At 35.7% G+C, this 143,164-nt stretch overlaps 11 protein-coding genes across 58 annotated transcripts in view; 8 read left to right on the top strand and 3 right to left on the bottom strand.

The window, feature by feature from the left end:
- Positions 1-10,623, top strand: part of LOC18443916 (scramblase-like protein) — a 19,575-nt gene extending 8,952 nt beyond the window's left edge. For 2 of the 3 annotated variants that reach the window (XM_006854096.4, XM_088860917.1), the window contains exons 4-12: positions 5,343-5,384; positions 5,470-5,514; positions 5,763-5,828; positions 5,940-5,996; positions 6,091-6,152; positions 8,331-8,451; positions 9,310-9,387; positions 9,520-9,626; positions 10,289-10,623. In XM_006854096.4, the coding sequence (XP_006854158.1) occupies positions 5,343-5,384; positions 5,470-5,514; positions 5,763-5,828; positions 5,940-5,996; positions 6,091-6,152; positions 8,331-8,451; positions 9,310-9,387; positions 9,520-9,626; positions 10,289-10,322 (612 nt within the window). In that variant the 3' untranslated portion in view covers positions 10,323-10,623. The remainder of the gene's footprint in view (positions 1-5,342; positions 5,385-5,469; positions 5,515-5,762; positions 5,829-5,939; positions 5,997-6,090; positions 6,153-8,330; positions 8,452-9,309; positions 9,388-9,519; positions 9,627-10,288) is intronic. The other variant, XR_016051319.1, reaches the window with a different exon arrangement.
- Positions 10,624-18,672: 8,049 nt separating this feature from the next.
- On the top strand, positions 18,673-26,461 carry LOC18443917 (uncharacterized). Of its 4 annotated transcripts, none has more exons than XR_016051318.1 (11): positions 18,673-19,141; positions 20,464-20,529; positions 20,804-20,984; positions 21,558-21,754; positions 21,952-22,002; positions 22,173-22,264; positions 22,810-22,877; positions 23,406-23,497; positions 23,691-23,795; positions 24,718-24,825; positions 25,242-25,534. XR_016051318.1 is itself a non-coding variant. In XM_020673371.2 (11 exons), exons 1-11 carry the CDS (start codon positions 18,683-18,685, stop codon positions 26,444-26,446), a joined length of 1,566 nt encoding a protein of 521 aa, XP_020529030.2. In that variant the 5' UTR covers positions 18,673-18,682; the 3' UTR covers positions 26,447-26,461. The 4 variants fall into 4 exon arrangements, 2 of the variants coding, with proteins under 2 accessions (XP_020529030.2, XP_088717042.1); XR_002282569.2 differs by having other exon boundaries at positions 24,700-24,825; XM_020673371.2 differs by lacking the exon at positions 24,718-24,825 and adding an exon at positions 26,324-26,461 and having other exon boundaries at positions 25,242-25,373.
- Positions 26,462-27,788: 1,327 nt separating this feature from the next.
- LOC18443918 (P-loop containing nucleoside triphosphate hydrolases superfamily protein) lies at positions 27,789-30,715 on the top strand. Its single transcript, XM_006854098.4, has 4 exons — positions 27,789-27,948; positions 28,380-28,422; positions 29,011-29,090; positions 30,063-30,715. The coding sequence occupies exons 1-4, from the start codon at positions 27,930-27,932 to the stop codon at positions 30,554-30,556; spliced, it is 636 nt and encodes a 211-aa protein (XP_006854160.3). The 5' UTR covers positions 27,789-27,929; the 3' UTR covers positions 30,557-30,715.
- A 7,235-nt stretch (positions 30,716-37,950) lies between these two features.
- On the top strand, positions 37,951-42,653 carry LOC18443919 (cell division cycle 20.1, cofactor of APC complex). Of its 8 annotated transcripts, none has more exons than XR_016051316.1 (7): positions 37,951-38,327; positions 39,777-40,040; positions 40,200-40,469; positions 40,680-41,255; positions 41,380-41,603; positions 41,890-41,945; positions 42,111-42,653. XR_016051316.1 is itself a non-coding variant. In XM_088860914.1 (5 exons), the coding sequence occupies exons 1-5, from the start codon at positions 38,223-38,225 to the stop codon at positions 41,524-41,526; spliced, it is 1,362 nt and encodes a 453-aa protein (XP_088717040.1). In that variant the 5' UTR covers positions 37,951-38,222; the 3' UTR covers positions 41,527-42,653. The 8 variants fall into 8 exon arrangements, 1 of the variants encoding a protein (XP_088717040.1); XR_016051315.1 differs by having other exon boundaries at positions 41,880-41,945; XR_016051314.1 differs by having other exon boundaries at positions 41,890-42,653.
- A 2,629-nt stretch (positions 42,654-45,282) lies between these two features.
- On the bottom strand, positions 45,283-61,245 carry LOC18443920 (transmembrane protein, putative (DUF1218)). Of its 2 annotated transcripts, none has more exons than XR_016051317.1 (3): positions 60,876-61,245; positions 57,187-57,459; positions 45,283-45,920 (listed from the first exon to the last, which is right to left on the bottom strand). XR_016051317.1 is itself a non-coding variant. In XM_006854100.4 (3 exons), exons 1-3 carry the CDS (start codon positions 60,969-60,971, stop codon positions 45,617-45,619), a joined length of 603 nt encoding a protein of 200 aa, XP_006854162.1. In that variant the 5' UTR covers positions 60,972-61,245; the 3' UTR covers positions 45,283-45,616. The 2 variants fall into 2 exon arrangements, 1 of the variants encoding a protein (XP_006854162.1); XM_006854100.4 differs by having other exon boundaries at positions 57,257-57,459.
- A 3,393-nt stretch (positions 61,246-64,638) lies between these two features.
- Positions 64,639-68,374, top strand: LOC18443921 (putative pentatricopeptide repeat-containing protein At3g18840). Its single transcript, XM_006854101.3, has 2 exons — positions 64,639-67,817; positions 68,010-68,374. The coding sequence occupies exon 1, from the start codon at positions 65,173-65,175 to the stop codon at positions 67,309-67,311; it is 2,139 nt and encodes a 712-aa protein (XP_006854163.2). The 5' UTR covers positions 64,639-65,172; the 3' UTR covers positions 67,312-67,817; positions 68,010-68,374.
- Positions 68,375-69,956: 1,582 nt separating this feature from the next.
- Positions 69,957-72,161, bottom strand: LOC18443922 (putative membrane protein At1g75140). The gene has a single exon (XM_006854102.4). The coding sequence runs from the start codon at positions 71,930-71,932 to the stop codon at positions 70,121-70,123; it is 1,812 nt and encodes a 603-aa protein (XP_006854164.1). The 5' UTR covers positions 71,933-72,161; the 3' UTR covers positions 69,957-70,120.
- A 16,693-nt stretch (positions 72,162-88,854) lies between these two features.
- LOC18443923 (myb family transcription factor PHL11) lies at positions 88,855-96,380 on the top strand. Of its 4 annotated transcripts, none has more exons than XM_088860913.1 (7): positions 88,855-89,077; positions 91,220-91,296; positions 92,328-92,385; positions 94,537-94,594; positions 95,134-95,203; positions 95,814-95,898; positions 96,056-96,380. In XM_088860913.1, coding segments are annotated over exons 1-7 (531 nt in total). In that variant the 5' UTR covers positions 88,855-88,896; the 3' UTR covers positions 96,058-96,380. The 4 variants fall into 4 exon arrangements, with proteins under 4 accessions (XP_088717039.1, XP_020528923.1, XP_020528924.1 ...); XM_020673264.2 differs by having other exon boundaries at positions 95,814-95,903; XM_020673265.2 differs by having other exon boundaries at positions 94,528-94,594.
- A 3,733-nt stretch (positions 96,381-100,113) lies between these two features.
- On the top strand, positions 100,114-104,264 carry ENH1 (rubredoxin family protein). Of its 2 annotated transcripts, XM_088860911.1 has the most exons (7): positions 100,114-100,266; positions 100,472-100,678; positions 100,849-100,946; positions 101,733-101,899; positions 103,237-103,318; positions 103,462-103,530; positions 103,955-104,264. In XM_088860911.1, the coding sequence occupies exons 3-7, from the start codon at positions 100,944-100,946 to the stop codon at positions 104,123-104,125; spliced, it is 492 nt and encodes a 163-aa protein (XP_088717037.1). In that variant the 5' UTR covers positions 100,114-100,266; positions 100,472-100,678; positions 100,849-100,943; the 3' UTR covers positions 104,126-104,264. The 2 variants fall into 2 exon arrangements, with proteins under 2 accessions (XP_088717037.1, XP_006854166.1); XM_006854104.4 differs by lacking the exon at positions 100,849-100,946.
- Positions 104,265-104,724: 460 nt separating this feature from the next.
- Positions 104,725-122,494, bottom strand: LOC18443925 (nuclear transcription factor Y subunit A-5). Of its 11 annotated transcripts, none has more exons than XM_020673289.2 (7): positions 121,940-122,015; positions 118,660-118,782; positions 107,652-108,059; positions 106,231-106,343; positions 106,058-106,132; positions 105,617-105,781; positions 104,725-105,399 (listed from the first exon to the last, which is right to left on the bottom strand). In XM_020673289.2, exons 3-7 carry the CDS (start codon positions 107,947-107,949, stop codon positions 105,070-105,072), a joined length of 981 nt encoding a protein of 326 aa, XP_020528948.2. In that variant the 5' UTR covers positions 107,950-108,059; positions 118,660-118,782; positions 121,940-122,015; the 3' UTR covers positions 104,725-105,069. The 11 variants fall into 11 exon arrangements, with proteins under 11 accessions (XP_020528948.2, XP_088717035.1, XP_020528945.2 ...); XM_088860909.1 differs by having other exon boundaries at positions 106,231-106,340; positions 121,940-122,014; XM_020673286.2 differs by lacking the exon at positions 118,660-118,782 and having other exon boundaries at positions 121,940-122,494.
- A 10,244-nt stretch (positions 122,495-132,738) lies between these two features.
- The window catches only part of LOC18443927 (hypothetical protein), a 17,706-nt gene continuing 7,280 nt past the window's right edge, over positions 132,739-143,164 (top strand). The window contains exons 1-13 of one of the 21 annotated variants that reach the window (XM_020673323.2): positions 132,739-132,954; positions 134,543-134,680; positions 135,880-135,932; positions 136,059-136,187; positions 136,282-136,400; positions 136,607-136,932; positions 137,028-137,173; positions 137,310-137,536; positions 138,646-138,901; positions 141,722-141,922; positions 142,001-142,081; positions 142,248-142,396; positions 142,559-142,664. In XM_020673323.2, coding sequence (XP_020528982.2) covers positions 132,921-132,954; positions 134,543-134,680; positions 135,880-135,932; positions 136,059-136,187; positions 136,282-136,400; positions 136,607-136,932; positions 137,028-137,173; positions 137,310-137,536; positions 138,646-138,901; positions 141,722-141,922; positions 142,001-142,081; positions 142,248-142,396; positions 142,559-142,664 — 1,965 coding nt within the window. In that variant the 5' untranslated portion in view covers positions 132,739-132,920. The other 20 variants (XM_088860890.1, XM_020673321.2, XM_020673322.2 and 17 more) reach the window with 20 other exon arrangements.

The raw sequence follows: 143,164 nt of genomic DNA, 5'->3' as shown, positions 1-143,164 counted from the left end.
TGGTACGTGCCATCTTCTCATTGGGGCGCAACTATAAAAAATATTAACAATAATTTTTTGATAAAAAATAATGACCAAAATACCCCTTAAAACTTTCAGGGGTATTTTGATCATTTTATTTTATTGAAAATATTTTTTTTATATTTTTCTTTAGTGCGAGTTTAATAGAGGAATGGATGTCCAAAATTTGGTGTCAAAACAGTTTATAGAAAAAAAATTAAAATTAAAACAGTGTAGAGACATGACATTGTGATTGTGGCAATCTTAACCCTCCATTCAAAAATGGACGGTTGGATAAAGGGGAGGATAGAACTTCTATGTTGTAGGGGGAACATAGAAAGGGAGCTTTCCCTTTATTTAATGGTGTCTTACACATGGATAACCCAAGTGGAATAGGAGAAAATTCATCACAAGAAGGTGCAATTGAACGAGGAGTTGCTTCAATATCTGAAGAAGAAGATGATGATGAGGTATCAATAGGAGCTGCAGTAGAAGGTGAGGTGTCAATGCTGTACTGTGATTGATAGGTGGTAAGTGAATTTGCTAGTGAGTATCAGGAAGTAGCCAAAGCTATTGGAACTGAATCACTGTTGGGACCAAGATTTTCACATGCTGAACTATGAGAAGAACTTTGGTCTGAGGATGATGTAGCAGTAGCATTGTGTTTGCTGTTGGGAATGGAAAAAATGCAATTGAACTGGGAGACTATCATGATAGTGGAGGTGCTGATTATTGGCTAAGAAAGAAGTTTAGACATCGCATTTCGTCAGTCGCACTTGAGAGTAGTATGTTAGTGGATGGTATTTGTGGATTAGAGATGATGGATGGATAAATAGCACTTGGATCTGATTGCTGCAATTAATTATGCTCATCACATGAAAGGCCACTCACATGAAATGGGGTTCATCGAAAATAACATTCCAGGATATATGTGTCCTCTTGGTTCTGGGGCTGAAACATCTGTCACCTTATAGTGGTCGTCAGAGCCGAGGAACCTACAAATTTCAGCTTTGCATAAAGATTTGTGAATATGGACATCAGCCACATAACATGAGCATCTGAAATTTTTTAATCCTGAATACCCAAGATGGACTTCATGTCATGTAAAACATGGAGTATCTCCTCAAGTGCCTTGGACAACAACAACCTGTCAATCAAGGAAAGAGTTGTATGAAACGCTTCAAATTGCATGGTGGAGAGGGCAGTTTCGGCTACATGCCTGTGCCTTTGTTTGGCAGTACCATTTTCTACAGGTGTGTCTGGGCTATACTTTGGTGTATTATCCTATTATCAAGGATGAATTTTGTAAAGGCATTGACAGTGTATTCACGCCCACCATCACTTCAGAAACGAATGATTGTTTTATAAAATGGGTTTTGACAAACTTTAAATTGGGAAAAGATATGAAAGGCATCGAGAAGAATATTTATATATAACGCTGTGCTTTCAATGAATGTAATATAGAAGTGAGAATGTGACAAAGAACTCTTAGGGGATGGCTCCCAAAAGTCAATGTGTATTAACTCAAAGGGGTGTGAAGCTCTTTTATTATAAATAAGGAATGAGAGTTCATGACACTTACATGATTGCCAACTTGACTGACACAATAAAATAGATTAAAGTGGTGGAATGGTTAGACGTGTGGGTTCTTTGACGAGAGTTTTGAGGTTCGATCCCCTCATTGTCATTTTGCATTGTAAACTCTAAGTAACAGGAAATCTATGGTACTATCTATGTATTAAAAAATATTTTACATGTGCCTCAAGGTCCAGGCCGTAGAGTGAAGATCTAACCCCCACGAGATGGGAGTCGATTCCCACCCGTGCACCTTTTAGGAATGGGCTCAAGGCTATGTGGTAAGAGTGGCGGAGCACTATAACATGACATCTTGAGTTCCATTCCTATTACAAGTAGTGGACCCCATCCCCATTGAACTAAATATGATTGGGTTATTGGCTAGCACTTGTGATCATTGGGCCTCGTGGTGGAGGTTCGAGCCTCCCCTCAAACCCTTCTAGGCTCATCTAGAGAATTATGCCTTTTGTGGTTTATGCTAGGTATTTAGGGTGGCGGGGTGCCACAATAAAACGTCTTGCGTTTCATTGTTACCATAGGTAGGGGACTGTTTCCCTACTGAATTTTGGGTAGGGGCTCGTTATCTCCACTGATTCACCCAAAAAAAAAAAAAGGAACTTGACATAAAGGGCCTTTATTTGAGGACTTTTGCATAGACAAGGGTAGTCCTTTTGCATGTCGATGGTGGAAATGAACCAAGTAGTGGTGCTACAAATCAGCGCATTATTATTGAAAACATCAATGCTTGGCACCAAAAAGGACTTTGACATTTTTGAGGGATCTTGATCTTTGTCCACCATATAGAGATTCCAAAAATCTTTCCTTAATGTACATGGTGTTTGTGTGAAAATCCTTCACAAAAGTAGACAACAAAGAAACAATGACGTAAAATATCTTGCTGATCGGGACTTCGACATTTTTGTGTGTGTGTGTGTGAGAGAGAGAGAGAGAGAGAGAAAGAGAGAGAGAGAGAGAGAAATTCTCATATGTTGAGAATTTTGAGAGAGATATTACTATATTATATTAGAGAGTTTCGATTAGGATTTTGAGAGGGAAAAAGAGATATGAGGGTTTTTCAAATTTTTGAGACTGAGAGACGAGTTTTGTTAGGGTTTTGAAAAAGGAAGATAAAGTTTTATTAGGGTATCGGGAGAGGGAGAATTTCAAATCTGAGACTGATTTGAGATTAAAGAAAGAAATTAGGGTTTTGTCCACATCAGATTAGAAGAGCCACATATTTGGGCTTCAAATGAGCATTGTTTTGGTTAGGTTTTTGAGAGAGGCAGAGTTTGAGATTTGAGGCTGATATTAGATTGGGAATGAATTAGGATTTTGTCCAGGTTTGATTTAAAGCTGGATGGTGGTGAAGTAGTGGAGCAAGAATGAAATGGGTTTATTGGAGAAGAGAAAGACAAAGAAGAAGGAAGACCTAGAGGGGAAGAGAAAGATTTTACAGTGAAAATTGGTGGTCCTAGAGATCAGTTGACCGCTTGAATACTATGAAGGAAATTCAGGTTGTGGTTAAGGAACATGACAGGAAGTGTATGGAAATAAGGATGTGGCATCCAATCCCTACGGTACTTTGTGTTGGATTTCCAGCTCTATAATATGAAGTACAAGTAAATTAGGGTTTGTCAGGTTATCATATCACCCTTGTACATAATAAGTATTACAAAATCTATCGTTAAACATGACGGATATTAAAAAAGGTACATACTTGTCCTTGGGCAATTATTCCTACTACATGGGTACCACTTTTTTATGTGAATGTCTTTCACTAGTTTTAGCTAAAATAGAGGGACGCACCATATTTGAATGGTTAACAGAAGCCTTCTTGGGGTTGTTAGTTGGATACCTTTCCTTTGAAGAGATGTGGTCGTGAGAGCATCTTGGGCATGGTAGAGTGCATGTAAGCATATACTCTAGATATTGGCATATACATTAGATATTGGAGTTTTGAGGATAGAATAACATAGTTCATGTCATCTGGTCTTCTTGGCGACTTATGTACAAGAATAGTTTTTGACGTGCTAGGGACTTCTTCCCTGTTATATGGATTTGGATGACAAGTGCCCCTTTCCTAGTGTATCCTTTCATGTTATATTGTACAATTAACCACCTAAACATTGATTTTCTTTTTTTGTCTTTGTATAATATTTACATTCTGTATGCAAGGATAAGAGAGATTGTGGATCATTCATTTCTTCACTCTAGCTACAGTAGAACAATAGCTAATAGGATGAAAACATTGAGTGTAGATAGTGTGAGGGGCTGGGAATGTGGGAGTACTTTTTTCCTCTAGTTTTTGGTTGGTTTTTGCTACTTTGTGCGTTTGAGCGCTTTGACTGTATGCTAGTGATGGAGGCAAGGGGACAGCAATTATAATGCCTGGTTAGGTCATTAGGACAGATCATAGTTGTCGGGATCTTCAAGACTAGGTGGTAGTTGTGTTCAGGATCTCGATCTGGCCTCCAGGAAAGGGATCTTCAGGGGACCTCGATTTTTAACTTTTGCGAAACTCGATCGCCAATGTTAGTCATCGATCAATTGCCTATGTTAGGCATCGATCCCATTGAAGATCTCTATCTCCACCTCAAAGACCTTTATGACGAGCAAACTGATAATTTTCGTAATTCAATATGGTTGCATTACTTGTTGGCTCTAAATAAAGAGATATTTATAGTTGTAGACTATATATACTTTTGGGAGCAAGATCCCCAAAATGTTGAAATCGAGACTCCAAAGGTTAGGCTCACTACCCCAAAATGTTGAAATCGAGATTCCAAAAGGTTAGGATCAAGATCCCAAAATGTTGTAATGATTCCAAAAGGTAGGATCAAGATCCCAAAAGGTTGAGATCGAGATCCCAAATATTTGGGGATCTCGACCCCTAACATGTGCATTGTATGGATGACACTCCCAACCATAAGGATCGGTTACCCTTTCATGATCCCTTGCTTCCGATCCCGACCACGCTTCTGATCCCATACCTGATCGCAAAAACTATGGGACAGATATGTTCAGGGGTTTTGATTCCAAGATTTGACAATAGGTGCCTAACAACAATGAATGTCTACTTTAATGGGAATGCCAATGGAAAATAAGGACTGTTAATTGATATGACAAGGGGAAGATCGCTGTTGTTAATCTGGTTCAACTACTGAGGTTATGTGGGTAAAAAACCATGCTTCATCGGTTTTCTTTATTTATTTTTGGTGCTCTGTTCAGGGGTAACTCAGTTAAAATTTTACAGTTGATTTATGCGAGTGTTCTTGACCTTGGAGGCTTGAGGAGATTTTCACAAATACAAAATTATTTACAACACTTAATGCTATAAATTTTCCTTTTTTCTTGGTAACAGAGAAAAAACTAAAAACAAAAGGGATGAAACAAATAGATCTATGACATTTAATTAATAGATATCATTCACATATTTAAAATGTTAAAACACTGTGGTGATCTACTTGTCAATTATTGGTGTATGTATGGTGGTGGTATTTGATAGAATCTTCATCATATTTTTTCTTCATTGACTTTTTTAATCCTGACAGTTGTGTATTGTTATTTTTAATTCTCTCCCTTTAATACTTGTCATCTCATTTTTTATGATAGAAACAAATTATGACTTAAGCGCTTCTATTACTTTCGACATTGACTAAAAAATTAGTCACGGGCTCATTAATTTCTTCTAATGTCTAATTACTAATTGTCGGTAAGTCTAATTCCATTTTATTGTAATCTTAATAACTCCATTTACAATTGTGCAGGAAAACCGGTATGCTATAGTGGATCCTAGCTACCCTCAAGCTGTATGCTGCTCTCCTTCCTTGCATGTGTTTTCTTGGCATGTGCTGTTCTTTATGATTCCTGAAATTTGATTGTTGCTGTATTCAGCCCGTGGGTTTTATTCGTGAACAAAGTAACCCCATCATTCGGCAGGTACATCGCAAGCATCTTCATCTTTCTTTTTTAATTCATACACTTTTGACCATGGTGTACCCCAAATTGTGTCAATGAATTAATTTTTATTGAATATTTTTATCTATTTATTTCATATATATTATTTTTATCTTTGCCAAGAAAACTCTGGCCATTTGTTGTCATTCATAGCAATTTTTTCATTGAGATTATGCATCCTTTGTCATATGAAATGAATCCTAAAGTTTGAACATAGTGATGTCTTGCAGATACTTCGTACAAGGCGGCCCTTTATTGCATACATAACTGATGCCATGGGTAATGAACTATTCAGGGTGAGACATTTTGCTATGATCAAGTAATGTGTTATAAATTAATGCCCCCTCAAAGTTAATTTATTTTATTTTTCACTATTGCACATTCATCTTTTTTACTATTTGCTTTAGGTTCGCAGGCCATTTTGGTTGATAACTAGTACAATATATGCTGAGATAGATGGCAAGGTACATCCTCTTTCTGAATAGTGATTGTTTATTTATTTTATGAGCAATACAAATGGAGAGACATCCCTAGTCTTTATTTCTTAATTGGATACAGGAAATTGGAGTGGTTCATCAGAGGTGGCATCTTTGGAGAAGAGTGTATGATATATACTTGGGGTAATAAATTCTGTTTTGTGAGATATTGGGCGATTAGTTTTTCACTTCCAATTTATACATTTGACTTTTTTCAATGGAGAAAATCCTATTCATGCGTTTGGCTTTTTTCAATGGAGAAAATTCTTTTGTCATTTACCTTTTGGCGGATTGTTGGGAAAACCTCTGGAAAGTGTACGGACACCCGCCTTTATAAGTTACAAGTCACACAGCTAGTAAAGTAAAAATATTTTAAGAGGGAGTGGGTTGGGTTTGACAGGCTAGGTAATTGGTGACATCTAAAGTTCGTTGCCTATGTACTTAGGTTCATTATTAATCCCCTACTTTTTCGAAGTTACAAAACTAAAAGCAATTCCTTGTGCACAACATGCTTTCCATTCAATCTCTTGAAATCAAAAAAAAGAAAAAAAAGAAACAAAAGAAAAAGACAAGAAGAAGAAAGAAAGAAAGGATTTCATACTGTATTTTGCATGTTTACCTAGATATTCTTCCAACCGACAGGGTCATCATAGCAAAAGCCAATGTCAAACTGAACCAACAAATTTAGGATTGTCAATACCAAATGTGACAGTTTGATTCACATTAATTCCTTCCAAATCTAAATTTAATAGAGGTAACCAAAATTTATCTACAAACAATTGAGAGCCTAGTATCTGTGTCTTCGATTTGGAAAGAGGGATTGATCTGGAAATGATGAAATCTACTGGATGAAAACTGATACAAATACAGACAGAATATCAGACCTTAATGTACAGATATCTCCTGGAATTTCCAGTAACAGTCCATTGTGTCTCATACACTGATAGCACCAAACCTTTGATTCTCTAACCCTGATTATTTAAGTAGAACAAACTGTGGATCCAGGGAACAAGTCGATTCTAGAAATTTCCACTGATTGTGATTTGTACATGCAAGTCAAGGAATAGAAATTTTGGGCAAAATGTCAAAAACTCTCAAAACCTTATCGTAACCTTCAAAAATTTTCCATTGTCCTATATGGGCCATATAGTTCAGCCACTTGAGGAGTCCAGCACATGAGTTTTTCAATAAAATAGAGAACTTCGTCTGAGATTTATTTTTTAAATAGATTTGCAATCAAGTCTTGAGATCTCCCTCAAGTCACTTTTAGTGTTGTCATCTGAGTTCCTGAACAAGACTCTTAAAATCTATAAATGAGATGTGTGAAAAATGACTAATTTGGAGAGAAGAAAAAGAAAAAGAAAAGAAAAAAAGAGGAGTTGAAACAAATTTACCGTAGTAATATAGGATGTACTCTTGCTTCCATTGGATTTGGCGTTTTATAGAGATGATTGACAAATATCTTCACTTGATTCCATAAAACAAATTTCAATGCGGTAACTCTGGTTAAATTCCTCATTCCTGCGTCCTCATCAAAATATTTCCATGGCAATGATGGTACATTCTATTTTGACAAGTTAAGACTTATTTTCTACCTGATAATTTATCTTTGAAATTTTCTATAATAGAGTTTCAGGATCTGACACCAGAAAACCCCTAGTAGATTTAGTAGGAAACCTGTCTTCATGTCATATAATATATAACAGTTTGTCAATGACTTATTTCTTATGGAGTTTGTAAGCTTTTCTTGAGATTTATTCAGAGTGGAAAAATAACTATGCAGATTACCTTTGTTCTCTTATAGGGAAATCTTGATGGGTTTGTAATATACAAGTTGTTTTGTTTTGTCATACAAGCAATTTTTCGAATCTAGGTAAAAGAAAATGCTTGCTATTGCTCTCCAGTTTTTTACATGGAATTCACACACACACTCAGGGAGGGAGGGAGTTTTTTACATGGAACACACACACACTCAGGGAGGGAGGGAGGGTTCTGGAATTTTTGAGGGACCAGTTATAAATGTAACTTGTACTTGATTGTTACAGGTGCTTTCATGTCCTTGTACCGCTCTATCCTTCCATATTTGCACCATCTTCAAGTTCTATTATAAAATGATGTAAACAAGCTTCTTAATATTAGTTTATTTTTCCTGGAGTCCAATCATGAACATGATGCTCTTTTCTCTTCTTTGTCTCATCTCACGTAATGATCTATTTTTGCATGAATTGGTAATAGGGAAGCAGAAATCCAGTTTCAAGTAGTGACCATTGGGAAGAGTTAAATTCTATTTACTTTGGTGTGCTTTGCATGATGTCATTACAGAAAAGAGCAGTTTGCTGTGGTTGAAAATCCAGGGTTTTGGAACTGGACATTTACATTGAAGGATATTAATGGGAACGTGTTGGCTGAAATTGACCGTGATTGGAGGGGAATTGGCTTCGAGGTTTGTCTCTACACAACAAGGGAGTGAGCTTATAAAGACAAAAACATTTCTGGTTCAAGTAAAGAGTACCATATAAATAAAATTTTGAAGGTTTTGGGGAAAATCCATCAATAATAGTTTCTTCTCACGATCAAATAAAATAATCATGATCAGTTATCATTCATAAAGTTAAAAAATCAAAACAAAATATTATGTTATATCTTAGGATCAAAGGGTGTTTTATGGGCTTGGCCAAAGAACACCCTCGTGTAACACTTGTGTGTGTGACTTGGGATTGATATGAATCTTAATTTTTTCTTTTTGTTTTTTTGGTAGAAGGCCATGATATTTCTTTAGTGCCTCTGTTATCTTTCTTTCGTGAGGTCTAGTTCCACAAAATTGACAATGCATAGTTATATACCATTAAGAGGCTCTTGGGATGAAATTCAGTTTTGGGAAAGTTATAGTAATTTGTGGTGATGTTGTGGCTATCCTCTTTGTGGATATCATGCTCTGGATGGACTTCTTAAATTCCTTTCTAATAAATATAGGATGTTAGTGTTATTCTCTTTAATTCACATTAACTTTTTAGTTATGTATCATTATCTATAGTTGTGAATTTGACAATGAATAACTTTTATCACTGTTTGAGAATCTGTGAACAATGTTTGAGAACTCATAAATTTGGTGTCAATTCATTGACTCAGAGTTCTTTGCACTCTAAATTTTCACCACTTCCATAATTCCTTATCCGTATATAGTAGAAAATGTCTCGCTAATCTTATCATTTCTAATGTAGTTCATCACAATTTACGATGTGAGGTTGTGGAATGCATAAAAGAGAAGCCTTAACATGATGGTGTTTTTATACCCTTGCAGCTCTTTACTGATGCAGGGCAATATGTGATCAGGTTCGGTCATGCAGATCCAAGCTCTAAGACTGGAGCAGCTGCACAGGTTATTATTGCTATAATTTTTATAATTATTGTTACCATCTTATAAAAATCATCATTATTATTATCAGAGTTTTTTTTTTAAATCATAATGTCTTCTCATAAATGCTTTAATACTGTTGTTTATACTGCTCAGGTTCAAGAATTGGATATTACTCGAGCATTGACTCTCTCTGAGAGAGCTGTGGCAGTAGCCCTAGCCGTATCATTAGACAATGATTACTTCTCTAGGCATGGAGGCTGGTGAGTTATTATTATTACTATTTAATTATTGATAATTTAACACCAAAAAATGACTACTAGACAGAAACCGAAACAAAAAAAAAAAAAGAGAAAGAAACAGGAAGATTTTATAGTTTGATTGACAATTTTGTCCCACATATTTCCATAAAAATGGCTGTCTTGTGGAGTTTTGAATCGTTGTTTGGAATTGGAATTTGAGTATGTACCCATCTGCCATGAGACATGCTCTTCGATCTGCCAATTGATTATCCTATGCATTTGGCATATTATCTGCACAAAAAATGATACATATATACTATCCTCTCCTGAAAAATGCTAACATCAATGATTGAATGGGCTTACCCTTTTAAGGTTAATTGTTTCATGCTGGCCTGCCTGCATCCCCGCATGAACTCTCCACCATTCAACTGACTTAGATGGTGGTGATTGTAAGATATTTGTGCAATCGCCACCGTTCAAGTCAGTTGGACAGTGGAGATTTCGTGTGGGCATGCATAGAAACTGTGTCCCACTTTTAAACTCAAAAAACTTTCCTGTAGAAAACCTGATCAGTATAGTAATATGTTACTTCAAGATGATTTATCCTGCTTTGCTCTCTCTCTCTCTCTCTCTTTCTCTCTCTCTCTCTCTCTCGATTAACTTTGTGTGTTTTATTTGACCAGGGGGATTCCCTTTTTTGCAGTCTCTGAAGAATAGGAAGTGGCTAAAATGTACCTTTTTTTTTTTTTTTTACCTTAAGATCCCTTGTGCATATCTTGTCACATTGCCATGGTTCCATGGATGCATCTTTCCATTAGGCTTTTAGATGAATGAACTGGGGTTGTATGTAAAAATTTGTAAACTTCTTTTATTTTTGGTGGAACCTTGAACCTTTCTAGTTCAGTTGCAAAATCATGAGTTCTTCAGCAATGGCTTGGTCTGAGCCTTTTTGCTTCTCGGGTGTCCACCTGTAGCCCCATTTATAGAGAAATCCTGCAATATATAGATGTTCAGTGCAGTGGCTATGGAAGCTCATCTCTCTCTCTTTATATACGTATATATACCTGTTTGTGTACCCATGTGCATGTTTTGTGTGTTCACAGTTTGAAACAGGATTTTTGGGTCGTTTTTATGAGCAACTTTTTTGTGTGTCTTTGATAAGTTGATCACTTTGATGAATTGGAGTACATCCTCGTTCTGGTTTAGAAGCTCCTCTCAACAGCTTCTTTCATGCCTGCTCATGCATTCTTTCATGAAAACCTCAAGAAAGTGAGGTGACATTCAGGCAGCCGGATTTCAGTCTGGTGTTCTCACCCATCACATGTACCTCACCTAATGAACCCTCTCTCCCTCCATTGCAAATATATATCTCTCTGTCTCTCCTATTTCAATTTGATGTACATGCTCCCGATAAAAACAGAACTCTCTATCCCCAATGGTGTACCTGCCATTTCCATGGTGCTCGAGGAAGATCAAAGCCAGGGGTGAGCTAGAGCCACCTCCATTGTTGTATGGACCTAGGCTTTGAGCTGAAATTGATGAGTAGAGAAATGATTGGAATCAAGGAACAATGGAACGCCCTAGCCCACCTCTTTTCTTTCTGCAAGATCCATGGGCCATGGACCTCTCTCTCTCCAACCAGATTTGCCCACAAGTACCAAATCTCTCTTTTAACAATTAAGGGTTTTAGCTGCTTTTTGGGACTCTCTCTCTCTCTCTCTCGCTCTCTCTGTGTGAATCTCCTAGTGCAAGCCAACCTCCCTCTAGATCTGCCCTCGACAAGCCACAAATCTGTGTCTCACCAGGAAGCCCAACGTACACCCCTTTACCTCGCTAGATCCCCTCTCCATAATCTCTGTCAACTAAGATTTTGAAGTCCTTATTGGGCTCGAAATTTTGCACAAATACGCGGTGCAGTACTTGTTTTTTTTTTTGGCAACTTACCCTCCCTTCAGGGAAGGGTAGGAGTAATTTGCGTATAGAAATGTCTATAATGAAACCATGTATTTTTTGACGCAAGGGGATCAAAGTCATCATTGATAGATTTGAAATTGGGTAGTTGACGATATGTCATTGATTGGACACAAATCAAAATAAAATTTCTCGAATGGTATAACATATTTTTATAAATTGTATTTTACATCCAATAAAAAAGTGATGGTGACTTATTTGTATATTTCTCGGGTTTCTAGAGAAGAAGTCAAAAGGGGAAGACCATAGGGAAAACGAGAGGTGATTTTTGGAGAGGTTTTAAAGAGAGACAAGGCATGAGGGGGAGAAGGGAGGGTTTCAGGTTTTTTTTGGGCTACCACTTAAGAGTTGGTATCTTTTTCCATTTAGATCAGATGGTATGAAAGAGCTAAATGGAAACAATTAGATCAGATGGTATGAAAGAGCTAAATGGAAACAGGTTATCTTGATGGGCCAGGCTTTAGAGCGTGTCGACATTCGAGAAATTTTGCTTTGGAAAGGATGGCTCCACTTATTGAAATGGACTTGGTAACTGAAATGGAGGTCCTGACCGATTTTGTATCCAAATCGGCGAACCGGATCAGAAATCACCAGGTTTTAAAATGTTGCTTTAAATATCGGATTTGACATTTGATAGTTAGGATTAGTTGTGACCTCCCTATTCTAAAGATAGATGGTATTCTAGTATACATGATTTTTTCATGTTGGCCTGGGCTACTTATGGGCACTAGCTGAAGCGTGGCCACAAGGCGTAGATTTTATTCTTCTTGGCCCTTGGACCATACTTAGTGGCCTAGGCCACTGCTATATATACATAAAGGAAAAAGTTCATATAAGGGTGAGGTCCTAAACAATCAAATTATGGTACACCTCAAAATTCATTAAAAATATTGTTTCGATCAATTTGATCATCTTGACCTCAAGATGTACCAAATGAAAAAAAATAAATTTCAAGTCTTAAATGTATTATTTAGACCATCAGTTTTAAAGATTTTCAAATGTTCATAGAACTGCACAATCTACACTTTTTTTTTTAATTTGAAGTTTTATAATTAGAGTTAAAAATAAATTTTTAGACCATTCTAAAGATTTCTGATACTGAAACAACATACTATTTAAAGGTGTGCCCTACTTTGATTGTTTAGAGCCTCGACCTTATACAAACCACACCCATATATAAAAAAGAACTTTTTTTGTTTCTAATTTAAGTTACTAACTGGCTGAAACGGGTGGCTCCACTTACTAAGTTTATCTTTTAAAAGAGCTTTCACTTCTCATAAAAATTCAGACCCAGCAAGAGGCACTATCACCCGTCTTCTGTCAAAAGATTTGGTAATTTTACCTTTTGACTATAAAGTTGAGGTTAATTATTTCTTGGGAGCAAGAGGCTGTTGGGCCAGCCCTGGTGTTAGCTCAATTGGGTTCGGGCTGCTTCAGGCCTGGACTGGACCTAAGTAGCCCAAGCTCAAGCCCAGCCTTTGTTAGGCAGGGCTGGATATGCTAAAAAATGAAATAATAATAATAATAATAACAATAAAGGGAAAAGAAAGGGTTGGATTAGGCCAGCCCACTCTGGCCCAAGCCCGACTCAATCCAGCCCTTTGCGTATCGAGTTGTTGTGACATGGCTGGCCTAGGCCTTAGTTTACCCATCTCTGCAGGGATGCCCAAGTGCAAGTGCTAGTGCTAGTGCTAGTGCTTGTGCTTTTGCTTGCGATGGGAAAATGGATACTTTTGGTCTGAGTTGTCAGGAGAGGTGCAAGCATTTTCAAGTAAGGGTGGGCATTGGCCAGGCTCGGTCAAATCCTGCTTAACGGTTTAGGGAGCCAGGTACAAACTATTTTTTAAAAACAAAATATATACAGTAAGATTATTTGTATAAGGAGGTCACAGTCGCTCCTAGTTGCTAGATTTGAAATCAGAAAGGTAATAGTATGTGATTGATCAAGCTCAAAGTCCAAATATTTTTTTTTCGAACTCTATGAAATACTTTGAACTGAGTGTTTAAAAAAGAAGATTGGTGAAGCAGATCATCCAGCTCCAATCTTGGTCTAGATCAAATGGATCGGTGATCCGAAACATTCTCGAAACATCTGGATCAATGATAAAAAGTAAAATAAATAAATAGAATAAATTAAAATTGAAATAGATGTTTATGGGATAGAGATTTAGGGGTGACCACACAAAATATTAGATAATCTTAAATAAAACAGGAAAAAAAATAGAAATAGGGATTATAGTGTGGATCCGGGCCGGGACCTATATCATTCTAGAACCAATTCTGTCCCAAGCAATTCCGCATCTGGATCAATGACCCGGATTGAAAATCGCTGGGTTTTAAAACAGTGGTTTGAATTGTCTGATTTGACATTTGATGCTTATGATTAGTTGTGACCTCCCTATTCTAAAGTTAGATGGTATTCTAGGATTAGCTCACTAGCTAACAGCTACAGTGTAAGCCCAATAGTCCAAATTCAATCTCGGCCTATCCAATGGTTACCTTTGCATTTCATGTTTGAATTTTAATGTTTTTTCTGCAAATTCAAATCACTTGAAATTTTGATAATTTATCATTAAAATATAATAAAATCTAATAAAAATATCAAAAAATAATTCGCAAAAAAATAAATGAACCAAAATACATCTGAAACTTTTAGGGGTATTTTGGACAATTTAGTTTTTTACAAATTAATTTTTTTAAATATTTTTATTAGGTACACCTTAATGAGAAGAATGAACACCTAAAATTTAATGTGATTCAGGTTTATATATAAAAAATACTAAAATTATATTACGAAATGAATTTGTGATCATTAAATTGGCTCAGACTCAATTTGGGCCGTCGAGTGTCAGGTAGTGGGCTAACAAGATCTTTTCTTATATATATATATATATATATATATATATATATATATATAGTGACATCATTTCGTAATATGATTTTAATATTTTATCTACAAATCTAAATCGTAATAAATTTTAGGCGCGTTCATTCTTCTTATCAAGGTACACCTAATAAAATTATCACAAAAATAATTTGCAAGAAATAAATTGAACAAAAATGCCCTTGAAACCCTCGAAACTTTTCAAAGGTATTTGGATTCAATTTATTTTTTGTAAATTATTTTTTGATATTTTTCTTAGATTATTCTACTTTTGAATAATAGACCTTCAAAATCTCAAGTGATTTGGATAAGTATAAAAAAAACTAAAATTTAAATATGAAATACAATCGTGACCGTTCGATCGGCCTAGATTCAATCTAGGGCATTGGGCATACACTATAGCTGTCAGGTAGTGGGCGAATAAGATATATATATATATATATATATATATATATATATATATATATATATATATATATATATATATATATATATATATATATATATATATATATATATATAAGGTTTGTATAGAGCTTACGCTCTATATAATCAAATTGGAGCCTACCTTTCAAATAGTGTCAAAAATATGGTTTCAACATTAGAAATCATTGTAATAGCCTTCAAATATATTTTCATCTTTATTTATAAAGTTTAAGGCTTCAAAATTAGTGTAGATCGACAGATCAATGAAAATCTTGAAAATTAACAGTCCAAAAATGTATTACTAAATATACTATTTCCAAAATTTGAAATCCATTTTTTTCTCATGTCCATGCATCATGATGTTGAGATGATCAATTTGAAGATATTTGAGCATCAAAGCAATCTCTTGTAGTAAAATTTTTTAAGTAGGCTCTAATTTGATTGTTTAAAGTCTCGAATATATATATATATATATATATATATAGAGAGAGAGAGAGAGTCACTATTGTACGCCTATATGTGAATGGCCTTGATTGAATCTGGACCATTCTATGGCCGATCTGAGGCTCAGGGATATCCGATAGTGTTTAAATTTTAATAATTTTATAAAAATCTAAATCACTTGAAATTTAAGTGTGTATTCTTCAAAAATAGGCGAATCTACAATAAATATCTTCAAAAATAGGCGAATCTACAATAAATATCAAAAAAAATTTTACTTGAAATAAATTGATCAAAATACCCTCAAAATATTTCGGGGGTATTTTGGTCAATATTTTTTCACAAATTATTTGTTTTATATTTTTATTAGATGCATCTTGATAAGAAGAACACACCCCTAAAATTTCAAATGATTTGGATTTGTAAAAAAATTAAAACTCAAATTCAAATTCAAATACTATAGGACATCTGTGAGCATCAGATCAACCCAAATTCAATCTGGGCCATAGGCGTGTAGTGTAGCAGTACGCACTTGAGTGCACAACATCTTTTCCCATATATATGAAAGAAAAGTCTTCTCAACGCTTATAGGCAAAATGAACAATGATTTTGCCTACCCTCATCATCGTTCAAAGTTCATCGTATAGTCACACACACACACACATATATATATATATATATAAGAAAAGTCTTCCCAACACCTATAGGCGAAAATAAACAGTGATTTTGCCTATCTTCATCACTGTCCAAAGTTCATCGCACGATCACGATTGTCCAATAGTATTTCATTTTTCATTTGTTTTTTACAAATCAGAATTATCTGAAATTTGGAGTGTGTGTACATATTAGTGAGGTACACCTAATAAAAATATAAAAAATAATAATTTGTAAAAAATTACTAAAATACCCTTGAAACTTTTCAGAGGTATTTGGTCAATTTATTTTATGTAAAAGATTTTTTTGATATTTTTCGTAGATTCACCTATTTTTTTATGAAAAATATTTCTAAATTTCATATCATTCTGATTTGTAGAAAACAAATGAGAAATGAAACACTACTGGACAATCGTGACTGTACGATGAACTTTGGACGGTGATGAGAGTAGGCGAAATCACTGTTTTTTTTCACCTATAGCCGTTTTGTAGTATCTTCTATATATATATATATATATATATATATATATATATATATATATATATATATATATATATATATATATATATATATAAAAGGACCCGATTTCTATGCGGCCAAGCCTGCATATGTACAAATGCTGGCCTCTTAATAAATCTATTTTTGAGATGGATTTTAAGACTTAATTTTTAAAGATATGCAATCTCTAACATGGAGATCATGAATATGAATAAATAAATAAATTTTAAAAACTAGAAATAATAATTCTAGCAAGAAAGCATTTGGACCGTTAGTTTCCAATGTTTTTAGATGGAACACCTACTTGCATCCATCTTTAAGATGGATGCTTTACATTTTCTGGATCACACATTTAGAAATGCGGTTCAGCCCACATGAAACAATTGTCTTATATATAAAAGAAAAAGTTTATATAAGATCGAGGCCTTAAACAATCAAATTAAGGCACACCTCAAAAATTCATTGGAAGAGATTGTTTCGATGTTGAAAAACCCTCGAAGCGATTATCTCTACCTCGAGATGTATAGATGTGAAAACACATGAATTTTAAGTCTGGAAAATAGTGCATCTTGTAATGCATTAATTAGGCCATCCATTTTCAAATGTTGATAGATCCGATCTACACCATTTTTGAAGTTTTAAATTTTTTAATTAGAGATAAAAATAAATTTTCAGGTCATCACAAAATTTATTGCTTTTTGAAAAAGCATATTTGGACACTATTTAGAAGCCCGGCTTACTTTGATTGTTTAAAGCTATGATTTCAAACTTTAAAAATAGTGTATATTGTAACACATTTTTTGGGCAGTTCATTTTCAAATGTTCATGAATCCATAAGATCTGTACCATTTCTTGAGCTACAAATTTCATAATCGTTAGTTAAAATAGATGTTAGGGCCATCTTAGGGATTTTCCATGCTTGAAGTGTTTCCTGGAGTGTTTTTCAAACAAGACTTTGATGTGAAGCCTTACTTTTTATTATAAGGCTTAGGCCTTATAGAAATTGCATCCTTAAATATATAAATCAGTGTTAAAAAAAAAATTGGTGGAGTGGATTGTCCAACCCCAATCCCTATTTAGATTAGTGATCCAAATCATTCTTGAATTGTCTGGATCGATGATAAATAACAAATAAAAAATAAAAAATAAAAGAAATAAAAGAAAAATTAAAAGTGATTTAGGGAGGACCATAGAAAATATTAGGTAAGATTAAAAAAAAATCAGTAAAAAAGAAAAGAAATAGGGTATTAGGATGAGCCATGACCCATGCTATTTTGAAACTGATTCGGTCCTGACTAATTCTGCATCCAGATCGACGAACTGGATCAGAAGTCTCCAGTTTAAAAAAAAGGGAAAATTGCAAAAAAAAAAAAAAACACTATGCAACTTACCCCCAACATATATTTTTTCCCCAAAACAAACTTTCTATGCAAATACCCCAAGAAAAAAATTCATTAGACGGAAATGCCTTCCCTTATACAAAAATCATTCTTGCCAGACTTTTGGACCAGTAGCACATTGCCAGATCGAACCATGACATTGTCCGAGTGCATAAGTGCCAGATCGCCCTAACACAATTACCGGACCCTGAGCGAACCATCATATTGTTAGAGCGCATAAGTGCCAGATCGCCCTAACACAACTACCGGACCTAAACCTAGTGTTGTCGGACCTCTCTTTGCAACTGTCGGACCTCTCTTTACACAATGCCGGAGCTCTATTGTCGGATCGCACTTTACAGTGCCAGAGCCCTACTGCCGGACCGCACTTACATAGTGCCAGAGCAAGTAAGGTAAAAGGAAAGGAGGGCAGTTTAGGTATTTTTTTTTATTTTTTATTTGGTTGGGGGAAGTTATGTTGGGGGTAAGTTGGATGTAGTATTGGTTTTTTTGTTTGTTTGTAATTTTCCCATTAAAAAATTGATTCTCAATCACTAACACAAGTAATTAAAAAGTTAATTATACTTATAGGGTTGCTTTATCCATCAGGCCTCAGCTTTCTTAGAATTGAAAAAGAGAAATGTTTATTTAGTGACAAGTCCTACAAATATTGGGTTAATTGAGAGTAAGAAAGATACCTCGTTACAGGGATTTGATATAATGAAGGGCGTTTTCGTCATTTAGCAATTTTAAAATACCCTACCGTTTAAACCCTGGAAGGTTTTTGAAGAACCCCTTCATTTCTGCGTCACCATTTCCTTGAATGATGGCGGCATTTCTTTTGCTAACCAGAGCTCCTGCGAAAACCCTAACCCTAAATTTACTTTTTCTCTCTCCTGCAACTACGAATAGGCCATTAATTCCGTCAAGGATTTCCTCTTCTCTTTACCATGTAAGGACCTTCATCAACCCATCTGGGGTTTCGTCGGGTCCGTCATCTCTTTGTTATGACACTATATCATCAATTAAATGTAGGGTTTCTCCCTTTCTATGCCATGAAAGGGTAGCAACTACATCTCCATATATGATTTCTAGGTCTTATTCCTCAATAAAAACATCTAGGGTTTCTACTCTTTCACTGTCTCGGTACTGCCATGGGAGGACCATGATCACATGGTCTTCTCCAACATATGAAGATGCAGAAGCTGCTTCCATGCCTTCGCTAGCTGCTGATTCTCGTATTCCAGCTACTGTTATTACTGGATTCCTCGGCTCTGGAAAGGTTAGCATTAAGTTTTCATCCATTTTTCATTTTTCTTCATCTGTTCTGTGAAATATGGAATTTCAATCCAATATTGAAGCCATGGAAGCTCCCACAATTAGAAAGAAGTGCTGGTTTTAGCATATAATTGCCAAAATATAAATGGCAGGCATATTGTCTCCCTGTTTCTTACAATTGCGAACTTTAAGAGGTTTATTTTTCAAACTCGAATGAAATTCAAGTGTCGTGTAGGAATGGAAATCTATTTGTGTAAGAAAAGGCAAAGCATGATTTAAATTTTATTAGTGTCAATTAAAGATCTTTTTTTGAATAATATCACATTTATGCTGCCTAAGTTTTGATATAATGTTAGTGTTTGTTATTGCTTACACATAATTTATTTCAATAATTACTTATTATCAGATAAAACTTAAGAGATTTCCCGATAATCATCCCTTGATGAACTTTGAGATAATCATTTTCCAAAATGACTCCCAGTAATTCTTCCACTGCAAAGTTCCATGGATATCTCCTTGGGCTTCATTCTAATTCCTGATCATATTTATTTCTTGTTTCATCAAAAGCAGTTATTTTAACGCTTCATTTATAACTGCCTATAACTGATGAGATGAGTCTTTAATTCTTTCTTGTATAACTCTCTCTCTCTCTCTCTCTCTCTCTCTCTCTCTCTCTCTCTCTCTCCTTTTGTTTTTGTGTGTGTGTGTGGGGGGGGGGGGGGGGGGGGGGGGTGGATTAAGGAACTTGCCTATAGATTGTTTGTTACATTAATGTTTTCTGTCATTGAATATTCCTTTCAGTTACCTACCAGTTAATTCAGAAGAACTTCAGTTTTGATGAACATGGAAGGAAATGGTTTTAGTTATTACCAACCTTTGATACAGTTGGGTTGGATGCTTTTGGAAAGCAGCTTTCGATGGGTTGGGTCACCTTTATATGTGTTTGATGTGTTGGTTATACATGCTTTACTTTTCTTTGTTGTTTGGGTAAGGATAAATGCTTTACTTTTGAGACGCAATCTTGTTTCTTCAGCGTCCTAAATTTTGAAATGATCTTTTAGAAAAATAGGCCCTTTTGTTTGAAATTTTATGTTTGTTCATATGGGTTTTATTTTTCTATCATTGTCCTGCGGTGGATCCTGTCAACTTTTCCGAAGATATGTAATTCATTCTTATTTGTTAGTTGGCACTTACCTTCCTGTCAATCCTTTTGTCTTGATAAGGTAAATTCTCATGTTTTGTTTCTCTTATTAGGTATTTTCTTATCTGTTTTATTGAACCCTTACCTGTTCTTTTGAGATATCTAACTTGGTGAATCTGTTGCAGACAACTCTTCTCAACCATATTTTAACAGCTCAACATGGAAAAAGAATTGCTGTCATTGAGAATGAGGTATAATCTGTGTGCTTCATTGTTCATTTAATGGAACCCTTCTCAAGCATTTGGCCTTATTCTTTGTTTCTAGTTTAGAATTTTATATCTATATTCTTTTCTCTAGTCTTTGAACAAAAACCCTCAGAGACATGAGGATTGCAGATAAAAGGGTAGAAGAAAATTGGATAAAATATGTTGTCTTGTGCTGTTAATTCTTTAATAGATTATTGATGTTGATTTAGCCCAAAGACATTTTACTATTTTTTCCTTATTTGCTTCCCGCTATTGGCAGTTTGGAGAGGTGGATATCGATGGTTCACTGGTTGCTAACCACTCTTCTGTGAACGAGGACATTATAATGGTTAACAATGGTTGTCTTTGTTGCACCGTGAGAGGTGATCTTGTCAAGATGCTCCTGGAGTTAGCCAAGAAAAAGAGGCACCTGTTCGACCACATTGTTATAGAAACTACAGGTAACATTAACTTGCCAAGACCCAAAAATGTCTTTAGACGGACCTCTTATTTATGAAGAAGCCTGTTTATCTCACGTTAATTAAACAAACGTAAATAGCAATGTTTTTTCTGCTTACAGCTATGCATGAATAACCCGCCCTTCTCTCCCCTGCTGATTTGGAAAATGCCACAAAATGCTATCCCACGTATTAAAAAAAGTGGGCAGATTCAACCACTTACTTTTCTAATTATCCATTCACTATTTTTTATTTTTACGCCCAAAACAATTGTTGGCTATTTGGTGAGGCACTACAAAAGTGAGTGGCTGAATCTGCCTCTTAAAAAAGATCGCGTTTTAACCTTATTCACTAACAATCCCATTCTTTAATACATTTACAGGACCATCCAAACACCGTCTTAGTTTTTTTCATCTCTTAATAGATATAATTCGACTCTTAAATGTTTAATTATTCATTGATGTCTTGTGAAAGTGGAAGTGTTTGGAATAGCTCTCTGTCTCTCTCTCCGTCCACTGAATTGTGTTTTGAGTTATTTGGTCCATTGTGTAAGTAAAAGGGCTTGTTTTCTTGCAGGCCTTGCAAAACCAGCTCCTGTTATTGACACTTTCTGTTCAGATGAGTTGGTTGCACGGTATGTTAAGCTTGATGGTGTTGTCACTTTAGTTGACTGTAAGCATGCTACGAAGCATATGGATGAGGTAAAACCAAGATTTGTGGTGAACGAGGCAGTTGAGCAAGTCGCATACGCTGACAGGCTCATATTGAACAAGGTCAATATACATGAATTGAAACTTTTTACATTTTTTATGCTTTTCTCTTAGTCTTTGGTGTGATGTGGATTATGTTTTCCTTTTGGGATAACAATCGTTAAGAAACTATTTATTCTTATCATACCTTTTTGTCGTGCGGTTATTTGGTTATTCATTCTGAGGCCATGTGTTGCTCACATTGGTTTCTTCATGGGCAGATTGATTTGGTGAGTGAAGATGACTTGGAGGCATTGACCACGAGACTCAAGGTCTGAAGTTGCACTATAAAAATCACTATTATTTTCTAATTGTTAACCATTCTATTAATACAAATTATTCGTTTTTAGTCTATTGGTAAAGAACATTGGCAAAATGAGGTTTTGATGCAAGCTCCAATAATGAAGAACAATGTCATTGACATGAAGCTTACTGTGTGCAGCTTATCAATGGGATGGCTCAAATTAAACAAGCCAAGTTTGGGGAAGTTGATGTTGACTTTGTATTGGGAATTGGTGGATATGATCTTGACAGGTCCCAAATTCTTTATTTTTGTGTTTGTTATCTAAATTCTCCCCTTTCTAGTTACTAGAATTGTTGCCTTATAAAAGTGGATTGATTTGCCCACATACAATGGTCACATATTTTTTGTTGTTACCCAAGTATAATGGTCCGTTTAATTTGTGGCCTGACTGCCAGGCCTGGGATAGATGTTTCTGGCCTAGATTCTTATTAGGTGGGGTCTAGGCCAGGCAGTTCGCAGCCCAACCTGGTCACATATGAGAGAAAATGTCCGGGCCAGGATTGACCTTGCCAAAGGGTTGGGCTAGGGCCCTAGGATTTTGGGCCAAGCCGGCCCTGCCTGTCACTCACCCTGCTTATTCCCTTTTGTGGTCTCTTTTCTTTATTTTATTTCTCTTTATCTTTATTTTAATTTATTTCCTCTTGATCTTTTGTCTTTTTTTTTTTGTTATTTACAGTCCAGTTTGTTTTTGTATTTTGTTTTCCTGTTTTCTATTTCTTATGCAGTATCCATCTCCTTTTCATTCTTCTAATTTGTTTTTTGTATTGGTCTTCAGGATAGAATCTGAAGTTCAAGTTGATGCTTCTAATGGGGCACATCATCATGATCATGAGCATGGCAGTGGTACTGTCTTTATTATGTAAATTATGTTTCTGTTCTATAATTATAGCAACATAATCATTTCTATGCTTGGCCAGACTTAATTTGATAATCAGAATGATATATTCTGTATTAATTGTGACTTGTATTACATAAACATAGTAGCATCCTTGCTACTACACTTTCCTCTTCTATGATAGGACAATTTAGCATCACAGATATTAGTCCAATCTAGTTCTGTAGACATCTGTTATAAAAAAATGCATCACATCATTCTCTCACTGAAGTGACACTGCCTCTTGAACACCTGAAGAGAGAGAGAGAGAGAGAGAGAGAGAGAGAGAGAGAGAATACTTCAGCAATATATGTGTGCAATCTACCTATGCATATCCTTCATTGCTTCCTAGGTACAAATATGTTGCCTTAGCTTTGTAATCTTTTCTTAGATCTTTTTTTTCTTTTTCCCGGGCCACTAGTTTGTACTTTTATGAAGGTATTTTTTAGATATGAATACCATGGGACTTACTTCTTCTTTTTTTCCTTAATGTGTAGATCAAAATGGAGACCATCACCATGGCCATGTCCACGATTCAACTGTGTCTTCTGTTAGCATTGTTTCTGAGGGAAACCTGGATCTTGATGAGGTTGCTCTCTCTCTCTCTCTCTCTCCAATGATGAAACCTATGCTCTTGCAGATCTAAAACAAATACTCTAACCACTTCAGAAACTTTGAGATAAAATCAAGGGTTTTCCCTTTTCGATAATAAAAACTGGAGCCTTTCTTCTTCAATAGTGGACTTGATGTGTTTTTTGTTTTTTCCTATTGTGAAACTCCAGGTCAATGATTGGCTTGAAAGACTGGTTGAAGAAAAGGGAGATGACTTGTACAGGATGAAGGGTGTTTTGTCCATTGAGGGATCAGATGGACGTTATGTATTCCAGGTAAATGCCTCCCACCACCTCCTCCCCCCCCCCCCCCCCCCCCCCCCCCCCGACAAAAAAAAAGCCCTACTTTATCTCTCTCTCCCTCCCTTGTTTGTATTTATGGTTGTTTCAAATCACCTTTGTTCTTTCTTCTTTGATTGGGTTTGTTGGTAGTAAAGGAATACGTCTAATGGATGAATTTTAGTCCCATATTGCTTTGAAATGAAAATTTCGTGGTCATATAAGTGGGAGTCATTTCTTGTAGCTTTCTGGGGGCTCAAAAGAGAGAGTGCCATGCAGATTTTGGGTGCTTTTAACTTATGTGCTTAACACAGCACACGGCTGACTGATTGGCTCTTCTTTGCTTTTGGGTGGTTGGGCTTCGGGCCGGGACTCTTTTATTTTTGCTGCCCAAGGCTTCTTGCCATGTTAAGCAGTGTTTCCGGGACATTTTCACTGCTATTGAAGTGGTGACTTCTCGCCACCGTGCAGTTTCACATAAACCTTTGCACGTGTCTCCACCAGCCAAACGCTTTGCCAACTGTCTTGCTTTTGTGCCAGTATCTCCTAACCATTTCAACAGCCAATAGAAATCAACTAAGTTTTAGGAACTTCGACAAATATAGTGAGAAACGAAATTATGTTTCTTCTACGAGCTCTAAGAAATTACAAAATCTCTAAGAAACTACTTTTATCTACAAAATTTACACAAAAATCTCTAAGAAATTTGTTCCTTTTGAATTTAAATCGAGTGCATACCTAAATCAACATAAAGGCAAATCAGTACGGCTTTGTATTCTACAGAATCTTCTTTGATCATATATATTTGTGAATAATTATAGTGCTTCATTGGGCTTTGTTGTATCTTGAAAGCATACTCAGTTTAAGAAAACATGATTGCATCTTGGTAATCTACTGCAAGGATTTTTAATACTTGAAGAGAACGAGAGTGTCTCTTGCATTTGGGTCCATATGTTGAAGCACAGGGATAAGGCGCAGATGATGACGTTGAGGCATAGGGTTCTCTCTGTATTTGGAGAAGTTTGAGGTATTGGGTCATTTTGCCACTTTTGTGTTCATGTGTCAAAAGTTTGATCTTTAAGCCCACTCTGAATCTCGTATTCAATATAAGAGTGTACGAGTTCAATGCTTGAGTCGAACCTTGTGCCACAAAAAAGCTGTTTTATAATTTACACTGAAATTAAGAAATCTGAATTTCTCACTGTGGAAATGACTACTGACAGTTCTGCTGTTGAGGTCATTTGTTACATGATTCCATTCTTTTATATATAATTCCATTCATTTATTTGGTTGCCATTTTCCTAGTATATGGTTCTTATAAATAGATGAAGAGCGAGAATTTTTTTTTTTTTTTTCAGATTCGTTACATTCATGGAGAGAGAGAGAGAGAGAGAGAGAGAGACTTCTGTTGTTGACTCATCATATCATGGAATTATTTTGCAGGGTGTGCATTCCATGTTAGATGGCGTTCCATCCAAACCTTGGGGACCTGACGAGAAAAGGATCAATAAGCTGGTTTTCATAGGAAGGAATTTGGATGAAACTTTCTTGAGAAAAGGCTTCAAGGGCTGCTTAGTATGATCAAACTTTCCTTAGATAAAGATTTAGTAGTGTTCCATGATGGAAAACTGTAAATATAGTTTTCGAAAATATTTTGTGCTCCTGTGGGAGCAAATTGTACATTTGCTATCAGGTAAAAACTTTAAACACTAATTAAGTTCATTTTAGGACCCCAACTTTTGGGTATGTGGTCAATTCAACCTAGGGATCAACTTAAGAACAAGATGAGATCTTACAATTTACATACACTATAAGTGCCCAAGAAAAATCATGCCTTCGAATTGAACACAAACTGTCTAATTTGGAGGTTCAGATCTAGTTGTATGCAAAGTCATGGCTTTTTTAAAAAAAAATAATTCTATTGATTCTAATCAGATCCAATATTTTCTCTAGAAGTGCCTAAGAAAACTCATGGATTAGGATTGAGCACAAACCGGATTGTTAGATCTAGTTGTGTATGAGAACGGTTTTTTTTAGTTACTCTGGTGATTTTAAACTGAATCAAACATTTTAGAACAAGGTAATCTTTTTATGTAGGTCTTTTTTGTCCTCCACTAACAATTGTACAATTTGCTCCTGTGGATCTGCATTATGTGCATTTCTTTTCCCTCTCTCAAGAAATGAGAAATTTTAAGTTTTTCATTTGGCCAAAAAAACTTTAGGAAAATTATACTATAATACCATTTACTTTCAGGTCAAGGAGGCTAAAATCTCTCTTAACTGTTAGATGCGAATTTTCTCGGCTAGAGTTTTACAATTGACTGGGCTCAAAATTTAGGAGGAAATTATTACAACTGTAACACGCTGTAAACTGTCTGATTTTACATTTCATGGTCATGGATGAACATGACCTGATATCAAAGGTAAGTAATCGTATGGTACACAATCCCATAAATATGTATTTGATATAAGAATTTCACTAAATGAATTAAAAATTAAATAACAGTAAAAGTGCTATCTCTTAGGAGGATGGTGCCATTTACCGACTTGTATCAAATGAGGGCGTATACCATGAAAGCATCGTTCTGTTTGGGAGCGTATACAATGAAAGCATCGTTCTGTTTATGCAGCAACTCACACCTTCCTAAGCCGTCAAATGTTGCAGGGATAATTTAATCCTTTAATGATAGTGTAGGTCTTATGTATATGGGATTGTATATTGGGAAAGGTTTCTATGCTTCCCATACAATATAGAACTTCTATCTTCTCTTCAGCATTCAGCCGTGCCATTTTGATCAAGAGAGCCACTAACCGTTTGATTGTAGATCCGACATCTTAAAGTATTTTATTTTTAGTTTTTTTAATACAAATTATATGAATATGAAATTTGATGCGTGTTATTTTTTCATTAGGGATCATTGGGGTGCCTATTAAAAATAATTTTTTGATAAAATATAATAACCAAAATACCCAAACTTTTAGAGGTATTTTGGTCATTTTATTTTATTGAAAATATTTTTATTTTTATTTTTTTGCTAGTGAAAGTTTAATAGAGGAATGGATGTCCAAAATTTGGTGTCAAAATAGTTTATATAAAAAAAAATTAAAAATAAAATAGTGTAGAGTGGTGACATTGTGATTGGGACAATCTTAGCCCTCCATTTAGAATGGACGGTTGGATAAGGGGGAGGATAGAACTTCTATGCTGCGGGGGAATTATAGAAAGCTTGCCCTTGTATATTATAAGACTATTTATTTTTTGTACAAGGATGTTACAATCACTTTTAACTATTGGATGTAAAATCTAATGGATGAAAATGTGCCACAACCAATGTTTGCAAAATCGAACCGGAACGGTTAAGCAGAGATGGGTCTGGAAGTGGTTTAATCGGCCTAACCGGTAAACCAGCCAATTTAACCGTTTTAATTAGGCAAGTCCCCAGCGATCAAAAAAGTGTTAAAAAAAATAACTAAAATATGAAAACCATATAAAGAATGATTAAAACAAAACACATTCAAATGAAGTTGAAAATTAATGAAAAAAATGGATTTTAACCCATTTTATATTTTTCAATGGCTATTTTAAATTTTTTTTAGAAAAGATAGGAAAATATAAACGTGAGTATTAATGACTAAAATGATTTTTAATCTTTACTATAATATAAATAATATTATAAATATATTATAAATCAAATTTTTTATTTTTGAGAAATTATGTACTTGTTTTTTGAAATTTTTTTTTTTTTTAAATACTGGTTGATCACCCTAACCGTCCAAAATCGGAACCGGCCACTCACCGATTCCGACATAACCGGGTGGTTAGAGGTTAGATTGGACGATTTTACGAACAATGGCCACAACAGTTAAAAAATTTTGATTTGGATTTTGTACCTTACATCCTCAATTACTCGATTTCAAATCTAACCGTGAAGATAATTGTGAGCTCGTTGTATAAAAAATAAATCCTCTCATTATATACATTTTCTATTTATAGACTTTGGAGTGATTTTGTCATACGAGCATATGTTTGATCAATTTTTGTCATTTCGCCAATTTTAAAACCAGTCCCGTAAGGAGAGCGACCGCATATTTGCATTCTGGTGGTCGTAGTTTCATAAACAGTTTGCTCCAATGGATTCTCTTCTCAAAGGCAATCACGTTTCACTCCCTATTTCTTTTTCTTCTATTTTACAGGGGTTTCTTGTTCTTTTTCGGCATTTCAATTTCACAGGGATTAAATACGGCAATCTACGGATCGGTCACTGCCAATATCTTTTTACTAACAATCTTTTCTCGAAACTGTCGAAATTTGAATCTGTAGTGATCATAGTTGTTTTGGTTGAGAATAATCTCTTCTCTGAACCGTTGAAATTTGAATCTGTATGGTTGAGAAAATTTCACGGGATATACTTTTTCAATATGTTTATGTTCGGTGAATTCCTGGCCAGATGTAAGCCAATAGGGCCTCATTTTTTTTCTGAAGTCGGATCATAGTCATTTTTCAGTTAAATTTAGATATTAGCTATTAGAGAAGGAAAATTTGCCTCTCTTCCAGTCTAAAATATTTGGGTTTCTCATCAGGAGCAGCAATTGTAATGATGGGAGTTTCGGGTTCTGGAAAAACGTAAGCCCTCTTTCCCCTTATTTTGTGTATTTTTTTCGCTGACATAAGGCCTTTTTGATTTGATCTGAATTGCTAACCTTAATTTTCCCTAAATATGATAATGTGTTTTTCTTCTTTCAATTTATGCTTTTGTGTTTAATGGCGTCCTTCTCATGGGCATTGTTCTCTCCATAACTACTGGAAATGCCATAGAGGATCCATCTCTTGGATTTGAGAGAGTGATTCTAGAGAATACTGATCTGAAATGATAGTCAAAAAAGGATTTATAGAATGCAAGATATTTAAGGACTAGATCATTACTGTAAACTCTTATTTTACAAAAGTCCAAACCTTAATACTAACCTAAGGCCTCTTGCAACAGGTTCATGCTCTAGTTGTCTGGCACCTGATCTATTCTTAACTGTAGCTTAACATATTTAAAATCCTCAGTTATATTCTAATTAAGCTACACCTGACCTACCCTTAACTGTTGTTCGATATATGTAGAATTAGTACACTTCAAATTTGGTCTGCAGATCTTTCTATCTTTTCACTTCCAGCCCAAGTACATAGATATTTTTATGAATATAGTGGTTGTTGCATAAACAGGACAATTGGTGCAAAGCTTGCAGAGGCACTGCAGTGTAGTTTCATTGATGCTGATGATTTTCATTCAAAAGAAAATAAAGGTAATGTTACACTATGACCCAGGTTCGAATCCCACTGTTGACCTACAAAAAATAAAAAAAGGACATTTATCAAAATTCATTTTTCAAGTATTTAACATTTTTACGAATTTTCTACTGTTCCAACTCAAAACCATGGCTATTTTGACGGGTATTTTGAAATTAAATAAAAACAATTGGGTAAAGTGTGAAATAATATTCTTTCTTTCGTGTTTTTTCTAATCTCCTTTTGTCTGTGTACTCCGTTTCATTCTAGTAAGTAAACCTTTTCTTGTTATTGTCTCTCTCTCACTCACTTGGGAAGAGAAACTCTTTTTCGTTAATGTAACGGGGATTGTATACTGTGAGACCATTTATCTTTGATATAAAGAGGTTACAATTACTTGCAATCATCCGATATGAAATCTGATAGCTTAAAGTTCGAGAAAATTTCTTTTGAAGTTTAATCTTGGTCAATGAAATAAATATATCCATCCAATTGTCAAGATCAATTGCGACCACCTTGTACCAAAAGTAAATTTCCTAATGTAAATAGTACATTTTGTACTCTTGACGGGGTGAGTTTGGTCTGAAAAAGTGTAACTTGCTAATGAAAGTTGCAGGGCAAATATCATGCTCCCTGGGGAGCACATGCACATCACTCTGAGGTAGCATCTGCCATTCAACTAAATATTGGCTGACAGAGGTTAAACGATGGGAATTGTCATTTTCCCATCATATTATCTACGAAAAAAGGAGACTCCCCGTCACCCATTCTGACCTAGTGAGCAGAGACAATATCAGAAAAGAATATTTGACATATATCATACTATCACAGAATAAATCTATGATCGTAATTGTTAATCGCTATCCGATCAATAGATGGACATTGATCACACAAATTGACTATAGATTTTCTATTATATTATGCGTCGTAGCATACTTCCCCTACTGTATTTCTCCTAATGTGTTTTTTCTGCTGTTCTTATGAGACAGGAAAGATGAGAAATGGCATTCCATTGACAGACCAAGACCGTATTCCATGGCTCCATTCTTTGCGTGAAACTCTTATGAAGAGCATGGCCAAAGGAACGACAGTAGTCCTCTGTTGCTCTGCCCTAAAACACGACTATAGAGAGATTTTGCGATCTGCAGATCCAAACTACCATCCCACCGATAATGTCATGATTGAAATGACAACAGATAATCAAAATTCAGGGGAGTTCTCCGGCAAGAAATTCGAAGGCGGGGCATCGAAAAGTAGGGTTTTATTTGTTTGCTTGGAAGCCCCAGAAGGAGTAATCGAGGCCAGGCTTAAGAAAAGAATGGAGAGAGGGGACCATTTCATGCCTGCTAGTCTCTTGGGGACACAGTTGGCATTGTTGCAAATTAGAGAGGGTGAAAGAGTGATTGAAGTTGACGCAACGGCTAATCCTGATGATATTGTAGAAAGCATTATGGCTCGGCTTGGGGAGTTGGAGGAATTTTAAATATTGTGCATTTTCAGGTTTTTTTTTTTTTTTTTTTTTTTTTTTTTAGAGCTCGCTTGCAGCATTATGTTTTCCAACCCCAATCTCCTCACTTTCAGCATGAGAGACACTAAAGACTGAGCCCCAATATTAAAAGAAGAAATATTTTTCTACTTTGAATATTTTAGGTCAAGTAAATGGTTTCAAATCTTGAAGATCCGAAATCGTCACCGTAATTTAGTTTTTTAGAAGCTATATTCTCACTTTGGATCTTGAAAGTAAAGGCATTTGACAAAATATAGAAGAAAAAGAAAGGGGTGTCATCTAGGAAATGTAAAGTTTTTAACATCAGCTTGTCATGAGTGTTTACTAAAAACACTCGAATTAACTCAGAGGTTCATACCCTCTATTGTATTTGACTAGATAATTTAATTAGAGAGACTCTTGAAAATGGTAGAAATAAAGCTCTATTGAGTTTGTGGAGTGTGTGAACCACTTATCTACTTTTCGGAACTGTAGGTCGAGTGAGACGAGTTCAGATCATCCAAACGCACTCACTCCTTTTTACCCTTTTATAGTGTGGGCTGAGTTCCAACATCAAAGAATGAACGGCAAGTGGGTGCGCGCGAACATGGATGTCCGAACCCATTTGTCTTTTTTGTGAGTGAAAGAGTTGGAACTAGTGTTTCGCACCAAAAAAACACTAGCAAGTGGCGAGGTTTGGACATTCATTTTCAGTCATTGTGTTTTTTAGAGTGGAAGATGGAACAATCCAAACTGGTGTGGTCTACTTAGAATTGGTTTGAACATCCATCATCCGAAGCCATCGATACCTACCAGCAGTAATTTTGAAATTGAAAAGATAAAAACAAGTATTAAGACTTGCCCATAAAATAATAAAATATAACATAATTTTTCCCATTAATTTCTGTAATAAGATGGGCAATAGAAAGGATTGACATTGCACTTTGCCATTACATTTGCACTTCCAATCAAGACAAAGGACAAAAGAAAAAAAGAAACCGCAATTTGGATTAGATTGCAAAAGTACGGGTATACAATTGACATCTCAGGCACATTTGATCCAGCAGCGATTGGATATCCCATCAATGTGGATAAACCAACAAGAGAGCGCAGACCAAGGGACTATGCTCGAGTACTGGTGGTGGATCTAAGCTCAGTCCTGACCAAAGGACTATGCTCGAGTACTGGTGGTGGATCTAAGCTCAGTCCTGACCAAGGGACTATGCTCGAGTACTGGTGGTGGATCTAAGCTCGGTCCTGCCCACTGCTGTCAAAATCAATGCTGGAAATCAGGGATCTTTCCATCAAGAAATCATCTATGAATATCTATCGATGTACTGCAATACAGTTTCATCCCATGGACACATTGGAATGCAGTGTCGAACAAAGATCATAACTGAAGAAAAAAAACGACCAAAGAGGGAAAATCCGGAAAATCATGGAAAGGAGACCCATGAACACTCGTAGCTTTGATCAAATAATCAAGTCCAAAGAAATTCTTGGCACTTCAAGACATGAAATCAGATTACAAAAATTCAGAATTGGGGAATAAATAACCGACTATTACCGCCAAAAGTCACAATATCTGGCAGTAAAATCAATACACAGAACACGACATAGTCATTGATACAATTATAAACTCTACTTTAGAGGAGTGCATAACAATAAAATTAATGGGAAATATGTGGATTAAGAAAAGAAATATGTGTTAATCTCACTTCTCACCCCCAAATCTATCCCTCACTCACTCTTTCCTTATCTCTGGCAAATCTTGTTTCCTTAAATCTCACTCCCCTCTTATTTTTGAAATTAGGTATTGATTAATATATAAAAAAATTTATCATTCTTTTGTTTATAATAAAGTTAATGCTTCTTGAGTATGCCTTAATGGACTAATAAATTAGATATACATATTAATAGGATAACCAAGGTTTAAAAAGAACGGATCGGTGGCTCGAATCAGTCACACCGTACCTATATCCGATCGGGGGAATAAGTGGATCAGATGGAAGAATCAACGGAATCGGTAATTTTTGTTTCAAATTTTTTTTAAAAATAATTAAAAAAATATTGTTCATCCTTTTTTTTTTTGTTTGACTCGGTGAAGAATCAGTCGGAATCGATGAAGAATTAGTCGGACTAGGGGAAGAATCGTCGGAATCGGCGGTTCCACGAAAAAATCGGCGATTCTACTATTTGGAAGCACCTGAATCCCCTTTTTTGGCCTAATCCGAAAAGTCTCGGGCGATTCCCAATCCGGATAGCCAATTCCGGATCCGGTCACCGATTTTTTAAACCTTCATCTTAACTAATATATGTGATATTAGTATTAGTAAGACCTTGCATATAATTTTCTATTAGTTTTATTTATATAATTTAAATTATTTATTTAAATCATCTTTATTATTTTAATTGTATGTCAAATGGATCTATGTTAATTAATAATATATTAAAAGTAATATTTACTATCACATTTATTATTAATGAGTAAAATATTCAATTGTGAAGATAAATGCATTAAACTCTCTTTCTCTAGAATGGTTTATAGAAAAAAGGAGAAGAAAAAAAATTATCACAAAAAAAAGTATGTTATTTCAAGGTATGTCATATTTCCAAAGTATGTCATATTAAAAGCATGTGATTCCAAATTAAGAATATTTTTTAAAAAATAGAATTTTGATTTTTTTTTGTTACTTCTTTATATGCCTCATGCTTCTACAAAACATGTGCATTAATTTGTCTACTTGAAAATGCGGATAATCCATATGGCTAACTCATTTTGTAGCAAAAAGTGGAGCATTTCCACATTTCCAAAACAAATCATCATAATAGCAAGCAAAAATATAACATTGAAATGAGAGAAATGCACACTATTCACGGCAACTCATTTAAAAATTAATTACCCAAAAAAACTCATTTATAAATTAAAAGTAAAAACCCTAGATGTTAAACAATGCATTACTTCTCGAGCAAAAGGAGACATCATCAATTCAACATAATGCAAAAATATTCTTACTATTCTTCAACAAAGGCATCAAAACACTAACAAAATTGAAAAAAACTATTTTCCTAATAAAAAAAAGACCTTATCACAATACATTATGTGAATAGATTGAATAAATTTGCATGTTTTTCACAATTTAAAGCCCCTAAAAGTCAGAACCTGCATTTTCCACCCCCAAAAAAACCATATAAATTACTGAAACACAATGCACTTCATAAAAAAAACCCTAGAAGTCAAATAATACTCTTATTTTTAAGCTAAAAAAAGATAATATAAAAATTATAGAAATTGCATTTTTCGATGCCCAAAAAACCTAAAAACAAAAACAATGTTGAGTTTATAAAGTGAGATTAGAGGGCATAGCCATGGAGATAGTTCGGAAATTGCCATCAAATAAAGCCTATAAATTACTCAAATGCAATACACTTAACAAAAAAATCCTACAAATCACATAAAAATACCATCAAAGGAAGTCTATAAATTATTGAAGCACAATATACTTTAGAAAAAAAAATCCTAGAAATCATATACTCCCCACAGTTATAAGCAAAAAAGAAAAGAAAAAAGTAACCTGTATTTTACAGTCCCACGAAAACCCAAAAAAACAAATGTCATCATTAAAAGAATTTTATATTTAAAAAAAATGTCAGAGTTGAAGGTTATTTCTCAGGGGCTTTTTTTTGTGGCTCTCCTCACGTGTATTTAGTAATATATATAGTCTCTTTACTATCTTTTTTTTAGAGTTTCGAAAATTCCATCACTAAAATAAAAATTTTAAAAAAAAACTTGAAAGTTATTTCTAGGGCCCTTTGTTCTCTGGTTCTCTTCACTTCTCTTTATTCTTGGCTCTAATTGGTCTATCTTATGGTAATAGTAATGTATAGTCTCTCTACTATCTCTTGAGAGTTTCAAAAATTCCATTACTAAAACGAACATTTTTATAAAAATAAAAAAAACAACTTCTTGCAGACTTGAAGGTTCTTCTCAAGGGACTTTGTTCTCTAACATTAAAAAATTACATTATAAAAACAAGAAAGTAAATAAATAGATAATACCTCTTGCAGATTTGAAGGTTCTTTCTTAGAGGTCTTTGGTCTCAGGCTCTTCTCACGTCTCTTTCTCTTGTCTCTTGTATTCTCATTTTCTACCAAAAAAAAAACAAAAAATGTAAATTACACCTCATAAAAAACCCTAGAAATCACATAATTCCCATATTTTTTTAGCCAAAAAGGGAAGCATAACTATTACAGAACTTGGATTTTCCGATCCAAAAAAACTCGAAAAACAAACGTTAAGTTTACATAGGCACGAAGAGAGTTTCACAAAAACAAAAAAATCAAATACCTCTTGCACATTTGGAGGTTCGTTATCAACCTTTGATCTCTTTATTCCTATTTTTTTGTATTCTCTCTCCTATGCCAATAGTCTCTCTATTATTTTTATTTTATTTTTTACAATGAATGTATGGTCTCTCTACTATCTCTCGCTTTCTTTTTCATTCAAGAAATGGTTGGCTTCTTCCTCTCTTGTTCCTTATAACGCAACGTCTTTGTTCTTTTATTTTGTAACGCTTTGTTTTCTTCGGAGCCCCGTGCATTGAAATCGGTTTCTTCACAAGCCCCCTCCAACTCTCGTTGACATCTAGAGTCCTATATCTGTTTCTATTTTTTTACAAATAACCTTTCCAAAACCTTCGATTAATAATGTAGTAGTAGCGGTAGTAGATATAGTTTTAGAGTGGGAGTGAGACTGGACATAGAAAGTGGGGTGCGAGGAATTGGAGAATTTTTATGAGTCGCACCCTTTTAAAATTACGAGGGAGAAATTTGAAACATAAAAGATTAAAAAAAATAAACGACAGTGAGAGATTTTAAGGGAAGATAAAGAAAAACATTTAGGAGAGTGATGGGACGGGTGCGTGACATAGAGATAAGAGAGTTTTAAGGAGTTGTATCTTTTCAAATATTGAGAGAGAAATCTCAAAAATGTATGTAAAAAAAAATTCATGTAGATATTCGTAACTACCAGCAAAGAAAATAAGGAGAATATTTATATACTTCCCTTACAGCACATAAGATATATGCTTCTCCTACCATCCAGCCGTTCAATTTTGATCAAGAGAGCCACTCAATGTTTGATTTTAGATCGAACATCTCAAAGTATTTTATTTTTAGTTTTTTTTATATAAATTGTATGAATATGAAATTTGGTACATGCCATATTCTCATTGGGTGCACCTATAAAAAATATTAAAAATAATTTTTAGGTAAAATATAATAATAGAAATACCCTTTAAAATTTTTAGAGGTATTTTGATCATTTTATTTTATTGAAAATATATTTTTTTATATTTTTTCGCTAGTGCAAATTTAATAGAGGATTGTATATACAAAATTTAGTATTAAAATAGTTTGTAGAAAAAAAAATTAAAAATAAAATAGTGTAGAGACGTGACATTATGATTGAGGCAGTCTTAGCCCTCCAATCATAATGGACAGTTAAATAAAAAGAAATATACAATTTTTATATGGTAAGGGAAGTAAAAAGCTTGCCAGAAAATATATTACACGTGTCATCAAAATAAGGGAGGGCCTCTTCACACTTAAAATACCGAAGAAGAAAAAAAAATGTAGCAGAATTTCCAATAAATATCTTAATTTTATTAATAAAATGGGCAGTAGAAAAAATTAACATTGTACTTTTCTATTACATTCGTACCTACTCGAAGGCAAAAGAAAAAAAAAAAACAAAAGAAAACTCGATCTTGTATAAAAGCTTCTTAAAGCTGCTCTCTGTACCGTTAATGCATCTCTTAGACCACAAGTCAAACTCTGGGTGACGAGACTGATATAGTAACTTCAGAATGATAGAACTGCAAGCAAGAAAGAGTTGAATCAATAATATTAAGATAATGATAAAACCTGAAAGAAAGAGTTGTTTTCTTTACTGACCAATTCCATGGATCTCTTTTATGCATCTCTTCTCTATGCTGTCTGTTTTTCTATAATCCGAGCCACACGTTAGGACAATTAAAAAACATTAAAAAAAAAAGCAAGTTAATAAAATATAATTAAAAATCAATAATGATAAAAAAAATTGCAAAAAACACACACTATCTACAGACTGATTTTATTGATCGAGGAATTCTCGCATGCCTATTGAGCCATATGCTTCGATTGCTGAAAAAACAAGTGCAATTCACGCAAGTCCTTTAACTTTATATTTTAATTTTAATATACTTTTATATTTAACATTTTAATATCTTTTTTACTACAACAAAACAACTAATCCTATTCAAAATTGCCGATCCTTTAAAAAGAAAAAGTTTATATAGAGCTGAGGCTCTAAACAATCAAATTGGAGCCCACATAAAAAATTTCACTAAAAGAGGTTATTTTGATATCTAAATATTTTCAAATTGATCATCTTGACATCAAAATGTATGGACATGAGAAAAAAAATAGATGTCAAGTTTTGGAAATAGTATATCTTGTAACGTATTTTTGGACCGTCAATTTTCAAGTTTTCATGATTTGTTCGATCTACACTATTTTTAAAGGTTTGAATTTTATAATTAAAGATGAAGATATATTTTAAGGCTATCACAAAAAATTGCAGTATTAAGACCACATTTCTCGATACTATTTGAGGGTGCACTTTACTTTGATTGTTTAGAGCCTCGGCTCAATACAAACCATACCCTTTTTTAAATTAAGGATTGTATACATTGAGACCATTTACCTTTGATATAAGGTGGACATAATTCCTTACCATTTGATATGAAATTTGATAGCTTGGATATGTCACGAAATTCAAAAAAATTTATTTTGAAGTTTGAGCTTGGTCAATAGAATAATTGTAGCCACCTAATTTCACATCCAATGGTAAAGATTAATGTGAGCACCTTGTATCAAAGGTAAATGATTTCATTCTATACTTTCTCTTAAAATTATAGATCTTCAAAATCCAAAGATCTAAAATTAATGTTTTTCCCACTTTTTTGGATCTTAAAAATAGAAAATTAAGGATTAAACTAATTTCATATTTTTGGATTTTGAATATCAAAATTTTAAAAAAATTAATTCCAAACGTGTTCAATTTTGGATTTTGAAAGTTTACACTTGAGGGACTTTTATAAACATCGACCTTCGAAATACTATGGGTAACATTTTCGAAAGTGATGAACAAATTAGAAACTTAGACAAAAAAAGAAAAAGAAATTTGAAATAACGGTACTTTAGAGGGATGTACACGTTAATTATACTAAGAAAGCATCCATTACATAATGTTAAGTCGACGTTTCCGGTCTTTAGCTTTTCCCAAACGGCTAGTTTTCAACGGCTACATCCCATGTCCTTGAGATAAGGAGCCCTAATTTTAACCATTAGGGAACTGAAACGTACTAAAGGGAACCCTAAGCTTACAGAAAACCTTCTATGATCTCTCTCTCTCTCTCTCTCTCTCTCTCTCACACACACAATCACCAGTCGCTCTGTGAAAAGGAGCCTCAATCTCTCTCGCTTTCTTTATCAATCACCAAGTGCTCAAGTGTTCTGTGAATTTGTTGCTATTCTCTGTTATTTTCGCGTAGATATTTTTTGTGCTTTTTTCTGTTTTGCAGCTATTTTCGATTTTTTCTTTGCTCTTTTTCTTTAATTCATGGATGCAGGTTCTCTCTCTTCGTCTGCTTCAATGAAGCAAGAGAGGCGTTACCCTCTTCATGAGCAAATGGTTCCAAGAAGACCTTCTTCAAGGCAACAATACGTAAGAAATTTTTGCTTGGTAGCCTGTTCATTATGAAACTCTCCAGGAATTAGGAAGTTAGGATTTCAGTTGTTAAAGGGTTTGATCTTGATTTTTTGCCAGTTTCATTATTTATTGCGAGATATTTTATAGTATAGCTATTATCCATGATTGATTTCTCCATTTTCTTTGCTCTCTGATAAATCACAAACTAATCTACACTTCTTTATGATTTCTGTAGTTATTTGTAAATTTAGGTATCTGATTTTAATGGAGTTCAGAATTCTCTTCATATTTCTTGTTCTCTTCATTTATTTCTTTTTCTTTGATAACAACATTTGGTACTTTAGTCTTTTCCCATGTTGTTCATTTTTATCCACTAGAGTCTTCCCTTAGCAACTCACATGAGATGATGGAGACTCTATTCCTGTATTTGAGGATTTTGCCACTTGATTGTTTTATTTGCTATGTTAGGCTATTAGCTGTAAAGGGCCCCTTCGTGTTGAGTCAAGATTTATTTTCCCTTGGCATAGAGGTCCCTACCTTGAGTCAAGATTTCTTGTTTCTGTTTGTGGCTTCTTTTCTTCAGTTTCTGAGTAATATTTCGTAATATCAATCTATTTCCTGAGGCCAATTCCATGTTTTCTTGTTCTTTTTTATTCAAGATTTATTTGCTATTGACATAGGTCCCTTCCTTGTCTTGTATATGGACCTTTTCTTGTTTCTGTTTGTGACTTCTTGTCTACAGTTTCTGAGTAATATTTTCTAATTTCAATCTATTTCCAGAGGCCAATTCCATGTTTTCTTGTTCTTGAAGAGACGTGTCACCCACGAAAACCTCCTTCAAGGCAAAAACAGATGTGCTTTTGAAGCCACTTTTTTTATTTGCGACTTCGATCCTTTTTGTAGATTTTTTATTTATGGAATGCTATGTGATCTAGAGGAATTAGGAAGTTAGGTTTTCAGTTATTAAAGGATATCGTCATGATTAAAGCGTTTCAGTTAGAGTTTCATTATTTTGTGGGTAATATTTATTGTATATTGAAGCTATTTTCCACAATTGATTTCTCCATTTGTTTTGATCTTTGATAAATCACAAACTAACTTTCCTTCATTTTTTTATTCTATTTCTGTAGTTATTTAAGATCTCTGATTTTAATGGAATTCATCAGCTTTCTCTTCACATTCCTTGTCTTACGTTTACTATTTATTGATTTTTGACTATTTCCATGGTCGATTCCAAGTTGCTCTTCATTGAACCATACTTCCATATAGTGTTAGTTTTCTCATAAATTTGTGTTCTCATGAATTAGAACTTGATTTCCCCTTTTCCATTAATATTGAACTTGGGCCGAAGAAAATTCCCCTTATTTCTTTAGTTTCTGAGTAATATTTTGTGAATGAAGGCCAATTCCATATTGTCTTGTTCTTTGATCCATATCTTACTTAATTTCATTTTCTATAAAACAGAGTGATAGATTCATCCCAGATAGAAGAGCAATGGACCTTGACGTTGCTCGGTATATGCTCATGGATTCAAAGAAAGAGAATACCACCCCTGGTTCACCATCAAAAGAGGCTTATAGGAAGCGTCTCGCCGAGATTGTATTCCAAAATAGAACAAGAATCCTTGCTTTTAAGAGCAAGCCCCCAACCCTTGAGAGAGCTTATGAGGAAGTTCTCTCAGATAAGCATCAAGTGCGTTCAGCCAAGACTCGAAGACATATTCCTCAGGTTTGACTCTCTCTCTCTCTCTCTCTCTCTCTCTCTCTCTCTCTCTCTCTCTCTCTCTCTCTCTCTCTCTCTCTCTCTCTCTCTCTCTCTCTCTCTCTCTCTCTCTCTCTCTCTCGCTCACACACGCACACAATGTTTTTTCTTGTTATACCTTTGCAGTCCGCTGAGAGGACCCTTGATGCCCCAGAGTTGTTGGATGATTACTATTTGAATCTGTTGGATTGGAGTTGTGGCAATGTGTTGGCCATTGCCCTTGGGAACACAGTTTATCTATGGGATGGTTCAAATGGATCTACTTCTGAGCTAACAACCATTGATGAAGAAAATGGCCCTGTTACCTCTATCAATTGGGCACCTGATGGGAAGCATATAGCTGTTGGATTGAACAATTCTGATGTCCATCTCTGGGATGCAACTTCGACTAAACAGGTTCATGTTTATGCCAAAATATCTGTGCAAGCATGCATTGGTTCTTTCTGTGTGTGTGGGTGTGCGTGTGGGTGTGTTTTTGGGTTTCTGCATCTATTTTCATTATTGTTTTACCTATCGAGCAACCCACAGGATGGTCTACATGAAGAAACCATCTCAAACATCAAACTGAACTGTTAACTAACAAACCTCTCATGTGGGTTTCTACAGCTACGAACTCTAAGAGGTGGTCACCGTGGGCGAATTCCCTCTCTTGCATGGAATTCTCATATTCTCACTACTGGTGGCCATGACGGCCTCATTATCAACAACGATGTGAGAATTCGATCACACATTGTGGAAACTTACAGAGGCCACCAACAAGAAGTTTGTGGCCTCAAATGGTCTAATTCAGGCAAACAACTAGCAAGTGGAGGAAATGACAATATCCTCCATATTTGGGATCAAAGCTTATCTAATTCCAGCAACTCACCGCTGCATAGATTAGAGGACCATTTGGCGGCAGTTAAGGCATTGGCTTGGTGCCCATTTCAGAGCAATTTATTGGCTTCAGGTGGAGGTGGGGGTGATAGGTGTATCAAATTTTGGAATACACATACTGGAGCTTGCATAAATTCAGTGGATACAGGGTCTCAAGTGTGTTCATTGCTTTGGAGTAAGAATGAGAGAGAGTTGTTGAGCTCTCATGGGTTTACTCAGAACCAATTGACACTCTGGAAGTATCCATCTATGGTGAAGTTGGCTGAGCTTAATGGGCATACTTCTAGAGTTCTATTCATGGCCCAGGTATGAAATTTTTCATCTTGTGCATTTTCAATTTCTGGCTTTAAGAATTAGTTGCTTTTCGTTTGTTTTTGTTTTTTATTTTCCTTGAGAAAAGTTGTATGTTAAGTTTGTTGTTTCTATGCAGAGCCCAGATGGGTGTACAGTGGCCTCAGCTGGAGCTGATGAGACATTGAGATTTTGGCAAGTTTTTGGAGCTCCTGAACTCCTCAACAGCAAGCCTGAAGCTAAGACCTCATTTGGCCCATTCAGCAATATCAACCAAATCAGATGAGAGGGAGTAAAAGAGGGAGAAGGAGAACTATTATGATCAATTTCTATGCATGTCAGACTGATTGGACAGAGAAAGAGGTATACAAATTTGCACATCTCCTTTTTGTAATTTTGTCCCTGTTTAATTGTATTGTTATGTGTACTGGTTTTAACGCCAAATGTTGTTTGGGGCATAGTTTTTATTTATTTCTCAATTATTCTTTTATGGCACAGTAGGCATGCGAGAATTCCTGGATCAAAAAAATCAGTCAGTAGATAAGTGTGTGTTTGTTGCAATTTTTTTTATCATTATTGATTTTTATTTATATTTTAATGACTTGCTTTTTTCAATTTTTTTAATTGTCCTTTTGTGAGGTCTTTCAAGGCTCAGAAAAACAGCCAGCAGGGAGAAGACATGCATGAAAGAGATCCATGGAATCGGTCAGTAGAGAAAACAACTCTTTCTTTCAGTTTTTATCATTATCTTAATATTATTGATTCAATTCTCTCTTTCAGTTTTATCATTATTTTAATATTATTGATTGTTTGTTACATTTATTAACTTGTTCTCTTGTTTTTCCTGTCTTCTGTGAGCTCTTTTCAAAGCTTGGATCCACGATCAGTCAAGTCTGTATGAATGTATGAAAGAAGAGATGGATATACAATACGTTTCTCTATATATCACTCTGAAATCCACGATCAGTCAAGTCAGTATGAATGTATGAAAGAAGAGATGGATATACAATATGTTTCTATATTATCACTCTGAAATTCTCTTATCAGTCCCGTCCCAGAGTTTGACTTGTGCTGTGAGGTCTTTTCGAAGCTTGGATCCCAGGATCAGTCAAGTGTGTATGAATATATGAAAGAGATGGGTACAATATGTTTCTGAAGTTCTATATCAGTCTCAGCACCCGTAGTTTGACTTGTGCTCTGAGAGATGTATCAATAATGTGGAGAGGAAAATCGGAGAGAGGGGAAGAGATGTATTGTATAGATCGAGTTTTCTTCTGTTTTTTTCCTTTTGTCTTAAGTAGGTGAGGTCTTTTCAAAGCTTGGATCCACGATCAGTCAAGTCTGTATGAATGTATGAAAGAAGAGATGGATATACAATATGTTTCTATATTATCACTCTGAAATTCTCTATCAGTCCCGTCCCAAAGTTTGACTTGTGCTGTGAGGTCTTTTCGAAGCTTGGATCCCACAATCAGTCAAGTGTGTATGAATATATATGAAAGAGATGGGTACAATATGTTTCTGAAGTTCTATATCAGTCTCGGCACCCATAGTTTGACTTGTCGTCTGAGAGATGTATAAATAATGTAGAGAGGAAAATCGTAGAGAGGGGAAGAGATGTATTGTACCGATCGAGTTTTCTTCTGTTTTTTCCTTTTGCCTGGAGTAGGTGAAATTGGGTGATCCGATATGTCAATCATTGGACTGCCTTACTTAGGATTCACAAAAGTTAGGAACGGGAGAAAAAACCATGCAGTTCACCACTTTTGTAATGGTTTTCCCAAATGCGACAGCAGATACACTTTTGTAATAGTCTCCCTGGATGCACTAAACATCTATTTTGTAGATGAATGCTAACAAATGGTGTCCCCAACAAAAAACTCAAAATTGTCTATATATACTACTTTTTAAATATTTATATAAGGTATCAACCTTATAATAATGCACAAGTAAGGTGCACCCAAAATCGTAAAACCCTCAAAGTGATCTTCTCACCCTCGAGATTCATTTATGTGAAAGGTTTGATTGTCTGAACACTTTTTTCCTACATTTTTAAGAGTCTCTCTCTAATGGGATTCTTTCTACTTCAAGAGTCTCTCTAATTAGAGGGAATCTTGTCATATGTGTGAAAGTTTTGATTGTCTGAACCTGTTTCTGTAGTAAGTCTATCTCTAATGGGATTCTTTCTACTTCAAGAGTCTCTCTAATTAGAGGGAATCTTGTCATATGTGTGAAAGTTTTGATTGTCTGAACCTGTTTCTCTATTCCTACATTTTCAAGAGTCTCTCTAATAGGATTCTCTCTAATTCAAGAGTCTCTCTGATTAGAGAGAATCTTGTCCTAATTAATTAGAAAGAATCTTGTCCTTAATTAGAGTAGAAGGTATGGCTACCCTCGGAGTTAATTTGAGTGTTTTTAAGAGACCCATGACAAACTGGTCAAAATTAAATTTTGCAGCCCTTTTTGTTTTCTCTTCATACTTTTTCCAAAATGCCTGTACTTTCAACGTCGGAAGTGAAGCAATTTATGAAGGAAAATTGTTTCATGTTGCTTTCTCTTCATACTTTTTCCAAAATGCCTGTACTTTCAACGTCGGAAGTGAAGCAATTTTTGAAGGAAAATTGTTTCATGTGAGCTAGACAAGCATTTCTACAATATGGCCGTCCAGATGGATGCAAATAGGTGGTCCATCTAAAAACAAGTGTAACTAGCGGTCCAAATGTTTTTTTTAAAATGTCAGAAAAACATCTAATTGATCTTCTCGATGTGAAGAAAAAGATATTTCAAGTATAAAAATAATACGTCTTGCGAACATATTATCTAAACTATCCATTTTCAAGATTTCCATGCATTCATAGATCTGCTTGATTTGAACTATTTTTAATTTAAAATTTTATAGTTACAGATAAAAATTAATTCTTACACCATCCTAAAAATTATCTCATGACAAATTTTGAAGGTGCACCTTAATTTGATTTGATTGTGAAAGTTGGAACCTCATGCAAATGACTTAACTTCTTATAGTGCAAAGAAGAAAAGATTCCATAACCAAGATTGATGGTTATAAACCTTGGTATTTCCTCGTCCCGGGCATGACTGAGAAAGAACAATGCATCTCGGTATTGAGGGTAGAAGTAGAACCCCGCCAGAGAGAGAGATCAATATTACAATAGTAAATGGCAAAAAGATAATAATCAGAGCGGCCATCAACTCTATAGTATGTCATATATCAACAAACCATATCTCATCTTTGAAGGTAGTTGATGAATTCCCAACCAATCATGTCATTTTTTTCTCAGCACAGAAGAAAATTCACATTTCTATTTTGTGGGTGAAATAAGTTTAACAGTCCATCACAAATGCTGTACAAATCAAATCCCGTCCACCGATCTATCTTCTTCCATTTTCAAACAAAAGAGCGCAGCTCTTAAGGCTCAATGATGTCCCTCAAACATGGCTGATAAAGAATAAGAAATGATTGCAAGAAATGAGATATTTGCAGAGCCCAAACACACAGTCAGAGAGAGAGAGAGAGAGACCGTGCTGTATGGTAGATGGAGAAAACTTAAGAGAGCTTTTGGAAAGAGTGGGGATAGAAAAAAACTTAAAAGAGAGATTCCATACTTTAGGCGATTTATAAAGGTGAAGCCAATTGAGAATTTAAGTTTCCAATATTTTAAACATTTATAATCTCTAAATAAAGAAATACATAAAGTTATAGAATTCATATCATTGTCCTCATATTTCATTTACTTTGAATTTTAAATTTTTGTAACTAAGAAATCCAAATTAGAAACCAAGCTGTTAGCATGGTATGTGTGCATGTGCGTGTGCGTGTGCGTGTTTGTGTTTGTGTTCGTGTTCGTGTTCGTGTTCGCGTTCGCGTTCGCGTTCGCGTTCGTGTGCACATGTGCGTATGTGTGTGTGTGGGTCTCTCTCAGCAAACTATACAAAACTTTCATATGAAATACATATTCATATCCTTTTTTTCACAAAGAAATTAGATATCTTAAAATAAGGACAAGAAACTCAAATTCAAGAATTTCCCAGATTCAACAATAGAATTTTACTACAGGAAAAGATTAAAAAAAACCAATCCAGTTGGACAACCTTGAAAGGAGAGGGAGAAGCAACACCTCATTTGTATATAGGAAAAACAAAAAAAAAATTTGTAGAATCCTGGTTGTTGAGAAATTCATGTATAACAAGAAGAGAGATTGAAAATTTGACAGAAATGAGTAAATGAAAGAAAACCAAGGGGCCTCGTTGCCTGCTATCAATACACGAATGGTCATCCCAGAATTTTTGTAGCAGTAGTTCAAAATGAATAATAGGCACACCTCAAGAAAGGCCAGCTGACGAACAGCAAGAAAAAGTCAGGGAAACTGCTGCCTTCTGTTGTAGGTGTCCTCAGGTACAAACACAGGCTGAGTTGTCTGTGTCATGGCGATGGATTGATTGTTTTGGTTACCCCATGATTCATGAGTCTTCGATGAAGACAAGGAGACATAATAAATGATGCCCAGAGCAACACTAGATAGTGAGAGTATAGCCCCGCCGGAGAAAACCCCAGATTTCACCACAAAACAGTAGCCACCAAAATATGTACTTTCATCACCATGTTGATCGTTCAGAGCAGCGCCAGCAAGGAAGAGAAGAAAGGCTATCACAAAAGTGATCCTAAATTGGTATCGGAGGGAGAAAGAGTTAGACCATATTGAGTTGTCAACGAAAAATAATTGCAAGAGAGATAAACAGTTCAATCATTTTGACCCATCAACAAGAAAGTATATATAGCAAGAAGTACTAAATCCAGATTAAAAAAAAGAAAGCACCGAATTATAGCAAGACATCGAAAAAAGGAGTGATCACACACAAAAAGTACTAAATTATAGCAAGACATTGAAAAAAGGGAGTGATCACACACATACAGAGAGAGAGAGAGAGAGAGAGAGAGAGAGACGCACAGTGAATTGACAGTGGAGTGAGTAAGAGATACAGTTTATTCATCTTAAGGAGGCAGTCATGCTTTAAGCATGGCAAGCAACAGAAAGGCTATGAAAAAAAAGTCTTAAGTGTAAGAGACGAAACTCACTATGACACTGAGTTTCAGCAAGAGAAGTATTTTATCATAGATAAAAAATCAAAGAAGGGGTATAAGAGAGAGTAGCAGAACGCAATTACAGAGTTGTCTGGTTTTATTTTTCTCCTTTCCTTCTTCTGAAAGTGTTAACATTTGTATTAAAGGAGAAGAGAGTACGAGTGTACAAAGTTACACTGAGTTGTCGACAAGAGCAGGCATTTATGGTCAAGTATGGCAATCAATAAAAGGAAGCAATGGCAGAAACTACACGAAATTGTCATTGAAACTTATTTCCAAAATGTTATTAATCTATAAGATCAACATTTCCTTGTCAATTTTACCTGCAACTAGTAAACAGCATCTACCTCTTTCCATGTTCGATTGACATGGCCCATTTCGGGCTCGTGTCCTCCATGTCAAGTTTTAAGAATGACACACTGAAACTCCGACATACAAGTCAACTTGCTAAATATAGGGTGTACTACTCTAGAGAGCAAATTTTAAAATTAAATCCAAATTATCTACAGTTCTTTAAATATTGAAAGGTAGACCTGCCCTAAACATAGGGAAAAATAAAGACTTCCCTAGATAAAGTAGTACGCAATGGAAAAGAAAAGCTTCCAAAATACCTTACCTTGATAAAAAGTCCAAGAACAAAATACCTAGAAGTAGAAGACGAAATGATGGATAAGTTATTTAAGCTACTTAAGAAAGACAAGTAAGAGCATTACTGCCATGGGCACGGACTCCTTCCCCCCTACACTAACGGACCCACCACTCACACTTACACACACAAACAAACAAACAAAAAAAGTCAAATATATAGTTACTCGAATTGCCTATGAGGGTAGCGATTCCATTTCGGAATCTCAATTCGGCATTTCCCCGAGCGAAAGTCGATTCTAAAAAAAAGGAATCACGTTTCCATTTTTTACAGAATGCGATTCCACGTAGTTTAGGAATCTCGATTCCTGGTTTGCCGGAATCAAGATTCCATATCAAAGACTTTGTGATTCTTAGCTACACAAGAACGCGATTCTGCTTGTGAAAAACGTTGATGCCAAATTTTTTGGAATTGCAAATCCATGTTGTTTGGAATCAAGTTTCTATATCGCAGACATCGTGATTCTTTGCCACACAACAATGCGATTCTACTTATGTTAAACGTTGATTCAAAGAATTAAGGAATTGTGAATCCATGTTGTCAGGAAGCAATGAGAGCATAGGGAGAGCAGAAACCCTTCGATGTGTGCTCAATCATAAGTGAGCGCGACATGTATGAGAGCATGAGAGAATTTAAAGTTGTTGCACACGGCAATAAAATCAAAATTTAAAATATAAGTAATATGTTAAAGTTTTATTTTCTTATTTACTAATTTCCATCCTTCATTCCATGTTACTTTTTAAGAACTCTTACCAAGAATAAATAATACTAAAAAAATATATTACTTCAAATTTAATAATGTTTGGTAAATGGTGTGGGTACTAAACTACTAATGTAATAATGTTTAATATATGCTCGGCACCATCATTTCTTCAAGTTGAATACGTGGATAAAAATGGTTTTCTTTAAGTAAAATAAGAAGATAATAAGGATATGAGCAAAGTGCCCTGTGTGGTATTTTAGGTTAAATTAATCATTAAATATCAGAGAAAATGACTACAAATTGAATAACTCAATTTTTCAAAAGTCAAAAGACTCAAAACTACATTTAACAAAGAAGAATTACTATGTCATGTACTTATTTTATAATTCAAGGAAAGGAGATAAAGGGAGCTTGTCCTTGTTCTCACTCCTTGTATGTCGTAGACTAGCTCCAGACCTTGTAGGAATAATAGGGTTATCGGTAAACCGAGTTCATTGTATAAGATTGTCCACAAATATATCATAAAGGTTGATATTAATACTTGGAGTCTTGGATTGAGTATATACATATCAAAATTCGATCTTGTAGTAATAGTAAATTTATATATTTTCTGAATACTTCTCTTATGTACCGGAGGGTATTGGTTCGCAATTCTAGTAAGGGGAGAATCTCGATTCCAATATGGGGAGAATCACGATTCTAGAATGGTGAGAATATTAATTCTAAGTTGATAGGGACAACGATTCTAGAATTTTAGGAATAACGATTCCATATTTTTAGGAATCACGATTCTATCAATCACCGAAATAAGTGAGGTCATGTGTGACTCCATATACGTATGAAACGCGATTCCAAGATGAAGGGACATCGATTCTTACAAATAGGACACACGATTCTTAATTTTTGAATCACGATTCTGAATTAGTGAGAATCATTTTCTCAAATCCGAATCGTACGGACAACGATTCCTAGATTCCGAAACTTCTGATACATGCGATTCTGCGATTCCAATTCCATAAACGATTCAGAATCATAGATGTTTCCAACAACTATAGTCAAATATTCCTCAAAAAACAGAAAGACAAATAATTAAGGAATGAAGATAGGCTATAAGGTATCATGTGTAGAAAAAAGGATCAGTATGGTATGATCCACATGATGACGACAACTATGACATCAAAATCATAACATACAATCCATGAAGAAGTTTAACAGTGGAGAGTTGATTAATGAAATTGTAGGCACGACTGATCTCAAACTATCACTGCCTCACCTATTATTGATTGGATGGTGACAACCCTTATTATTGATAAAAAGAAAAGGAACTTCTCTATATCCAATATTTATGGATTGAAAAGTAGCACATCTCCATATTTGAATACATGATAATTTACTTTATGATATATCCTATAATTTTAATTCATATTTTATCGTTTTCAAGTGAAATTTTCAATTAAAGTAAAAAATTACATTAATAAGTTTCTAATAGTTTGCTAATATGAACAAGCCCTTCAATAATATCTTGCTAACCTGTTCCACCAATAACATCCCATATTTTACTAACCTAGGACATAAGAACCTCTCACTAACCTAAGACATAAGCACCCCTAAATCAATATTTTTCAACTTCATGCTTATAGTAACTAGAAAACTTTTAATTCTCTCGTAGATTGTTTATATCTTTCTCTTTTTCAACTTTTCTTACTTTTTTCGTATTTACATACCCGAACAGACATGTTGGGCCCTTTTGGGTTTTAAGGTCATTGTGTCAGACACCTTTTACAACTTTTTGTAGTTTGACATCTATAACACCGCCTATAACTTAAACCATTTGTATTCACACTAACCATTCAAACTCATGATCTCGGGCACGGGTCTCAGTCCCTGACCAAGCCTATTAACTCAGAGGAGTCCTAGTGGACACAACCAAGTCATGTGCAGAAGCCCAAAAAAGGCGATTTTTTTAAAAAAGAAGTCTAAAAATAAAAATAAAATCCATAAAAAGCAAATTAAACAAATAACAACATTAAAAGTCTAAAAAGGATGGAAAAAATCATATAAAAATTTGAATACGGAAAAAATTGATTTATAGGTAGAAACAATTCAAAAAAATCCAAAAAATGGGAAAATAGAAAAATAGAGCATATGATAAGAAAAACCCACAAATCATCATCAAAAACATCAAAATTATATGACCATATTTATATACTGATTTAGTAAAAAACTATATTTTATTTAATATATATTCCTAGTTTGTAACCAGGACTCATCTCGCTAAGGTGCTGAGGCTGTGTAACTTGGCCAAGTTTTAAAACTTAGGGTAAGCTCAACTTTAAAAGTTATAACGGTAATAACAGACTATCATCAACTAGAAAAGTATTAAGATCACCTGAAAATGCCAAATACCATACATTAATCAAGCGCGATGTTAGATTCTTTATTACACGGAATTTCAGCCCAAGAACACAAACCAAATGTCCAAATAGGGATAATCCCTAACTTTATGTAAAAATTCAAATTAATAACTTTATTGTTTTAACATGGAAATATGAAAACTATAACATCTATAAAATGATAAAAGACACGATTTGTCCATTCTAACAAACGTCCTCCCCCTTCTCCACCCCCCACCTCTTTCCTTATGCCCCACTCTCCACTAAACTCTGCGAAGAAAGGAAAGCAGAAGTGCAAAACCAATAGCATTCACAACAAACCCCATAAGCTCTAAACCTTGAGGCTTAACAGAATTTTTCAAAGGTCATTTGCGTATTTGAAAGACATTCTAAGGCTGGTCTCAGGGCATCCAAGTCAAGAGAAAGAAATTGTGCACTATGGTCTTCCCCTATAACAATGTGCTAACTAAAATAAGCTATATATGGAATTATGAGCACCACACAAGGCATGCTAAGGGGCTGTCTTAAGTGTTCTAGGTCTCAAGCATTTAAAGTTTATGCCCAAGCTACTAAACAAAGGTAATTCAACAATTGGACGTGATTAAACGAAAATGGTCGTTATAATGGGGCAATTATGAGGCCTGCACTAAATTCTAACTGTAGTGTTGTAATTCTTGTGTAAGCTAGACACAGCCCTTTGTATTAGTAGATGAAGATTAGTCCTGTGCATGCTATTTTACTGCCAAAAAAAAAAAAAAGGAAGTATATGAACTCCCAACTTTACATGTCACTGGTCACCCAGCCAGTTAAACCCAACCCATCCTGTCTTCAAATATTTTAAATTTTACGAGCTGGGTGACTCATAACTTGTAAAGTTGGGTGGCCATGAACTTGTGTTTTTTCAAATATCCCAAAAATAGAGTATCAAGTTGAATTGGGCATCCTGGTGCATGGTAGAAAGCCTTGATGAAGAAACAGAGATTGCATTTCAACGAAAATGTTAACTAGAATAGGTAAGTTATTCAAGAGCAGTTTTTAATTTTAGGATTATTTCGCTCACCAAATAAGTAAAACACCAAATAAAGCAAATAAGCTTAAAATGGAGGGACTTTATGATAAGCACATGACAATTACTTGAAAAGAGGAAGACATTATGGGTAAGTTATATGGGTTGGTCATGAATATTGATAAAAGGAAAAAAGTAAAATGTATTTAAATCAGTTATTTGGTTTTCATATACATAAACAACTTATCTATAATAAAGTAATATGTGCTAGAAGTTTGAAGGTAAATTAACTGTAAGTTGAAATACACACGGGCTCCTTGTATCTGTGAGGTTTGAGCATAGCATGCAATAATTTAGTTAGACAATGCTCCAAATAATATCCCAAATAAAACCCTCCCCACAATATCATAAGAGAACTCCATGCCGATAATATCCCGACAGCGATGTTGCTATGGCATGTAAGGCGTCAAGCTATGCAAACTAGCCAACAAAAAACAGACAGGGTGCAGTGGCATTTGTGAAATATTTGCATGTCTATGTGAGGACACCGATGCGGACTCAAATATTTATATTGTGTAAACTGCTTGACAGCATGGAATGAGACGGACACAACCATCGACGTTATTAAGCAAAAGGCATTTTAAGCATACATACTACTCAACAGGCCCGCCACACACACAAATACACATACATCATACTTGGTACATGCATGCTTGCACCTACATAATTGATATTTACATGTATTAACAAATGCACACCTCCTCTACATATAGCGAAGAAATGTAGAGGATCTCTCTTCCACCTACATCTTAATCTCTATTTTGGCTTCATCTCTCCTCTCTCTCTCTTTCCTCTCCCTAATTATTTGTCACCCTGATCCCCTCCCCCCCATCTTCTTTGTTCTTCACTCTGTTTGGCCCATTGTTCGCAAAATCACCCGATCTAACCGCCCGGCTAGATCAGATGGCCGGTTCCGGTTTTGGGTAGTTAGGATGATCAACAGGTATTTAAAAATAAAAAATAAAAAAAATGTATATAAATTCTCAAACATAAAGAATTTGATTTTTAATGCATTTTTAAATATTCTTTACATTATGGTAAAGATTCAAATTTGTTTTGGTCATTAATACTCACTTTTATATTTTCCAATCCTTTTTAGAAAATTTTAAAAATAGCTCTTGGAAATATAAAATGGGTTAAAATCCATTTTTTTCATTAATTTTCAACTTCATTTAAATGTATTTTGTTTTAATCATTCTTTATACGCTTTTCACATTTTAATAGATTTTTTGAATTTTTTTATTTTTTTCAACACTTTTTTGACCGCCTGGGGCTTGCCCGATTAGAGCGGAATCAACCGGTTTACCAGTTAGGCCGGTTAAACTGCTTCCAGGCCCATGTCCGGTTAACCGCTCTGGTTCGATTCTGCGAACACAGGTTTGGCCCCCCATGCCCCCCCCCCCCCCCCCCCCCCCCCCCCCCCCCCCCCCAAACAACACCCCCCTCCTCCTGCTCCGTTCTCTTACTCTCTCAAAAGCTCTAGCCCTTCCCGAGGTATCTCCCTCTCTTAGTTTAAGCCCTTCCTTTGCCCTCGCAACCCTCTCCTCTTCTTCCATTTGCTTGCCAACCCATTGCGCACACATTCCCCCCCCCCCTTGCCTTCTAGTTCCCTCTCATTCCCTTTTCTTCTACAGCGAACGACAAACAAAGGTCTTCTAGCAAGAACAAGCCAGAAGAGGCTCTTGGCATATCCCCTTCCTATTCGACCAAGGGAGCTCGTCCAATACAATCTCATAACTGGGCTTCTGCGATTTCTCAATTGTCAGAGACGCATATCTCGCTAAACAGGGTAACTCCAGCCACTGGGAGTCCAACAACAGACCCTTCTGCCCAATTATTCCTTTAATGGGCTCTCTCCTCCTCTCTGGACCCTCCTTACCCTCTTTCCTATTGGCCTTCCCCCTCTTTTCAGGCACTTTCCTCATCGGTAGCTTTTCCATTTTCATATAATTTCCTTTCTAGAAGTAGTTTTCTATAATTCTTCCCCCCCTGTAGTCTGAGCTACCAGTTTGTGGGATGCCTTACTTACCTCAACCTGATCTAATGTAATGTATCATTTTTTATTTAACAAAGTTAACCAGTTTTTAGAAAAAAACAAATGCACACACACCTATCTACAATTCTACATACATTAAAACAAGTGCTGTCTCTCCCTTCCTAGCCAAGAGCAAGCCCATGCATGGCACGTGCTGTTGAGCACACACACATACAACACGCGCACACATGCATATTACGCACAAAGGCCCTTTTATGTGTATGAATATGCACTAGTCCGCAGCCTGTGTGATGCATAAGAGTACCAATCAAAATTATAAACTATTTTTCAAATATCACATTTAAAATTAAAACAAATTATTAAAGAAATAAAACTTCATAAAAAAATATACAAGTGTCATATTCCTCATTTGGAAAATAAAAAATTAAAGGGAATCCTTATAATTTATCATAGGGAAAATATCTTCATACCCCCCATTTTTAAGTTTTAAATCTCAATAGACCCAAGGTTTCAAAACATATCTTGAGTCATAAAAATTCCAAGTTTTATATTTTTTAACCCCCTAAGCTAACTTTATCCCCTTTAAACCTATTTTTTTGCCCCAAACAAATATTAAAAGACAATCCTTTCTAAACACCATCTTTTCTCTCTTCACGTGATTTTCCCCTAAATCTCTCTCTACCTATTTTCCCACTCTCTCTCCCCTTGTGTCTCTCACTCTCTCTCTCCCCCGTTAGACAGACAAAGAGGGTGAATTTTAGAGAGAGAAATTTGAGGGGAATATATCACGTAAAGAGATGAAGGGTTTAGAATGAGCATGTCTTTTTTATACTTATACTTGTTAGGGCTAAAAAAATAGTTAAAAGTGGGTAAAGTTAGTCAGGGGTTAAGAGATATATTTTGAATCTTTGAGTCTATTGAGATATGAAAACCAAAAATAGGGAGTACGAGGGTATTTCCCCTTTATCATATATGGAGATAAGCTTTATTCATTAGAAATATGTTGTTTAAGGATAACTAATTTATTCAATTCCTATTTTTAAAATGGACAAGAAATTGTTAAACAACAAAATCTCATTATTAAAATTCACATGATCATGACTTGGAATAGTTGAAAAACGGTAAAACGTTAAATACTTGATAAATTAAGTGTATATTATAAATTTCCATTCTTATTTTACTTAAAGAATAAAGAAATCCAAAGAAAAATAAAATTCATCTTAATCCCTACATCCTTACATGCAACAAAACCTTATTATAAGGCAAGCTTCCCACTTTATAACAAGAATGATATGCAAGAAAACCTTATTCATTACTCTAATGTACAAGGGGAGCTTCCTACTTTGTAAGGAGAGACGGAATATTTAAAAGCTATTGTTCATCAAGTGTAATAAAAATCAACTTGGCAATAGAACTCGCCCCCTAGGAGAGTCCAAGACAACTTGCCGAAGCCCTCACCCAAGTCACCACAAAGTTCCTAAAAAGCCCAACAACTCGGGAAAATAGTAAAAAATTGGTAAAAATCATAAGAAAACAGGAAAACATAAAAAAGCATATCACAGATGGATTACGAATTTAAAGTAACAGTGAAATTTACCCAAGAACAATCAAGTGAAATTATTAATAATATCCCAGCTATTTTTGAAAATTTAAAAATACCTAAAATCTTCATATATTAAGCCCATACCCATTTCTGCCCTTCTTTAGTTCCATACCTAAAATGTCCCCACTATAGATCTGTTACGTCTATGGTGCTGGAACGTGATATGGATCTATTAAATCCATGGCGGTCCTTACCACTACGGATCTAATAGATCCACAATGATAGGTCCATAGCAGTGCAAATTAATTCCAAGAACCACCAAAATGTTGTAGGGGCTAAACCGCTATGGACCTAAGGTCGAGAGCAATGATGTTGCGGACTTCTTAGGTCTTAGTGGTAAGAACCGTTAGCACTGGTAAAGCACCACGGATCTAACAAATCCATAGCAGGAGCATTATAAGAAAACTTGTTTTGTTTGTTGGGGGGGCAGTGGGAAGGGCATGCTCGTAATATATGAAAAGTTTAGGTATTTTTTAAATTTAAAAAACTGATAGGGATATTAAAAATAATCCCCAAAAATCAATTATATGAATTTAAATTGAAAAAACATGAAATCCACCCAAAATTTTGATGCTGATCCCCCAATCTTCATGCTCAGTGCAAATCAATGTCTTCAATCATTGTTAAAGTTTCCTTAGACAGCCCCAATCGAAACCCCAAAACCAGATTTGGGTTTCGATTTCGATTCTTGCAGATCTATGTTCTTGAAATTTTTGGATGAATAATAAATCTGATTACAAAATCTCATAAATCTGATGTTTTCTCTTTTTTGGGTGAAAAATAAGCCTATTATTGGATGAAGAACCCAAGGAATAAATTTCAATGAAGATCAACCAACCGTTGCAAAGAAATCACAACTCTTCGAAAATGGAAAAAACCTAGGTCAATGTTTTGATTTCTCAAATCTGTCAAACTCAATGATTTTTGCTCAAATCTAATACATCTAGTGGATAGATCATACAAAAAGAGTCTATGGGAGAAATTTGGGCTCAAATGTGTATGGTTTTGGTCAAATAAGAAAAAATTATATATCTCCAAGTTGGGGGTTTTCCCAGAATTGGCAAGCCTCGGCAGCCTGCCGAGTCCAAGTGATCTGGGTGAGCTCCTCAACTTGTACTCAGAGATAAATCTAAAAATATGTATGGCCTTTATTGAAGTATGATGACACACCACTCTTATTTACTAAGAATTTAAGAAATTTAATATAGTATAGATACATGTATGCACATATGCACGTATGTGTGACTGCAGGTATATAGTATGCACATGGGCATCTGGACTGATTTTGCATTGCTTGATCTCTTTTGAATCTAGATATATACATGCTATAAATGTAACCTTAGCTGTATATTTATATAGAAAACACAAGTGTGTCTAAAGCACATATATATAAAATTATGAATTTGCAGATATATAAATGTACATACGTATAATTCTATCCGATTTATTTCTAAGTAAATCTCAGTTTGGTATGGGCAAAGATGTGCTTTAGCCACTTCTCAAAATACTTCAGACTTTTCAAGAAATAAGAAATATGACTACATATGAAAATATATGAGACACTAAAAAAAGAAGTGAAAACTCCAAAGAGAATAAGTTATTTTAGAAAATTCCAAACAAACTTACAAAATGTTAATTTAGAAAATATAGAGACAACCAAATACAACTGAATCACTTTTTTTTATCATATTTATGAATACGACATCGTAAAAGCAAGCTTTTACATTATTCACTGATTCATTGATAGTTTGTCCCAGGTTACTAATCCACTTGAATTCACAACAACCAAACCATTAAAAAAAAAACCACAACCATTCAAGAGCATAATCTAATAGCAAAATAAAACTTAAGTGGTACAGTTTATAATAGAAAATTTACAAAGTCCCAAGTGTGGCAGATTTTAAAACCGTCACATGTATAATAACCAAAAACAGAGTTATGGTGTTCAATTGTGCGTGCGTGTGTTTGCATGTCTACAGTCATATACATATGTTCATTCATGTGCACGTGCAGAAGAAGAAAAGTAGTGGTGGGTTTTTTTTTGTTTGGGGGGGCGGGGTTGCCATGGGGAGGGATTGTGTGAAGAGGAATCAATAAAAAATACAAAACTCAAAGAGAAGATATATGGTTTATAAGGATATCAAATCTGTTGCAATAGATGTTTATTTTTGACATTGCAATAGGATGGAAGCAGGATGTAGAAGCCAAGAACGTACAAGATCAATCAGCTGATAATTTCGGTAACAAGGGTGAGAATTTGAACAACAGAGTTGGAGAGTTGTTCATAAGTTGGTGCATCTACGTGAACTTCACACGTTTCAATGCCCTTTCTTTCTAGTTCATTATACAGTACCGTGTTATCTCATTCAATAAGAAACAAATACCACCAGATAATTTATCAAAAAAAAGGGAGGAAGTGGGGGGGGAGGGCGAACCACCAGGAGACAATGAACGAGATCAATGAATTCAACCAGTCGAGACTTGATCATGGAAAAAGACAGAGACTACCAAGAGACAATGAAGCAGATCAAGGCAATCATCCAGTTAGGATTTGAAGGAGCTTGTGGACGCCTTTGACAACAAATGCATCCAGCTGCCGTGTTGAGGATAACTTGGGCTAGCATAAGGGCCACTGCTGCAGTTAGTCCAAGGGCTAAAGCAGGGCTCCTGGGGTATATGCATGAAGTATCTGTCATCCGAACATCAGCAGCCTGCATAACAATTCCAAACGAGAGAGAGAAGGTTAGAAACTATCCATGGTAAAGAGTACATGAATTATCACTAAGAGAAAAGTGGTTCTTATTACTAGGAAATATTCCTAGTATTGCTGGGGAATGGACCAGTAAAATACATATAGAAATTCCAGGAACTTGTGAATTAATAAAGACATAGTTACTGGATTTTATTGCATATGCAAGTAGCTACATACTCTTATTACTCTATCAATTGATTTTAGATGGAAGTCTTATGCTCACCATTCTTTATAAATCACCTATAAGAGAGACTCAGTTTAGCATTAAGAAAAGTTCTAACTTTTTTAATAATTTTCATTTTTTTGCTGGGTTTTTTTTGCTTGTAGTTCATAGTCATGTACCAAACATTGTCAATGGGATTCTCAAATTATTTTTTTATTTATACAGTGTGTGCCTCCCAAGAACTCAATGTATAATTAGACAAGGATTCATGGTCAATATTAGAGTCATCTAGGATTCTGAATACAAAGTCACAGAAGCTATACTTAACCTTTTGTTAGTCTGGCACTGCAGCATTTGATATGGAGATCAAAATTATATACAATTGAATCAATTCTGGAAAACTAATTGGGAGATATCTATTTGCTGTGGAATGAATTCCATTTGGGTCTTAATTTAGGATTCCAGTTGTCAAGATGGTCCCACAATCTCTGTTTATGTAGCTCACAGTGTGATACAGAAAGCATCCACACTGGGGATCTCCACAAGCTTAAACTTTGGCGGGAACTCTATTGGGATGTCAGGACCCTCAGGAATTGGAAGTATTATTGGGAAGCGTGTGTTTGGCCATAGCTGATCATATGGCTATTGTGATGCTAACAGGGCAGAGGTGGTTGCTCTTTACACTGGTCTCGAGTTATCCTATCTAAGCATTTCAGATCCACCAATGGTTGAAGAAGATTATATGAACTTTATCCGATAGGCAAGTAAGGAAAGCCAGGTCCCCAGGAACTTGGCAGATGTTACTGAGGAGCTTAAGGGTTTGTGTCATGGAAGATAGGTCATCTTTCATCATGTAACGAGGAGGGGAAATGGCTTAGCTGATTCACTGGCCGTGGTCGGTAAGCAAAGGAAGATCTTTATGTTGGACATGTCTTCTCTTTCCTCCTCTCCTTTCTAAACTCCTGCTATGCCATGTATATCTCAGTTTGTCTACTCCTTCCGTAGCAACTTGACACAAACAGCTTCTCATTCGATACTTAACCTTTACAGGGGGGGGGGATGGGAATTCTAGGATTTGATGAGCCAGACTCCTATACCATGTGAATAATAATAATAACATGAAGTGGTAGGTAAATTGCAAACTAACTCATTATTGATAAGTTCCACCTCATTGATAAAAAAGGGTATATAAAGCATCTCATGGATAGCACCTATGCCATTCAAGCTAAATGTAAAGCTAGTATTAGCATGATCCAGTGGTTTGGACTCATTGAAGAATCAACAAGTATCAGGCAGAGTTCCACAAACGCTCCATCTTCCCTCTCGTGTAGTGTGCCGACAAGTGTCGACAATTAGACACATACCGCCACGCTCAGACAGGCACCTGGCACATTGTCTTTACATGTCTGAAAATTAATTGTCCAACACTGCTTGTTGGCACATATATAGGACATGTCTGATATTCAGACACGCAGTGTGGACTGTTTACTTTCTATGAATAAATCTCACATTCACAGGGTTTGAACTCATTATCATTCCAGGCAACATTAAAAGCGCTACCACTGAATCATCAATTTGAATATGTACACTATTTTTTGAGAATGAAAATTTTTATTAATTCAAAAGCCACCATGTGGCCCACACCCGTCCTATAAAGAAGGCACCAATCAAAGGAAAGCAAGTCATGAACCTGATCCATATGTCACATTGACATCAATTTGAATATGTATACTATTAAAACTACACCATACTTAATTAGAGATACAAAGTAACAACATATCACAACACGATACTCAAAAAAGAGAAAAAAAGTATACTTTAATACATGCACATACATATATTTAAGAATGTATTTAATATGTTATCAACTTATTATCACAAGCATATGTTTATCGATATATTTCATACGTATTTGTTATTAATTTATTATTATATTGATATGGTCCCACACAGGAAAAAATATCATCCCTTATAAAACATGCTTGTTTTACTTTCTAAAATTTAGATATGGTCTATAATCTAATTGTAAATCACCCATTATGGGATTTGAACTTGCACGCTTCAATTTAGAGCGCGTTTGTTTTCTGGAAGACACAATTTCAGAAACCATGTCTTCCAGAACTATAGCACTTCCCTCCCAAACCGGTTCGCATGTGTTAAACCAGCATTTTTATGATAGGGAGAAACACATCAAAGCTTCTTTTTTTTTTTTCCACCTCACAGCTAGCATTGTAAATCTGTGACACATAAGTCAGGATTTCAGTTGGGAATTTCCATACAAAAGGGAAGACCTCATTGAGAAACTAAGTGATAAGCTTCCACTTCACAAACTGTCACTAATTGATTTCCTAGCTCAGAGCTGGTTGGTACAGTTCTTTAAAGTTTTACCCCCATCCACAACAAGTTGAATTTCACATACAAGCAGGGCCAATTTTCTCTAGCTATTGGCCTTGCACCAAATGCTGAATATAATGGCCTGCGTATCTAAACCCGTCACATTGGTAATTCCATATCTGAGGAAAGATTACATATGTAATTATTATAGGACAAACCAGTTCACTGGATAGCCAACTTGTTGCAATAATCAGTTGCATAAATTAACGGAACTAAAACCATTTACTACATGAATACAAATAGTAAATATTAGATCGACAGATAAAATACACAAAATGTCCATAAATGTGCAAAAAGGAGAGGAAAATAATAATAATAAATGCCCCGCAAACCAGACAATGACAGTGCTAGAACCAATGATATAACTTCATTATAAATTAAGGTTGAAAAAAACCCATTTATAACTGAGTGCATGCTCTGAACGCAGCAAATGAAAAAAATCAAAAAGAAATTTTATAAGAAAACTACGGATAGAACAAATATAAGAACAAAAATAAAGAAATAAGAAGGAAGAAGAAAAACCCATTACAGGACATAGTTTAGTAATAAAAGTAGATAACTGAAAAAGAAACAGGAAAAAACACCTTGGCATGAAATGAAAGGCTATGAAAATAATCCACAAGGGCATTGACAACAAAAGAATATCTTTTGTTGATTATTGATAATAAAAAAAAAAAAAAAACTGTCAATACCACTCTTTTATAGAAACCACTAACAATTTCAAGAAGCCAGTTAGAACATGAAAAGCCAATCATTAATAGAAAGCAGAGAGAGAGAGAGAGAGATTTTAACAGAGAGAAATGGGAGAAAAGGCTTACCCTGACATGCTTAGCCTCTGCAGCAAAACCCAAAACAGTAGCCACAACCCCAAGAAAACCAGCAGGTATACACACCATCATAACGTTCTTCTCCATTTCTTCTCACCAAAAAACACAAAAATCTCTCTCTCTCTCTCTCTCTCTCTCTCTCTCTCTCTTTGTGAGTTGGTAACTCTCTCACTGCAACTTAACAACTCTCTCCACTTCTCTAAAATTGAAGGATTCCCTCTCTCTCTCTCTCTCTCTCTCTCTCTCTCTCTCTCTCTGTGTAAATTAGGAGGAATCTTGTCCAAGTTTAGTCAAGAAATTTCAGAGTCTAAAAATCTGCAAAAAGTGGTGCAAAGAACGGGGGTTGCTTCGCGTTCAATACGCCAATGGTGGTCGGGTCTATACGAAATAAAGGGCAGTAAACGCATCGAAGAATATGACCAAATAATTCCCTCTTTATTTGAGAAATGGCACAACACACCAAAAATTCTGAAAGAACCAATATACCCCTATAATTTGCAAGGATATATCATCATGCCCCATCACAACAGCCCAAAGGCCAAAGCTCTCTAAAATGGCCCGTGGTGCTGTCGGCGGGCCCTGAAGATCCAAAGCCGAGATCTGGGCCTTTTATAGAGCGCGGGTCATGATTCAATGCCTGCCACCTTAACCGGAGCCCTGACATTAGGTCGACAGTCCCTAATTATACAATGATTTTAGTTTAAAATTGTGCAAAGGAGCGGCATCGGCCCTGGTAGGCATTGAAGGCCCAGCCACCAATGGGCCGTGTCCAAGCCCCTTCATACAGCCGGCCAGGCTCGACCGGACATGCATCGAAGGCCTGTTAGCTTAGCAGGCTAGACCAAGTTCTACTCCCAACCTGCTCTTATGTCAATATTTGGAAAAAAAATTTATTATTTTAGATAGTTATTAAAAACTGTGACTAATTTGGGTCATATTTTATGTAATTTTCAAATTAATATCAAAACTAGAATCCCTTGTCAAAATTTATGGCAATCAAGGGCAAAGAGTATCACCTCTCCCTCCCTTCCTCTCTCTTTGATTAGGCAAACTTTCGATATTATATAATGAGTAATGATCTTATAAGACCCTCTTTCATTATGTATGTAAGACCTCAAAGGATCATCATTAAAGTTGATACGGATATCTAAAAAAGTTATCCCATAAATGTAAGACTTGATTTTTCTATAGATCCATACCAAACTTAATGGTTGATCCTTTAAGGTCCTACACACATGGATGAAGAAAGGTCCTATAGAATCATTTCTCTTATATAATATAATTATACAAAATATGGCCATTTTACCCAACTAATGCTGATAAAGGGCCCTCATGTGCCACACGCATTTGCCTCTACACTGCTGAGGAAAATGTCACTTAAATCTAAAAAAAAATAGTCCTAAACCTTCAAAATAGGCTAATTTAATTTTTTTTTAATTGTTCAATTTTCTTTTTGGATATCATGAGTTACAAATTCGTGGATCAAAAGGGGAATGAAATGGGAGTAACTTAGAATATATTTTAAATCCTATTCCACGAAAAAGGAGGGTGGACTCATGTGTTTGAGAATACAAAATAAACTTTTTCCATGTGGGAATCCTCTCTCTAAGTATATCCTCAAACACAACATGAATTGAAAAATTTACGTATGATATTAAATTACGGGTGGCACTCCCTCTCACGGGGATTTTTTTTTTTCCAAGTTATCTCTATCCGGTAATTCAAACACTGGACAAATGAAGTTTATATCGTGCAAAAAAAAACAGCTGTCTGATGTTCGAAATACCAGACAACTTTCCGTCCTTAAGGTTTTTAACATTTGTTGTCCGGTATTCAAAATACTGAACAACTCTATCTGTCTGTGATAAAGTTAAAGAGAGAAAGATCGGAAGCTAAAGAACCAGTAAGATGGGTCTCAATTAAAGCTTGAGAAATTTGCAAATGGGGCTTGGGGCAAGAGATTGGAGAACTTCCGGTCGAGAGAGAAAATGGGTAGTAAGGATTGGACTCTCTTTCATGCTTTTCTCGGAATTGGGTTTTGGATTCTCTCTTGTTTCCTGCTTTTCTTTGAAGTGAGTTTTGAACTCTTTCTCTCTCGGTTTGGGCTTTTGCACTCACAACTACAGACCATCCATTCAATGAGGTTGTGGTAAGTGCGTCATGACTAGAGCTAAAATTTAAACTAAAATTTCTCAAACATCGAAATACTCCTCCTGGTTGCATTTATTACAGCAAAGCTTTCGTAATTCCATGGTTGGGCATTTCTTGTGTTACACTGATTATTAAGTTTCTGTTTCGCAGCAGTATGCACGTCCTCTAGGGGTCCATCCATGGAGTAGGCGTTTGTCGTTCTTGATTAGCAGAGCTAGAAAGATTGACGAAGGGAATAATTTCAATGTCTCCCATGCTCTTTGACTATCGCTTTACAACCCAGTTGAATCAAGCCATTGTTGGCCCTGTTCCTCTATTACTCCTTCCGTCTAAGCAACCCAAGTATTCTTGTGGGGCTTTTTCATGGCTCTCCTTTGTTAGCTCAGAGAAATGGGAATTTGGTTTTTTGGTTTCCGGTCATCTCCTTGACTGTGGGGAGAGAGCATGAGAGAGAGAGAGGTTGAGAAAGAGGTAGATGGTTTGGGGGAAGAGAGAGCGTAAGAGAGATTATTTAAAAGTTTACAGGGTCATGATGTTTGAAGAGAGAGGGCTTGCAGTTTTTGGAAATAGCATATAGCCGTCCAGTATTTATATAAACTCTACATATCCGGTGTTCGAAATACAAGACAGAGGTAACTTAGATTAGAAAAAAAAAACCCGTGAGAGGGATGCCACCCGTAATTTGAGACAAACACTGGTATTTACATCATTTGAGGCACTTAATACAAAAAGATGTTGTGCTTTCATTCTTAACCCTGACAAAATATGGGTATTTACATCATTTGAGGCATTTAAGAAGGGCCTAATTGCTTGTTTCCTAATGAGAACATAGCCAACTTGGGAATTTTCTAACAATGATTATGAGAATATATCTAAGTGAAATTAGTCTTATATACCAACCATTCTAATACTACAATGGTTTCAATGACTGTTCAACCATTTAAGTGATAGTTTGATTTCTCTGCATTTTTCTTTTTGTATCATGTAAATACAGCAATGAGCCTCTCTCTCTTACTTCGCTTTTTTGGGAAAAGTTTTGTAGAGAGAGAGAGTTGTCGCCTTTTTGAGTGGTTTAGTAGGTGTGGAGAAGTTGGAAAATGAGAAAGGCGTGTTCACTTTGCAATGCTTACAGTTACATTGCTGACCAACTTTTTTAATACACAGCATGCTGCTAAGTCATTCTCATGAAAAATTTAAAGGCAGCTTTTCTGTATAGCTTCTAAATAGACAATGCTTACTGTATTGGGAACCATTAAGTGCCTTCATGAAAAAGAAAAAGAAGAGTGGGTACCACTCTAGAGATTGAAACTATGTTGTAGCCACTAATTCCCTTCCATTGAAAAGGAAAAAATAAAAAGAGAAAGCTTTTCTCACATAAGCACATCGTTCTCATGTACATATTATTTTAACTTCTATAAGTACGCAATGATTTAGAGTGTTAGAGAAATTTTTCACAAAGATGTAAAAAAAATTTTGTGAAAGTATTTTCATGTGAAAAAAATCCTTAATATAATTAAGTACAGGAGTTTTTTCAAATTAATTGGTTGTCAATTGGTGAGAAAAAGTGCTCTTAGACCGATTGGTGTGAAAGAAACGCTACGATTAAGTAGATGGGTGAATTCTAATGCTTTTATGAATGGATCTTCACGCGCACCATATATGCCCATTATAAAAGCCCATGATCATGATTCCATCTCTGGAAAAACATGCTCTAAGACCAATTGGGGTGAAAAAAACTCTAGGATTATGAAAATACTTTTGCGAAAGTATCTTCACGCATACCATATATGCCCTAATATAAATGCCCATGATCATGATTCCATCTCTCTGGATTCCATGTTCGTCGCAAGCATAAGACACTCTCTCTCGATTACCTGAGGATCGATAGCAGCATAGGATTCTCTCTCTCTTTCTCTCACCTAAGGATTGATAGCAGCGTAGGACTTTCTCTGTCTCTCTCTGCTAAAAGACTATCAGCGCATAGCCATAAAGCTCCATGGTTATGATCCATCACATGAATCCTTTATTGTTTTCCTCAACCCATTGATTTTGTTGCTCCCTGCTTTTTCTCCTCCACTGCATGAATTATCATCACATGCTTCTTCCTTAAAATTCTCCACCACCCCAACACAAATACATGAAAAGACATTTACTAGAATGTCTCAAGCTCCACACCCACATCATAAAAACCAGCCTCCCCACAACGATTTTCACCTATAACCAGCTCATAGAAGTGTACTTTAAGAACACTTACATCGGCGAAGCTCGCCAATTGTTCAATGAAATGCCACAAAAAAATGTTTTCTCATGGAACACCATGATCAATGGCTACATCAAGAACACCAATCTATTGGATGCCCAATTTCTCTTTGATTTGGCCCCTGAAAGAGACACTGTAACTTACAATTCTCTTTTATCTGGTTATTCTCACAATGGCTTCTCAACAGAAGCTCTTAATATGTTTAAAAGAATGCACAAAGATGGTGTTCATATGGATGAGTTCAGCTTCACTACCATGCTCAATTTAGCTGCAAATTTAGTGGTTTTATGCTATGGAGTACAAGTCCATTCTTGTATGATAAAGACACGGAATTGTGGCAAAGATGGGTTCTCGAAGAGCTCTCTCATCCATATGTATGCGAAGTGCTCCGGTTTGGAGGAAGCAAGAAGAGCTTTCGACGATCATGGATACAGTGAAAACTTTCTACATGCCGTAGAGAGAGAAACTAGCGCAAGACCAATGATCAAAGCTTTCGATGAGGATAAAGAGAGAGAAAACTCATCAGCCACTGAGAGACAAACTAGTAAGAGAGAACTCATGAGCTCCAATGTTATGCTCGCTGCTTATTTTCATGAGGGAGAATTAGACATGGGTTTCAATTTTTTCTCAAGCATGGCTCACCACGATACTGTAACATGGAACACTGTCATTACTGGGTACTTTCAAAATGGCCATGGAGAAACATCTCTGGAACTCTTTGCCAAAATGGTACAAGAAGGAGTCAAGCTCAATGCCCATAGTTTAGCCAATGTTCTCAGTGCCTGTGCAAGTCTAAAGGCCTTGAAACATGGGAGAGAAACCCATGGTTGGGTCCTTAAAAATGGCTATGAAATGAACTCATTCATAAGCAACAGCCTGGTTGATATGTACTGTAAATGCTTCAGATTACAACAAGCAGAGCTCATATACACCAGAATTTGTCCAGAAAATGGATTTGCTTCCACTTCATTGATCATGGGCTACGCGCAAACAGGCAAATTAGACAAAGCTCGCCGAATTTTTTATTCTCTAACCAACCAAAATATTGCTTCGTGGACAGCTATGATCTCAGGATATGTAAAAATCCAACAATCTAAAGCTTCCCTCAACTTTTTTTGGGACTTTTTGCAGAGTGAAAAAACCACCCCAGATCAACTAATGCTGATCTCAGTGCTATCTGCTTGTGCAATGCAAGCAAATTTAGAAAAGGGCAAGCAAATCCATGCTTATATAATAAGAAATGGAATAGAGATCGAAGAGAAATTGGGCACTGAGCTAATCGATATGTATGCAAAATCGGGCCAAATTGGGTATGCCAAAGAGGTTTTCCAGCAGTTACCCATTAGAGATGTGCCTCTGTACAATGCCATGATCGCAGGACTTGGACATCATGGACGCGAAATGGAAGCTATCCAGCTCTTTCAAGAGATGGAAAATATTGGAATCCAGCCAAATGGTGTCACATTTATTGCACTCCTCTCTGCTTGTAGGCATGCAGGATTACTGAATTCTGGGCAAAAATACTTTAATTCAATGGTTCAAGGCTATACCATAACACCAGAATCTAGCCACTATGCAAGCATGATTGACCTTTTGGGGCGAGCGAATCAATTAGAGCAGGCAGTTTTGCTAGTTAGAAAGAGTAAAGGATCCAATGGGTTAGACCCAATTGTTATGGGGGCTCTAATTGAAGCTTGTAAGAGGAATGCAGACTCCAAATTAGCTAAAGAGCTGGAGGAGGAACTTTTAAGGGTAGATCCACAGAATGGGGCAAGATATGTTCAGTTGGCCAATGTTTACGCGGCAGAGGGGAAATGGGGTGAGATGGGAAGGATAAGGAGGAAGATGAAAGAGAGAGACGTGGTCAAAAGTGCAGGGTGCAGTTGGATTTATGTGAGGAACAGAGAGCACATTTTCACTGCTGGAGATAGAACACATACAGAGGCAGAGGCAATTTACAAATTGTTAGCCAATCTGAATAAAGAAATGAAAGCTTTTGATACAATTTCTACATAACTTATAAGGAAAATGCACAGAATGGAAGTCTTCTATACAATTTCCACGCAAATTAAAAAAACAAATCGAGGAGAATAAGATTTAACTTTCCTGAGGCTACAAGTCTAAGGCTCATAAGCAAGTTATTTAAGTTTTCTGAGGCTACAAGTCGAAGGTTCATAAGCAAGTTGTGTGTGTGTGATGAATGGTTACAGTAACTCCCTTTCAAAACATTACATTTTCGTTCCGCCCTTTTTTACAATTGTTAATATGAAGTCTACTGGAGCAAAAGCTTCATCATCACTTCGTCCTCACTTTTCTTTTAGCTCCTCTAGTGTCAAAAAATTACATAAAATGTGAATGCCAATAAGTTACTATGAATAAGAGCATTATTAATCATGCTAAGCCGTGTTGCTGTTGCTTTGCAAGAAGACTGGTGGTTTAGCTACTTCTGATGAAGATTGAGGGCACCACCGTGGACCACCATTGGAGCCAGTCTTTGCTCTAGAACCCTTTATCGATTATAGGTAAAACCCTCAATCCCAACATTGCTAGATTTTCAATGTTCTTAGAGTCTGCACTTCCAAAAGGACCTAATAATAACTAACAAATAAATATAAACTATATGTAACATTAAAAGTTACATTAACAAGAATATTTAGCAATCAATTCATATTACCTTTATATTGATCTTAATCTTCTGTTTCTTAATTGTTCAGAACAGCGAACTCTTTTCCAAAAAGCTTGTTGATATTGGGAAAGTGCACTTTCTATCACCACAGTCATGAGCTCAATCAACATCTAAATGACTGAACAAAGTAAGAGACTGCATCAATGAAGGTTTCTACAGTTATGCAGTAAGAATAGACATCAGTTATTGTTTCGAGGAATTCTTCAAATAACAGTAAATCCGATTCCTCAAACTATGATCTACACATGCCATGTTACAAGAAACAGATCATAACATGGGTTACTCCTAATGTTAGAGCAATGCATGTATTTTTTTTGGAGGAAGAGCAGTCCATGTATTGCAGGAAGGAAATACACCATTTGAATATAAGGAGTCAACATTTCTAGGGTTTCATGTCAACAATGCATCTGCCATAAGTTGCATAGGTTTTTTTTTTTTTTTTCTCTTTTAATTCAAAGAAACCCATAAGTTGCATGCTTGCCAATATATAGTTGCAAATGGCAGGTTCTCCAAGTGTCTTCAGCGACCATTTCTTAATTTTGGCATTCACAAGCAATATTGTTCAGTGGTGAAACACATTCATCATTGCTCGTTTCTCTTTTACCCTCGTGAAGAATAGAAGAATGTTCGAAATATCCAGCTCCAAGAGTTCAAGAGATATAACAATATCCGAAGATTATTAGAATCGCCATCTCTAGAACACCAATATTATATTTGGAACAAACTTTGATGGCAGACAAGTAGTTTCAAAACCTAAAATAAGCAATGATGGGTTATTTAGAAATGGTCTGTATGCCTAACTAAAAATATAAAGACAAATAATTTATAAATGAAATGCAAAGTTGTGAATATAGGTTCTTCCTTATACCACTCTATTTTTGCCCTTTTTTCCTTTTGAGAGGTCATTGGTAACAAGCTGATGAAAGAGTACAAGATCTCAATAGGGTCAAGTGAATATAGAAAGATGACGAGGGGCCATCCGAACAAGACGAAAATTAAATCAGGGAAAAGTCAAAGTAGTTGCATGACTGACTCCACCAATCCAATCGTCCCTAATAGCATCTCAAGCACTACAAACTTCCCTAATAGCATCTCAAGCACTACAAACTTCCCTAATAGCATCTCAACCACTACAAACTATGTCTTTTTCTAAAAATTTCACCAAACATTTCCAATGCATTAATTTAAATCCATTTAAATTGTGTTGTTTCTCATCTTCTTTTCTTGTGTTGTCGGCTCTGGTCTTGGTTTATTGGAAGCAGTAACCATCAGTCACCTTCGCCATTATACTTTCTGCATAATCTCTATGTATAATCAACCAGGAATGGAAGTGTTCCCAACCATAAGCGGGAAGCTAGATGATGAAGATGCTTTTAGTAAATAAACGAACCATCTCAAATTTATCAAAATAAAAAAAGGAAGAATGAATCAAGGTCCAGTCACATTATATGCAAAAATAGATCTATCATAACCAAATTCACTGAGGCCAACTGGTTGAAAAAAGGTAATCCTCCAGAATAGCTAAGAACAATAAAAAACACATTGAAAACTTATGGTTTTCAACATGCATGTCCTTGCACTAAACAGAGATTACCTAATGCTTTCTAAACCAAATGCTAGTTAAATCCATTTTATGTCTTCTTTCTTGTCTCCTTTTCTTGTGGTTATCAGATCTGTTCCAGCCTATTGGAAACCCTAATCGGTGGCATCTTCTATACTTTCTGCATAATCTCCACATAGTGAAGACAACTTTAATAAACGAATGAACCATCAAAAAGAAAATGAATGAAACAAAGACAAGGTCACCTTATAAGCAAAAATTGCTCCATATTTCAGACCAAATTCATGAAGGCCAAAAAAGTTGAAAAAGCCAATCCGTCATAAACCAAGAACCATGAAGGAAGTAGAAAAAATAAACGATGATGACATATTAAGCACAAATATTGCACAAATAACCAACAACTATCCATCAGAATTGCATCAAATTTAATTCATTTCCAAATCATTCATATCCTAAAAGTTACCAATTACCTCAGACCTACAAAACTCCCAACATTAACCCATACTTCATAATTTCAATGGGCCCCTTGGGCACAAATTTTAACATGCAAAATGTAAAGTATACAAGCATAGTATTTTCTATAACTCTTTTGTGTGCTGTGCCAGAGACTCTCTTCTCTTGGAGAAGGCCGTAGCATCAAGGTTCTGGGACCTGAAGTTCAATTCACCACCAGTTCTGAAGTTGGGTTCGGTGGAACCAGAAATATAAGGAACAGAACCTCGATCACCATAGCCAGGCTGGCTCACAGGATACTGAGAAGGTGACTTATACCTCAATGATGGCCCCCCAATGGGGTCTCTCAATTCCCTTAAACCAGGCCTTGAAGAATCCCCAAAGCTCCTACCTCCTAACCCCAATGAACCTCCTCCCACACCAAAAGCATCATCGGAACTCCACAAGGCAAATGCCTCTTTCTTCTTCCCAAAGAAATGCCACAAACCAATAAGAAATAAAATGAAAAGCAAAACTGGGGTACTCCAAAGCATGGCATCATATTCGGCTTTGTAAATAGGAAGATTGGAACGATACATCGCAATATACCCACTTCCAAGCCCTAAAACGAGAAGCCTTTCTCGGTTAGAAGCAACCAGAGGCCTTCTATCACCTCCAGGCAATGAGGGTGCAGTCGCGAATTCTGACAAAATCTCATCAATTTTTGCATAGAAAAGGGGCCTCAGGCTACCAGCCCGAACATGATACCTTGAAGATGCATTATACACAAAGACCTTCTCTTCATTAACCACCAAAAGGAAACCTTTTATTACCTGCACCTCTAAAATGCCCCCAAGCTCAAATTTCCTTCTAGCCTTGACCATGCATTTGAAATTAAGAATATCACCCAAAAGAACAACATGAATCAAATCCCCTTCTGAAGTGAACCCATAAGCTTTAGATCTCTCCGACGCATCAAAAACGTAAGTTTTTGCAAGTGACCGATTCAAGCCATCACACTCACCAGTCCTAATTGTCATGGTTCTCAAGTCTAGAGACCCAGATCCAGTCTCAGTTAAGAACAAAAGCCTTTGTCTTATAAAAGCAATAGGTCTACTAGGTGCCATAGCAACCCCATATAAAGAACCATTCTCTCTAAAAACTTTTATCTTCCCTCTAAGATCACAACCCAGTATATATCTCATTCTACCAATCTGGTGCACCTCCAAAACTGAAATTCTTTCTAACGCATCAAAAGGGTCATTTTTTATTGCCAAAACAAGAGTACCCAGATGCGCAATTCTGATAAAATGCAAGTCCTCAGCTGTAAACGGGACTCCATTGATGGCTTCCCAAACTCTATGAACCAGTATAGACCCATCACTATGCCCAGTAACTAGTAAACTTTCATTCTTATTAAAAGACATGTACGATAACATGGAAGTAACAGATGAATTAGACAGTGTTTGGAATTCCATTAAAACATCACCATTACTCAAAAACACGTAAACTCTCCCTAGCTCATCCCCCACGGCTACATATTTACTGAATCCCTGGTAATCATCAAAAGGAAGGACATTTATGCAAGTGGGTTCGTGCTCAAGCTTGATTGCAGATAAAAATTCAAACTTTTCAGACCATGAGGGCTTGTTCTTGGTGACCACAATACCTGTTTTGAGTCTTTCAAGACTTCTTTCTTCATTGCCTTCGGGTTTCAACAACTTGGCTTTGTTCCTTGAGCACTCAAGGACGGATATCTCAAGCCTGCTAATGGTTTCATTGAGGCTTTGGATTAGGGTTTCGAGTCTTTGTAGCTGAGTAGCATGTTGATCTTGATGGTCGATTGAGCTGGGGATTTCTTCAGAAGAAGTTACATATAGAGATGAAATAGAGAGGAAAATCACAGAGAAAAAGAGGAAAATGAGAAATAAACCGTTAGTTTGGGGTATGAACTCCATTTTCTTGGGGTTGTAGGAGTTCAAACTTCAAAACTACGTTGGGATTTAGTTTTCCTTCGATGAAATTGATTCTACAGACCAGATCAGGAGAAATGGATAACTGGGTACCCTATTTCTATGTAGAGGAAAATCAGGGTTTCAACTAATGTTTCCGCCATTTATGAAGGGGTGAAGCAGGTAGTTCGAGAGATGTAGAGAGGGAGTCCGGTTACAGTCTTAGAGAGAGAGCGAGAGAGACTATAGCAGTGATTTACCTTTTAATGATAGCTTAGAGAGAGAGAGAGAGAAAGAGATGAGAGAGAAAGAGAGAGAGGAGAGAGAGTGAAAGTGAAAGCCAGTTTAAAATGAAGAGCAACTCTAGTAGTAAATCCACAGAGGAAATGGTAATCAGAGAAAAGCTTAGGTCACAAGTGTTATCACCGTCTAAAAAATTGATGAATGGTGACAGAGAGAGAGTGAACCACCACTTTGATCATGTCATATTCACCTAGACCCACACTTTGGCAATCAAAGTTCAATAACTGATTGAATGGTGAAGAACATGAACCACCACTCGATCATGTCATATTCACCTGGTCCCCACATCTCAATAATCAACGTTCAATAACTGATTGGATGGTGAAATGCCATATGATTCATGACTATAGCTTTCTAAGATGACATGAATCATAACATACCCAGCCCCTACCAGGGGATAATACACACAGCCCCTACCTTGGATGCCTCGCTCTTTTGAAAATACAAGCCAGCCATCTTAAGATTAAGAACAATAAATAAATAAATAATAATAATATTAATAAATAATAACAATATTAATATTAATGATAATGACAGAGGGAGGAGAGAACCATTCAAAAAAATTAGGGCTCAAGCTGCGGGGCCTGTCTGATCCCGTCTGGCTTAGCCCTAAAAAAAATAGGGTTTGGACCATAAACTGTAACTTGAGAGTTGGATTAGGGCCAATGCTGTTCTAGTTCAGTCTACCCCGATTATTTTTTCTTGTTTTTCTTTTATTTTGTTTCACTTACTTTTAGCTCGGCCTGACCCTCTAGGAGCACAAGGCCATGCAAAGTTAACCCGGCCCTAACCGCGGCCATTCACAGGGAGAGAGTAAAGTGGGGTTAAGGTAGGGTAGGGAGGAGGCTAAAGATTGAGTAAAGCACTTGGCCATAAGCTTAGGCTATGATTAGTCTTTCCTAAATTTGCTTCTAAAACCATTGACCCGTAAACTATTCATAAACAGCGGCCCTACCCTAGGTTATTGTCCAATCACAATGTTTTTCTTGGAAAATCTATATCCATTCAAAAGAAATATTGAATAATACTGGCTTTTGCTTTGAAAAGAAATCCAAACATGCCTAACTTTTATAAATTCTAGAAGAATAATACAAACTTATAATAGACTTTGCTCCTAAGGTACTTTTGTCAAATGAGCTTATCCATATGCACGCGGAAAAATATATGATGAGATTATCGGAATTTAGTACAAAGAGGTTACGATCACTCTTGGCTTTTTGAATTACTATGAAATATTTTAATCAGATGACCTTTTTCAAATTCAATTAAAACATTCAAGCAAAATATCAAATAATTCATTTCATAAATTCCCCTAATATTAATTCACGGTCAGGCACTCTCATATTCTCCAAAGAATTAGAGCCCACTTCAAAAATTTCATTAGAAGAGGATGTTTTGATGCCCCAAATATTCTTAAATTGATCTCTTGACATCAAGATGCATGGACATGAGAAAAAAATGCATCTTGTAACTTATTTTTGTACAATCAATTTTCAAGATTTTCAAGTTTTCAAAGATCTGCTCGATCTATATTATTTTTAAAGTTTTAAATTTTATAATTAAAGATAAAACTATATTTTAAGGCTATCACAAAGATTTCCAATATTGAGACCACATTACTCGACACGATTTGAAAGACCGATTTACTTTGATTGTTTAGAGCCTCTGTTCTATACAAACCACACCCTCTCTCCCGAAATTTGTTCTCTCCAACAAAATATCTTCCCTTTCCTTTCCTCCTTTCCTTTTAAAAAGTATTTTTTTTAAAATAAGTATTTGATAGGATAAACAATAAAAGATTATGTAATCGTCGAGAAGCATTTGCTTTAGTCACTTCCTAATGTTAAGCCCTATCTAGAAGAATTCCAGCAACCTAAATTTTTGGGATGTAACTTTTGCAACCTACTGATAAAAAAAATCTCATTGTGTATGCCTAAAAAAAGGAGCATCCTAAGATTGAATAGAGGTCGTCCATTTTATTGATAGTTAGACCAAGTGTTTAAAAACTAAAAAATTTAAACAATCATATGATGATTCTTAGTGGATCCAAAAACTTCATATAGAAAGATCTGCTTAGGCTCTTTTACCTGAGGGAGTAGATGAGCAGTATGCTTCCACGGGAGCACACTATATGCCCTCTTCTATAGGTAGAAACACCCAAGTATGTAAAGGTTATCCTCTCATTCCCTCTCTCTCAATATCTTTCTTTTATTTTTATTTTATTTTTTTTATTTTTTATTTTATTTTGTCTTTCTTGTTTCTCTCTCAATGTCTTTTTTTTATTTTTTATTTTATTTTTTTTTAATTCTCATAAAGGTTTGATAGGATAAAACAAAGGAAAAATTACAAAAACTACCCTTTTATTCAACTTTCTTTACAACCTCCCTCAACCAATTTTTATATGGCAACTTTTATCTTAAAACTAACTTTTAAGATTAAAGTTAGTAGTTTGAAGAACAAAGATATCATTGCCCATACATGACGGTGCCACATTCCCATATATACTCAATCACCAAAAACAGTCCAACACATATTACTGTCGGACCGGAACCCATTCCACATTAATTGCTGAACCACAACAACAATCTGCAGGACCGCATGAAACTTAAGCTGGACCGAGGCATCATAGCGCTGTACTGGCAAAACTGTTGGACCGCACCAACAATATGCTTAACCGCATTTACAAGTGCCGGACCGAAGCAATAATTTGCTGGACTACATTTATAAGTGTCAAATCGATGGCACTCAGCGATCAAGAGGAAGGCATTTTATTCCAAAGAACTACGACTTTTTGACTTGGAGTAGTATTTGCTATAAAAGTTGTTTTGAGGTAAAAGTTGCAATAAAAATTTGGTTGGAGGAGGTTGTCTAGAAAGTCCAATTTAGGAGTATTTGTAATTTTTCTTAAAATAAACAATAGCTTTTTTAGACTGAAAAAGTTTATATAAAGTTGTAACCTTAAAATGTAGAACTAAAGGTGCGCCTCCAAAATCCATCATAAAAAGTTGTTTGGATGTTGGAAAACCCTCAATATCGAGATGTGTGAATATAAAAAGAATAAAAGATTTCGAGTCCACAAAATGGTGCAACACATTATCTGAGCTGCCCATTTTCAAGATTTTTCATGTGTCTATAGATCTACTTGATTTGAACTATTTTTAGAGTTTAAAATTTTATAAATAAAGTTAAAAATAGATTTTAAGGCAATCCTAATAATTTTTTACATCAAAATTACATCTAAAGATAAAATTTAGCGGTGCGCTTTAGATTGTTTAAAGTTGCAACCTTATGCAAACCACACCTTTTTTAAAATATGGGGAAAATTTTAAAGGTTAGGGTTCACTTTCTAACTAAATTTTAAAGGTTGGGGTTCACTTTCTATTTCTTTAATTTCTTAATTGCTTTCCAGTCCCTAAACACCCCCTCCCCTCAAAAAAAAAGATCTGCGAAAAAAAAAAAAACAATACGAGGGGTATCCTTGCCCCCTCTGTCTCAAAAACACACGCTCACACAAATGCACAAATAAACATTGGGATATATTTTAAGCAACTTATTTGCATCCAAAAAGTGGCAGGAAATCTAGGCCATCCACTGTCTGCCAAGTAACCCAAGTCTCATGCATGCAAGATCAGTACACGTGCGAGCTAGTCAACTCACAGAATCCTGCATGCCACAAAGCGTGTTGGTTCCCTACCACCAGTCCACACACACCCTTTGGAGCATTTATAGCCCTTAAGATGTGGGGGTTTGGGACTTTTTAAGGTGGTAAATGGCTATTAAGGGGACAGTCAATAAAAGGGAAGTAGGACAAAATTACGGTTTTAGGAGGTGTCAAAGGCTGATTAGGGTTTGACCTAGGTTGTGGGGCAGGTTTGGGTCAAATTGAGAAGGTATGAGGGTTTCTTTGAGCCTAGTTATAGATAAGTTTGATCCCAATTTGGCAAGCTTATCAATGTCTTAGGTCTAATTAGGAAGGTTTAGGCTTGTTCTAAACTTGTTTTGGTAAGTTCAAGGTTATCTAGGTGACTTAAGAGTTGAACTTGTTCAGTTTGGCATTAAATGAAGTGGGGTTTTAATGGGCTATGGTGCAAGAGGAGGGGGTATGGTGTGTGGAGTAGGGTGTACTAGGGTGCACAGGTGCAGTGTGGCTGGAAAATGGGTTTTTTATTTGGCCAATTTTGGGGTTTCGGCTTGACATAGCCCTATGAGGCTCTAGGTTGGGCCGTTATAATTTCCAGGTTTTTCATGTTCTTGGAATTCCCAAAGCCAGAAAAGGATCTCTACAGAGAGAGAGAGCGTGAATACATTGAACCCTTATTGCCATCTTAAGTATATGTACTCGTGTACATATGCATTGAGAGAGAGAGATCATAGTTGAGGATCTATGTGTAGATACTCCAACTCTGGCTATGTGAACTTCTTGAACACCCACAACCCCAAATAGGAGGGTTTAGATCTAGAACCTTACCAGACCTATCTCGGATCCAAACCTGGCTTTCTCCCCAACCAAACAACCCATTTCCAACCTAAATTGCACTAGGGACCGTACTAGTGTAATACACCATAATGCACCACAATTCCATACTTGATGCACCACAAGAACAATCTAAGAATCCTATAGAAGTCCCAACAATTAGGAAAATCCTAATTATGTAGCCTAAACACAATTATGTGTAATTAGCCAAAGCCATATAGGTAAACTTACTACCTTCGAATAACCTACCCTTTAAGCTTGCCTAATTCGCCTAACGTACCCAAACCACCTTTTAAATTAGTCCTAAAAGTTAGGTTAGAGCCCCCAACCTAGATTAGCATCCTAATCACTCATTGACCACCTTATTTAATCCAAACCCTAAATTTTAGGCAAAATAATAATATAATATTAAAATGGGTCCGCTTTTGACCTAAAACTATCACATAACTTTAGCACCTTGGCTTTGTAAATCAGAAGCCTTGATGCCACCTTCCAAGAACCTCAAAAGCCCCTAAACCTGGATTATAGACTACCACTAGCTAAGCCCTAGACCACAATGGTTGCCCTCTCTAAGGTCTTCAATGTTTAACAAAACTCCATGAAATCGAACGAATCTAAATCGCTACCCCGCATGAAAAATGATCGATCGCCACGCACCAACTACTTTGATTCAGACCTCAACATCCGATGCCGAGCCTGTGGGCCTATCTTTGCTCCAAGTAGGCCCACAATTGTGGACTTTCTTGGAAAGACTAGTCTTAGCATGAATCTTCAAAGTCCTAATCTTGTTGCTTCAGAGCCCAGAATGTGTGAGCTATAAAGATCTTCATATCTCTTAGGTGATACAAAAGAGGAAGATTGATTAACATTCAAAAAAAAGAAAAGAGGAAGATTGATTTAGGGACCATCTGTTCACTATGTGCAGTTGACCTCATAATGAATAAGGTCTTGTTATTTGGTGGGCTTTTACAAATCACCAGTGTTATGTTAAGCAGTATGGGTATTGCAGAAGACCAAAATAAAGCCATTGTTATTCCTTCTTTTTTTGGGTGCCATTTTGATTATGTTTTGTTGCAGGAATAGAATTTGTCCACCCATAAATAGGTATTCATGTGAATGATGGCATGTTCTAATTTATAAAAACCAGACCAGTGGGATGAACTGGTCACCTGCCTCTCCCGACTTGAACTTTAGAATTCCCGTATCACACCTGCCAACTTGGGAAGAAAAAAAGAGAAAAATAAATAAATAAAGAACAATACATAAACATATTTGAAAATTAAATAATTGATTTCATATATTAGCAGTTTAGGACCCCTAAATCAAAATCAAAATAAAAAAATTATAATTAAGAAAAAAAAAAATGTGGAAAAATGGCAGGCCAAAAAAACAAAAATCAATTCAGGAGAATTTTTGTTTTGACTTTAATTTGTTACGGCTTTTGTAGATCCACGTGATAGGAGCATTTTTTAGGGGTAAATTTCAAAGGTTTTGGAAAAACTATGACAATTCAGTTTTTCTATTTCACGTTAAAAATTTCAGAATTTGAATTCTTTGAACTTTTTTATCTAACAAATTGTTGTAGGGGTCTACTAGAGCACTTTAATAAAAACGATTTAAAATAGAAAGCCAATTTGTTAATAATTCTCTTGAATTCTTGATCCTATTTTGTGGGATTGGTTTTCTTTAATTTAGGTTTCCTATTTATTTGGGTAGAGCATATTATTTAGGATCTAAGTTTATGGATAAATTCTACTTAAATTAGATTAGGATGGGCCTTGGGTGTGCTTCTTTGGTGGTTTCTTTTTTTATTTATTGAGTTATTTTAGAGAGATTAAAGATCTAGAAAAATAAAAGAACTTTTGAGGGTTTTTGTAGAGAGAACAAATTGTAGACAATAAAGTTTAATTGGAGATTGAGTCTCTGGTTCTCTCAAATAAGTTAGTCACATTTGTGACAAAAAATGTAAATCATAGTTTTTTTTTCCTGTTATTTATTTCTTGTTTTATTTTTATTGCTTGTTGCTTGTTTTTGTCGAAATTTTTTTATTTTTTTTATTATAGAAATTCCATAAATTTTATTAAGCTAGAACGAAATTACAGAATCAAAAACAATAATTTTAGAAACGGAAGAACCTCCTTTAGCAAGAGAGTCAGACAACACATTGGCCTCCTTATAAACATGAACAAATGATAAGGAAAAGAAAGATGAGAGGTCCAAAATCTGAAGCAGCAACGATTTGAACTCCCAAGACAGCTTATGTTCCCCTTTACACCACTTAATGACATTGAGGGAATCCCCTATAATGATACAGAAACACCCCAAATTCCATTCCACAAGGATATGCAGGCTGTAGAAAAGAGCAAACAATTATGCAAATTTAGCTGTACATACCCCAAGTAGACCTGCATACGTAAAGACAACATTCCCCATCCAATCCCTAAGCACACCTCCAAAACCAGTTGAACCCGGGTTCCCTATCGAACTGCCGTCAAAATTAAGCTTATAGACCCTACGGGGTGGAGCCCCCATCGTCCTTTAGGTCTATATTTTAGGAAACCCTTATGGAACAAATTACTTAAATTTATTCTAACATCCACTTCCGAAATATGCTGACCAACTTTGTTAACTTAAAGATATAGCTAGATTGAATGCAATACGCTCTCCAATATTTTCTTAAAAGGCATACATTGCCCATAAAAAACTCTTACGTTTCTTTTTTTTTCAGATTTCCTGCAGAACGACGCCTCTAGTAATTTGTCAAATAATAAACCCAGTCCGTGGTAAATCAACCGTCAAATTTTGTAAAATCCCAACAACTGAAGGTGGCATTACAAATGCAATCCCAAGCTAGACAAAGAACCAACTCCAAATGCAAAAAGCAAAAGGACAATGAAGAAAAAGATGGTTACCAGATTATCCATCCTCCTTACACATGAGACAAATATTAGGCAAAACTTTCCCTCTCTCGATAAGATTATGTATCGTTAGCACTTTATTTTGAACTGTCAACCATAAGAAGCGTTGCACTTTGAGATGTAGAGATCATTTCCAGATAATGGCTATTTCAGGTATAGACCATCTCCATTTATCATGAAAAAACAACATATACATGGACTTCATCGAGTAAACTTCATTTTTATCAATAAACCCATCGGGTTTAGAGCTTCCGCTGGTTGATTCTTTTCTCTCATACTTTATTGGCCAAAAATTAACTCGTCGGGTTTAGAGCTTCCACCCACAACAGAGAAATAATTACAAGAATAATGGATTAAAGTATTAAGCTTTAAAAAAATGAAAATATTTATCAAAAAATAAAACCTACCTTTGGATCTCAAATGGGGCTAAAGGAGATCGATTATTGTTAAAATCGATCCAAGTTGGGGTTAAAGCATTGGATGATCAATTATGCGTCCAATGAATAGAAAAAAGGCTTAACAATCTTTTTTCTGGTTTCCAATTGAAAAATACGAGTTATCAAGCCGATTCACTTGAATTTGGGTGAGATTGACAAGTAAACCTCTAGATCTAAGCCGACTCGATCAATTTCGAGTCGAATAAAAAAAAAATTGACCTTGGCATACTCTAATAATTAGACATTTTGAATTTGAATTACTAACAACATCTAGTTTTATAGCATATACTAGAGACCAACATTTTCCAAAATCCGTTACCTCGATGTGGCAAAAAGTTTTTGCCATTTGTAGGAGTGTCTTTCATTTTTTAACATCATTTAGATGGTGTTTCCTTTCATAATTTAGGGATTGCAAGAGAGGGCGGTGTTATCAGGGCTGATGATGGATAGATAATTCATTGCAGCTTTTGCAAATCCCCTCGGACATGTATCTAACAAGTATTTGAAATTTAATGCGTTGCAAGCAAGCGTGGACCTTGCCATTCAACTACTCTTTTTCCTTCTTCAAATTGAGAACGACCTATCTCTACTGGTTGATATTATCCATGGTCGATATAAAGCACCGTGGATTCTTCATATCATAGTTACTAAATGCAGCCATATATTTAACAATAAAAAATGGTCTCTATCTCATATCTATATCGCAAGGTCACAGGATTCACTTGTCAAGAAAGCTACAACTTTATGTGATGACACTGTTTGGCGCGCTAGACCATCAGATTTTCTTAATCTTTCTTTAGTTCTTGATGTAGCACAATTTCTCTATAGTAGGGTAGTTAAAGGATGAGCTATATTGTGACTTATTCTTTTTTATAAAAAAAAAGAAAATATTTAAAGGCAGGGCGTCAAGGGGAATCCGGTTAGGACCGATACCCTCTTAGAAATACACCGCTTCCATGATTCAAAAGTCCGCGAGTCAAATCGGGCGCCCGATTTGACTCGGGAACCGACAGTAACATATCGAAAATCGCCTGGTTCTAGAAAAATACCGGCGATTCCATACCGTAAAATTGCCATGTGATGTCAATACACCGGATTCTCATTCATGCCGTAAATCGCCATGTGACGTCAATACACCGGATTCCCATTCGAATGGGTGATCACCAGTGATTCAAAAGTTGCGAGTCAAATCGGGCACCCGATTTGACTCGGGTGCCCGAATTGACTCGAGAACCGGCAGTGAAATACCGGAAATCGCCTGATTCTTCTAAACCCGGTGATTCATCCGATCCTTCTAGGACCGACGATTCCATGCCGTAAATCGCCATGTGAGGTCATAGCCAATTCTTCAATGGGCATTTTTGTAAAGTTTAAAAAGAGATTCCATGCCGTAAATCGTCATGTGACGTCATGGTCGATTCTTCGATGGGTATTTTTATAAATTTTAAAAAGTACATAAACCTAAGATTCGCACATCTCACCACGTGCACTGTCCTCACTTCGCATGCGTTATCCTCATTGGCTACAAAGAGGTATTTTCACTATAACTTCCTTCCTTCTACCTCTTCGATGTGGGATAATGTGAAGGTATTAACTTGAAATATTAATATATTATATATTTTGTTTGCGCTTCTAATAACACATAGTAGCATGTGGCTTATTGGTTGTCAAGTGCCTTTTGCATGTGGAGGTTCGAATCCCTTTGGGAAGAAAGGTTCTCTCTTATCAATTATTTTTCTTGTCAAATTTATTTTTATCAATTATTTTTATTGTCAAATTTATTTTTTTGAGGTCTAATTTTTTTCTTATAAAAAAATGAAAGGGTTTTTTATCAATTTCGTTTTCTGTCAAATTCTTTTCTTATCAAAAAAATGAAAGTTTTTTTTTTATCAATTTCACTTTTTGTCAAATTTTTTTGTTATCAATAAAATAAAAACTTTCTTATAAAAAAAAATGAAAGGTACTAATCAATTATTTTTCTTGTCAAATTTCTTTTTTTTTGTCAAAAAAATAAAAGGTTTTTGTCAAAAAAATAAAAAGTAATAAAAATTTATTGTCAAAAAAAAAAGTTCTTATAAAAAAAAAATAATACAAGTATTTTGGTCAAAAAAAATTTCTTACCAAAAACAAAAAAAATGTAATACAACAAACATTTCTTGTAAAAAAATAAAAGGTTTTGTCAAAAAAACTAAAATGTTCTTATAGAAAAACTATTTTTTATTGTAATCCATCTACGATTATATACTTCATCCATGATACTTCCATGATTTTTATTTTACGTGATGCAATTTAATGGTTAAAATACGTTCATATAGAAAAAAAAAAATCCCAATATTCATATATTGATGAAAAAAATAAAAATTAATAATAAAATACCTCGATTTCAAAAAAACAACATTTATAATAATTTTTTTAAAAAAAAATTAAAACTTAATTCGACCGATTCAGTCGATTTCCGATCCGAATCGTCGATACACTTACCCATTTTTTAAAACATGGGTGAACCTGCTAATGAGGGTTACAAGTGAGCCACGTTTTGGCAGGACTCAGGATAATTAATGAGCCTTAAATTCAACCTCGGCTCCCCATAGCGAGTCGTATTAAATGGACCTCGCCCGGGGCAGCGTAATCCATTTGTCCACTATTGGAAAATTACCTAGAAATAACCCCTCCGGCCAACGATTAAGGTTCATGACCGGCTTCACTAAGTTAACAAGCTTTTGGTTGGCCCGGACCTGATACTCCTTATGCAGGTGCCTCTCCCAGCTCAGGTGACCCGTTGGTCCGGGTTGGGCCCATTTACATCCCTAGTTTTAGTATAAGAGAGAGACCCGACCGGTTCATGAATTTAATGAGCCTTTGGTTGGTCGAGCCCCAACAGGCCTTATGAAGGGTCTGACCAAACTCATGTATGGTCGAGGCTACAAGACCTGTCGCTCCAGGCCGGGGCATTTACATCGTAAGGCTAACCATCTATGTAATTAAATAAATAAAGTTAGGGCATTTTCGTCAGTCAAAAATATCAAGACGGATAAAAAGCACCGGGTCCGAACCGACTGCTTCACGCATTCTGCGTTGCGAATATTCCTTCCTCGACAAAAACATGCGAAATTTCACTCCGATTTCGCAACGTGTCCAGACCTCTCCCTTTGTCCGTTGATGTATCAACACGTGGCAGCAGCTACGCGATTCGGAGTTTTATTTCTGGCCGCAAATAGCCACATTCCACGTGGACGAAATCCAAGCTGTATGTCACGTGGATCAATCTGGTTGCTCGAACGATCTGTCGGAATAAACCCTCGATTGTTCTCCAAAGAGGTGTCCAGCTCAGCTCGTCTATGTAAATGCATCTCCCTTCCTAAATTTTGGATCCAAAATTTGATTTAAATCTCCCTTCCTACATTTTTGGATCCTAAATTTTAGTATGTGAGAATCGTGGTTAATGAAAATTTTAATAGATTTAATTTTAAAATTTGAAAATAGATTTTTTTAATTATTTTTTTTTAAAAATACAATTTTTAGAGGGTGTGGTTTGTATAGAGCCTAGGCGGTAAACAATCAAATTAGAACATACCTTCAAATAGTATCGAGAAATGTGATTTCAATACTGGAAATCTTTTCGATAGCCTTAAAATATATTTTCATCTTTATTTATAAAGTTTAAAAACTTCAAAAATAGTATAAATTGAGAGATCTTTGCAAACTTGAAAATCTTAAAAATTGACAGTCCAAAAATGCATTACAAAGTACACCATTTCCAAAACTTGAAATCTGTTTTTTTCTCATGTCCATGCATCTTGATGCCAAGATGATCAATTTGAAGATATTTGGGTATCAAAACAACCTCTTCTAATGAAATTTTTTAGGTAGGCTCTAATTTGATTGTTAGAGCCTCGACTCTATATAAACTTTTCCTTTTTCTAAATCCATCTTAAGATGGATGATTGATGGGTTAGCGATGGTAGTTGTTGGATTGCGTCCCCTGATCGCTCAGGCATAAAATAGTTCTCCAATTATTTTAAGGGCATGACTTTTATGAGTCATATCTCAATATGCGACCTCTCTTGATTTTGATTTGGGTGCAGTTTGCATGCATCCGTTGGTGTAGAGGTAAGGTGACCTTCAAATTTTATCATGGCATATAATTTTGATGTAAAATATTCTTAGGATTATCTCAAAATCTATTTTTATATCTAATTATAAAATTTTAAATTTCAAAAATAGTTAAAATCAAGTAGATCTATAAACATATGAAAATCTTGAAAATCGACAGTGTAGATAATATGTTGTAAAATGCAATATTTCTGAGACTTAAAATCTTTTTATTTTTCATAGTCATACATCTTGATGTTGAGATGTTCAATCAAAAGGCCTTTCAACATTAGAACTACCTTTTTCAATGGATATTTGAGGGGCATCCGTAGTTCTACATTTATAAGGTAGCATCCTTATATAAACTTTTTCCTTTTGTTTTTATGCAGGGCTTAATACTTTTTCCACATTCATCCTCAAAATGGACGTGTGATGCATAAGGGGACACATTCATCCTCAATATGGACGTGTGATGAATAAGGGGACGCAAACTTAGAATTAAGTCCCCTTGGGCAGAAGGCACTTTGGCTCACTTATTGGTGTGAGCCCCTATCAAAATCAATCTTAAAGATGGTTTTTAGATCTAAACTTTTGGGGTTAATTAATCTCGATGATAATAAATATAAAAAATAAATTTTTTTAAAAATAAATATAACATTTTTTTTAGAGGCACCTGCCCTTGATATTGACCTCTTATGCATAAGATTCACATGGTAAATCGGTTACTCTCACGGGGTCCTTTCAAATGTAGAAATGGGATAGTGGATTATTACAAAAAAAGCGAACTCGCATTGATGGGATGGATTGTCCATCCTACACATGTGTGTCTAAATTAGTCCAGAATGGTTTTGATAATTTTAAAAAATTTTAAAATTTTTAAAAATAAATAAAATCAGTGGTTACGAAGGGATCTAAAAAAATACTAGACAAATTTTTTTTAAAATATTATATGAGGGGTTTCAGGGGAAGAATGTGGCAGCCTCAATACCTTTCAGAAACCAATTTAGTCCCTATCCATTCCCCGAACAAGTCATGAAACACGTGAAAAAATATTTGTTCCATCCACCCAATCATGTGTCCACTAAGATTTAATACTCGAATTCTCAAAATGCATCTCTAGATAAATTCATTTATGCCTCTTAATTTGGAGCCCCATGCGGTGATTTTCTCCCACTCATGTTTCTTAATAAGAAAATAGGTTGTCTATAAAGAGAGTATTTATCTTAAAAGTCATAATCCTTTTTTGCCTTTAAATTTTAAAATAAGTGGTTGCAAAAGTGATATTAAACCCACAAAATTTCAAAAACCAGAAACAAGACTTTTCGAATTTATCCAAGCCATACAATTTGATATCTAATGATGATTATGCCCCCCATTTGCAAAAAGATAAATGGCAAAAAGATAGCATTTACAAATTGGACGCTATCTTGTCATTGCAAAAAAAAAAAAATCTTAATATCATTCAAGCAAAAGGGTCTATTAGTCCACTTCTGAGGGGTATTTTCGGCATTTTCGTATTTTTAAGGTGTTACAGTCTCCTGGCTTGCATGAAGTGAACGAAGTTGCAGGGACGGTGGAGACATTTTCTCTGTCATAGATTTGAAATAAAAATAATTTAAACAATAAAATTATAACAGGAGAATCTATATACGTACATGAGCTTTTTGTTGATTATTTGATCTCTGGATCTTCTTCTACAGTTTTTTGGTACCCAATAATGGCGTTCTTGAAGACCAGATCTCCATTTTTAGCGTTTTCTCTGTGGAATGGGCCTTGTTATGAATATGTGGCTTTGTCAAGGTTATTTACTCGATTTTCGGTAACTTTTTGGTGAAGCAAAGTGATTTCTCTGCGATTTATCAACTGGTAATGAATCATTCTAGGTCTGTGAAGTTTAGAGCTCGATAACCGGCTCGATAATTTTCGATTATCGTTCTGGCTTGGCGAAGTGCAGGGGTGTAACTTGCAGTTTCTTCTTAGTTAATGGAAGTGCATATCTCATTTTTCTGCTATTTCTTAATGAAAATTGAACTTATTATGAAAGAAATACTGGTTATATGAATATTAGGGCTTTGTCCTGTTGTAACTGTGTTAAATGTTGCGTTCAAATCTCCAGTTTGAGATTATAATCTTGTAAAGTAGTCACGGAAACCTAAACTTTTGGTTATAAAAAATTTAAGTGTCTGTTTTGAGGTTTTTATGCGAACGAAACGCCTTCTAATAGAATCTTCTCTGTTCTTAAACGTCCTTTTCCTTTTCTCTTGTATTTTGCACCAAAATATTCATAATTATGGTTTAATTATGAATATTCAGGCTCTGTGAAGCTTCTGGCATCATTTTTGAAGTTTTGCTCCAAAGCAATCATTTTCTTGTAATCTTGAAGTTCACAGCTCCACTTTAGTTTTTCTTTTTTCCGTTTTTCATCTAACTTTTCCTGGTGGCAAAATAATTATGGTTCTATGATTTAGCGTTTTCACTTTTGTGGTTCTTTACCAGTAAATTGTTTTCTCCGAAGTTTAAAAGTTTAGATCTCCATTTTTAGCATTTCATTTTGACGAGGTAATGAGCAATTCTGAAAAGTGAAAAGCTTTCTCAAAGATGGTGTCGGATTTCCTGGATTTTTAAATCCCAGATCACCATTTTTAGCATCTCATTCTAGTTCAAGGGTTTTGCATTTCACTTTGAGGTTCTTTTACATATGCCACTTCTTTTATGACAAAAATTTCTCAAATATTGAGTCTCCAATGCATGGATTGGGAAGACCCCTTTTTTGTGATCACTAGTATTGAGGTTCATGTTTGCATGTTTTTGTGTGGGAAATTTGACCTGATAATGATTAATTTTTGTACCACAATTAAAAAAAGAAAAGAAAAAGTGTGTCATAATATTTTGGGTTTGTTTGTTGGAAAATTTGGTGCATATCCTTTCTGCTAGGCTTTGTGGAGAGAAATTATGAAATTTCCCTTTTAGGATTTTCTCACAGAGACATCTGATGAGGTACTGAACCACGTTTTTTCGGCTCTTCATTTGGAGATCATTTTGTTGAAAACTTGAAAAAAATGGTATTTATCTTCTTTTTAGATATTTATAACATAGTTAATTTTTTTTGATAGATTGTCCGGTTCTCTGAAGGTCTGTCTCCATTTTGAGGTTTTACGCAGTTGGCTCTGATCAAATTACCAGTTTTTCCTGGGGCTATTGAAGTTTTTGTTTGTCTAAAATCTGTTCAGGTACAAAAAATTACTTTGTTACTAACCTCTGTCTTTGATCGGAAATTGAGATATTTATTTTGGAAATTTTCCTTCGACATATCCCATCCAGCAGTAGCAACAAGAAAAAAAAAAAAAGAAGAAAAATATGATCTAGTAGTGGACAAGGCAATTTATTTTTATTCAAATCCTTATTATGATTTTTTTTTTTTATTACAGAAATTAAGTGAAAAATTACGATGCAATAGGAAATTTGCATTTGTAATTTATTTGATCTGGCAATTTAAAAGAATTTCATTAAGCCTAGGATTTTCATGGATAATCCAAGATTAGGATCTTTGATTATTTTTGTTCATAAATTACAGACCTTCATTGGAAGGCTTAATTGTAAATTCTCAAAACCAGAGGTGATCTCTCTTGATTCCTTGATGTTTGTGTTTGTTTACAAACAGAAACTGAACTGAGAAAAAAGGTCTCTTTTAGTACCATGATGCCTAACAATAGAAAATTAAGGTTTCTGTACCTTCAATCTGATCTGGTAAAGTGGTTCTCAACATGTGCCATATCTGATGAGAAACCATATTCTGATTCTAAGAGTATAAAACCTCCATAAATTAAATTATCCGATCCTCTGGTTATTCGTGTTGTGGGATACTTGTGCATGTTCCATTTCCATGTTCTCTAAGTTACCCAAAAGTGAAAATGTAGAAAGAACAGAAAGAAATCAAAAAGGAAAATGTTTCCTGAGGAAAAACCAAAAAAGAGAAAGAAGAAAAACATTTTGCCCTGTTGTGAGTGGGCCATTTTTCTTTTTGGTTTCAGTAGAGAGATTCATTGACATAAAATTTCTGGTTCTATGAGTTTTGGTGGGTATCTAGTTTTGAGTTTTCGATTATTCTAATCTCAAATTTCTTTGTTAATTTTATTGCTGTTGTTAAGTGGAAAGTGTGCTTTTTTGTACCATGTTTCTTAATCCAGGTTTTTTCTATGATGAAATTGGGGTTGGTTGTTGAAGTTTCCTTTAAAGCCCTCAATCTTGAATGCTCAATTCCTATAAATACAATTTGTAGCACTCTTTTTTCATATACAACTTACAACAGTGGTTTATGAGTTAACATGTTAAAAAAAAGAAAAGAAAACAGCGGTTTATGAAGGATTGAGAGAGGAGAATTTAATTTAAAGCTTGAGATCTAATCCATTTATTTATGAAGGAGCAATTAAAAGCTTGGTGGACCTGCACTTTGTATCAGTCTTCATGGATGTACCCATCTTAAAGAATCAGAATCCTTGGCTTTTTGAGCATCTAATATCAGAATCTGGGCATTGAGTTGTAAAGTAAAAGCTCAAGTTACAGCAAAAGCAACAGAGAATTACATTACAGTGTTTAATTGTAAAGAGAGAAAAAAGGAATAAAAAGCTAAGCTTAAGAGAGAAGGAATATGCTTCTTTGCAGAGAGCATTGCCTTATAAGTTTCTGAGCTCAAAATCAAGCCTCAGGGGCTGAAAGGCTGAAGCTTTTGTTGGTTAGAGAGACAAAATGTATGGGCAGAGAGGAATGTTTAATTCTGGCTCGGGGGAGCAGTCTGGTGCGAATGGCGCAGGCAATCTGAGTGAGAGAGATGCAATGTTATCAAGGGATCCCAAACCGAGGCTTAGATGGACCCCAGACCTCCATGAGTGCTTCGTCGATGCAGTGACCAAGCTTGGAGGACCCGAGAGTAACTCCTCTCTCCCTCTCTAACACACACACATACATACACACATCACATAGACAGTATGTTTTCTTTCTTTCTTTGTCCCGCACACGTACATGCACACGCACACACATGCACACTTGCATTGTCTCTATGTTTTCTCGAGAAAAAGGGTAAAAAACCAGAATGGGGGCATAGGGATTGAATTGGGGTTCCTTTCAGGAAAGGCATGGGAGGAACTTAAATATGTTGTATATCATTATCGATCTTATCTCAACTATTTGGGATGGGCCATCCAGGTATTTGGTCACAAGTTTAGTACCGTCAGATCATTATATTGACGGTAAAGGGGAGTTGGACTCACTAGAACATGGACGTAAATGGCCAAAATGGCCGGTCCCACCATTGTCCTCTTCACTATCCAGTCATCCATTAAACGGTGATAGATATTCATGACCAGTGATCCTAGTACATATTTCCAGAAAGCACCATCAAAATTGACGAGACTACCTTTAGGATGCACCACCTTCCCAGGTGTTAAGGTGTGGGACAAAGCCATGCGAGGGTATTATCGTCATTTAACGGCCATTGAGGGTATTATCGTCATTTAATTTAATTTTTTCAATTTCCAAATGAGGCGAATGTGTTCCCGAAAAATGGTCACAGGTGGTGAACTTGTACGAACATTTTAAATGCTTACATTCGACAGCTAGCCTATGGGCATCTGCCGTTCGTTCTCACGATGAACGGCGGGATGACTTGCCTCACCTACATATTTTTTCACAGTTACCTTTAATTGAGGAATTGAAATATTAAAAATCCATGAAAGCATTTTTATACAAAAGTTTCCCTAATCTTTATGGAAATGAGAACTTTTCCTTTTTTTTTATTGAATTTCACATTGCCTCTATTATTTATAGGAAAAAGTTTATATAAGGGTGAGGTCCTAAACAATTAAATTAACGACCACCTCAAAAATTCACTAGAAGAGGTTGTTTTCATGTTAAAAATCCTGAAATCGATCATCTCGACCTCAAGATTTATGGACATGAGAAAAAAATATATTTCAAATATTGAAAATAGTGCATCTTGTAATGTATTTTTTGGACCATCGATTTTTAAGATCTTCAAGTGTTCATAGATCTACTTGGTTTACAATGCTTTAAATTTTCTAATTAGAGATGAAAATGAAATTTCAAGCTATCACAATGAATTTAAGTACTAAAATAACATTTTCTGATAATATTTGGAGGTATGCCTTCCTTTGAATGTTTAAAGCCTCAGCCTTACATAACCCACAGCGTTTTTGAAAAAAAAATATAGTTAAAGGAAAAAGTATATATAAGGTTGCAACCCTAAAATGTAGAACTACAGATGCACCTCAAAAATCCATCGGTAAAGGTTCTTTTAATTTTGAAAATCCCTCTAATTGATCATCTTGACATTGAGATGTATGATTATGGAAAAAAAAAAAAAGGTTTTGAGTCTCAAAAATAGTACACCTTATAACACATTATCTAGACTGTCCATTTTCAAGATTTTGATATGTTTATAAATCTACTTGATTTTAATCATGTTTGGAGTTTAAAATTTTATAATTAGATTTGAAAATAGATTTTGAGATAATCTTAAGAATATTTTACACCAAAATCATATGTTATGATAAAATTTGAAGGTGCGCTTAAATGGATTGTTTAAGGTTGCAACCTTATTGAAACCGCAGCCATAGTTAAAAGAGGGTAAAGGAGTAACACGAATCCTAATTGCATTTATCCTAAAGAAAACACAGTAAATATTTTGGTACCTTTTGGATGTGCGATTAAAAGGACCTTTGATAATTTGATTTTGCCTCTTTGTTGTTGAGAAATACAAAAATGCTAAATACCAATTTTATGTCACGAACATACAAATAATAAAGAAGCAAAGTCAAATTATCAAAAGTCATTTGGATCGCATGCCCAAAAAGGAACAAACCGCTTGCTGTGTTTGCTTTAGGATAAATTCAATTAGGATTCGTGTTTCTCCTTTACCCTCTTTTAACTATATTCTTTTAGAAAAAAAAAAAAGTTAAACTAAACAAAAGGAAAAGTAAAAGAAAAAAGAAAAGACAAAAAAAAGAAAGGGAAAAGTTACCCATTTGATGTTTAAGGAATTTGTGTGTTTCAGAAGCCACTCCAAAGTCGGTTCTGAAAGTCATGGGCTTCAAAGGTCTCACTCTGTACCACCTCAAGAGCCATTTACAGGTAATTCCTTATTTGCTTTTTTTTACTCAGGCAAACTCTCTTCAGTCTTTTGTTTACTTCTGATTTTTTTTAAAAAAAACAAAAGGTCTTTTGTTTACTTCTACTTGGTTATAGGGGTGGCAACAGACTGGATCAATACCCAGACCTTGACCCGGACCCGAAAAAATGATATGGGATCCAGATCCGGGACCTGGACCTGAACCCCTGGATCCAATTTTTGGAGCCACGACCCGGTCCATCCCTCGAGTCCCGGGTTAGGTTAGGGTCCATTGTCCCCTTGATCATGTGATTATTGTTTTTTCCAAACATTTGCAAACAAATCTCAATATTTAATATAAAGAAAAAACTTATAAGATTGCAACCTTACACTATTGAAATAAGCTGCAACTCAAAAGTCCTCTAAAAGAGGGTGTTTCAATATTTGAGGACTTCAACAGTATGGAAATGATGAAAAAAGAGAATTTGAAGTCTTAAAAATGATTCATATTGTAACAACTTATTTGGATCATCTATTTCGAAAGTTTTTAGGTGTTAATAGATCCACTCAATTTATACTATTTAAAAAAATTTACTTTCCCCTAACAGGGGATAAAAACATATTTTGAAACTCTTATAGTGTTTATAAGGCCGCAACTACGTCCCCAAACAAATTTCTCTATTACACCTTACTGCACCTTATACAAACTCACCCATATTACAAAGAGCCCCACAGCTTTCAAATACCCAAAATATCCCCGGCTTCTGCAATAGAGCCATCATGAGTCTAAAGGTAGCAATGGACCCAGACCCGACCCAACTCTAGGTATGGGTCTAAAAATTCAAATATTGGATCCGAACACTATTCGGGCTGTCCAAATGTTAATAATATTTTAATATTTTTTTATTTTTGGATCCAATCTGTTCCAAGTCCGAGCCTGGTCGGGGCCAAGTCCCATAATTTTTTTCAAACACCCTGACCTGATCCGACCCGTTGCCACCCCCCAGGTCACTTCCATGCATCTAACCACACTTAACCCGGGCTTATATGGCAGAAATACAGATTAGGGAAGCAACCACGCAGAGAGAGCAGCACTGAAGGAGGAAAGGACGGTGAGTGAACTCATATAATTTAAATTTTTTTTTATAAAAAGATTATAATACCCTCATATTTTCTCCATTATGATATGAGAAAACTTTATATGTTCCCCCTACAACATAGAAGTTCTATCCTCCAGTCTATTTTTTATTAAGAGAGCCACTCACCGTTTGATCTTAGATCCAACGTCTCAAAGTATTTTATTTTTAGTTTTTTTTAATACTTTTCTGAATATGAAATTTGGTACGTGCCATCTTCTCATTGGGGTGCGCACCTACAAAAAATATTCACAATAATTTTTCGATAAAATATAACGAGCGAAATACCCTTTGAAACTTTTAGAGGTATTTTGGTTGAAAATATTTTTTTAATATTTTTCGTTAGTGCGAGTTTAATAGAAGAATGGACGTCCAAAATTTGGTGTCAAAATAGTTTATATAAAAAAATTAAAAATAAAATAGTGTAGAGATGTGACCTTGTGATTGAGACAATCTTAGCCCTCCACTAAAAAATGGACGATTGGATAACGAGGAGGATAGAACTGCTATATTGTAGAAAGAACGTAGAAAGCTTTCCCCTGTTCTTTTGGATGTGTTTGTAAGAGCAACTTAACTTTGAAGATTTTGGCAGTATAAACTTTACCCGAGTTTCAGGTTCTAAAGTTCAAAAATGTCTAAAACTACGCACCCACTTTTTTTTTTTTTTTTTTAATTTTTCAAAATCAAAATAAGTAGATTCTTTTTTTTGAAGAAAAGTTACAGAAAAATCCATTTTTATTTTCACACTTTAGAAATTGTCCATGTAGTTCATATTTGACACTCAAACCTACCTTTACAGGGCATATTTTAATCATAGCTCTTTTTTATTCATTGGATTAAAATCAAATTTGGTATATCCATATTTTTCACCATCACACATCTATAAAAACATATTAAAAAATAATTTAAAATAATAAATAACCAAAATACCCTATAATATTCAAAGGTACTTTAGTACTTTTATTTATTTGAAATGACTTCTAAAATATTTTTTATGGGTGTGGCACAGTGAGAAATATGAATATACTAAATTTGAGCTAAATCCGATTTATAGAAAAAAAATAGAAGTATAATATATTATATAATTTCTAAAAATGGGATTTGTGGGTAAAAAATAAATAAATACATGGTGTAATTTTGTTAATTCTAAAAATAAAACAGGTTTCAGTAAATTTCAAAATAAGTATTCCATTCCCAAGTTTAGTTTGCATTTTGGTGAATAGATGTGCTTCACGTGAATACCTTTAACTTCTTCCTCACTTTTTGTGAGAACTTAGGTGTCCCAAAACGTCAAATGTCAAGCTAGCCAAGTTTTGGCTTTAATTCTCACCTTCAGTATTTCTATATGACTGTCATGACTATGACCACCAGCACAATTTAAAATAACTTCTAGTTAACTTCTAATTCACAGCAAAATTTAGGCCCAATTCATTTTCTCAATTTTAGAATTTAGGTACAATTCAATTTCTCAGTTTTGGGTTGTGGTGATGCAAATGAAAACGAAATTCAAAATTCAAACTTTTGTCGGAAATACTCTGTAGTTTTTTTATTAGTTTGTAAGTTCAATTTCTATGCCTTGAGGATGAAGGAATCTTGGATATTTTTATGTACTGAAAAGGCCTAGGTTTGATGCCATTTCTTTCAATTTACAATCTATGGCTAAGTAGTAATAAATTTTGTAGTTCAAAGAAAAGGCAGTGAAAGAAAAAGCAAAACGAAAACTAGAGATGAAGAGCAGGTTCAGAGGATTCTATTGAAATGAATTGGAAAAGGTGATGACAAAGAAAAACTTCTGAAAACTTAAGACTTGGGCATGGAACCACGTAGGTCCTGAGTCCTATTCTACCGGTCTGACGCATCTCAAAAAGATTCAGCCAAGTCTATGAAAAATTAATACAGCGACATTAGGAACCAGTGGTACTCGGGCACTTGCTGAGGTTGTTCCAAGGTTTTTCGATGGGATCCTGCACCCTGCTGGGTCCGAGTACCTTGAACAGACTTCCAATTCAGACTTGCCAAGTGTGAAACACTGAAATAAACATATCATGGATGTTTAGTGAATGTGTATTCTATTTTGGATAATTGATGAATGCATTTCATTGCTAACTTTTGAGACAGGCAGTTTAGGTAGCCAAAAGCCCCCTATACTGGCAACTGATAGCGCCTTACGACAGAACAACCAAGGGTAAGCCATTCTTGTTCTACTACCAAAGCCAATTTTTCCCATTTCATGGTTAAACTTCAAACCAGTGTCCTTTTTGTGTGGTTTCAGTCGTCAAATCCTTTGAGCTTCCTTTATGTGGGTATTCATCTTCACTGATTTAAGTATCAATGGGGTTTGTACTTCGGCGTCTTATCGTGGCTTTCATCTATATGATTTTGGGTTGAATTTCCAGCTTACCCACATGAAGAAGGAAAGAGGGAGCAGGAGGGAATAATGCTGCTCCGCCCTCCATGTGAGAGAGAGTGTGTATGTGTGCCAGTAGTGATTGCCAACACTGGGATCACAATCTGTTGACAGATTGCTGATTTTCTTGCTGTTTCACATTATTTTCCACATTTCATCTTTGGAAGAGAATGAACTTTCTTTCAACAATTTTTGTTTATTGATTGAAAAAAGAAAAATGAGTTTAAGAATCACCATTCTTTGCTAACTGAGTCATGAACTGATTTAATCAATGCTGATTGAATGAGTAATGACGCATAGGTTTTGTGCTAAAACAGGGAAATCCAGATTGCACAGGCTATTCGTTATCAGATAGAAGTACAGAGAAAGCTCCAAGAGCAGCTAGAGGTAATTTTTCCTCAGAATCATTAGTAACCCCTAGATTTTTCATGAAATAAAGATTTCTACAGTTAATGAACAATTTGAAAAATAACCAAGCTTCTCATTCTAATTTTATTTTTCTGCAAATCTTCAATCACAATATTGTGATGGAACTATTATTGTTAGTAACATTGTTTGGGATTGGCATGCATGCTATAAGATAGCATTCGTTGGTATGCCACATATCATGTGTGCCATGGTGTGCAACCACCATCTCTTTCAACTAGTTGGAGAGCTTGCAAATGATTTATTTGCTTGCCTGATGTACAGTGAGGAGTTTGTTGTTGTGCTGGCATCAAAACCCATATCCATTTTGTAAACCTAAGCCCATGTCTGTACAAATTGCATCTTGGTCCTCTATCAGAGTAATGCTATTATCAAATCACTCCACCATCGGCACTACCTCCATCATCATCATTACTATTAAAATAACATAAGAGTGACAGTTTAAGTGACAACTGCATGTGAATTACATCTTCCTCCTGGTAGTAACCGGTTCAAAGCTAGAATTAAAAGTTTTTCTGTCCCCAATCCTTTCCTCTCATTTTCCCTTGTCCTTTGGCGTTTCTCAAATCAGGTGCAAAAGAAATTACAGATGAGGATCGAGGCCCAAGGAAAGTATTTGCAAGCAATCTTAGAGAAAGCCCAGCAGAGCCTCAGATGTAAGGTGCACTATCGTGATCAACTTATCCTTTCCTAAAGCTTCTTAAATAGATAATTAGAGGAACCATAATGAATTTGCAAAAAGTTACTTACTTAAGCATAATTTTTTTGGAGCATAAAACCGAAATATCTTATCTCCAATATGTATGTGAGCAGGAAGGAGTAGAAGAAGAGAGCAAGGTTGGGTCTGATTACCAGAAAACAGCAGCTGGAAGTTTGGATCTGAATGTGAACCAGGGGTCATTGGATCTCCAGATCTATAAAAGATATTCATAGAGGCACATGTTTCTTCCTATAGTTTTCTTTTTTATTTTCTTATTTGTTGTCTTTTAGAGGAAAATTTGTTCAAAATTTTAGCTTTTATACCTTTTGTATTTCCTATGTGTATGGTAAAATACATATATGAATTAGCATCACAGCTGTTTATTCAACTCGAATCTCAGTGCAGATATAATTGAAGTGGTTTCGTATTTCTTCCTCATTTTCTTCTTTTATTTGCCGATTATTGCATAATTTCTTATTTGTCTCCTAGTTGTTGAAATCTCAGACCTTGAGCCTTGTTTGTCAACTTGGACCCAATTTAGACAAGGTAATATTTGCTTTTCACATTTTCTTGTATTTTAAACTCAATGCCTTCTTTGAAATTCCATACTGAATTTCAGGCTTTTCACCCCAAGGTTGAAGTAATTAGTTTCACCTGAGGAATTAAAAATTGCTATTCAGATAACTTTTTTTTTTTTTTTTACAATACCATGAGCACATATAGCATTCTCCTATGGGAGCATACTGTACATTTACTCACAAAGGATGTGCTTTAGAGGATTATTACTATGCGAAGTTTTGGAATCCACTTTAGAAACATCAAATGGATGCGTTAAAGTAAACGGATTTGCTCCCAAAACCATTCAAAATTGGGCAGTCTCTGTTCATTTTTAGGGTGCCATTCTTTTCAAGCACATAAATAGGGTGTACAGAAGTTTTTTCCACTTTTTGAGATGGTCGTTAGATTGAGGAAGTCACATTGCCACAATTTTGCACCCTGAAAATACTCTAAATTAGGGGTTTAGCCGAGGGAGTGTATCTCGGACATGCTTTGGCAAATATCATTCTAGAACTATAGAATTTCCAATCATTTTTGGCTCATTTTTATTCAAATTTCAGGAAATACTACCAAGTCCTTTATAGAAAAGGGTGCAGTTGGTATACGGATGCATCCGTAGGTGTAGAGGTAAAGTGCACCTTCAAATTTTATCATAGTATATAATTTTGATGTAAAATGTTCTTAGGATTAACTCAAAAACTATTTTATATCTAATTATAAAATTTTAAATTTAAAAAATTGTTAAAATCAAGTAGATCTATAAACATATGAAAATCTTGAAAATGGACAGTGTAGATAATATGTTGTAAAATGCACTATTTTTTAGACTTAAAATATTTTTATTTTCAAAGTCAAACATCACGAAGTCAAGATGATCAATCAAAGGGTTTTTCAATATTAAAACCACCTTTTCCAATGGATTTTTTTAGGGGCATCCGTAGTTGGAAAAGGATTTTTGAGGGACATCCGTAGTTCTATATTATAAGGTATCATTCGTATATAAACTTTTTCCTTATAGAAAAGGACACTTGTTTTTCAACTGAAAATTTTTTTTTATGGATTTTATGAAATAGTCAAGAATTCTAACAATATATTATGTTGGCTCCCCAGTAGCTTGGGTGCTGCCCAGTTGGGCGGGCCATCCACGCAGCTGGGAGGTCTCATCTCCCTGCACTGGGTTGACCCTGGAGGACGACTAGTCTCCCAAAGCACCCAAAGCCCTTTTGGCGAGTGCAAAATTTGCCCTCGATAAAAGGGCAAATGTAATTTTCTCCCTATAGAAGTAGAAATAGTATTTGGAGTATTTTGGTCTCAAAACCCTAGAGAACTATATGTATGCCTCAAAAACTACTTTTTAACTTAAAATCAATTTTTTTAAAGGATCGAATTTGAATTCAATGTATTCTTGTGAATTCGAAAGGCATTTGATTCAAAACTTTTTGTATATTAAAGTAGTTGCAGAAGAGAGCTTTTGGCCACTGAAACTAACTGATTCAAGCCTACTTTGGTTGGTTTTCAAAATGCTAATGAATTTCATTTTTTATTTTTAAGGTTTTATACTTTTTACAAGTATTGTTTTATGTTATGTTTTTTCTTACCATTTTTTTATTTTTTTTAAAGTGGACCCGGTTTCTATGCGGCCAAGCCCGCATATGTAGAAATGCGGGCCTCTTAATAAATCTATTTTTGAGATGGATTTTAAGACTTAATTTTAAGGATATGTAATCTCTAACATGGAGATCATGAATATGAAAAAATAAATAAATTTTAAAAATTTAAAATAATAATTCTAGTAAGAAAAAATTTGGACCATTAGTTTCTATTGTTTTTAGATGAAACACCTACTTGCATCCATTTTTAGATGGATGCTTTACACTGTCTAGACCGTATATGTAAAAATGCGGTCCAGCCCACCAAACAATTTTCTTTTTAAAGTTTGGCTTTACGTTTATGTGAAATTTCATGGGTAGCTTTTTGTTTTTAATTTTTTTTAGGTTTTTCCATGTTTTAGATTATAATATATATTTTGCTATATTTTTAATATATAATGTAAATCTGAAAGTTTATAATTTTTTTTTTTACTACGTTTGGCTTTTCTGCAATTTATAAGGCAGATTTGAGAATACCAAATGTTTGGCTATGTTTATAATTTTTAATGTAAAGTTAAAGTTTTATAATATATTTTAACTATGTTTGGCTTTATAAAGCAAAATCAAGAATTTATAATATATTTTTTAGCTTTGTTAAGTCTCTGGGAGGTCGCCTTCCCCGTCTTCTTGAACTTCCAAAAGAAAAAAAAAGAACTAGGTATTGCTAGTGTTTGTCATGCATGCACAAATATTGTGACTCTGCCATTGTTTGCACTGTTGGGCACATATGTTACCTTAAAAAAACATATCAAAAGATCAAGACCTAATTTTTGGGTGAGTCAGTGGGGGAGAGGGCCTCTACCCTTGGTAGGAATTGAGTTTAAGACCTAACGTTGCAAATCGTCAAGCGCTAACGAATGAAGCCCGGGCTCTTTTTCTAAGATCAAGACCTAATAGTATTCAAAAAATGACTTTGTTTTTTAAACCCTTTATAGAGATCAATGGAGGAATAGCATTCATGTATCCGAAAAAAATGTATTTATTATGGGTCTGTTAGGAAGCATTCACTATCGTTGATAATTCACTGTTCCAATAAAGTTAATCTTGATGATGAGATGTATGTATCTAGTTGTGTCCATCATAAGGTTATTTGAGATAAATTTATATGTAATTTTACATCTAAGTTTAGTTTTAAAAAATAATTGTTATTTTATTTAAAGTAATTTGTTGAAATTACATGTTATTGGTAACTAAAAATATAGAGAAATAATTAAAAGTGAAAGTGAAATATTTTAATAATATAAAAATTACAAAATACGTATCAAATAATGAATAAGATAATATTATCCCGAATATATTAATATGGATTATATACAATGAGACCATTTGCTTTTGATACAACGTGGTCACAACTACTTAGAACCATCCAAATACCATATTTGTGACACTAAAAAGAATCACATACTAAAAGTGAATGTTTAAAGTTATAAAACTCAAGGTCCAAACTTTTTATTTTAAAGATGATCAAGGGGCGACTCTCAAGTGGATAAGAAATTTCCCACCCAAAAAATTCTCCCCTAGTAGCTATTTTATCTACGGTTGGCAACGGGCTGGCACTAGCCCTTCGCCAGGCCCAAGCCCAGCGCTAGCTTTTTTGGGCTTAGGAGGGTCAGGCCTGCCAAAAAAAATGATGAAAAAATAAAAAATAGAACAAGAAAAGAAAAGAGGGAAAGGCCAGGTTGGGTCGGGCTGAGCCCAGCTAGGACTGGCCTTAGCTCGGCCCTGAAGCCACAATTTGTGGCCCAAGTCCTACTTCTTTAGGGCCGACCCGCCCGGCCCATTGCCAGCCCTAATTTTGTCCAATGGAATAATAGAAGTGTAAGCCTGGCCACGAGTGAGAAATTGAGCAAACCAAGTAAAAAAAATGCATGTCAATGAATATTTGTGGTCCCTGTTCTTTTTCATTATCCACTGTGGATCTCTTATCCTATAGGAAAAGCCTATCCTGTGTTGGGCTTTTCCTTGGCTATGTGAGTGAAAAAAGACCGCAAAAAATGTCAGCTGTTGCAGGGGCCTCTGCAACTTCAACCTACCCAATCTCAAGGCAGCCACTCAAAACCACCCAACATTCTTCAAAACCACTCTCAATACTTCCTATCAGTTCAGCACAAAACCAGGTACCAAATAACCCAAAAAGAGCAAAATGTGAATAAACCCATCTAAAGTTCCACACGTTTTTTTTCTTTTGATTGACATTGTTGCAACATATTCCAAGAAAGAAGGATAAATACCCACCGATTGTTTTTTCAAATTGCACATGAAACCACAGATATTGTTAGGAAATTTGATGAAATAACGGATTCTGGCTTCAATTTTGAATAGAAAACCACCTTCTATGGATTGCCATTGTTAGAAGCCAAAAGTGGTTTTCCCAACAATCAGTTAAAGAGGCTTTCAAAGGGGAGGGTGTATAAAAGCCTTGAAATCAGTGCAAAAACAGCTGGTGCTTCAAAGAGCATAGAAGTAGAGGTGGACAAGCCTTTGGGCCTCACATTAGGCCAGAAACCAGGTGGTGGAGTTGTCATCGCAGTAAGCTTTTCTATAATTTTTTAGTTTTGTGGGTTGCTATTTTTCTGTGTCTGTCTTTAATTCAGCTACTTCCTTTTCAATTGTTCAGATATATTTGGTTGCTTATTACATTTGTTCATTTGCTAATTGTGATACTTATTAAATTTGTTTATTTGGGGTTTGTTCATCAGTGGAAATTTGAGTGAGGACCATCTTGGCCAGTTATGTCTATATCTGCTCAGTTAGATGAGTGACGACCATCTTGGCCAGCCATTGCCGATAACAAATGGTCGAGTCTGCATGCAGCATAATGTTTTGTTTTCTTGTTTTCATATTGGCCATTTCCTTCAATACTTGCGAATTATAATTACATTCTCAAGATGGTAAACACCTATAAAAATGCTTTCTTGTTCACAAAAACAAACTCCATAAAATTTAGGATTCTCGGATTAGATTTACCTTGAAGTTATTAGGAGAGAATCCCTAGTTATTTGTATATACATTGGATATAGTATTTATCAGATAGTTTCTTTTTCCGATTGGATTTCATGTTACATATTTCCACTTTAATTACCAGTATTTATTATAGGAAGGATAGAGATTGGACTGTGTCTGAAGGGAGGCTACCCTGGACTCCCACTTTATAGTCCCCTGCAATAGATACCCTGTCCAAAACTTTCTCTTTCTTTAACGTGCTGCACGGCTTGAATCACATATGTCCCTACGCTTGGTTATTTACAGATAAAAGGGTCAATTTCCATAAATTTATGTAAATTTATGCTCATAGTTTCTATAAATTATTGACTAAAATTTATATTCATATCTAATTCAAAAATTTCCCACTAATAATACTAGAAAACATATTATCAAAATTAAAATTTGACACTTGGTTTTATTAGCACTTAGCAACATGGAGTTTCCTTTGTCTTGATTGTGAGATGAGTTCATTGAACACAACCTCAAGGTTACAAGAAGAAGTGCCTCCCAATTGAGTTATGCTTCTCCTAGTAGCTACAACTAGCATAATTTCTTTATTTAAGCAAAAGTATAAATTGGCTTGTTTTCTTCATTTTAGGGGATTGAAAAAGGTGGGAATGCAGCAAAATCTGGTTTAAAAGTTGGTGACCAAGTACTGTACACAAGCAGCTTCTTCGGGGATGAACTTTGGCCAGCTGATAAGTTGGGTTTTACCAAAACTGCCATTCAAGCCAAGACTGACTCGGTTTACTTCGTAGTGAGCAGGTAGGTTCCAAACAAAGGGTAGTTTCATTGTTACTGGTGGTTTGAACCTTGAATTGTGTTCCTCATAAAATATCAAATTAACCTGCCTAAATAATATTAGGGGTTGCAAACGTTACGTACATTTTTGTTTCCTATAGTTTTTTATCATCAATCAAGCAATCAGATGATGTCAACAAGGACAGTGGTGATTGTACCACTCCTCCCCACAATGTCTGTGACTTTGAGCGGAGGACAATTCATAGTTGACATCTGATGGCCGAGGTGATGCAAAAAAACTGTAGGAAATGAAAGGGCTCTCTTGCAATAATTTCCACAATGTTAAAGGGTCCGAAGTCTAAAGCTCCACATTGTTCCGCATGCAAACCAAACTGCCTGCACATAGCAAGGAATTTGTTATATATTGGGGTATAACTATCAGAGAACCAAGAATCTTCTTTTAAGTTTAATGCAATATACTAAAAAGGCAAGCTTCTATACTTCCCCTACTGTATAAAACTTATAAACTTCCCTCTCTCTATCCAAAGGTCCATTGACTCCATTCTAAATGGATGGCTGACATGACCCCAAGCACAATGTCATGCCTCTGTACTATTTTATGTTTAACCTTTTTTCTACAAAACATTTTGACACCCAAAATATTAAACTCTCACTTGTAAAAAATATAAAAAAATATTCCCAATAAAATACAATGACCAAAATGCCCCTGAAAGTTTCAGAGGTATTTTTGTTGAAAATATTTTTTGATATTTTTTTTAGGTGCGCCCCATTGAGATGATGCCATGTAGTAACTTTCATTTTCATATAGTTTATAGAAAAATAAAAAATAAAATATTCTGAAGCATTGGATCTAGATCAAACAGTGGCTCGCTTGATCTAAATTGATCGGCTAGATGGGGGCAGTATATACCTTTTATACAGTAAGGGAAATATAGAAACCTTTCCCAATACTAAAACCTCTAAATTATGGATAGTCTACAATGTAATATAGGTGAAGCCTTACATGCAAACTGCATGTGAAGGGTGATCTTCACCATCCATCAACCCCTTGAATAAAGCCTTGGTGTTAGTAACAGTAAACCAGGTAAGAGCTCAACTAGGGGTTATCATACATTTCCATCTTAGCCCCAACAAATTGACTGAGATATCTCTACCCAAAATTGATTGCAACAGAGGAAAATCTTAATTATTTTTACCTTTTTGTGGACATTATTGTGGACACCATAAATACCTCTGTTCCTTTGTATAATGTGCAACCTTATTTCTTTATTTTTGCATAATGTACAACCTTATTTCTTTATTTTCTGCCTTTTTTTGGGGGGGGGGGGCACATGGCAAAGAGGTGTTGAAGTAGATGTGAAGAGATTGCCAAAGCGCCCAGCTCCTCCTCAGTTTGGGCGGACCCTCACAGAGGCTCAAAAGGTACTTTTTTGCCGATTTTTTTTTGTTAATATTTATTTATTTTTTATTTCAAAATCTAGCAAAGCATTGTCAAACCTGTGTTTTAATTTAAAAGTGGAATAAGCGTTCGTGGATTTTCTTAAGCTTTCATTGTCAATTTGCAGGCACGGGCTACTCATATTTGCCTGGACTGCGGGTACATTTACACTCTACAGAAACCTTTCGAGGAACAGGTCAGTAATCCTTTTTTTGTTTTTAAAATTGACTGAGAGTATCGTATTATATGGCATATGGTTAACTCTAAAGGGGACTGCTTCCATCCTTTCTCAATCATGAACAGTAGAGATTAACCATATCTATGTGAACATCCATGATTTTTGCACTATGGTTGGTCTCCACCATTTATCACCAGAAACACATGCTAACCCTGGGTTGTGCGACATACCATACACCACTATAGCATACTTCAGAACCAAATAGACTAGTACTTGATACCCACAAATCCGCCCCAAGTCACACATACATAATTCAATATTCAAAGTTTTGCTGCAAAATTTATCTTAATTTCCATAGCTTCACACTAATATTTTGTTTGGGATTCTCATAACCCCACAAGGTTTAGTCTTCTAATTTTTCCTTTGTTTCTCTTTTTTGCAGCCGGATACATATGCGTGCCCGCAATGCCGAGCACCGAAGAAGCGGTTTGCTGGCTATGATGTGAACAGAGGAAAGCCAATTGGAGGTGGGCTGCCTCCCATTGGAGTTATTGTGGGCCTCGTTGCGGGCATTGCTGGGGTGGGTGCACTACTTGTCTATGGCCTTCAGTAATAGCAGGCCCTCTTAATTTTGCTCTTTTTCTTATTCTTGTCTAAATCTGCATTTGTGGAAGGAAGCCCAGCTTCCTTATTCAATTCATGGACACTTAGAATCATACAAATGAATAAAATTCTGCATCTTAACCTTTCAATTTATTATGTCCATGCCACACACACGTCTTACTCGCATGTGAGGCGTGAGAGAGGAGGTTCGGGAAACTGAGAGGGTCCAACTGTCCTTTGGTAACAAAATGAGTTAGAGTTCGCGTAATGAACCTTAATCATTACTCTCTGAACCCTACTAAGTTGAGTTTGAACTCTTGGGAATGTATAGGAAGTCACTCAATCAAAATAGTCACTCGATTTCAATAAAATTCTAGGCCAATGACAAAGGAAAACCAAATCTGAATTTCTCTTACTGAAACTTGTAGGATCCAGCATGCCAACAAAAAACACCATAAACAACCTCTTTCGTTTCCATGGAGAACTAGCAACCCATCAAAGAAACCAAGTTAAAAGAACAAAGAAAGGTAACATAAAGAAACACTTGTTAGAGAGAGAGCAAAAAGGTAGAAACACTTGTTAGAGAGAGAGAGAATGAGAGAGAGAGCATTAAGCAGAACCATCCAGCTTTCGAAGTTCAATTCAAATCTATACATATTCTGATCTACTAACCAAATCTAAGAAAATCCCACAACATACCCTGATCATGGCCACAAACCTGCCCAAACCAGCTTCCGCGTTGCCCCAGACAAAATGGAGTGGCAAATCCCATAAATATCATCCACAGGGAAAGCAAAAAAAACCCGCCAACAAACCGTTCCAGCCACCTTAACTTGCCCTTTCCAACCCAAAACCAAAGCACATTTGATGGGTTACACAAAATACATGACACCAACCAGCCAAGGATGAATTGCCAGTTTCCAGCCACTTCTTGCCGGAATCCTCACCCAATTCTCATGCCGAATTTTGTTTTGAATCCGACCCATAAACAGAAAGCCTGAAATTAGAGTGCCTGAAAAATTCACCAAAGCTATCATGACCGTTACCTGATTCAGGCAAGTAGGCCACCAATGAACTGCTCACTTCTGAGATTCCATGGCCTATATTTGCATTTTCAGGCTGCAAAACCTCGGAGGAAGCGGAGCTTCCAGCTTGGAGTGAAGCTGCCCCTGAAGAAATGTTGGCTTCTTCAGACTTATTATTGTTCTTGGTGTTAACGAAACGACCACCACGGCCACGTACTCGCTTCATTGCATGGAGGTGGCGTGATTCATGGAGGTATGGCTGTTGAGGGGAGAGGATAATTTAGTGAAGACGTTGATAAGTCTCTCTCTCTCTCTCTCTCTATCTATAGGCAGCCTTTTATTCTCGTATACTTTATTTGCACTTATCTGTTAAGTTCATTCTTAGAAATTTACCGTGTTTATATTAAAATAACATTCTGGATGGTAAAGGGAGGCAAGATTCAAAAAGATAATAGTAAGGGGAGGAAAGTGAGTACCTTCCGGGACTTGACAAGCTTGTTCTGGGCCTCAAGCTTAGCCCGAGATTGTCGCCGTCTAAGGATGGCATGATACTGTTTTGCATTTACATAAACGGGTTCTTCTGTCCAATCCAAAGGCAGTAGCATGCGTGTTTGTTGCAACCCTAGTGTTTGTGAGGTAAGCTGATCATACAAGTAATGCAAGAGCACAAGATCAAGAATTACATAATTTAATCTTCAAGCAACCAAATATGCAATGTAATAAAGCGATAATTTGACAAGCTTTGAGCCTTGAGGGAAGGAATGACACACCCCACTCGTCAACTGTTGAAATAGGACAGCTCGGGAGGTGCTAGCAAACTATTTGAAACCCAAATGCTACCATAGATTACAAACCCTATATACAAAATCACAAGAAAACCGCATCAAGAGGATATTGGCAGACGAAAAGAAATTTACCATAGTCTGAGAGCCATAAGGAGCCAGCGCACCACCAAAGTAAGATGCTGCCATATAGGGACATGGCACATGCGTCTAAGAACAAACAGATAAACATTCACATGAGTAATACATATGACATACAAGTAACAATGTAGGTAAGTTGATATTCCTACTTAATCACTTCGACTTACAAATGAGTGGCCATACTCCATCTGTGGAAGAGGAGAAAAGTACTCAGTTGGCCCGGCGGGTAGACCAGCTTTCATAAAAGTTTGAAGTCCTTTTCTACCAGTTTCATCATCTACTGAAAACGTTGGAATTGACAACCCCAAAATATTCAGGGAGCAAGAAAAACAGAGCAGTAGAATTATGTTGTCTCGATCTATCTTACAATCAGCACAATTTTTTTTTTAATATTTTAAATTTTTTTAAAAGGAAAGGCGGTGGCGCACCCCATATTTCATACATTCCAAGTACTTCTCCATGGAAAGTTGAGACACGTCAGCACTCCCTCAATCAGCACAAAATGTCAAAGAAGCATTTCAAAATTTTGACATATAAAACAACTTCAGAACATCAAACAAGTGTTGAAAAGGGAGAAAAACTGAAAGAAAAAAGATATACACCAATTCCTTAAAAGCACATATTTGGAACCACTCTATGGCAAAGAGTATCCAAGACAATCCCCAAAAGCACAATCCATTAATAAAGAAAATAATACAATTGAGACTTGTAGCATCTTAAGTTTCTTTTACGTACCAAACTGACATTTTCCTTCTGTCTAAAGTCAATCATCAGGAGAAATATATTTTATTAATAGATATCTCTTAAATAACAATCTGTTCGCTTAAACGAAAAAAACTATGTAACATTTTGAAATTTGACATACCTACTAACTAGGAACATCAAATGTTAGTTATAACCTGCTCAAAGGCAAAGATATCCATAAAGATCATCCAAAAGAATATTCAGGAAAAACAGAAACAGAAAAATACATCTGAAACTTGGAGCATAATAGGTTCCTTTCTGCCTACCAAAAGGACAAAACCCATTCTTTCCACGTACAACCATCAGGACACAATAATTGAAGAAAAACTTGACAATAAATGTAAACAACAATCATATCTTTTCACCAAAGATATTGCACAAAATAATGGTAAAATAGTAGTAGATAAAAGCGAGAAGAAATGCAATTGCTCCTCTCAAAAAGGCCATGTATCCTTGGCATATAATCCAAAATACTGAGGAACAGAAAAAATCCTCCCAGGACCACTTTCTTTCGAATTAATCCTTCCAAAATCTACTCGGCATGTACGAGCTACAACTCAAACTGCTTCTACACCAATATGCTCATCAACAGCCATATTTATATTTCTAGACGATTTGGAAATCAGTCCAATAAGAGATGGGATATGACTAAGAACATCAAGGTGCTCCAGATCCATCGACTACAAAAGTTAAATTGAATAATCCATGCTGGAGTGACTTAAACCCCCATCCTTTTCTACCAAAACAAACAAACAAAAAGAAAAAGGATGAACAAATAGATAAGAAACAACAAGTTTTACGCTTTTTTTACTTCAGTTACATGTGTCAAGTTATTCAAGCATACCAGGTTGCGCTGAAAATCCTTGAAATCCACCGCTCCCTCCAATCACACCAGCAGCTTCCTCAGATTGACCAGTAGATTGAGATGAACATGAATCCTGTTCAGGTAAACTGGTTTCTAGGTGCTTCAGAGAACCAGGATGGGAAAGTGAAGAATCCATTTCCAGGTTCAAAGTCATGCACCTTTTCCCCTTAGGAACTTGTATTCCAGATGAGTTCCACCATGATGAACTCTTAGCAGTATAAGGAGATGTAGGATGGCCAGAGCATAGGTCTGAGTTATTGGTGGTAAGCTTCTGCATTTATTCAAAAAGCTTAAAAGGAAACAACACAGAGAGTGTCCTGTGAGACCTCTAAAAGGTCAGTAGTCAACGATGCCACCCTATGTCTTCAGGTGTCTCTCTTCATGCACCTAAAAATAGAACCACAAGAGTATTGTAAATTTCTAGTATTACTGTGGGTTGGCTGTAGCATGACAGTCTTTGAAAACAGAAAACATACAAATGAAGGAGAGACAAGCAATGTAGAGAAATTTCAGATCCTTATGATTAATCCTTGGATCCAAAGTCTTATTAAATAAAAAGCAGAGCCTCTCAACAAGCAAAGACAGTTGCCATCTCAGGCAAAATATAAAGCTGCGAGTGGAGTATGGTCAGTCCAGTATGTCAACACTTTCTAGTAGATCAGAAGATCAACAGTGTCAGTAACAAAGCATGAATACAATCAACGTCATAGGCAAAAGGAACTTTCCTCCATAATTAAATACAAACTAAAAAGCCAATAGGGAATTCCAGGCAAACTCCCTGGCATATGGGGAGCTAGAGTGTTGGGTTTCTGTAGCCATTAAAGGCCTTATGAGAACTTTCCTCCATAATTAAATACAAAACTAAAAATCCAATAGGGAATTCCAGGCAGACTCCCTAGCACATGGGGAGCTAGCATGTTGGGTTTCTGTGGCCATTAAAGGCCTTATAAGAGCTTGTGATCAAACATTTAATATAGTGGAACATAAGCTTAGTGGGAGTGTGGTCCTTTGTGGACCATGATAGGCAAATGCTAATTCTTGATACTTAGACTAAGCTTGACGTGCTAGGCCAGTCGAGTTGGAAAACCTCAATTACCTAGGCATGGAATAAAACCGATGAGGGTTTATAGGTTATCCCTTGATGAGGTCGGAGTTTCCCAAGGGAGTGAGTCAAGGGACTATGTGACACTGGTGTGTGATGGTTGGCCTCTAGAGACCAGGGCCAAAGCCTCATCACTGAATCATCACACAGCATGTGCGTATGATAGCCGTAGCGACCAAGCAAGATACTATTGAGGGTGCAGCATGCATATGTGCAAGAGATTACCCCTATGTACTATAGAGCTGGTCTTGCTGACCACGGGTTCGTCTCTAGGGGGGAACTGTTATCCATAGACTGGGATTATGTCGCCTTGCCTATTGGCTGACTTTGGTAGCTCAATCATGAACCCCTGCAGCGGTACGTGGGTCATGAGAACTACTGGGTCAATTTGAGAAAGCAAGTGTGGATTATAATCCACAGTAGAAGATGAAGTGCTTTAGAATTATTAATTTCAAAACACAAAGGATCTAATTTCTGTCACAATTATTTGGTTTTTATATATTTGGATATTTTAGTTTTACAAAATGAATGTATAGAATTAAAAAATTGAAATATATTTTTTAAACAATATCAAATATGCATGACGGGCCCATGGGGGCCCCCCATTATCTCTTTTGGATTTGCGTGGGGGGGCCCACCCACGGTTACATAGGTGGCACGCCCCACTTAAAGAGGGAAGTCCTCTTTTATCATGTTTTGAAGATATATGTTTTCAGTTGTTAAACTTGTAGACTAAGTCAATTGAAAAAACACGATATGCTCTGTGTGTCTTAAAGAGATTAGGATTTCTAAGAGAGAGATTCTTTAAGGAGTTCAACTCCTAAAAGAATTATAATTAAGTAAAGAGATGATATTTTACTTATCTTTTATTTGATGGGATAAGGGTTTAAAAAACTGAAGGTCTTCCATCATCCTCTGAATCATGATGGCTAATCTAAAGAATGAATGACTCAGATCTCTCACCCTATAGGTCTCCTAAGATCTATAGGACTAGATCAACCCATAGAATTGTTATCTCCAAGGAAAACCTTTCCCTTTAAAAAGACTATAAATAGAGGTCTCCTCACCTCTCATTCTCTACACAATTATTCTCTCTCTCTATGTTCTCTAGGGATATTCTTCTCTCTCTCCAAGGTCTGATCTCTCTAATTAGAGAGATAAGGGGCATGCCCCCCATAAGGGACCAAAAAGGTAGGCACGCCCCACTCATGAAATATTGCCTAAGACATTGAGGCTTAGGCTTGACCCATATAGTTTCTTGCTCTCATACAATGTGAAGGGGTTTAGCTAGAGCTTTCCCACATTTAGAAGATCCGAAAAAGTTCATTGATCCCATGCGACATTGGAGGAAGGAGACCTGGTGTGGGGTGTTCTAAGTCCGGTTGAGATAATCTTCCGGCATCTTTATTTTATATTTTTGCAGTCCATATATTTCTTATAATTTCTTTTTCCCATAGCTTTATATTATCTTTTGTCCTTTAAGAAAAGAAAGTTGTAATTAGAGGTAGCAAGTGAGAACCGATTTATTTATTTATTCTTTTCTTTTGAGTTGAATTTATTGTAATTAGACCATTGTAAATGGTATAGTCGGTGTAAAAAATAAAAATTATAAATTATATATACTGTGCTAGATCACAGGGTCCTACTTTCATTGGTATCAGAGCAAGGGTTTCTTGCTGCCCATAGGATTTTTTCTTTCTTTCTTTAAGTATTATATTGAGCCTTTGGGAAAAGAAATATGGCTGCCCACACCGTCATCTTTGAGATCCTAAAAACCAAAAAGTTCGAAGGATTGAACTACTCCTCATGGAAGTGCAAGATAGGGTATGTGCTTCTTGAGGAGGGTTTGGATGGAGTACTATCCAAGGATCGCCATCGCCATCCAAGAAGCAATTCAAGATAAGAAACAAAAGATGCATATGCTTCCTGGAAACGTAGAGATATGCATGCTAAGCATATCCTACTATGCTCAATAGGGGTGAGATTTTTTCGGATCGGGTTCAGATCCACTCAGATCTGAATCCGAATCTGAATAGTTACATTGGATCCAGATCAAGATCCGATCGGATCTTAAATATTTGGATCCGGATCCAAATCTAGGATCCGGATCCGGATTAGGTTTCTTACTGTCTTTAATATTTTTCTCTAATACCACTAGATTCAATCGCTTTAGGATTTCTCTCCCTACTATTATATAACATTTAGAAATATAAACCCACCTCAAGATTCTCTCTTCTTCTGATCAACCCAAATCTCTCTCTCTTTCTCTCTCTAGATTGAATCACATGAACAAATGAAAATCCACTCACTCACTATTACAGCCGAGGATTGAGGGCTAAGAATGGATCAAATACGCAGTCGTTACAATCTAGGATCCAACTTGAGAAATGAATAAAAAACTGCAAGCATCGCTTCTTAGATCACCATGAAATATCCCTCGAACTTATAACAAAAAGAAATTGAACTGACGTCCTAAGATCTTCCTATAAAACAACCAAAATCGAGGAGAGAGAGAGAAGAGAGAGAGAGAGAGAGAGAGAGAGAGAGGGAGGGAGAGAGAGAGAGGGAGGGTCCAAAAATCTCATATATAAAAGATTGAGAATCTAGGCTTCTTTCTTAATCCACAACCCTTTCCTACAATGAATGCAAGTGGGGGTGAGACTCACAGCCATTTTCGCTCACTTGTTACAAATCTAAATCACACAGGCTGAGGACTTCGACAAAACAAACACCAGCCCCCAGCTCTCTCTTTTCTAGTGAAATCTTGTGCCCCACCTCCTCTTTCTTTTCCTCTCTTGAAATTTGTTTCTTTCTCTACCTCTTCACCCATTTCCCCCATATCTACATCTCTGCAAATCCAAACCCACCACCAGCACGTCTGATGGCATCTAGGCCTTTTCTACAAAAGCAGAGAGCAACTGCTGCAGCTTTTTAACCTTCTAGGCCCACCCCCGTCCATTAGAGAGAGAGACTACTCCTAGAGAGAACAATGTCGAGAGAGAGAGGGAGGCTAGTTTTAAAGAGAGGAACATAGCAATTTCTAGAGAGATGGGTTTACAGTCTTAGAACCCCTAATTTTGATTTCGATAGTGAGAGAGAGAATATGAGAGGAGATTATGGGTTCTCAAATGCAAAGGTGGGGATTAGTTCTACAAAGTTAAAAGAACAGCAGGGATAAGGTATTAAATTATAAAAGTATTATATATATATATATATATATATATATATATGGAAAAGGCTTCTGTGAGCCAATGGACTCACAAGAAAAAATGAGCCCAATGGCCCAAATTGAATCTGGACCGATCTAACAATCACAAATGCCCGATAGTGTTTGAATTTTAATTTTTTTTCTACAAATCCAAATCACTTGAAATTTTAGATGTGTGTTGATAAAAAATAGATGAATATTCAAAAAATATTAAAACAACATTTTTACATGAAAAAAATGACCAAAATACCCCCCATAAATTTTTGAGGGTATTTTGGTCATTTTTAATTTTACAGATTATTTTTTTTATATTTTTATTAGGTGCGGCTTGATGAGAAGAATATTCACCTAAAATTTCAAGTGATTTGGATTTGTAAAAAAAAATTAGAATTCAAACACTCTCGGCCATCAGATCTGCCCAGATTCAATCTGGGCCATTAGGCTTATACTATTATGTGAGCTAGTGGGCTCACCCTAGCATCTTCTATATATATATATATATATATATTTATATTTATATATATATTATAAATGTAATATAATGAATATATGAACAATAAAATATTATTTTAAAACCGGGTCGGATTTGGATTAGATCCACCTGCCTCAAGATCCGATCCGAATTTCAATTCGAATCCAACTTTAGGATTCGGATCCGAAATTTGGGTCCAAATCTTGGATCCATACCTGAATCCGAATAGGACCCAAAATCCAAGTTTCAAATCCGAATCGGGTCAATTCTCAGCCTTAATGCTCAATGATTGACTCATATGCATATGAGTATGAGTCAATGAAAACTACAATAAGCATGTACGAAAGGCTCGAGAAAGAATACACAGATCCAACTCTTATGAGGCAAGCAATGGCCATGAAGAAATACAATGAATTAAAGATGGACAAAGGAGCGAAGATATCGGATCATGTGCATCTCTTTTGTGCACTTATTCGAGAGATGGAGGCTATCGGCATGCGACCTTTACAACCAATGCAAGTGGTTCATATGATGAACTCTCTCCTTAATTCATGGGAGACTTTCATCACCACTCTCGGTCCAACAAATGGCTCCAAAACTGAAGGAGCTCATAATACTGCTCAAAGGCGAGAAAGAAAAGAGGAACGCACGCAAAGCATCGACTCCAAAAGACACGGTACATATGGTAAAAACACAACCCTTCTTTAAGCCTAAGAAGAGGAAGGGCAAGAATAAGAATAAGAAGAGACGAGAAGAAAAGAATAAAGAGTGAGACAATAAAAAAAAAACAGACTAGGACTTGCTATGTATGCAAGAAAGTTGGCCAAATAGCAAAGAACTGTTGGTTCAACAATAATCCAAAGGCCAACAAGGAAATTGCATGTGTGGTCTTTAAAACATTGCTAGCCGACCCCAAGGGAGCATCTTGTTGTCTTGACTCATAAGCTATAGCTCACATGACATACACCAAGGATGGCTTCCGTACTTGTACTCCTGTGGGGCCGGATGAGCAACACATATTTATTAGTGGCAATGAAAGATCGAGGTTTTAGGATTATGTGCTTGAAATGAAGAATGGAAAGATCGTGATCCTAAAGCAAGCACTCTATGCTCCTGACATGAGGAAGTGGCTGGTTTTGGTTCTTAAAATTGTTAAGGCCAGTTTTATCACCATCTTCTATGGTGATAAAGTTGTCGTGAAAAACCACAAAGATATCATCATATCCGGTCAACTTGTGAATGGCCTTTACTCAATTGAAATAAAGGAAGAAATTGCCTATGTCTCGGCTTCGAATGGTGTGGATGTTTTCTTATCGCATATACGACTAGGGCACATAAGTTTTAAAAGAATGGAAAGATTAAGAAAAGATGGGATCCATCGAAATTATAAGGGAGATCTATCAAAAGTATGTGAATCATGTGTGCAAAGAAAATTAACAAGAAACTTTCCATTAGGGCAAAAAGAGCTTCTAGAAATCATTCATAATAGCATATGTGGTCCTATGAACGTGGCTACCAAAAGCTACAAAAAGTATTTCATCACTTTTATTATATTACTGTTGAAATATTTCTATGTTATTATGACATTTTCAATATTATAATATTCTTAATAATGATAAAAGATATTATATTATTATAGAATTATTATAATTAGCCAACCCCAATTAATTGGGATAAGGATTGGATGATGATTATTATTATTATAATTATCATATTATATTATACTATTCTATTATATTATATTATATTATAATAATATTATAATCAATATATTATACCATTATTTCATAATAATAAAAATTAAATATTATATTATTATTTAATAATAATCATAATATTTATTATAATAATAACAATTATAATTATTATAATAATTATAATGATACTATTATTACTATAATCGATTATAATTAAAATGATACTATTATTTCGTGAAATGTAATGTAAGAATGAAGGAATCTCGCTTTTGCAAGTACGAATATTATATTTGAACTTGTTGAAAAAAAATCTTCAATTTTTGCCTTGAATTTTGGTTATTATTGTCAGATATCAGAAGACAAACTCGACAACTTTGAAATGTAGTCATTTATTCCTCACTTGGACAATCACTAAAAAGGACCTAAACGATTCTTAGCTACAATAATCACAACATTGAGAATGATTATCTTTTTAAAAATAATGATGCAATGAAAATTTTTGAATTTCCTGAAGATATATCTTCCAAGCAATCCAAACAGTGAAATGCATCTTCCGGGTCTCTGACAGATACTATCCAAACAGCATACACCCATCTTCTAGGAAATGTCAATTCCAAGAGATACCAACTGTTAATCCTTTGACTACACCACGTGCAGCACCAAGCCTCAGTCCACACTTGACTAAGGCTAGGCCAGCCTTCCCCACACACCATGCTGGAGAGAGTTCGGAGACAAACACAAGCATAAAGGCACACACACAAGGCAAACTATAGCTAAGGGCACCAGCTCAGTATATTCTACTATACAATTGGTTTATGTATACCGGCACAGTCCCCATACTCTGAAGGGGGCAAGGGGTACATATAGCCCCAAGAATATATTCGAATTTCAAATGGCACACTGCCATAACCATCATGCCACCACCAATGACTGTTGCATGGAGGCCACTTGCCGCCCACCACATGGGTCAGTTACACGCATTGACTGCCCATGTCCCACGTTCTGTGCCAGCAGGGCGTAACTACCCACCACTCATGGTGGTTGTTACACTCACCTTCCCCACTCCCTCAGTCCGTGCCCTCTAGCTCCTGAGTGGAGGGGATCAGTTACACACCTAGTCACCCCATTACTCTAGGGGTTGACTAGCCATGCAGGTCATGCACCAGCATGATGACAGTTACAAGGCCCACTCACCCACATGCACTCACACACACACATTAAGGCCTATGGCCATTCCATAAACCCATGCCTAGGCAGTTATATGTTTTGGAACTCACATATAGCCATTTTGCACACACCTGCCCAGCCAGGTGTGTGGCTCACCTCTTGCACAAGGTCCTCCTGACCGTGTCCCATCAAGTCGAGCCACCTCTTAGCCACCAAGCCCACGCTGTCCTCTGCCCAAGGCCTCATGCCAAGGCTCTTCAGCCACCAGCCATCCGCTTGTGCATGCACCATGTACCTAGTGCTGCACACTATGACCCCTCACGCGGGTCAAGAGAGAAGGTCACACACTCCTCTCAAATATGGTCGTTTGCGTAAAGAATAGGACCTTCATGAATTGTAGCTCCGCTTTGCCAAAGTGGCATATGTGCTGCCTGATGAACCAGGGGGTTACTTGACCCTGCACCATCAAGGCACTGCTACGCCACTTGGCCTATCCACGCGCATCACACTGCACTAGCCGGCCTGCTCCATGCACCAGTGACGCGAACTTGTTCACATAGTCACGCATCAAACCCATTTAGCAAAGCTTTCGCAAAGCCTCACGAGCTACCCAGGTCGCATTGCCTAGCAAGAACTGCTCCTTCAGCTCTCTCTTCAAGATCCCAAGTGCTCAACTTGGGCCTTGAAACGTCTGCAACCCTCATCCTCCACTAGAGCTTCGCATTTTCGACGAGGCACCATGTACAAATGCCCACACGATCCTTCTCATGGGCATGAACAGCCTCGAAATACTGCTCCATGTACCATATGAAGTTCTCCAACACCTTGGAGTCTCGCTGGCCTTCAAACACTCATGGCTCTGGCACCCTCACAGCTCGAGAGTCCAGCCTGCCACTAGTGCTACACAAGGCCTTTTAACAAGCGCGATGTCATCCTGTAGGGTCAGGAGGTTGGCCTTGAAGGTTTTGGTGAAGGCCTTATGGTCATCCATGAGCTCTCCCATACGAGCATCACAAACGCCACAAAGTCCCTCCACCTTCTCCTCCAAAGCTCCAAACCAGTCCTCCAAGATAGTAGGCTTCTACCCCAACCTGCCATCCAGAACCCCTTGGCTAAGTTGCTCCAACTGCATCTCAAGGTGTGCTACACGATCCTGCAACTCAGCCATACCACCAGCCATGGTAGCACCGTGCCAACCTTAAGCTCTGATACCAACTGTCACAAGGATAATCCTTTGATTACTCCACGTGCGGCGCCAAGCCTCAGTCCACACTCGACTAAGGCTAGGCCAGCCTTCCCCACACACCACGCTAGAGAATGTTTGGTGACAAACACACACAGGGGCACACACACAAGGCAAACGATAGCTAAGGACCTCAGCCCAATATATTCCACTATACAATTAGTTTGTGTATACAGCCTCATTCCCCTCACTCTGAGCCAGGCAAGGGGTACTTATAGCCCCAAGAATACATTCGAATTTCAAATGGCATACTACCATAACCGTCACACCACTACCATGACTGCAGCATGGAGGTCACTTGCCCACCATGAACCCTGAGTCACCCACCTGGCCACCCATCACATGGGTCAGTTACACGCATTGACTGCCCATGTCTCATGTTATGTGCCAGCAGGGCGTAACTGCCCACCAATCATGGTGGCTGTTACGCCCACCTTCCCCACTCCCTCAATCCACACCCTCTAGCTCCTTGAGTTGAGGGGATCGGTTACATACCTAGTCACCCCATTACTCTAGGGGTTGACTAGCCATGCAGGTCATGCACTTTCACTTACCGACATGCACTCCCACACACACAATAAGGCCTCTGGCCGTTATATAAGCCCAGGCCTGGGCACTTTGAAGAAGTTGTTTGGAATTTATTTGATGAGTAGGGGTAGTTTGGTATTTATTGTAATTTGGGTTTAGAAGATTGGTCATATTTTAAACCCAATTTACTGAATCAATTGATTCTGTTGAATCTCAGTTGTCTACACTTGTACTGGATAACGAATGGTTTCCTAGTGACTTTTTGTGAAAGAGTTCTAGGACCTGGTGGAAGAAGATATTGTGCGCATGGTGACTGAGTTCAACTTTCAATCAACAGGGGTATGAATGCAACATTCATCACATTGATAACAATACTGGATGGCCCCGAGAATATAAAGGATTCAGAACCATTAGTCTGATCAATTGAGCTTATAAAAGGAAGTAAGGCAATGGCAACCAGGTCAAAGGAAGTAATCAACAGTATAATATCTCTGCCACAGAGTGCTTTTGTAAAAGGAAAGCATCCTAGATGGTGCCTTGATAGTGCATTAATGCCTAGCGGTAATACGTAAGCTTGATTCATGGGTTTCACCGCAAATGTTGCTCGTAGATCTCAGTCTGGGTCGCACAAGCGTCATTCTGAATTCAAGGGAAACCCTGTGGATTCTTCCCCTTGACAAGAGCCATATGGCAAAGAGATCCTCTCTCATCCTTTCGATTTGCAATAGTCGCTGAATCCTTCAGCAGGATGATCTCCAAAGTATATGACTGCAAGAGGCTTCAGGCATTCCACAGCAAGAAAACACATGGTGTCCCACCTATATACACAAATGACATGCTAGCCTCCTGGGAACCAACAACAAATGTTAGGTTATTTATCGTTATTACTAAGACATATTGAAATTGCATCGGGCCTTAAAATCAACATGAAGAAAACCTCGCTGTTGGGGATTTGGGTCGACAAGAAGGAACTCAAGCTTTTAGAAACAAGAAAAGGTTGCAGCATGGAATCTTCAAGTATGTATTTGGGTGTGTATTATGTGTAGGAAAACCACGTAAAGCTCAATTGGGCAGGGCCATAGAGAGGTACGAGCAAAAGTCAGCCACTTGGAAGAGCAGCTTCTTATACTTGGGAGCGCATTATGTTAATCAAAGCAACCCTATACAACTCCTTATTTAAAATGCTGATTTCTGTGGTCCACAAGCTTGAACCAATTCAACCAGAATTCTTGTGAAGAGATTCGCCAAAGGATTACAATTTTCACCTGATAAGGGAACAAATGTGTAAACCAAAGGAAATGGATTGGGAACAAGAAAACTCCAAGTATTTAATTCAAGCGCTTCTTGTAAAGTGGTTATGGAGGTTTGCAGAGAAGGAGGAGCTGTAGTGGTAGAAAATCATCAAACAGAAATACAGTTCTTGCGACTATGGTTCAAGAAAAATCAAGCAAGTACTTCATGGGTGTGGAGCTCTGTAAGTCCAGTGTATGACAAATTCAGCAGTATACATCTCAAATTTAGGAAACAGTACAAAGATAGATTTCTAGAATGATCTCTGGGGGCAGAATACCTTAGCAACAAGGTTCCATAACCTTGCTGCAATTGCTAGTGACCGAGAAGCGGTGGTGGCAGAGTTGATGACACTTAGGGCAGGAGACATTGTGGTGCCAGGTGTTCAGATTTTAGAAGGTACCTGAAAGAAAGTGAGCCTGAGAAACTGTGTAACATGCTTAGAGACCTAGAATCAATGCTCATTTCCACACAGATAAACAAATGCTGTCATCTATTCACCAGATAGCAGATGTGAATTTTCAGGTTAGTCCTTCTCTTATAAGAGCCTGATGAAGAAAATCCAGGAAATGCAGTCAGCATACAAACTTTGGAAACTGCCTACACCACCAAGAGCCCAAAGTCCCAAACCCCATTATGGCTGGCTACACTGGAAAATACTAAAGATGGATCACCTGTGACATAAAGGCCTCATGAACCCAAATTGGCACATTATGTGTAAAATCGATGAGAAGACTGTCGGCCATTTGCCCGTAAATTGTAAGTTTGCGTCAAAGGTATGGTCCTTTTTCCTGAATCTATTCGGTTTCAATTGGGCATGTACAGCATCAGTGGGGAATCTTGTCACCTACCATACCAAGGACTAGAACAATTGATACTAACAATCGCCGTAGTTCTATGGACAATATGGGCTAAAAGAAATAAATGCATCTTCTAAGAACAATCTAAGGAGCTGCCACAGATAACAGATCGAGGTAGGGCATTGGTTATTTCATGGGCCCTATCCAAAAAGGAAATTTTCAAGTTACTCAAACTCAGATTTGGATAAGCAATAAAGAAATATACAGTGGAGCTCCAGACCAAGAGGCATCTAGCCATCGGACTGGCAGACAACTATAGAGGGCTAATTTTGATGGATGCTCTTTGGGAAACCTTAGTTGGGCAGGAGTAGGTTGTGTACTTCACAAACACATGCGGGAAATTATTTCCACCTACTGCGATAACAAAGGACTTCTGATTCAAATGAAACAGAAGCTTGTGTGCTGCTAACGGGTATTCGCGTCCAATTGCCAGAATGGACTGTAGTAGTGGTGGAAGGAGGTCCGAGAAACATTATAAGTTGTGATAAGACGCTCAACACCCTTTGAGATCACCCAAAATCTTTCATGAGATATTTGGGATATGTAAAGAGTGATGGATTGTTTTCTCTCACATTCGGAAAGAGTCAAACTAGGTGGCACATAACTTGGCAAAAGAAGGAGCCATAAGGAAAGAAATTTTTGTCACAGATATGGCTAAATTCAACCGAGACTCAATTGACACAGTTTTGTAATTATGTAAGTTTTTATTTTGATACAGTCCTGACAGATTTCTGTATACACACAAACTACAAAATGAAATAAGAAAATAAGAATTATTTGAAGGAAAAAGAAAAAGAGCAGTAATGGTGTGTTGGGTAATGGGTATTTCTCTCCTCACCAGAGTGGGGAGACATTGACATCACTTTGATGTGTTTGGCTTTGTGCAGTTGGTATGTATCCTAATAATGCTTTTGGCAATCAATCGAGAATTAAATCATAAGAAAGGGTCTGCCTATCCTAACCCTCAAGTTCTTTTTTGTTACTCTAATTAAATAGTATCTCTTGGTTCAAACTTCAAAATTTGTTATCAAGCATAACATAAAGCCCATGCCTCTGAAAATAACTTTTCACAAGTAGACTTGGACTAAGTTAAATTTTTCATTTTACACATAATTTTCATCTAGAAAATAATAAGGAGGGATCGTATACCAGGGAGAGTTATCCCTCTTTGGTGTTCAAAATGATCAAATGCATAATACACAAAAAGACCGTTGAATTACACCAGGAAAATATAGGTGATCCCCAGATTAGTAGATTTATGCAATTCCCAAAACATACTCTCATAATAAGATAAGTGTTACAACTCAAACTAAATGTACCAACACCCTATGAAATTTTGGGAGGCCTAAAACAAATCCCACTAGTCTAAAGCACAATACCAAAGACTCGAGTGTGAATTTAGAACCAATATCCCACCTCCAAACAACTCGCCATCCTTAAGGTTCCCAACACTACAGGCACCAAACCCTCCACTCATGAAGAAAAGGAGCCACATTGTTATTAATCAAAAAATAAAAATTACTTAGTTTTTCAATGAATTCATTAAGGGAAAAGAAAACCCAATGTACACTAAGTGAGAAAGTCTAGGAGATCCAGCATGCATCAGCCTAAAACTTGACTCTTAGTGTATCTAAGATAACTTTCAAACTTTTTTCACTTCGGACTTAGAAGAAAAAAAAAAATAACAGTTTCAGTGATTGTGGATTATGCGTTTGAGTTTTTCATAACTAACATATTATACATTAATCCACAAGAAACCCCAACATATTAAAAATACAGAAAAACCAGAGCAACTAAAATGGAAACGGTAGCATAAGAAGCGTTCCTGAACCTAATTCTAACTCCAACTTACATGTGATCACAAGAAAGGATAGACAGTGCAGCGTCAGAGAATAAATGGACTTCAACAATAGTATTATACAAAAAGCTAAGTTTTTCTCCTCTTATATGCATAGATGTATTCAACAACCGTATGAACTTCATTACCACTTTAAAATCATCACCGTCATTAATACATGCCCTCAGTGGCTTAAAATCAAAATAATCAATAATACATGTCTGTTTCACATTATATCAAGTCTTCACAAACAAATCTTCTCCACATAATTATACCAACAAAAAATACTATACCGTCTCATTTCAGAAAGAAAATAAATGAGTATAAAGCAAAATTTATATGGAATTCTAGTAAAGGAAAAACAGACTTTATATGGAGTTCTAGTAAAGGAAAAACAGATACAGCTCTGCATGAAGAACCTCCTCAATAGTTTATAAAACGAAAAATAAAATAAAATACAAGAGGGTAAAATAAAAGATGAATGCCAGATACTTGATAGAACCAAAGCTTCAATGGATTATTATGAAAAGAAATGCTTATCTGAAGCTAAGCTTAGTGGAAAACTGTGCAAAAAAAAAAATCCAAATTTAAATATTCGCTTTCATACTGTTGCAGAAACCCACACACCATACCAATACTTTCACCTTTTATGGACATTAGCATTAAGATCACAGTAACTGAAACATGTTCCGTTAGTTCAAAAGTTTCAAAACAATAGATTAAAAGTGGTTAAAAAAGGAAAAGATTAAGCTCATTATTGAGCTCACCTGTTCCCTGGTTCAGATATTTGCGTGTAAAGCCATGAATCTTTTTCTAGGGTTTTAAAAAAGTTTCCATAAATGGAAAAGAACAGGGAAACGCACCTTTGAGAATGTACCATTGCTCTTCCGAAACGAGGGAGGGTGAGAGTAGAGAGAGGAGAGAGAAAAAAGAAATTATAACTCTGCTTTCTGGGATTTATTATGCATTTAAATTATTTAAAAAGGATTTTATGTTTCAAGTTGCCCGCCAAAATAAAATAATTAAGAGAATTAAATAAGGGAAAAGTTTTTGTAGGGCCGAGACTCTAAACAATCAAATTGGATTCTACCTCAAATATTTCACTAGAAGAGGTTGTTATGATACCCAAATATCATCAAATTCATCATCTTTATATCATGATGCATGGACATGAGAAAAAAAAAAATGGACTTCACGTTTTGAAAATGCATTTTTGGACCGTTAATTTTCAAGCAATTCGAGTTTTCATAGATGTCCTCAATCTACGTAATTTTTAAAACTTTGAGTTTTATAATTAAAGATAAAAATATTTTTTAAGACTATCACAAAAAAAATTTAATATTGAAACCATATTTTTCGACAGAAGGTGGATTCTAATTTGATTGTTTAGAGCCTCGGCTCTACACAAACCGCACCCATTAAATAACGGAGCAATAATACTTAGTCATACCAACTTGCAGCGAATGCGTATCCGTAACATCAAGGTGTTAAAATACCCCTGATTGTTTAAATAAATTCGATGGTGACCTTATAGACACGAATTTGAAAAAGCGTATTTGAATGATGCAAAATTTCGAAATTCTGCTGAATAGTTTTGGCAGCTGGTATTTAATGCTTTAATGAGCTTGAGGATCAGAGTTTAAGAAAAGCATTTTTTAATCCAGTGCAATTTCTATCCCCTCCTATAATAAGTATCATTAAGCTTTAATTGAAAATATATATTGGAAAATTCGATTCAAAAGGAATATTTTCATTTTAATAAATAATTTATCTTTATCCAGGTTAGATAGTACACATTTTGGATTTAAGCAAACGAGGTTCTCTCATTTTAAGAATGGTGCGGTTTCCATAAGGATGCAACCTTAAACAATCCAAGCACGGCACACCTTGAAATTTTGTCATAACATATAATTTTGTTATAAAAAGTTCTTAGTATTATCTTAAAATCTATTTTCATATCTAATTAGAAAATTTTAAATTTCAAAAATAGTTAAAATCAAGTAGATCTATAAATATATTAAAATCTTGATAATGGACGGTCTAAATAATTTGTTGCAAGAAGCATTATTTTCAGGACTCAAAAACTCTTTTTTTTTATATTCATACATCTCAATGTTGATATGATCGATTAGAAGGTTTTTTCAACATTAAAACAACATTTCCGATAGATTTTTGAGGTGCATATGTGATTCTAGGTTACAATCTTATATAAACTTTTCCCTTTTGAGAATTATTAACTTTATTAAAAACTTTAAGCCATTATCTCTTCATTTTCAAAATTTTGTCATTTGGAAAGAAATATGCATTTTCACCCTTTTGAAATACTAATCAAAATAAATGTTATGCATTGCACAAGCCTTTTAGCTAGTGTCTTTTTTACTTTTTACCTTTTTTTTTTTTTTTTTTTGTTGGCCACCTAAGAGGCCTGGCAATGGGTTGAGCAGCCAAGCCTGCCTTCGTTGGCCCGGCCCTAAAAAAGTCGGCCCGAGCCACAGACTGTAGCCCGAGTGCCGGTCTAGGATCCGTACTAGCCCGGCCGGTCTAGGATCGATACTGGCCCAGCCCATTCCAACCCTAATAGAGCCAAGGTCGGTCCTATAAGGACAAGGGCCAATCTAGGGCTAGGGCTAGGGCTAAGGAAAGCCCAACCCAAACCTACCTAACCCATTAAGCCTAAAGGTTGATCTCACTAGTATTTATACTTTTTAAGTAAAATATGGTACAAGATTCTAGTAGCCAAACAAATATGGGAACTTATATCCTTTAATAGAGTAGAATGGCTTATCAGGATTCCTATAGTTGATCTCAATTAATTGAAAAAATGTTATGATGATGATGAAGTAAATATGATGAATGAGATAGCTGTAGAGGAGGAGGAAATAAATATACTAGGTGTGTGTGAGAGAGAGGATGTTTACGTGAAGTTTAGGAAAAAGGGGTGAGGAAACCTTTTGATATCATTTCATGAAAAGGATATTTTGAATGGAGCTTAGTGGTTGAGAGTGAACGAATTATTTATTACATTTAACTTAAAACTTAGAGAAATAAATAGTGGGAGAAGATAAATAAAGTGGCACGTAAAATATGGGTTTGGACTCTTGCATATCGTCACACACTACCATTTTTTTTTTTTAATGTTTTTCTTTTTCGTTCCTTGGATGAGTGCATTTTTATATCCACAATACGTTCACCTTTCATCACATTAGTCTCCAGCTAATAAATGTATTTTTAAATAATGCTACCCTTTCATGTTTCGGACAATATAGATCAAGCAATTCTTGACTATTTGAGAACAACATCATTTGTACGACTTCAAATTGATGGTGATATAACTGCAAGTTCAAATTGATGGTGATATAACTAACAAGCGTGTATACTATGCTCTCTTGGGAGAACAGTTTAACTATATGATTAATTCTATAAAAAAAGTTGAGTTTTTTAACACTTAGATCTCACCATCTAAAAACTATATTGGTTTCTATTCAATCTCAATACTTTATTCTTTTATGGGGGTTACAAGTAGAATGTCTTTTTAGGCAAAAGATATTCTGCTCCTATGGGAGTATAATGTCTATTTATTCCCTCTGCCAAAACCCAATTAACTTTAGCACTCTAAAATTTGGAGATGTAACATCTTCAATCTATAGATTAACCTCAATAAAAAAAAAAATCTAATTCTACTCTCTTTGCACTTGAAGAACATAATATCTTAGGATTGAATAGTGACCATCCAATTTTTGGATGGTGAGGTCTAAGTGTTAGAAAACTTAAATTTCAAATTCTTTTTTGTGAATAAACATCTACTGAGTGGTTTCCAAAATTTCAGATTTAAACAAATTCACCCCAGTAGGTTTTCTGGAGGGAGTAGAAGTAAACTATGGGAGCATAATATAACATACATGCTGTTCCTTTTATTGAGATCAATCTATGGTTGAAGAAGTTCCATCCCTAAAATTTGGGATCCTAAAATTAATTCTAGTTGGGGTTTTATGTGAGGGAGCAAATGTACATTCCACTCCTGCAGGAGTATAATATCGTTTTATGACAACTATATCTGTAGCAAAGCATTTAAAAATATGAAAAATGATCCTATGAGACCCTCCTACTTTCATGTGTGTAGGACCCAAATGATCACCATTGAATTTGGTACAAATCTCTAAAAAAGTTATCACATGGGTGTGGGACTTGATTTTTTTAGAGATCTGTGCCAAATTTAATGGTGATCCTTTGGGGTCCTACACACATGGGTGTGAGAGGGTCTCATAAAATCATTACTCTAAAAATATATATACGATCCTATGAGACCCTCTCACACCTATGTGTGTAGGACTCCAAAGGCTCACCATTAAATTTGGCATAGATTTCTACAAAAAGTCAAGTCCTACACCCATATGATAACTTTTTTAGATATTTGTATCAAATTCAATGGTGCTCTTTTGGGGTCCCACATGAGCGTGGGAGGGTCTCGTATGATCATTACTCATTCTTAAAACAAAATTAGGAGTTCAAACAAAATTAATGACATGGAGAAAAAGTGATGTATGTCATCCTCCTTTTTCCCTTCAACTTGCATGACGAAAAGTGATGTATGCCCATTTTGAAACATCATTTCCATCACAAACCACTTAGCACAGGGGGAAAATATTTTATGGTCTTGAAACAAGTGATTGTAGACGTGGTCCCCCACACAAAACACCTTTGTCTTCTTTTTGTTTGGATAGGTGAGCAATGGGATGGAACCTTTCTAAAAGAAAAACACGATGTGGTACCTGCCACCCAGCACTTCTACCTAGAGCCCGTTCTTATGGTAGGAATGGAACTCTTGAAATTATTCATCTCTTATTCTTTATTCTAATTGTTATCTTGCCTACATTCTCATTATATCCGATGTATATATATTACATAGTTACAAGAACATTCCTTGCTAATGGAGGTCCACTTTGCAGCAGTAGCAAGAGTTAGGTCGCTAACTTCTTCATTGAATACCCTCAAAGGTTCTCCTATTAAGTTCGTTCCACCATATCTAAATTGTAGCAAGAAGAATAGACTTCTAATTAATTGTCTATTTTTGGGAGGGGAGGTCTAATCCATTAGTCAAACAATTGACCGAGAGATGAAGGTGAGGTCCATATAAATTTCACACTTGGAATAATGACATTTTTTTGTTGAGCAGTATAAGAATAGATGGTCAATGTTTTCTTTATCTGACTTCCACATAAAACTCATCTCCTCCATCATTGAACTAAAAGCCCAGCTCAAGCAAGATACTTAGCCATAAGTATTGTTTAAAATTGTATTCATCTGAAAAAAAGTATACAATAAGACCATTTATATCTTGTTGATAGAGGTAATAATTAATCTTGACCCTTAAATGTGAAATTCAGGCTACCGTGTTTGTTCCATTGGCCAATCAAGCACAATGTCCAAAAAAAAAATATATTAAATACTTATAGGGAAAAGTTTATATAGAGTCGAGGCTCTAAACAATCAAATTGGAGCCTACTTTAAAATTTTCACTAGAAGAGGTTGTTTTGATACTCAAATATTATCAAATTGATCATCTTGACATCAAGATGCATGGACATAAGAAGAAAAATGGATTTCAAGTTTTGGAAATAGTGTATTTTGTAACGCAATTTTGGACCGTCAATTTTCCAGATATTCAAGTTTTCATAGATTTATCGATCTACACTATTTTTTAAGCTTTAAATTTTATAAAAAAATATGAAAATATATTTTAACGCTATCACAAAGATTTTCAGTATTAAAATCACATTTCTCAACATTATGTAAAGGTAGGATCTAATTAATTGTTTAGAGCCTAAGCTCTATACAAACTGCACCCATATTTATAAGTTTGCATGATCTTTCTATTGGGAAATTGTTATCATGGGAATGTTTTAGTTCTTCATTCATTTCACAAACTCACATATTTTTAATGGGTATTTAGTTGTAACACTCACCAAGATCACCATTTGTTCGAGGTCACAACTGATATACGAATTGAAATAGGGGCGTATTCATCTCACGTTAATTTAGGACTGATTGCGTAATTAACCCAACTATTAGGATAGTAGTATTTTTATGTATCCAATAAAAGCCTATCACCAATAATTGTTCCTTCCTGGATTTCTAGAATGTGAAAAAAATAAAATAAAAATAGAAATAGACCAATAAAAAACAAAAGAAGGAAAATATTGATATTTCCCAATAAGTAGCACAAGACACGTTACTCAATGAGGCAAAAAAGACGAAAAAGGCTTTGCTCATTATATTTAGTTTGTGACCCCTTACTAGATTTAGTAATTAGGGGTAATTGTAGAAGCTAACTTTGGGGTAATATTTCATAGCCTCCACACTCCTGTCCAAGTCCAAATTCTTCAAGTTTCTTTTTTTTCTTATGTATATTTTACTGGTTAAAAAATTTCATTTAGAAATAGAAGCATTAAGGGGCGGAAAAGTATATAATGAGACCGTTTAGCTTTGATACAAGAAGGTCACAATTAATCTTGACTAACATGTGTGAAATTGGATGGTTACGTTTATTCTATTGACCAAACTCAAACTTCAAATGAAAACTTCTCGAACTTTGTGATACACCCAAGCTATTAGATTTCACATTGGATGATTATAAGTATTATGACCTCCTTGTATCAAATGTACATGATCTCGTTGGATACAATCCCTTAAGGGCCAAGAGTTTGGAGGATTATCCACCAATTTGAGGGGCAACAGTTTGATTTACAGTTTTAAGTTAGAATTTTGTTAGGCTTCTCATTCGTGATTAGGTTTTGTTAGGCTTCTCTTTCTTGCCGGTATTCACTTGACTTATTTTATTAGACACTAAATACTTAGAATAGCAAATATTTTTTTATTTTTTTTTGTCATTTAGAATGGCATAATAGATATTTCAATAACTAGTGGCATTCTATTATTTATGAGAAAGTAAGTGATGCTATATGTGGGTCATATCATTCATCTCCATAGTTGTAAATGTAGTTTTTTCCACAAAATTTATATTTTATCATTCATTGATTGCCTAAAATACTCTTAGACAAAAGTTATTATATTGTGAAGTAAAAGCATTAAGTGTCAAGCATGTTGAGATATAAATAGTCTTATTGTAACACACAATTATTGTCACAATCTAGTTGGACAGGTTATTGGTAAGATTGATACATGGTATGCTTTTTGTTTATCTTACGCGGGTCATTTACAGCTGTTAAAATCAGTACTTAGCGCCTCATGTATTTTATGGATGCTATCTTTTATTATATGGAAACAAACTTGTAAGATGATTAAAAGGCTACACAGGAATTTCCTATGGGAATGTGGCAGATTAAAAAAGGTATTCACATTGTCAAATGGAAGATAGTTTACCTTCCTCACAAAGCGGGGGGTTAGGGGTATGCAATATTGTTGATTTTAATACTGAATGAATGATGAAGTTGGCTTGGAAAATCTTAGCAGATCCCTCGTCTCTCTTAGCTCGATTTTTTAAACACAAATATTTCAATAATACTTCTATATAGGAGGTCAAGATGATCTCTTATGCTTGGAATGGCATTATATTGGGTTTATCTCATTTGAATGATATTGTTCAATGGATTATTGAAAATGATTAGCTCGTGAATTTTTGGCAGATCCCTGGTTATCAAGTCAATCTATATGGGACTCCTATGGTAGCAATATACATAAAGATTTTGGGGATTCGTTGGGAGGAAGGTTTCAGATTATATAGAAGGCTAATCACAATCTTGAGTTATTCCTTCAACCACATCAACTCCTCTTATCAATATATGAAGGAAGGTTGAGAGTTGCACTATATTTTTACAGCCTTGAAATGATTTATTAGTCTGGATTCGCTCTGCTAGTGGTCTATTTTCAATTAAGGAGATTTGTGATTTTATTCGAGCTAAATGATTATCGCAACCTGTTTTTGCAGCGGTGTTAATCTGAATTTTGTATGCCTTTTTGTAAGAATAGTGATGACAACATTTGTCATCTATTGTTTCACTGTGTGTTCTCGCAATGGAGGTCGGGCGCATGACGGTGTGGCAAGCGTTTCACCCCTGGTATTTCTGCTCTTGATATGTTGAAAAGATGGTCAAGCTTCAGATTTAAAGTGAATGGTTTCCTAAATATTTGGATTTCTATCTTCATCACAACAATTTGGTTCGTGCAATAGAATAATCATTGAGCAAAAGTCTACAAGAAGGGAACAAATTATTCAACGTTATTTCAAGGAGTTGGCAGACACAAATAAATGGGCTTTTCATTTATCAGAGAGAGCAATCATTGAAAATTTATAGATTACATGGTGACAGCAAGAACCGAGATCCATTTTTTCGGTTGCATGGTCATTCCCATAACTCCACCATTTCAAGTTGAATATTGATAGAGCTTACTTGCAAAATTCAGGATTAGGTCGTGGTAGTGTTATCAGAGACAATAATGGTAATTTTGTTGCTGTATTTGCTTAGCCATTTGACAATGCCTCAAACAATTATGCAGAGTTTTTTGCTCTTGAAGAAGGTCTCCATCTAGATGAATTGTTGTCCTCTACAAGTTGAAAGCGATTATTCCTTATTGGTAATTGTCATTCATGATCGTTGTGTACCCCATGGAGGTTATATACAGTTGTAGTTAATTGTTGGAGCAGACTTTCCACTCGCATATAGTTAATTTTTCACATTTATCGTGAGGCTAACATGGTAATCGATGCTCCTACTAAGAAAGCATCTTTGAGTTTTGAAGCTACCCTTTGGCGCTCTCGACCGCCGGACTTGTATCCTTATTGTTTATTAAATAATGACTTGTATTCTTATTGTTTATTAATAAAGAAAAACGAGTAGGGGGCTTCTTCCCCATGGACTTACCAAAAAAAAATAGGTTGAGTAGGTTATTCATACTTTTGGATCCAATTGTGCTTACCACCTTGTTAGTCGCTCTTGCAGCATTTCACATGTCTATCATGAGGCCACCATGGTGTCCGATTGCCACGTTTTGGTGAGCCCGACCACCAGATTTTCTCTTTTCTATCGTCGCTCATGATATGGCCAGAACTAAATATAAAAACACTATAACATAATCTTTGTATTCTTTTTTTTTCTTCCCCTATTGATGAAAAATGGTAAGGGCCCAAATCCCCATTAATTTACCAAAAAAAAAAAAAAAACAAACACGCTGAGTAGGTAAAGGAAATATTCTATGAGGAGGAGTACCCTAACAAAGCTGAATTATCGTAAGATTTAAAAATGGTTATGGCTATGTTCGTGTATGAAAGAGAGAACGGGAAAGGTGTAAAAATTAGGAAGGTGCTCATCTATTGCAATATGACTAAAATTATTGAGAACATATAATCAAAATCATCACTGTTGCTCAATAAATTATCATTAACATGGTTAAACAACCTAAGACTCCCCGCGAAGTGGTGAGATAAAGCAATTTATTTGTAAAGTGGTTACTTAAAAAGTGTTGATATTTTTGTGTAAAAAGTATTGTAGGTTCTTTCAAAATAGTATTTATTTCAATATTGGAAACTTTACTAAATACCTATTTCTTTGTTGATATTTTTGTGTAAAAAGTATTGTAGGTTGTTTTAAAATAGTATTTATTTCAATATAGGAAATAGTAAATACCTCTTTCTTTTTGCAATACTTATAAAATTGGAAAAATTTTATATAAGGGTAAGGCCCTAAACAACTAAATTAAAGTGCACCTCAAAATTAGAAGAGGTTGTTTTGATGCCAAAAAACCATCAAATCGATGGACTCGACCTTACGAGGCATGGACATGAGAAAAAATGAATTTCAAAGCTTGAAAATAGTGCATCACGTAATACATTGTTTAGACCGTCAATTTTCAAGATTTTCAAGTGTTCATATATCTTGAAATTTTAACACTATTTTTGAAGCTTCAAATTTTATAATTAGATATAAAAATAAATCTTTAGGACATTACAAAGATTTCTAGTATGGAAACAACATATTTTGACACTATTTGAAGGTGCGCTTTAGTTTGATTGTTTAGAGCCCCAACGTTATACAAACTACACCCTATAAAATATCCCATATATTTTGAATTTTACACTCATATCTTTTTTTTTTTTTTTTTCTGAAACTGTCTGGAGAAACTCCAAGTTCCACTGGATTTTTCTTTTTCCTCCCAATTTAACATCTAATGAGCAGGAATGATTATTATCTTCATATACAAACGATAAATGATCTTTGATTTTACCTAGACATACATCTAAGTTCTCATAAGTCACTCTAGAAATAATTGACATGGTAAATAATAATACATTTTTTAGTAGAGTAGGTAAAATGAGCCCAAGCAGGTTAATTTATTTCTAGAACAAAGCAAGTCTTAAGTATGAGATTGATATTTTTGGAGTTGGTGATTTGGCGTTAGGTGGGATGCGCAATTTGCTTGATCCAAATAAAAGAAGTCCCAAAAATGTTATTATAGTAAAGGAAAAAGTTTATATAAGGACAAGGCCCTAAACAATCAAATTAAGGCGCATATCAAAATTTAGTAGAATATGTTGTTTTGATGCTCAAAAATTCCCAAATCGATAATCTTGACCTCAAGATGTATGGACATGAAAAAAAATAGATTTTAAATATTTGAATTAGTACATCCTGTAATGCATTTGTTGGACTGTCAATTTTCAAGATTTTCAAGTGTTCATAGATCAGCTCAATCTACACTATTTCTAAAGCTTTATATTTTATAATTAGAGATAAAGATAGATTTTCAAGTCATCCCAAAGATTTCCAGTATTAAAACAACATCTTTCGACACTATTTGAAGGTGCGCCTTGATTTGTTTGTTTAGAACCTCGAGCCTTATACAAACCACACCCTATAATAAAGGAAAATTGTTTCATGTTGGACAACATTTCTACAATATGTGGTCCCAAGGTATAAAACATCCATCTTAAAGATAGATACAAATAGGTGGTCCATCTAAAAACAATTAAAAAACTAACAGTCCAAATGTTTTCTTAATAGAATTATTATTTTAATTTTTAAAAATTATTTATTTTTCATATTCATTATCTCCATGTTAGAGATTATATGTCTTAAACATTAAGTCCGGAAATTCCATTTCAAAAATAAATTTTTAAGAGGTGATTCATTTCTACATGGACTCATAGAAACTGTATTTTATAATAAATGACCTTCTTAGACGTTTGCCGGCAAAAAGGAATTTACTTGGGAATGGGGAGTCTCACCCTCCATTCCCATCATTAACATATTAGAGGGAAAAAAAAAGAAAAAGATAAAAAGGATATTACACCACTCATGCTTAGGCTCGTGTTAAGTAATTGGAATATTCAAATCATCACTTTTGTACATGGACCCGGTTTCTATGAGGCTAAGCCTCCATATTTAGAAATACGGACCTCTTAATAAATATATTTTTGTGATGGATTTTAAGACTTAATGTTTAAAGATATATAATATCTAACGTCATGAATATGAAAAAATAAATAAAAATTTAAAACTAGAAATAATAATTCTAGTAAAAAACATTTGGACAATTAGTTTCCGGATGGAATATCTACTTGGACCGCATATGTAGAAATGCGGTCCGGCCCGCATGAGACAATTTTCTTTGGTATATACATAGCGGTATAACGGCCATATCTGAATATAATTTGTGTTCGTGCGTATTTGAAAGTAATTTATTCAGTCAACTTGTTCCCCTTAGCTTTCCCTCCCAAATGGACGGCCACGATTGGAAGTTACGTTCGCCGATAGAATATCAAAACCGTCCACCTAACCCCCGCCGTATTCTACCGAGTGTACGAAATGCAGTTTACGGATCCAATTTTTCATGCGAAGTCACTTCTTTCTCTTCACATTTGAAGGTACTCGTTTTTTTTTTTTTGTCATATGAATTCATTTTTTCTGCATATTAATTTCACATATACCTGGAATTTCATGATTTTGTCTCTGTTTTATGTTTTCAAAGAATATGTTTCCAAAGAATTAATCAGAGGGTTTTTTTTGAAGAATTTCACAGAAATAGGTTCGAAATAACAACACAAGCAATTTTTCTCCAAATTCTGTTTACTTTCAATGGAATTTACTGGATCTTGAAGCAGAAGTACCTTAAATACAAATTATCAGAAAAAAACAAACAATGCCAAAGATAAGGGACAACAATAACAAAATTGTCTTATAACACAGGTATTTTGATTAGTAATTTAATTGATAATTTGATACCTTCACCAGCGTTGTGCTTTAGTTGCTAAATTACCATCTTTTTAATTTTTAATACCATGGGGAAATGCTTGTTTTTATGATCGGATGCAAGGAGCCGTGCAATATGAGTTCAGTGAATAAATTATAGGTTTTGTCATTATGTTTTCACTGTCAAATTGTCATTTGCTTTGTTAAAAAGTTATTGATTGCACATTGTTCATCTGTGATTACTGTGGTTTCTTTTTTCTTTTTTTGTTAGTTATACACACTGTGATTATTTGCATGCATTTAATTGTCTTGACACAAACACATTCAATTAGCATGAGATCGTCGGCACTCAAAAATTTTTAACATCTAATGGGATCATAACATTCACCATCTGGCATATTAAAAAAGCAAACAAAAGAGTTATGAGGGAATGAGCATGTCAAATGATCAGGCAAGACAGAAATGAACACAAAAAAGCAATTGAAGTCTTCAGTAATGTGGTCGGTGAGATGTAGTGTAGGAGATGTTGATTTTGTGAGCACCTTCACATTTTTCCTTCGGCTAATTACACGACATGAGTAGGCAAGATTCATTCGACCACGTACTCAAGTCTTTATAATGTGGTTATTGAGATATTGAATAGTTGATTTTGTAAGCACATCAATCGATTCTTCTTTGGCTATAGTGTAGAACAACTTTTTTATTTTCTTTATAATGTAATTGGTTGGGTCATATTAAGAGTAGATTTTCGGCCATGAAAATAGGAATGCTGGGAATAAGCACACAAGCGGGCCATTTCCATGGCAGGTTTATATTTTTGCTCATCAACTCTTTCTTTGGGGGTGCATAAATATGATTGCAGATAAATGACCACATCATGCAAAAGGAACTCCAGAACTCATGCATTTAAATACGTCCCTTTGTTCCTTCCATATTAGATTTTGAGAGTCTAAGTAGTATTCAAACACCGACACTTTCTTATTTTGGATTTGGGATTATATTTTTGGAGTGCATGCCCGGTGTAATTTTTCTTCTGTGCAATATAATGGACACTCCAAAAGTATCATATAGTGGCTGAAATCATTGGAAAAAGGCATTATGTATTAACCGTCTCCCTGTGTGTCCGATGCTGTTGACGCATTGGGCTAAACTGAACCCTCATAAACGTATTTGTTTCCACTTCCCAGATTCAATATATTTACTGTTTTGAGGGAGCATTCAAAAATGTAAAAGTGGAGCTTCTGATATTGTGTCTTCTGTCAGCTCAGGGACTAATGGACAACAACTTTGTGAAGGAAACTGGACAAGGACATAAGTTTCTGAGGAGGGAATTTGTGTTAGGTCTACCTGCAGATGTTCATAATAATCCAGTAAAGGCAACACCTTCCACCAAGCTTACTGGTAACCTCAGATTAACAACTGTGTGAGTGTGTATGTGCACACGTGTTTTATATATAGACATTCCCAATTCCAAATGCTCTGTTCCTTTCCTTAGAATTACCAATATAACCTGGATAAATAAATAGGTTTGTAGGTGTTGTATTAGTTGTCACCAAGGTCTTTGAATGAAATCGTGGCTGAGATACCAGATTTGGTCTGAAATATGAACTAAGAAATGCTTTTAAATATGCAGCTGAATTCAGACCAAAAGATGGTGGAATCTAACATGAAAATGTGAATTTTAGTTTACAAGTGGCTAGGTTTTGGCTTAAGAAGGTCAATAACCCACAAGAATAAATGTCAAATCCACTAAATGCAATTTAATCACTGAATCATCTTTTCATTCATATTATCTGTGAAATAGTAGACCATTTTACTTAGGTTTATAAACTTGTATCTTTTCAAAATTAAAAAAGATACAACATCAAAACAAAATTACCAGACTCAAATTCAAGAAGTTGTACGCTAATAATGATTAACTAATTTTATTTAGGTGATTACTCTATCAGTGAAAAGAATAATTATGAATGTCAAAACTCGAGAAACAAACCAATAATGTGCATTGTCCTCCGTAGTCCCTTGCTATGCGGGATCAGCTCATATTCAATAATCTATTAGCCACCTTGTTTGTTTTCCTAAATATATAATTGGCATTGAAGTTAAAAAAAATGATGATGGTCTATGTATGTTTTGCAAAGATATCTCCCAGCTTCCCTGGAACTACAGAGTCCCCTCTAAGCCACCACATAATAGTCAAGGAATTACTATCAATAATTGTTAGTCCATCAAATTTCTAGTCAAAATTTGCATGTCCATCAACAAAGCAATTGCTTCAACTCATCTGGAGTCTTTGATGCCAAAGTTTGGCATGGAATGTTGAAACCACACCATCATTGTTCCTTATGACACCCAAAACTCGCAGGCTGTGGGTCCCTTGGCTTCTTCATACTTCTCCATATGGGGGGTGGTGGGGGCTCACTCTTGGACACTAGTTTTGGATGCTTGGTGAACTCCACTCCCATCCAAGCCATCATTTTTAATCTTTGCTTTAGTGTCCGCCCTGTCTACAAGATAACATCTTTAGTGGTGCACTAGCTTCTGTTGTTCCCATTTGGATTTTGGACCATATCATATTAAACTATTATAATGTTGCCTAACAGGTGCCTCGGCTGGAGGGGACATTGGACTCGTCGAAACACCTGGTTCCCATGATGTATGCATTTCTGTTTCTGTTTGTTAATGTTTTTATGATGATTACTTTTTTTTTTTTGGGTTTGCAAGTAGTATTAGTGTGAGTTGAACATTGGAATTTGTATATTGGTGCTTTCTTGTACTGCAGGGTGTTAAAAGCTTTAGATTTTATGGTGATGGGGACCTGCTGGTTGGTAGGAAAGTTAGTAAGAAATTTGGGGGTGCAACATTTATGGGGAAAGTTCTTTCTTTTGATTCTATCTACGATTGGTACAAGGTTAAGATTTACTTGAGAGTAGTCTGTATTTATTAGATGCTTAACAATCATGTCTTGGATCTTCACATATGCATGTCTTCTGGGGCTGCTGAAGGTACAGTATGAAGATGGTGATGAGGAAGATTTGGAGTGGTCTGAACTCGAACCTATTATGGTGAAATCCACCAAGTCTAGGAATCGTCGATCACTCTTTTCTCTTACACGGGCAAAGAGGTATGTTGTTTCCAGAGGATAAGGAAATAACTTGTAAGCATAAATTTGGATTATGCTGAAAAGGAAATGTTAATAAAAAATTTCAAAATATATTGGTTGTTATGTATAGAGAAAAAGAACATATTTTGGATATAGTCTTTATGCTACTTTTTTATAAATTTTTTTTCTTGTCATTTTGATGGATCCTGTTGACAACGGTTCAAAAGAGCAAGTTCGTCTGACTCTGAAGCATCACAATCAACAAATGGAATTAATGGAATAAGTTCAGAGAAGGACCAGTCTTTCCCAGATTATAGAGAAATTGAAGAACATAAGTTGCCCACTGATGATCAAACCTTTTCCTCTCCAATATATGATGATAGTATTTCCAGTCCGGCCATGGCTGCCAAGAAAAGAGCTGCAGAAACGAAACGTAAAAGAATGCAAAGAATTAGAGAAGAGAAAGCCATTGTCAGCTCAAGAATATCGTGTTATGAAGGAAACAAGAACACATTATCGACTGGCACAGGGCATGAGAGGTTTAAAACCAATGGTGTGTACCAAGTATCATTCACTCTAGACCCCTGTCAACTGCTTCAAAATCTATCAGTAGTTCATTTTTGGTAAGTTTTGGTTGTAAACTCGCAGATGGTTCAGAGTGTAGCAGTTCTAGAAATGCACTGCTGCATAAAAGAGGACTGAGCCTTGTTGGGCGGAAGATAAGAAGAGACTTCTGTGGGCAGTCTTATGATGGTTATATCATTGACTATGATTGTATAACAAGCTTTTATACGGTAGGATTCCAATAGGGATCTTCCAAAAGTAGATGCTTGAGTTTCACGCTTTCCTGCTTTTATAATTTCTTTGTAGCTTTTGAATTCTTTCATTTATAAATGTGCTAGATTTTTTCATACTCCGAGTATCCCTTAGGTACGATATGAAGATGGTGACTTGGAGAAACTCAAATGGAGTGAACTAGAATCAGCAATCATACCCAACGAGCAAAAATGCTTCCTATCCAAAAATGCTATTTGTGCTTGGAGACAAGCTGAATTTGTGAAAGTAATAAGTGAAACAACATCAGACACTGCTGCTAAACATGCTTTGCTTTCGCATGATGGTGATGCCAACTCAAATGACCTACAGAAGCCCATCAGGTCTGTGAGAAATTAATTCATGCTGGAATGATCAACCTTTATGTTACAATATTTGTAATGTATGGTAGTTTTGCTCTCGTCCTTGTTGTCCTGCTGAAACTTGCATGCATGTACATGTGCAGAAGCACACATATTTAACACACACACACACATCAAATGTATGTTTGTATTTATGTGCATACATGCATGTATTGTATGGGTGTATATGCGTGTTTGTGTGTGTTCCTTTAACTGTTTGTCCTAGTTAATTGGGTATCAAATCAGTGATTGTTTTATTTGTGGACATGAATAGTGACCGAGAAAATTCATCCGTGAAGATGCCAAACTTGCTAGTCCAAAGCATTCTCGGCCCTGAGTAGCTTGTCCATGTAATATCGTGCACACAGTGACAAACTGGACAATTAGCAAATAATTTTTAACTCATAATTTTATTCTTTCTGTTCCTTGCAAACTTGACAATTTTTTTTTTGGGCTTCGGGGTCTTTAATATAAAAATGTGGGATCCAGCTTAGTTCACATCTCACAGTCTGCAAGTTAACACCAAGATAGTTTTCTCAATATACTGATTTCCTTTAGTGGAAAATTAAATATATGGATTTCCTAAAAAAATTTACATATGCTTATAAACATGAAATTATGTTATGGCATTATGATTATTATGATAAAATTATCTTAATGAAATTGCTAGATAGAAGGCCCCCTAATGTTTATCGTTGCATGTTTTAGCACAGAGTGTTCTAGCTTGGAGAAAACATTTAAAGGAGACCAGTCAAGGGTGTCAGCAAAAAAAGATTAACATAGACACCTTATAACTTACAATTGTCTCAACATGCGAGCTGGGACTTGTGGATCTCTTGAATCATTTGTTTTCAAAATTATGGGGACATATATATCTAAAGATATTCTATCTACTTGGTGCCACTCAAGACTCATGTGCCCCCCCCCTCCCCCAGTTTATACCGTTTGTTCATCTTTCGTGGATTTGGATTTAAGAATTATGATGTAGTGTAGAAGTAGCAAATTATGGGTCGTAGATGATTATTGTGAGATTAGAAATTTGTTCATATATCTTTTGAGTGACATTTGTCATATTGTGAATCCTTTTTCAGCTTCTTAGGGGAAGAAAGTTATCATGGGTCACAAGTTAAAGATTTGTTTATTAAACCTGCAAGAACACCATGCGAGTCTGCTCATATCACATCTTCCCCTTGTGCGCTGGCTGCAGTTTGTTTTGCTTCACTTGCAGATGCTGAAAATATTGAATATTTCTGTTGGGGAGAGGTGTCTGGATTTGACAAATCAAACTGTCCAAGGCTCCAAGCTGAAGAATTGCTGCCTACTTGCTTGCCTATACTTCAGCTAGCAGTATGTTACATGTTTCTATTTTAACTATATAGGACTTTGTATGAGATTTTGTCAAGCTTCTGGATAACTTTTATTCATAGTGAAAACAATTCTCTGACCATTAACTTAACAACCACCTTGGTGGCTCTGGTGCCTACCTTTTTAGTCAGTACACTTGAGGGTTCTTCTGTGAAGTGAATGAGTTGCACTTATAAATTTTTAAAAAATTAACTAAAACATAACACTGCTTGGGTCTTAATGGATCTTTTTCTTTTGGACCGTCTCCAACACAACTATCAATAGAAAAAAAGTTGCGTAATGACTACAAAAGAATATCTTTTCTTTTTCTTGTTTTATTGATAACAAGCAATATATGTTTCTTGAACATTATATCTAGTTAAAAAACATTTAGTATAATCCAAATTTGTAGCTAGCTATTGCTGATACTTTGGAAACTCATACCTTTTAGCACGTGTAAGAGAATAGTGATCAATGCATCTAATAATTGGTGGATTTGGAGTTTCTGACATGGTAGGCTCCTTAGACTTGGTGGTATACGGGTCATTTGATTCCCTGAATCTATTTTCAACTCCCTTTGAGCTTCCAAAACTGGCTTTGGTGCCAGTGCAGATAAAATAAGAAAACATCAATTACCCAGGATTACCACTAAGCCACCACTTGGATGGACCATTTATTAATAATTTGGTTAGTCCCCTACCCATATAGGAGTGTAGAAGACAAATAGCTTGGCTTGCCATGCTATTCAAGGGCATGAGATCAATTGCCCAGGATTATCACAGGCCCCATTTGGACTGACCATTTATTAACAAGTGAGTTTACTCTCTTGTTCAATTAGGATTGTGGAAGAAAATTTGCTCAGCCAGCAATGGTATTCAAGGGTGAGCCCTTTCTATTATGAGTACAGTACAAGAAGCTCCCCTCCCTTTATAAAAAAAGGAAAAAAAGGAAAAAAAGAAAAAAAAAAAGAAAAGAAAAGAAAAGAAAAAGAGGAAGTGTTTTTTCTGCTTTTTCACCTTTTTTTCCTAATAACCCTGTTCCTTAATGGAATTTTTGGACCCTCCAAATGGGACCTAACATAATTTGGATATGCACAGGAACACAATAAAGCTCTATTAAAAATGTTGGCACTTATAGTTGTGGTGCTTTATAGCACCAATATTCTCTGTGGGCGTTATTGAGAATCCTTTTAAGAATAGGGTTTAGCTTGTGCTTGATTTCCTCAATTTGAATTGTTTTTCCTTGATACAAAAATACATGTCCTTATCATCATCATCATCAGAGCCTTTTTTCCAACTAATTGGGGGCTGGCTACACGAATCCCGGTCCGCCATTCTGCTCTATTAAGGGCCATACCTTTAGTGAGGCTATAAGTCCTCATATCTTTTCTTCCTATTTTCATTCATGTCCTTTGGGGCCTACCTACCCCTTGTCCTTTTTGAGCCTTCCACTTAAACTAACTCGCACCTCCTAATAGGTGCTGTACACAAAATTACATGTATTGATTATTTTAAATAAAGATTTGAAAGAAACTTTGAATTATGGATTAACACAAGCAACTGAGTATTCAGAGGGGTGTTTCTCAAGGATTTCTAAAATATGAATGTTTGATAAAATCTGGAAGAAAGCTATATGGCTATAACTTTGCCTAGAGAAATCTCAAAGCATCACACTCTTTTGGATATCCATCTATAAACAATTATGTTTAGAAAAGAGAGTGGGCAATCTCTGCAATCCGCAGTCTTATGACCTTTTTATTCCTCGTTTTATTTTTGATAATTAACCTTTGCAACATCTGGGTTCCAAGTGCTGATTGGATGTATTTCTTTATGCTTATTGCCTTATCCAATTTATATTAGTTTTTTTAGGCATTGATATTGCCTTAGCATATGATGAAACTCAATATTTGTGGTCGAAGTACACACAAAGAAGACTATGCCTGAATTTGGAATATTTGATGACTTTGCTCATATCACTTCTATGCAACTAAACTCTTCATATAGCTTGCTGGGTGCGTACCATGAACCAAATAGGGCAAGGTGATGGTTAGAGTATGCAAATGGCTATTGGGTTGGTTAAATATGTTACAGGATTTTTAGCTGATGATATTCGATGTAATACAGACTGATTCGGTGAACTTAACCGAAAAACTTTACAAAATTGCCTTATGGACAATCTGGATTTCTTTTGGGTCAGAACACAGTTAAAGGGTCCAAACCAGACAGAACATGGTTATGATAATGCGATAAATGTGAGGGTCACGGCTAGCTTTACTATGGTGAACTATGGTTCTTCAGTGTCATTGGTTAGCTTGCTACATATTTAACGTAGGTTACTCGAGCCATCTTAGAATATGCTGTTGTGATGTTTTGATATTGTTTCCTAATGCCTGATGTTCTTGTAATTATAACATAGATGATTGGATAACATATGACAACCAGCAATTAGAACAATACGCAGCTAGCCCTCATAGGAAGGAGGGCTTCCTTTTTAAGTCTTCTGGGGTGCTATGGAACATTTCATTCTGTAGGAACTCTTCTATAATGGCAATGTCTTTATTGTAAGAGAGTTAGACCTGATTTTGGAGGTCCTGAGGGAATATAGCATAAACTGCATATGGCATTTGTCTTAGCCATTGGATACCATCATCACCGCTTTCTCTGTTGAACTTTATTTGCATCATATGTGGTGAGCTTAGGTGGACTTTTGCAAGCTTAAAACTCCAATGCTTAAACTTGCATGTTGAATATTTCTTCACTTTTTTTGTTTCATGGAACATTAGTAGGATGCATATAACATCTAATCCTGCTACTTCTATTGCAGGCAAGCCAACACCATCTTGTGGCAATCACAGGTTCAGGTCAAGTTTGGTTATGGAGAAATCGGCACGATAGTATGCATATCCATTGCAATGAGTGGGAACATATTTCATGTTTAGAAGAGAAGCAGGTGGTTTTGGTGGATATTGCGGGACCAGACCTTGATCGAATCTCTTGTGGATATGAACTCGACCAAAATGACCAGGTTGATGTTATCGGCTTGCGAATTATAATAAATCTGAAAACACTCGTTTCCATTTGTTTACACTTTGTGATTTTTCAGATTTCAGATTCTTTTTATCTAGTTGCAGTTGGAGCTGATGGAGACGATTACATTCTTCATGGGTCCCAGCCCCATGAACCTGTATGTGAATGTGATTTTTTATGTTGATAACTGATTTTATCTTTGACATTTTTGGATTGCCAGCTTTTCCTTTTAGCTCCTTTTTTTTCTGTTTTTGCGTGCATCTTTTTCCTTTCAAACTCCATTCCACACTTTTTTTTTTCTTTTTAACTTTTTCATTTTTCAGGTTCAAACTTGTAACCTAAATGATGAACCGAAATTCTGTAGCCTATATTCCTGTCTCACGCAAAAACTCATGATGCAAGAGGCAGTTGGTAAGGTTGTGCAGATCAGTGTAGGCATGGTGATGGAACCAGATGAGTCACCCTTTATTGGGTTGGTTTAAGGCTTGATGTCCTTACTAGATACAAATCTTGAATATTATTATTATTTTTATTTCTCAAAAATATATATTGCAGTTTCTAATGTTGTTGTTATAGATTGGCATTGATGGTTATCTTTTATATCTAATTCTTTTTATCAATTCATGTTTTGCAGTTATATCACTGACATGGATCGCATTTATATCCGGTCCGCTACAAACAACTACATGGAAGATGTCAATTTGGTTACTGGTTACACTGGCAGGCCAATAAAAATTCAGGTGAATAATTCTATTATCCCCAATTAATCATTTTCCTTTGTCATCATACCTTTCTTATTGTGATAAGCCATTTTTATATCTTTTGATTTTTTTTTGCTAATATCGATTGTCATATTCCATATTTTATCTCTTTGTGCACACAAATGTATTACACCTTGACCAAAATTCCCTTCATATATGACTCTTTTTCCATCGTTTTCCTACTTAAGCAACTGATTAAGAAGTTCTGGGTGAAGGAAAAAGACCTCCATATGGTCTTCATTGATTTAGAGAAGGCATACGATAGGATACCTAGAGATTTAATTTTGTGGGTGTTGGAAAAGAAATGAGTCACGAGAGGCTATATTGACATAGCGAGAGATATGTACAAGAGAGCGCTAACTAGTGTGTGAGCAATTAGCAGAGAGACAAGTGAGTAGTGACAATGGGCCTACATTAGGGGTCAGCACTGAGCCCATATCTCTGTCTTGGTCATGGACAAGTTAACCTGGCACCTACAA

The sequence above is a fragment of the Amborella trichopoda genome, chromosome 3, assembly GCF_054954075.1.
Source record: "Amborella trichopoda isolate Santa Cruz 75 chromosome 3, AtrichopodaSantaCruz75HAP2 v2.0, whole genome shotgun sequence".
NCBI classification, from domain to species: domain Eukaryota; kingdom Viridiplantae; phylum Streptophyta; class Magnoliopsida; order Amborellales; family Amborellaceae; genus Amborella; species Amborella trichopoda.
This window is presented reverse-complemented; position numbering and strand designations above follow the sequence as displayed.

Coding starts and splice junctions, on each gene's coding strand:
- LOC18443917 (XM_020673371.2), top strand. CDS start 18,683: ATGATGGCGGCATTTCTTTTGCTAACCAGAGCTCCTGCGAAAACCCTA. Junction 19,142..20,463: donor GATTCCTCGGCTCTGGAAAG/GTTAGCATTAAG, acceptor AATCTGTTGCAG/ACAACTCTTCTCAACCATAT. Junction 25,374..26,323: donor AAGGCTTCAAGGGCTGCTTA/GTATGATCAAAC, acceptor GCTATCTCTTAG/GAGGATGGTGCCATTTACCG.
- LOC18443918 (XM_006854098.4), top strand. Junction 28,423..29,010: donor GTTTCGGGTTCTGGAAAAAC/GTAAGCCCTCTT, acceptor TTGCATAAACAG/GACAATTGGTGCAAAGCTTG. Junction 29,091..30,062: donor TCATTCAAAAGAAAATAAAG/GTAATGTTACAC, acceptor CTTATGAGACAG/GAAAGATGAGAAATGGCATT.
- LOC18443921 (XM_006854101.3), top strand. CDS start 65,173: ATGAAAAGACATTTACTAGAATGTCTCAAGCTCCACACCCACATCATA.
- LOC18443925 (XM_020673286.2), bottom strand. CDS start 107,949: ATGCAGAAGCTTACCACCAATAACTCAGACCTATGCTCTGGCCATCCT. Junction 106,133..106,230: donor TGGAGTATGGCCACTCATTT/GTAAGTCGAAGT, acceptor GTTTGTTCTTAG/ACGCATGTGCCATGTCCCTA. Junction 105,782..106,057: donor CTTATGGCTCTCAGACTATG/GTAAATTTCTTT, acceptor TTGTATGATCAG/CTTACCTCACAAACACTAGG.
- ENH1 (XM_006854104.4), top strand. CDS start 100,144: ATGTCAGCTGTTGCAGGGGCCTCTGCAACTTCAACCTACCCAATCTCA. Junction 100,679..101,732: donor GTGGTGGAGTTGTCATCGCA/GTAAGCTTTTCT, acceptor TCTTCATTTTAG/GGGATTGAAAAAGGTGGGAA. Junction 103,319..103,461: donor CCCTCACAGAGGCTCAAAAG/GTACTTTTTTGC, acceptor GTCAATTTGCAG/GCACGGGCTACTCATATTTG.
- LOC18443920 (XM_006854100.4), bottom strand. CDS start 60,971: ATGGAGAAGAACGTTATGATGGTGTGTATACCTGCTGGTTTTCTTGGG. Junction 57,460..60,875: donor CAGAGGCTAAGCATGTCAGG/GTAAGCCTTTTC, acceptor ATTGTTATGCAG/GCTGCTGATGTTCGGATGAC. Junction 45,921..57,256: donor ATCTGCTTCATTGTCTCTTG/GTAGTCTCTGTC, acceptor ATACCAATTTAG/GATCACTTTTGTGATAGCCT.
- LOC18443923 (XM_006854103.4), top strand. CDS start 88,897: ATGTATGGGCAGAGAGGAATGTTTAATTCTGGCTCGGGGGAGCAGTCT. Junction 92,386..94,527: donor CACTGAAGGAGGAAAGGACG/GTGAGTGAACTC, acceptor CTTTTGAGACAG/GCAGTTTAGGTAGCCAAAAG. Junction 95,204..95,813: donor AGCTCCAAGAGCAGCTAGAG/GTAATTTTTCCT, acceptor TTCTCAAATCAG/GTGCAAAAGAAATTACAGAT.
- LOC18443919 (XM_088860914.1), top strand. CDS start 38,223: ATGGATGCAGGTTCTCTCTCTTCGTCTGCTTCAATGAAGCAAGAGAGG. Junction 40,041..40,199: donor CTCGAAGACATATTCCTCAG/GTTTGACTCTCT, acceptor ATACCTTTGCAG/TCCGCTGAGAGGACCCTTGA. Junction 41,256..41,379: donor GAGTTCTATTCATGGCCCAG/GTATGAAATTTT, acceptor GTTTCTATGCAG/AGCCCAGATGGGTGTACAGT.
- LOC18443922 (XM_006854102.4), bottom strand. CDS start 71,932: ATGGAGTTCATACCCCAAACTAACGGTTTATTTCTCATTTTCCTCTTT.